The sequence below is a fragment of the Arvicanthis niloticus genome, chromosome 16 (assembly GCF_011762505.2).
Source record: "Arvicanthis niloticus isolate mArvNil1 chromosome 16, mArvNil1.pat.X, whole genome shotgun sequence".
Lineage (NCBI taxonomy): Eukaryota > Metazoa > Chordata > Mammalia > Rodentia > Muridae > Arvicanthis > Arvicanthis niloticus.
In genome coordinates this window covers 44,582,372-44,726,550 of record NC_047673.1, presented here as the reverse complement: position 1 = coordinate 44,726,550, position 144,179 = coordinate 44,582,372, and the positions used below count along the sequence as shown (strand labels likewise).

Below are 144,179 nucleotides of genomic sequence, written 5' to 3'. Positions count from 1 at the left end.
TCTTCACCCCGTCAGAAATCCAGAATGACTGAGTTAACTGAAATTTTGGGAAGCACAAAGCATAGCTTCTAAAACTTAGCCAATTTATAGAGACCACTGAACACCTGGAAAGCCCCTATACTACCAAACGTTGGAGCATCAAATCTTCAGCCTTCTGACCCAGAATCATCTGACAGACATTAGTGATGCAGAATTATTAAGGGCTGATTACTCTGTCTAGGCAGATATAATCAGTGTGTCCTTTTCTGGACAGTAATTTGTCTGTAGATGGAAAGAGGCAATTCTTGCCTAGTGGCTGTCACCGCACAACTGGAGTAACACCAAGGATGCTCAATTTATTCTTAGAATCCATGACAGGAAGCTGTCAGGAGCAGACAGGTCTCTAGTCAAAATGAACATTAATATATAAATATTTGTAACGTCAATTCTATGGACTTCTGACGTTTCGAAAACCAACTATCCACGTAAGGTAATCTGGATGGTTGTCTGTTAACTCTTCTCAGCTATTTCTACATAAAATATGGAAAACACCCTAACAATAAACTCAAAGCCATGAATTTGCTATAGTCCCTTAACTCATAGGCTAACCGTCCCAAATCAGTTATTATTGTTACTATAAAACCCATAAGAGGGCTGGAGAGATGCCTCAGTGGTTAAGGGTACTGACTGTTCTTACCAGAGGTCCTGAGTTCAATTCCCAGCAACAACATAGTGGCTTACAACCATCTATAATGGGATCTAATGCCCTTTTCTGGTGTGTCTGAAGACAGCTACAGTGTATGCTTATACATTAAATAAATAAATACATCATTAAAAAACAAAACAACAAACAAACAAAAATTCCCATAAGTATAAAATGTTAATATAAGCAATGTAGCAGGTTCATGGGGTCTATGTTTATGTTCAGAATTTTTATGTTCAGCTGCACTGAATGTGATTGTTTGGCACTCACATGTCATAATGAGAGGATACCAGGGCTTTGTACTTCATGAATCCCAAGCAGGTAATTGAGACTAATGTCCTCACAAAAAGTCCTGAAATAACTTTGACTAAATCATGAATTTGCACTGATAAACTCTCATATGTAAGCTAAAAGATGAATTCTCATTTTCTCATTTTTTTCAGTAAAATTTTTCTGAATTTTTACTGATCTTGGACTTTTACTTCTTCAGAGAGAAATAAAATTTTGTTCTTTGTAAGCTGGGCAACCTGTTGTAATTTGATATAACTTTGCATCAGATTGAGACATTTCTCCCTAAAGGCTGCTAAGGATGGCTTAATATGATCTCATTTTATGTTTTCACAGACTTTTCTCCATACATGCTACCTCTTTCTGATTATGTTTAGATCATTATGTCACAGGCTCAAATTCTCTAAATGTTTTTCTCTTTAATTTTTATCTATTTGATTTCTATCTATCTAATTTTATCTATCTGGATCCAGGTTCTTCTAGGTATCCTATGGTTTGTTTAACAAGCTTTGTGTCCTTATTGACAGTGATGCACTATGGGAAAAGTATCTGAAGAAGTTCCCTGCAAAGACAATGCAGGTACTGCAGGGTATCCTTCTACCTTCTTTCCAGGGAGTAGATATCAAGGCCAAACTTCTGGTTTGTAAATAGGACAGATTTCTCAGTGTCTAAAAGGAAGTAACATGAAATTTAAAAAAAGAGAAATAAGCACAACCGACCTGATAACATTGGTAGGGCTTAGGTAAAAAATGGATAATAATGGGCACTAAGACAATTATATCAAGAGGATAAAAATAGCTTAATTTGTTATCATAATTGCAAGAAGCATGGTGGCAGGCATAGAAGGCAGAGTGCTGGGGGAAATAATTGGGAACTACATCATGATCTGTAGACAGAGAAAGATGGGGAGAGTGGCCTGACTTAGACTTGTGAAACCTCAAAACACACCCGGGAACACTCTTCCACCCAAAAGGCTATATCATTTGAATCCAATGAAAAATTTCATTTCCTGGTAACTAAGCATCCAAATATATGAGCCTTTGAGAAGTTTCTTATTTAAATCAACACAGATGTGGAAACAGAAAAGTTACAAATGCCACTAAAATCACAGGAGCCCTCTAAGAAGAACAACTATGATTGAACTTCTAGGCATAAGTCATGCTACAAGTTATATTTTGACTGCTCCCACGTGATGGATATTAAAGTATTAAAGGGTTCATTTGTCTCAAGGGTGGGCTATTGGGAAATGTCAGAAGAAGGTGCACATTGAGAAGTCTTTTGCTGACTTGAGTTTACTTGGCTTTGGAAAGAATTGTGATGTTCTGACCTCTTTCTCTTTGCTTATTGGTCATGAAGTCAACCTTATGTTCTCTGCCATGATCATTTGATACCATGGGAAGATGCTCATTCCAAATTGTGAATTAAATAAGTCTTTAACTTTTGTAAGCTAGTTCATCTCAGTGTTTTGTTAGTGAGAGCCCCTGAGGAGTCCAGGTTATTTGACTACGTTGGTTTTCTTGTGGAGTTCTTATCCCCTCTGGGTGCCCATGATAGGTTCAGTGGTTAGCTGTGAACATCTGCCTCTGTATATGTCAGGCTCTGGTAGAGCCTCTTAGGAGACAGCTATATCAGGCTCCTGTCAGCATGCACTTTCTGGCCTCCACAACAACCTCTGCCTTTGGTGACTGAACATGGGATGGATCTCCAGGTGGACAGTATCCAGATCACCCCTTCTTCAGTTTCTGCTTCATACTGTCTCCATATTTTCTCCCATGAGTATTTTGTTATTCCTTCTAAGAAGGGCTGAAGCACCCACACTTTGGTCTTTCTCATTCATGACCTTCGTGAGGTCTGTGAGTTTTATCTTGTGTATTACAAGCTTTGGGCTAATATTCCCTTATCAGTGAGTGTATACTATGTGTGTTCTTTTGAGATTAAGTTACCTCACTCAGGATGGTATTTCCTAGTTCCATCTATTTGCCAAAGAATTGGTACTTTTACACAATGGAGTCTTACTCGGCTATTAAATATCAAAAACAATGAATTCATGAAATCCTTAGGCTGAGTACTATCATAACAGTTCTTGTAAGACCCTGTAGGGTTACCAGTCCTAAAAATGGTCTGTATATCAACAGATACAAAATTACTTCCAAAGATCCCACTGGTAAATATTTTCAAACTCAAGATATTAAAAGTTATTTTCTATATACTTAATGAATCTCTTGAAGGCCCCTGTATTTTCCATTTTGATAAGATATTAGCCATACCTACAACTCCTAGACTTGAGCTGTTTTCAGTTATCATGCAGTCTGTCTTCACCAAGGCAATGCTGTGCTCAGCTGTTCAATTGTGCACATCCGACCACAATGGAAGATTGTTTTCCATGCTCCACATCCTTGTAAGTGCTCTAGCTTGAATTATTGGTCTTTGCCATTCTGAAGGGTATAAGGTGGAATCTCAGAGTTGTTTTGATTTGTACTACTCTGATGACTATAGATATTAAGCATTTCTTTAAGGGTCTCTCAGCCATTAGGGATCTCTATTAAGGATCTTCTGTTTAGCTCTGTACCCCAATTTTAATCCAATTGTTTGATTTGCTGTTATCTAATTTCTGGAGCTCTTTATACATTTGGATATGAGTTCTCTGTCAGATGAGAGGTAGTGTAGTTCTTTTCCCAGTGTATAGGCTGCCATTTCATTCTATTGGTGGTATTGTTGGCCTTGTAGTTGCCTTTTAGCTTTACTAGATGCCATTTATAAATTGATGATCTTAGAGCTTAAGTGATTTCTTTTCTGTTCAATATGTTGTCTCCTCTACCATTGCATTCAAGACTATTCCCCATTGTGATGGATTCTATTTGCTTGGGCTAAGGAGTAGCACTATTAGGAGAGGCGTTTTAGCCTTTTTGGAGTGGGTGTATCATTATGGAAATTCACTTTAATACCCTGGTCCTAGCTGCCTGGATGTCAATTGTCTCCTATTGGCTTTCAGATGAAGATGTAAAACTCCCAGTTCCTCTTGTACAATGCCATCTTGGACGCTGTCATACTCTTGCCTTGATTATAAATGATTGAAGCACAGTACTTGAGTTACTATTGAATGTTCTGTGTAGGGCACTGAGCTGAGAGACAACCAGGTGTCTGGTTGAACGAGCTTCAAACCCCAGAGACCCTTTGAGGAACGGTAGGCCATTTGGCTTTGTTCCTGGCCCCCTGGCACTGCTCTCAGCTCCTGCCCTTTACCACTTCACAGCCCCTCCCTCAGAGAGGTTGAGAGGTCTACGACCATCGGGTCACGTAGGAATGGTGCCCCAGGCTCTCCTCACATGCATATGAGGCATCCCCCAAACCTCAGACTAAGCCAATGAGGTTACCTGCTGCTAAAACCTTCACCCACCCCAAACTGTATATATTGAGCTTAATTGAGAAGTAAAGGGCACACAAGAACCATGCAGGCATCCGAGAACTTCCTTTCGTCATTGACCTGCCGCAGCCCTTCTCCACTACCTGGCCGGCACTTCCCGGCTTAAGAGCTGTAACGCTTCAGAGCCTGCTAGGCTCTTCTGCTACCTAGCCACATTTCCTGGCTAAACAAAGAGCTGTACCGTTTGACAACCCGCCGGCTCTCCCTGGAGCCTGCCTGGAACGCCCAGCTGCCTTTCTGTCAGCTAGTCTGGCTCCTTATCAGCCTGGCCCAAGCCTGGACCAGTTCAGCACGGAGTAGCAGGGGCAACACCTGGAGAAGATTAGCCAGCGACACAGACGCCAGAAGCAGTGGCATGGGCAGGCAATCCCCCCGTCCCCACTCACGCCCTGCCACTAGCGGGGAGACTGCCACCGGGACATCTGCAGGACCAGGTCCCCCACATCTGGCGCCTCAAACGTGGGGCCTTGGAAGCCACACAACCACGCAGCTACTGATACCGCGGGAAGGGTAAGCCCCAAACTCTTGAAACAAGAAATCTGTTTTTTCCTCCTGTGTTTCAGTTGGAAGCCATCACGTGGATTTAAGTAAGCCAAGGGAGCTTTTGCTACCTCCTGGCCAGGGCCACTCTCTGGTGCTGGTTCAAAGCTTCCCTGGCCTCTGCTTAAATCCCGACAGCCTGCAACGGGTGTTGGCAAAGACTCTCTATCTAGACTCTCTCTAAAACAAAAAGCAAATCTGGTAAAGCAGCAGCCATTTAAAAGCCATAAGGGCGGCTGCCAGTTCTTAAATCGCCGGGAAGGCTTGGCGCTCTTGGACCATTGTGGAATCCGCCAAAGCCAATAGGCCAAGGGAATGTTCCCATTGGACAAGGCATTTCTCCTCTTTTTCTATCATGGGAAACTCCACCTCACATAAATGTTCACCCCAGGCCAGGCAAATATACTCCTTACTAAAGACCCATGGGATAAGAATAGGCAAAAAGCAAGCCTCCTTGTTTTGGGAGGAAGTTCTTCAGATAGCACCATGCATGGCAGAGGATAATATTTACAGTCCAGACTCATGGAGCAAAGTAGCTTCCCTTATCAAAAACAGAGATAAAAAAAAAAAAAAACCCTCGTGAGTTTTTGCTGATCTTAGCTGCAATTCGGCAATGTATAGGACCAACTAAAATTGGACAGACTGAGAACAACAACACAGCTCCTGGGGCCCCTCAGTTAAATGAACCCAAAAACACAAGCCCCCAAAATCACCCCTTTTCAGACTTCACAGCCCTTACCCAATTAATAAGAGAAATAAAATCAATCTACCCACCCCTTCCCCCTTATGCCTTGGAGGAAATGCCAAAAAATCCATCTGCTCCTTCTGCTCCTCCCTCCCCCATCCAAAGGCAAGGCTCCATTAAAATACCAAAGGAGCTTTCCCCTGCCTCCCCACTTTCTTCCCAACCGAAGAGAGATAAATCCCCTCCCCTTCTCCTAGCCACAAAAGTGAGAGACCTCCAGAATCTGCAGATAAAGCCCTGCCAAATTCCATAGTCCCTTGCAAACAACCATCAACTACTCAACAACTCTGCAATCTCAGGGACTCTCACATAAAAACTAACCCCGCCTCCCATGCTACTCAGGAATCTGATGCAGAACTCAAAACTCAAACTACCCGAGCATTTCCAGTTAATATCAACCCCACCCGAGCTAAGCCACTTAACTGGTATCCACTCCAGGCCTCAGACCTAAAAGAACTCAGGCAAGCAGTGAAGGAAGATGGCATTCATACACCGTGGACAAAATCCCTCCTGCAGAGCCATATTGCCAACTTAAACACCCCCCAAGACTGGAGAGATATTTGACGTTCTGCTCTTCCTGGTCCAATGTTTCTAGAATGGGAGGCCTACTATCATGATGAGTGTCTTCAACAAGTCAGGCAAAACCAGGGAAGGGAAGATGACACTCCATGGGGTTTTAAAGAACTCTTTGGCCAGGAAGATTTCTCTACTGGGGCACAACAGGCAAGTCAGCCAGCAGGCTACTATGACCAGGTCCGCCTCTGTGCCATTCAAGCCTGGAATAGGCTTACTCCACCTTCAGGATCTCAAGACCCTGCCCACTCCCTACTCTCCCTTCATCAGAAGCCTGGAGAATCCCTGTCTGATTTTATCCTCAGAACTAAAATGAGCTTAGAAAGAAAAATCTCCAATCCCACAGCTAGAGACCTTCTTCTTAAAACCATTGTTTGGGAAGGCATGACTTCTGAGTCTAGACTAGCCTGCCAGGGTCTCCGGGAAGAACATCATGATAGGTGGATTGTGGCAACCAGAGAAATAGGAACTGCATCTCACCAGGTCACATCCATAGCTCAGGCATTTGTGGCAGCAGTAAAAACAGAAGGAATCTGCTTCAAATGTGGAGAGGCAGGACGAATTGGAAGGACGAATGCCCACTAAACTCCCCTTCTATAACAGATTCCAATCCTCCTAATGTTCCCTGTCCCCACTGCAGAGAGGGTTTCCACTGGAGGAGGTTCTGTACGGCTCGATATGATAAGGATGGTAACCGACTAGAGCCTTTAAACTTCAAACGGGGCAACCCTCAGCCCCGACAGTAAGAGGGAAAACTACTCCTGTAGAAGCCTTATGGGTGTCCAGCATCTCAGAAGGCTCCCACCCAAAGTTAACCATTAAAATAGATGATAAACCATTCAAGTGTCTTATTGACACTGGAGCGGACCGGACAATTCTGAGACAGCAAGAGGTCCCACAGAACTGGCAGTTGACCCCTGGGCCCAAGCTCTTAGGCATAGGGGGTACCTCTCACGCATTCATCACCAAAGAGACCTATAAATGGGAAGACCCAGATGGGGCTACCGGCCTTATACACCCCCTGGTAGCTCAAGTAGCCACCAATCTCTTGGGAAGAGATATCTTACAAGCCTTAGATGTGGTCCTCACCACGAAGCCAGAAAGAGACCACATTAAGATAGAGGATATTACTTATGAACAAAATAATACCCAAGGAGACCCAAATAACCCCCCTCCAAATCACCCCCAATTCTAGGGGCCACTGTTAAATTTAGTACTCCCTGCCTTGACTGGCTCTCTGATGAAGCTGTCTGGGTCCCACAGTGGCCTCTATCAAGGGAGAAACTTAAGGCCCTCAGAGAACTTGTAGAGGAGCAGCTGTCTCTACAACACATCCGCCCCTCCCATAGTCCATGGAACACCCCTGTATTTGCTATAAAAAAGCGCTCAGGGGGGTGGAGACTATTACAAGATTTGAGGGCAATTAACAAAACCATGCGAATCTGGGGCTCCCCGCAAAGAGGGCTACCCCATATCTCAGCCATTCCTGCCAAAGTTTCTCTACTAGCAATAGACATAAAAGATTGCTTTTTTTCCATCCCTCTCCACCCTCGGGACTGTGAACACTTTGCATTCTCAGTGCCCCCCATTAAGAACTCTGGCCCAGCCTTACGATATGAATGGACCGTTCTCCCCCAAGGAATGGCTAACAGTCCTACCATTTGTCAGGAGGCCGTAGCCACTGCATTAAAACCCTATTTAGACAAAGGACTCAATGTCTATCATTACATGGATGACATCTTGGTCTGGGGAGATGCTTCTACCTCCCCCTCCCAACTTAAGGACCAGCTAATACCTTCCCTATCTGCCCTAGGATTCAAAATAGCCCCTCACAAAATCCAACTTATTCCCCCCATTACATTTCTAGGAACAGAGATCTCCCTTACTTCAATATGTCCCCTCAAGCCCACCCTCTCCTTCCCTCAAAAATTAACTCTTTCCTCACTACAGAGCTTTTTGGGCAACCTCAATTGGCTTCGACCCTGGCTTCACCTCCCCACAAGCATCCTTCAACCTCTCTTTAACCTCCTGAAAGGAGATAAAAATCCCTCCTCCCCAAGGACACTGTCCCCAGAAGCAGTCCAAGCCCTAAAATCTGTCAATTCAGCCCTAAATGATATGGCTCTTGCTAGATATGACTCAACAGTACCTGTACGTCTCCTTATCTTTAATTTCTCCCCCACCCTTGTAGGAGCCCTTCACCAACCACAGGGGGTGCTAGAATGGCTCCATACTCCGATGGGTGGTGCACCCCGAATTCTAAATGAAGTGGATGCACTTGCCAATATGATTAAAAATGGCAGAGATAGGGCCCTACAGATCCTAGGAAAAGAACCTGACGTTCTTGTCAAGCCCTTCTCCCTCTCTGATGTTCAGTGGCTGATCAAAAATCATACCCACTTTGCTATCAGCTTAATAGGATTCCCAGGACAAATTGACAACCATTATCCTGATGAAAAATGGGCCTCTGCCCTCCCTCTGTTGCAATGGCTACCCACCAAACTATTCTCCAGAGAGCCCATAGCAGGAGCCCCCTCAATTTTTACCGATGGGGGAAAGAGGGGAGCTGCAGCAGTAATATACTACTTCCCTGAAGATGAACCCCCTATCCTCCGATTCAAAGAGCCCCCAATATAAAGAACTATATGCCATTTACCTAGCTTTAAAAGAAGTCAAAGGCCCCCTTAACCTCTTTTCAGACAGCATATATGCTGTCAATTTGCTTCCTTGGTTGTCAAGGTCATTTATCAAATTAGATGACAACCCACTTTCCCCTCTACTCGTAAAGGTTTCTGCCCTCCTACAGGAGAGAGCCTCCCCCATCTATATCCAACACATCCGATCCCACAGTCCCCTACCAGGTCCTATATCTGAGGGGAATACACTCGCTGACCAAACTGCCTCAACCGGAACATTCATAGCCTCCACTGAGCAAGCTGACCAATTTCACTCACGCACACACGCAAATCTGAAGGGGCTTCATGCTCGCTTCCCCCACATCCCCCTTGCTCAGCTTCAAAGGATAATAAAAACATGTGCCTCTTGTGCATCCCTCATTACCACCACAGCTTTGCAAGCCATGGGCACCAATCCCCGAGGCCTCAAATCTAATGCCTTATGGCAAATTGATGTTACCCATGTTCCCCAATTTGGTAAACAAAAATATGTTTTTGTCACCATAGATACTTACTCACATTTCGTATGGGCTACAGCCCAGACAGGTGAAAACTCAAAAAGGCTGATCTACCATATGCTTTCTACCTTTGCCATCATGGGCATTCCTCAGCAGATAAAAACTGATAATGGCCCCGCCTTCACTAGCTCTCAATTTAAAACCTTCTGCACACGCTGGGAAATTACCCATCATACGGGAATTCCCCACAACCCTCAGGGTCAAGGTATAATAGAAAGGACACATCAGACCCTGAAGGCCCAACTCCTGAAACAACAAGCCACCGCTTATCCCCCTAATGTACAATTAATGATGGCCCTGACTACCCTAAACATATTTAACATCTACAAAACCTCCAAACACCCTTCTATCTCCCTTCATTGGCACACACACCGAAATTAGCTCCCCCTATCCTAGTATGATGTCGAGATCCTTTGGATGGAATTTGGAAGGGACCAGACCCCCTCCTCACAACCGGGAGGGGTTTCGCTTGTGTTTTTCCACAGGACCAGCCCAAGCCTATCTGGGTCCCTGCCAGAAATGTCCGACACCAACCCACCAACCAAGAAGATGGCCTGCCTCTCACTGACAGATCAAGGACCGAGGATGAAGAGAAGGCAAAGGAGTCGCCATGCCCAGAGGAGCAGCAGGATCTCCTGGAAGGACATCCATGACCTGATAACAGCTGCCCAGGCCATGTGCCCTCCACAAGCCCCCCTCTCTTCCATTCTCTTGGCAGTTTTCACCATCCTTCATGCTAACTCTGCTACCGCCCAGCCTCCCCCTAGCCTTCCCAACACCTACCATTGGAGATTCTATGCTAGGGAAACCTATAATGGACACAACAAAATTATAGGAACCCAGGACTGCCCACTTGAAGGATGTCGAACCAAGATTGAGATCCCCCTACACCCGGAATCCATCTCCACTATCCCCAGCCCTTTTCTCTGCTTTCCTTACCAAAACACAGGTGAATGTCTCCAGGAGGTCTCCACATACGGAGGTTGCAGATATTGGAGCTGCAGAATGGAATCCACCAGTCATGGTGGCACCATGCTCACCAACCTTAAAACTCATTTTCAGCTTTCCATCACTGATCCATGGAATGAATGTTGGCGAATCGGAGTCGTGGTTAAACTTTACCCCAATGGCTATGCCAGACACCCGATAGCTGACCTACATGTCTCTTATGAACTTGTCCCTGCCCCCAAATCAGCCTTTACTCATGCTAATATTATCCAACAGGAAAACCAGTCTCAGGAGGAACTACAAGCTACCCTCTCCTGGCTACAATACATCCAATATGCAGCAGACCTCCTTCCCCTGACGACCCATCCCAATTCATCCCAATGCTTTTTCTGTGCCTCCCTCTCCCGACCATTATTAACAGCTGTTCCCATTAACTTTTCACTTCACAACCTCCATGGACCCCTGCCCACGAGGAAAACACAGGACATTCCTCACTTTGACCTACCCCCGCCTCTGCCTTATAGGACCCTCCTTGAAACCCCATCTCACATGTGCTCATGACATCACCATTACCAAATCAGTATGTGTCAACCCTCCTGCCCTGCTCTGGTACAAGGGCACTACAGGTGCCTGTATCAACCCTCATTTTCAAGGCTCCTGCGCCCCCGTGATTGTTGTTCCTCAGGTTTATCTCTATGAACCTGAAGAGCTCGCCTTGCAGATGAGAGAAAACCAAAAGAAGAGAGAGATCTTCATCCCTCTGCTCATTGGACTAGGCCTTGCTGTCTCACTTGGATCTACTGGAACTGCTGGAGCAGCTCTTGTCCAAACACAGCATCTGGCCGGCGACTTCCAGGACAAGCTTGACCAGGCAATGGCCTCTATGACAGACAGCCTTGAATCTCTTCAATGCCAGATAACCTCTTTAGCAGGAGTTGCTCTCCAGAACCGGAGGGCCCTGGAGAGAGAGAGAGAGAGAGAGAGAGAGAGAGAGAGAGAGAGAGAGAGAGAGAGAGAGAGGAGGACAGGACGGTCTCAGCCGCAAGAAGGAGTCTCTCAGCCAAGGGAGTCTTAGAAAGAGGGTTACAGCAGGTGCTGTGGCTTGAAAGACAGCTATTAGCTGTGAAGGAACCCCCTCTGTGGAGCTGGGGGGATGGGAAGAGTGGGGGGCTAAGAAGCTGCCACCATCTTGTCCTTGAGCTGGAGAACACGTGGGGAGAGAGACCTAGTTCTTTTGTATTAGGCAGGGGTTAGACTATAGCTAAGAATCAGAGAAAGAAAGAGGGGGTAGGGTGGACAGAGAGAGCTGTTACTCATGGTTTTTGCAGACACCAGCGGGGGGCGCTTGTGGAGCTGGCTCTGCGCACGTTGTCCACCACCTGTAGGAAACAATGTAGGCCCATGCATGGGTGTGGATCTCTGTCGCTGGTCTGTACTGTCCTTTGTCAGAGATAGGGCTATTGTAGAGGAGCAGGGGCTAAGCAGGGCACTCACAGTGCGCAAAGCAGACTCTGCATAGGAGTCTCTCGGTGGGAAATCTCCGTTTTGGGCCCAAGCCTCAGGCGATGGGTGAGCGCAGCAAAAGGGGAGAATGTGTGGGTCGTATGGCAGCAGATCCATACGCCAGATTGGCCTCCATCTGGGGTCTTGGAACTCTGGCAGAATGGAGTCGGGGAGCGCGCGCAGGGCGCGCTGAGAGAGGACCAAGAGACTTCACATCTTGCAGGAAGTATACTTGCTTAGCAGATTCAGCCAGGATTTTTCTTGTAGACCATGGACACTTGGAGTCCGGTTTTCCAAAGCTTTTATTGTTCATGGCATGGTGAATGGACGCAACTGGTATGTGCTTCCCCCCTCAAAAGCCAGGGGAGGCCAATCTTTTAGGGAAGGGAGAAAGGGGAGGGAATAACTTAATTAGCTACGCCCCTTGCCTTTTGATAATTCATTAATATTTAAATCTCTGGAGGTGGAGACTTGTTAGTCACACCCTCTACCTGTCCTACGTGACTGAAAGTAACAGGTTAAATGGAGTTACCTCGTCCAAGGCCCAACAGTTCTGAGCTTGAAATTTTCTCTTCCATCTTTTATGTTGTGTTGATGATGCTTGTGACTAGAACTCCTGATCACTTTTCCTAAGCTTTCTGTCTCCATGGTGGCCTCCATTTGCATGTACTTCAATATTCCTATTTCCCTTTTCATATCATATCATTTTATATACTTTTTATCTATTTAATTGTATTGTTCTGTACTTCTTTATACTCATTTTGTTACTGATTAAGGGCCTCTAATTGTTTTGTTGCATTTTCTGTCTGCTTGGTAATTTTTTTTCTGTCTGCTTGGTATAGTTGTATTTGCCATTAATTTTAATTCATATCATACTGTGTCTCAGTTGTATTTACATATATCTGGATAAAATTATATTACATATTGTGTACATTTATATGTCTGTGTTAATATTTATTTGCATATGATAAACTGTTATCATCATTAAATTTTATCGCCTTGATCTATACGTATTATTTTTGTTTTTGTTTTTCAACTTATGCATTTTTATTGGAAATTCTACTTATTTACATTTCAAATGTTATCACTTTTCCCCATTTACCCCCATCCTAGGAACTTCCTATCCTGTCTCCCCTCCCACTGCTACTATGAGGGTGTGCCTCCACCCATCTACCCACTAACCTCTCCTGTCCTTAAATTTCCCCACAATGGGGCTTCCCACCTTTACTGAATCAAGGACCTCCTCTCTCACCAATGCCTGACAAAGCCATCCTCCACTGCATTTATAGCTGGACCCATGCCTGTTCTGGGGATGCTGGTTTAGACTCTTGGAGCTCTGGTGGGTTTGTATTGTAGCTCTTCCCTTGGGGCTGCAAGAACCTTCAGCTCCCTCAGTCTTCTCAATACCTGCTTCACTGGAGAGTAGTTCAATGGTTAGCTCTGAGCATCCACCTCTGTATATGTCAGATTCTGGTAGAGCCTCTCAGGAGACAGGTATATCAGGCTCCTGTCAGCATGCACACCCTGACATCCACTACAGTGTCTGCTTTTTTGACTGCACATGGGATGAATCCCCAGGTAGAGAATTCTCCAGAAGGCTCCTCCTCGATTCTCTGTACCATACTTTGTCTCTCTCATTGCTCCCTTGAGTATCTTGTTACTCATAAGAAGGACTGAAGCGTCCACTCTTTGGTCTTCCTTCTTCTTGAGCTTCATATTGTCTGTGAGTTGTATCTTAGGTATTGTGAGATTTTGGACTAATATTTACTTATCAGTGAGTACATACCATGTGTGTTCTTTTGTGATTGGGTTACCTCAGAGAATATTATTTTCTAGTTCCATCCATTTGCCTAAGTATTTCTTGAATTCATTGTTTTTAATAGCTGACTAGTATACCATTGTGTGAATGTACCACACTTTCTATGTCCATTCTTCTGTTGAAGAACATCTTGGTTTCTTCCAGGTTCTGGCTATTGTAAATAAGGCTTCTATGAACATAGTGTAGTGTCCTTGTTATATCTTGGAGCATCTTTTGGGTACGTGCTCAAGAATGGTATTGCTTCAAGTAGATCTATTTTCAATTTTCTGAGGAAGTTCTATTTTGATTTCCAGAGTGGTTGTACCTGTTTGCAATACCACCAACAATGGAAAAACATTCCTCTTTCTCCACATCCTCACCAGCAATTGCTATCCCCTGAGTGTTTGATCTTAGGTATTGTGACTGGTGTGAGGTGGAATCTCATGGTTGTTTTTATTCGCATTTCCATGATGACTAAAAATGTTGAACATGTATTTAGGTGTTTTTTAATCACTCGAGTTTCCTCAGTTTAGTATTCTTTGTTTAGCTCTGTATCCAATATTTAATAGAGATATTTGGTTGCATGGAGTCTAATTTCTTGACATATATCTATATAATCTATATCTATATCATCTATATATTGGATATGAGCCCTCAATCGTATATAGGATTAGTACAGATCTTTTTCCAATCTGTTGGTTCCATTTTGTCCTATTGACAGTCTCCTTTGCTTTACAGGAGCTTTGCAATTTAATGAGGTTTCATTTGTCAATTCCTTATCTTAGGGCATAAGCCATTGGTGTCCTGTTAAAAACACTTTCCCCCTGTGTTCATGTGTTTGAGGTTCTTCTACACTTTCTCTTCTATTAATTTCAGGGTATCTGGTTTTGTGTAGAAGTCCCTGCCTATTCCCCCCATCTCTCTCTCACCTAATCTTTCTCTATATGATCTGTCCCTTCCCTTCCCTCCCCATCCCATCTTTCCATCTACCTCTGATAACTATTTTGTTTTCCATTCCAAGAAAGATTTAAATATCATCCCTCATGTTCTCTTTGTTATCTATCCTCTTTGTGTCTGTTGATTATAGCATGGTTATCCTGTAACTTATTGCTAATATCAACTTATATGGGAGTACAAACCTTTTGGGTTATTGTTACCTCAGTTAGGATGATATTTCATAGTTTCATTAATTTGCCTGTAAAGTTCATGATGGCCTGTATTTATAATGAACATAGCTAAGCAAGTGTTCTTGTGGGATGGTAAAAGATCTTGTGGGATAGTAGATCTATTCCAAGGAGTAGTATAGCTGAAACTCAAGGTAGACTTATTCTCAATCTTCTGATAAACAAGCAAATCAATATCCAGAGTGGCTGTAAAAGTTTCACTCCCAACAATAGTAGTGCTTCCTTTGCTCTACACCTGTCAGAGCATCTACTCTCCTTTGAGTTTTTAATCTTATCCATTCTAATGGGTATAACATGGAATCTCAAAGTAGTCTTGATGTGCATTTCTCCTATGACTTAGGATGGCCAACATTTCTTTAATTTCTTCTTGATCATTTGAGATTCCTCAGTTGAGAATTCTCTGTTTAGCTCTTTAACCCATTTTTTTGTTTTTTAATATATGCTGTATAAAACATATATACATTCTATATCAAACTACTAGATAAACAGAAATTATCTGAATATGTACTATGAGAGGAAACATAAGTTGTTGGGAAAATTAAATCAATATACTTTTAAAAATTATTTCTTTCCCTTTACATTTATTAGCAATATAAGAAAATTGATATTTTACTTCTTATATCCTAAACAAAACTACAGTATTATTTAGGAGAAAAGGTAGATGAAGTAGGTGACACATCCAATTAAGTGTCCCGCATTTTTTGTTTATTAGGTATTTTCTTTATTTACATTTCAAATGTTATCCTCTTTCCTGGTTCTGCCCCCAGAATTGCCCAATTCCATTCCCCACTGATATGAGAGTGTTCCCCCACCCATAACCAAGAAGTGAAAGATCTGTATGAAAAGAATTACAAGTCTCTGAAAAGAGAAATCAGAAATATCTCAGAAGATGGAAAGTTCTCCCATACTCATAGATTGGCAGGATTAATATAGAAAAAAATGCCATCTTGCCAAAAGCAATCTACAGATTCAGTACAATCCCCATCAAAATTCGAAATGAATTCTTCATGGAGTTAAAAAGAAGCCATTCTCAAATACTTTTGGATAACAAAACACCCAAGATAGCGAAAACTATTGTCAACAATAAAAGAACATCTGGGAAATCACCATCCGTAACCTCAAGCTTTATTGCAGGGCAATAGTGGTAAAAACTGTATGGTATCGGTACAGAGACAGGCAGGTAGATTAATGGAATAGAATTGAAGACCCAGAAATGAACCCATACATCTATAGTCACTTGATCTTTGACAAAGGAGCTAAAATCATCCAGTGGAAATAAGACAGCATTTTCAACAAAGGCTTGTTCAACTAGAGGTCAGAATGTAGAACAATGCAATTGATCTTTTTTGTTTTTATCTCCTTGTACAAAGCTCATGTCCAAGTGGATCAATGACCTCCATATAAAACCAGATACATAATAAAAGTCTTGGAGAAATCAGGAAACCATGCCATAAACATAATAAAAGTACCTAACATAATAAAAGTAATATAAAGCAAACAGCCAATGACAAATAAAATAGATAGAAACTTAAAGGAATCTCACTAAAATCAGGGACAAGACCAGGCTTCTCTCTCTTCTCTCTTCTCTCTTCTCTCTTCTCTCTTCTCTCTTCTCTCTTCTCTCTTCTCTCTTCTCTCTTCTCTCTTCTCTCTTCTCTCTTCTCTCCTCTCTCCTCTCTCTCTCTCTCTCTCTCTCTCTCTCTCTCTCTCTCTCTCCCTCTCTCTTCAGTATAGTATTTGAATTTCTAGCTGGAGCAATTAGACAAGAAATGGTGATCAAAGGGAGCTATAGTTGAAAGAAGTCAAGGTATCACTATTTGTAGAAGTTATTATAATATCTATAAGGGCCCCCAAACATGCCACTAGAGAACTTCCCATAACTGATAAACAAATTCAGAAAAGTAGCTAGATATAAAATTAACTCAAACAAATCAGTAACCTTCCTTTATACAAATGATAATGGGCTAAGAAAGAAATTAGGCAAGCAATACCCTTCACAATAGCCACAAATAATGTAAAACATATTAGTGTAACTCTAAGCAAATAATTGAAAGTTCTGTATTACTAGAATTTCAAGACACCAAAGGAAAAATAATTGGAGGTGATATTAAAAGATGCAAAAATCTCTCATGCTACTGGATCAGTTGGTTTAACATAGTGAAAATAGTCATCTTACCAAAAACAATATGCAGTTTCAGTGCAATCCCAATCAAAATTCCAACACAATTCTTCAAAGATATAGAAAGAACAATTCTGAACTTCATATGAATAAACAAAAACTCCAAAATAGCTAAAAAAAATTCAGTAATAAAAAAATTTCTGAGGAAATAACTCTAACCTCAAACTGTACTCCAGCACAATAGTGATAAAAAAAAACCCCAATAAAAATTTCAATAGTCCTTCCAGTCTGGGCCAGGGCACTGAGCAGATCTTGGGTGGCAGCTCTGCCCCCAACCTTCAAGAACCCAGAGGAAGAGGGGATCCCGGTTGCTCTAACTGGGACAGTGTCTTAGAAACTAGTTCTTGGATCTGAGGCCTGGACCAGACCTCTGCCAGGTCTGCTGTTGGGTGGACCCTGGATTCCACCTGAGATATACTGGAAGGTCCACTCAACCCAGAGCCACAGAGGAACAACTGAACTCAGAGAGTCAGACAACATATCCTGAGATATTCTAGAAGAGACACTGCACCCAGAACAGCAGACACCTAGCTGGACTGCTACCTTGGAGACACCATATCCTGAGGCATCCTAGAGATACCACTGTAATCAGCTCATCTGGAAAAGATCACAGAGACATCTGGACCCCTAGAAGATCAGACACAAGCTAGATAACTGGAAAGGCAGGCTTCAGTCAGAGGCAGTAAGTACAGGCAGCACTAGAGTTAACCAGATGGCAAAAGGCAAGCGCAAGAACGTAAGCAACAGAAACCAAAGTTACATGGCATCATCAGAACCCAGCTCCCCCATCAGAGCAAGCCCTGAACACCCCATCACACCACAAAAGCAGGATTCAGAATTAAAATCACTTCTCATGATTATGATAGAGGACTTTAAGAAAGACATAAATAACACTCTCAAAGAAATTAAGGAGAGCACGAGTAGACAGATAGAAACCCTTAAAGAGGAAACACAAAAATCCCTTAAGGAATTGCAAGAAAATGCAACCAAATGGGAGAAGGAATTAAACAAAACCATACAGGATCTAAAAATGGAAGTAGAAACAATAAAGAAATCACAAAGGGAGAATACCCTGGAGATAGAAAACTTAAAAAAACGATCAAGAGTCAAAGACACAAGTATTAACAACAGAATACAAGAGATGGAAGAAAGAATCTCATGTGCAGAAGATACCATGGAAATCATTGACACAACTGTCAAAGAAAATGCAAAATACAAAAAGGTACTAACCCAAAATATACAAGAAATCCAAGACACAATGAGAAGGCCAAACCTAAGGATAATAGATATAGATGAGGGGGAAGACTCCCAACTTAAAGGACCAGTAAATATCCTCAACAAAATTATAGAGGAAAACTTCCCTAACCTAAAGAAAGAGGTGTCCATAAATATACAAGAAGCCTACAGAACTCCAAATAGTTTAGACCAGAAAAGAAATACTCCCCGCCATATAATAGTCAAAACATCAAATGTACAAAACAAAGAAAAAATACTAAAAGCAGTAAGGGAAAAAGGCAAAGTAACATATGAAGGCAAACCTATAAGAATTACACCAGACTTCTCCCCAGAGACCATAAAAGCCAGAAAATCCTGAGCCGATATCATAAAGACCCTAAGAGAACACAAATGCCAGCCCAGACTACTATACCCAGCAAAACTGTCAATCATTATTGATGGAGAAACCAAAATTTTCCATGACAAATCCAAATTCACACAGTATCTCAACACAAATCCAGGACTTCAAAGAATAATTGGTAGAAAAATCCAACACAAAGAGGGAAACTACAACCTAGAAAAAACAAGAAGGTAATCTTCCAAAAGCCTTAAAAAGAAGGTAGCTAGACCAACATATCTCCACGGCCAATAACAAAAATAACAGGAAAAAACATTCATTTCTCCTTAATATCTCTTAATATCAATGGACTCAATTCTCCAATAAAAAGACATAGACTATCAGACTGGATACATAAGCAGGACCCAACATTTTGCTGCATTCAGGAAACTCACCTTTGTGAAAAAGACAGGCACTACCTCAGAGTAAAAGGTTGGAAAACAATCTTCCAAGCAAATGGTCCCAAGAAACAAGCTGTAGTAGCAATTCTAATATCAAATAAAATCATTTTTCAACCAGAAGTAATCAAAAAAGATAAAGAAGGACACTTCATATTCATCAAAGGAAAAATGTACCAAGAGGAAGTAGCAATTCTGAACATCTATGCCCCAAATGCAAGGGCACCCACATACATAAAAGAAACTTTACTAAAGCTTAAAGAATACATTGCACCCTACACAATAATAGTGGGAGATTTCAACACCCCACTCTCAGCTATGGACAGATCATGGAAACAGAAACTAAACAGAGACACAATGAAACTAAAAGAAGTTATGAACCAATTGGACTTAACTGACATCTATAGAACATTTCATCCTAAAACAAAAGAATATACTTTCTTCTCAGCACCCCATGGTACCTTCTCGAAAATAGACCATATAATTGGTCACAAAACAGGCCTCAACAGATACAAAAAGATTGAAATAATCCCTAGTACTTTATCAGACCACCATGGACTAAGACTCATCTTCGACATGGACAAAAACAACAGAAAGCCCACATATACTTGGAAACTGAACAATGCTCTACTCAATGATAACTTGGTCAAGGAAGAAATAAAGAAAGAAATAAAAGACTTCTTAGATTTAAATGAAAATGAGGACACATCATATCAAAACTTGTGGGACTCACTGAAAGCAGTACTAAGAGGAAAAATCATAGCTCTAAGTACTCACAAAAAGAAATTGGAAAGAGCATACATTAACAACTTGACAGCACACCTGAAAGAGTTAGAACAAAAAGAAGCTAATATACCCAAGAGGAGTAGACGGCAGGAAATAATCAAACTCAGGGCTGAAATCAACCAAGCTGAAACAAAAAGAACCATACAAAATATCAACAAAACCAGGAGCTGGTTCTTTGAGAAAATCAACAAGATAGACAAACCCTTAGCCAGACTAACCAAAGGGTGCAGAGACAGTATTCAAATTAATAAAATCAGGACTGAAAAGGGAGACATAACAACAGAAACAGAGGAAATTAAAAATATCATCAGAACATACTATAAAGGCCTATACTCAACAAAATTGGAAAATCTGGATGAAATGGACAATTTTCTAGATAGATACCAGGTACCAAAGTTAAACGAGGAGCAGATAAATCATCTAAACAGTCGCATAACCCCTAAAGAAATAGAAGCAGTCATTAAAAACCTCCCCACCAAAAAAAGTCCAGGACCAGATGGTTTTAGTGCAGAATTCTACCAGACCTTCCAGGAAGAACTAATACCAATTCTCTTCAAACTATTCTACAGAATAGAAACAGAAGGAAAAATACCCAATTCGCTCTATGAAGCTACAATTACACTCATACCTAAACCTCACAAAGACCCAACAAAGAAGGAGAACTACAGACCAATCTCTCTTATGAATATCGATGCAAAAATACTCAATAAAATTCTTGCAAACCGAATCCAACAACACATCAAAGCAATCATCCATCATGATCAAGTAGGCTTTATCCCAGGAATGCAGGGATGGTTCAATATTCGGAAATCCATCAATGTAATCCACTACATAAATAAACTCAAAGAAAAAAAATCACATGATCATCTCACTAGATGCTGAGAAAGCATTTGACAAAATACAACATCCCTTCATGTTAAAAGTCTTGGAAAGATTAGGAATTCAAGGTCCATACCTAAACATAGTAAAAGCAATATACAGCAAGCCAGTAGCCAACATTAAACTAAATGGAGAGAAACTTGAAGCAATCCCACTAAGATCAGGGACCAGACAAGGCTGCCCACTCTCACCCTACCTATTCAATATAGTACTGGAAGTCCTAGCTAGAGCAATTAGACAACAAAAGGAAGTCAAAGGGATACAAATAGGAAAGGAAGAAGTCAAAATTTCACTATTTGCAGATGATATGATAGTATACTTAAGCGACCCTAAAACTTCCACCAGAGAACTCCTAAACCTGATAAACAACTTCAGTAAAGTGGCTGGATATAAAATCAACTCAAACAAATCAGTAGCCTTCCTATACTCAAAAGATAAACAGGCTGAGAAAGAAATTAGGGAAATGACACCCTTCACAATAGCCACAAATAATATAAAATATCTTGGAGTGAATCTAACTAAGCAAGTGAAAGATCTGTATGACAAGAACTTCAAGTCTCTGAAGAAAGAAATTGAAGAAGGTCTCAGAAGATGGAAAGACCTCCCATGCTCCTGGATTGGCAGGATTAATATAGTAAAAATGGCCATCTTGCCAAAAGCAATCTATAGATTCAATGCAATCCCCATCAAAATTCCAAATCAATTCTTCATCGAGATAGAAAGAGCAATTTGCAAATTTATTTGGAACAACAAAAAACCCAGGATATCGAGAACTATTCTCAACAACAAAAGAACTTCTGGGGGAATCACCATCCCTGACCTTAAACTATACTACAGGGCAATAGTAATAAAAACTGCATGGTATTGGTACAGAGACAGACATGAAGATCAAAGGAATAGAACTGAGGATCCAGAAATGAGCCCACATACCTATGGTCACTTGATCTTTGACAAAGGAGCTAAAACCATCCAGTGGAAAACAGACAGCATTTTCAGCAAATGGTGTTGGTTCATCTGGAGGTCAACATGTAAAAGGATGCAAATCGATCCATTCATATCTCCTTGTACAAAGCTCAAATCCAAGTGGATAAAAGACCTTCACTTAAAACCAGATACACTGAAACTAATAGAAGAGAAGGTGGGAAAGACCCTTGAATACCTAGGCACAGGGGAAAGGTTCCTGAACAGAACACCAATGGCTTATGCTCTAAGATCAAAAATTGACAAATGGGACCTCATCAAATTGCAAAGCTTCTGTAGGGCAAAGGACATTGTCAATAAGACAAATCGGCAACCAACAGACTGGGAAAAGATCCTAACCAATCCTACATCCGATAGAGGGCTAATATCCAAGATATACAAAGAACTCAAGAAATTATACTCCAGACAACCATATAACCCTATTAAAAAACGGGGTACAGATCTAAACAAAGAATTCTCAACAGAGGAAACTCGAATGGCTGAGAAACACCTTAAGAAATGCTCCACATCCTTAGTCATCAGGGAAATGCAAATCAAAACAACCCTGAGATACCACCTCACACCAATCAGAATGGATAAGATCAAAAACTCAGGTGATAGTAGATGCTGGCGAGGATGCGGAGAAAGAGGAACACTCCTCCATTGTTGGTGGGACTGCAAGCTGGTACAACCACTCTGGAAATCAGTCTGGCGGTTTCTCAGAAAGCTGGACATAGCATTACCTGAGGATCCAGCTATAGCACTCCTGGGCATATACCCAGAAGATGCTCCAACATGTAATAAAGACACATGCTCCACTATGTTCATAGCAGCCTTATTTATAATAGCCAGAAGCTGGAAAGAACCAAGATGTCCCTCAACAGAGGAATGGATACAAAAAATGTGGTACATCTACACAATGGAGTATTACTCAGCTATTAAAAATAATGAATTTGAGAAATTTTTAGGTAAATGGATGGATCTAGAAATTATCATCTTGAGTGAGTTAACCCAATCCCAAAAGAACACACACGGTATTTACTCACTGTTAAGCGAATGTTAGCCCCAAAGCTAGGATTAGCGAAGACCCAACCAGCAGACCACATGAATCTCATGAAGAAGGAAGACCAAGTGGGGATGCCTCAGTACTACTTAGAACGAGAACAAAAATGCTCAAGGGAGCAAATATGGAAACAAAACATGGGACAGAAACTGAAGGAGGGGCTATCAGGAGACCACTCCACCTCGGTATTCATCCCATGTACAGCCACCTAAGCTAAACACTGTTGTGGATGGCTGGAAGTGCATAATCTGAGGAACATGATATAGCTGTCTCCTTAGAGGTCTGCCAAAGACTAACACACTCAGAGGACGATGCTCACAGTTAACCACTGATATGATCAGGGGTTCCCCAATAGAGAACTTAGAGAGAGGACTGAAGGAGCAGAAAGGGTTCGAGACCCCAGGAGGAAAGCAACAATACAAAAAACCAGAGCCCCCCAGGGTCTAAACCACCAGCCAGGGAACACATAGGGAGGGACCCAAGACTCCAGAGGTATATGTAGGGGAGGATGGCCTTGTCGGGCATAGGTGGAAGAGGAGTTTCTTGGTCCCATTAAAAAAATAAACACAGAGTGAGGGGGAATGTGAGGGTGGGGAGGGGATAATTGGGGGGGTAGGTGCGGTCACTGCCTCATAGAAACATGAGGAGGGGGATGGGATGGGGGGTTTCTGGGTGGTGGGAGGAAGTAGGCTAAGGGGATAAAATCTGAAATGTAAATATTACAACCAATTTTAAAAAGGGGGAGGGGAAGAAAAGTTGTTAGAACCAACATCTTTAAAAAAAAATGTCAGCCCCCGGGGGGGGGAGGAGGGAATTTTTTTTTCTTTTTTTCCCTGATACTAAAACTTGTTCTGAGAATTGTATATTGCAGAATACACAGCCTTGGTGTATCTACTCATCAAGTATACAGAGCAGACCTGCCCAAACCTCTGATGTCCTGGAATTCCATCTCAATTCAGTGAAGACACAGCATCAGAGGATTATCAACTTACTCTTCCCCCCACCCCTCTTCTAATATCTCAACGCCCGTAATCAGCCTGAAGAAGTTACAGAAGAGTCAGCGCCCCTATTCCCTGGGCTTGGGGACTAATGTGGTTAATAATGGTCTGTCTTTCTAGGGACAAGTAGTGGTTTTGTTGGAACAGGGGGGATTAGTTAGGACTTACTGCATAGCCATAACCTATTGGTAGAAATCTGTATAATTATTATCAAGATGAAGTTATAATTTCTTAAATGGTACAAAATTTACTTTGATTTCAAATTTAAGGTTTTCATTGGTACGAGCTCCTTATTAATATAAAAGTAAGATGAATATTGATACTCTCATGGGCAATGTGCTTGTATAACACATTTAGGAATACAAGGCCTAGACCCAGTCCTTCCTTAACTTTTTAACTGATTTGGGATGGTTAACCTATGAGTTAAGGGACTATAGCAAATTTATGGCTTTGAGTTAATTGTTAGGAGGTTAACCATATTTTATTTAGTAATAACCAAGAGGAGTGAACAGACAACAGTCCAGGTGACCTTACATGGATAGTTGGTTTTCAAAACGTCAGAAGTCCATAGAATTGACGCAACAAAAATTTATATAAATGTCCATTCTGATTAGAGACCTGTCTGCTCCTGACAGCTTCCTGTTGTGGATTCTAAGAAGAAATTGAGCATCCTTGGAGTTATGCCAGTTGTGTGGTGACAGCCAGTAGGCAAGAATTGCCTCTTTCTATCTACAGACTAACTACTGTCCTGAAGAGGACACACATGCAGAATAGTCGACTGATTATATCTGCCCAGACAGAATAATCAGCCCTTAATAATCCTGCATCACTAAGGTCTGTCAGATGACTCTGGGCCAGAAGGCTGAAGATTTGATGCTCGAACATTCGGTAGTATAGGGGCTTCTCAGGTGTTCAGAGGTCTCTATAAATTGGCTAAGTTTTAGAAGCTATGTTTAGTGCTTCCTATAACTTCAGTTAACTCAGTCATTCTGGATTTCTGACGGGGTTGAAGACCCATAGTCTCATAGCCAATCCTGGCTATTTACTTTGAGAGAAAAGATCTGAGTAGTTTTCAGCTGACATTCATTATAAAGCCAAAAAAAAAAAAAAAAAAAAAAAAAAAAAAAAAAAAAAAAAAGCCAGGATCAAAAGTAAGTGTTTTAGTTAGAAGAGATGACAGAGGTTCTGGTTAGTCAACAAAATGATGGACTGGGTATTAGAACTATCTTATACCTCACTGGTACAATTAGGAATAAGTATGCTCTAACTGTATTTTGAGAGAAAAGTTTTACTTTAACAGGAAGAGTGATATGTAGGAGGAGCTAAGTGGGAAGGAGTACTGAGAGGAAGAGATGGAGTAAGGAGAGAAGATGAAGGAGAGGAGAAACTAGATGATGAGAGAGAGAAAGAGAGAGGGGGCATGGAGGCAGATGTTCACAGGTCTCCACCAGTCAAAGATAGTCTTTATATCTAGGTTGGGTATTGGATTACCCTTCTGATTGAGCATTACCAAACTTATAAATCCTTTGATTAACATTTAAAAAAAATTGTATAAAAGCAAAAAGGAAAGGGGGGCATGGGACAGGGGTTTTCTAGGGAGGGGAAATGGGGAAAGGGGATGGCATCTTAAATGTAAATAAAATAAAATGAAAAAAAATTTCAATAGTGATGGTATTGAAACAAAGACAGACAGGCCAATTGTCTTAGTCAGGGTTTATTTTCCCCACACAAACATCTTTACCAAGAAGTCACGGAGGAAATCGTTTATTCAACTTACACTTTCCACATTGCTTTTGTACACCAAAGAAAGTCAGGACTGGAACTCAAGCAAAAGCAGGAGCTTATGCAGAGGTCATGTAGGGATGTTATTTACTGGCTTGCTTCCCCTGGTTTCTCAGCTTGCTTTCTTATGGAATCCAAGACTACCAGCCCAGGGATGGCACCACCCACAATGGGTCTTCCGCCCTTGATCACTAACTGAAAAAATGCAGCTGAATCTCATGGAGGCATTTCTTCAAATGAAGCTGCTTTCTCTGTGATAACTCCAGCCTGTGTCAAGTTCACAAACAAAACAAAGCTATACAATAATCAATAGAATACAATCCAATACCCAAAATTAAACCCACACAGCTATGGATACAATCTTTGACAAGGTTGCCAAAATCATACTACAAAAAAAAAAAAGAAAAAAGAAAGAAAGAACAAAAGAAAGAAAGAAAGAAAGAAAGAAAGAAAGAAAGAAAGAAAGAAGAAAAGAAAGCAGAAAGCATCTTCAAAAATGGCACTCATCTAACTAGTGGTCTGCCTATTGAAGAATCCAAATTGATCCATATTTATTAACGTTGCATAAAGGTCAAGCACAGTAGACCATGGAGCTCAAGATAAAACTAGATACATGGAATCTAATAGAAGAGAATATGGAGAATAACCTGGAATGCATTGACATAGGGGAAAATTTCCTGAACAGTACACTAATGCCTCAGGGTCTAACACTAACAATTGATAATTGGGACTTCATTTAACTGAAAAGCTTCTGTGGGGAAAAGGACACTGTTAACAGGACAAAAGGGCAATCTAAAGACTGGGAAGAGATCTTCACTAATGTTACATCCAATAGAGGGCTAATATTTAAAATATATAAAGAACTCAAAAAGATAGACTCCTAAAAAAATTCCAATTAAAGAATGTGGTATAGAGCATACAGAGAATTCTCAAAAGATGAATTTCAAATGGCACAGAAACACTTTAAGAAATATTTAACATCTTTAGTTATCAGGGAAGTGCAAATCAAAGGGAACCTGTTATGTAAGATGTAAGGTGGAAACCTTACATCTATCAGAGTTACTAAGTTCAAATCTCAAGTGACAAAACATGATGAAGATAACGTGAAGAAATAAGAACATTTCTCCATTGCTGCTGGGAGTTCAGCAATGGAGAAATGTGCATCAGAAGACCACTCCTGGGCATATACCCAAAAGATGCTCCACCATACCATAAAAAACACATCCTCTACTATGTTCATAGTAACCTTATTCATAATATCCAGAAACTAAATGCAACCCAGATATTCCCCAATAGAAGAATGGATACAGGAAATGTGGTTTACTTTCAAAATGGAACACTAATCAGCTATTAAAGATGAGGACATCATGAGTTTTGGAGGCAAATAAATGGAGTTAGTAAATATCATCATGAATGAGGTAATACAGACCCCAAAGGACATGAATAGTATATACTCACTGATAAGTGGATATTAGCCAAAATGTGCAGAATATGCATGATACAAATCACAGATGGTAAGTAGTTTAACAAGAATTTAGATCCACGTGAAGATGAGTCAATTCCACCTAGAAAGGTAAATGAAATATTCATGGGAGGCAGAAGGAAACCAGCAGTAACTTCAAATATTTTGATCTATAATTGTTCATATCTGTTTAAAAAAAACTAGAAGGGAAAATGGAGCAAAGACAGAAGGGAAGACCAAAGCCCATACAGTTACAGGTCCAACTTGGGATTCATTCCATGGGTGGATACAATAATGTGACACTATTATTAATGTTATATAGTGCTTAGAGACAGGATATTGGCATGGCTGTCCTCTGAGAGACCAGCAGCTGACTGACACAGATGCAGATGTTCCAATCCACCCACTGTACTGAGGTCACAGATCCCTAAAAAGAATTAGGTAGAGAATTAAAGGAGCTAAGGAGATGGCAACCCCATAGGAAGACCAACAGTGTTAACTAACCCGGATCCCTAGAAGTTATTAGAGACTGAGATATTGGCCAAAGAGCATACAAGGACTGGTATGAGGCCCTAGACACATATGTAGCAGAGGACTGCCTTGTCCGGCTTCAGTAGAAGAGGACATTCCTAATCCTGTAGAAATTTGATGCCCTAGGGAAGAGGGAAGCCCAGGGTCCAAGGGAGTCAGTACCCTCTCAGAGGCAAAGAGGACGGGAATGAGCAAAAGAGAAGGGGCATGGGGTAAAGAACTGTGGGAGGGGGGAAAAGAAGAGTGAGAAACATTTGGATTGTATATAAATAAAATAATTATTTAAAAATAAAATAGAATTATTAGCTTAACACTAGATGCAAAAACAATAAAATACTATTGGTTGAATAAAGATGCCTATAGCTTATAGCTGGGAAGAAGAGACATAGGCTGAGGTTGAGATCTTGGGAATGGGGTCTGAGTAAGAACACCACAATGGAAGAGAGAAGAAGGTGGAGAGAGAAGATGTCATGTGGTAAGTGAATCATGAAAACATGACCATAAGAGCTGGCCAATATGAATAAGAGCAGCCCAGGCAGAACATTGCAAATTACTACTTGGTGTTATTAGTAGGGAAACAGACAGATATCTTCCCAGCTCTACAGCTTTTAAAATGTAACATAAATATAAAAGTTTAGGTTTTTTTTTTGGGGGGGGGGGAACTAAATGATCTAAGGCAGGGTAGAAATCACTGAAGGAGATTTACTCCAACATTTTGGTGCCTGGAGGTGGGTCTAATTTTGATGAAGGTTACTATGGTTCTTGTTTCTAGACCCATGATCTCAAAAATAAGACTAAATATTTTTACAAATACCTTGACACTTTTCTGACTAGAGTCATAACTTAAAATAACCCATGTATTTGAATCTATATTCTGTCACATAGCTTGTTACCTGTTCTCAGTCACCACATATCCACCCCCTCACTGGTGAATCTCCTGTCCCTGCTCTCTCATAGAATTATTTCTGCCACCTGATGTCCCACATTACATTTCCTGACTAAGCTATGGGCTTTTTAATTGACAAGTGGTGGGTATGTCAGAATAACAACATATTCTCTCTACATTCAGGGATTACTTGGGAAGTGTGGACAAAAAGAATATAAGAGCCAGAGGAGGGAGAGAAGCCTGCCTGTATGGTCCTTAATAGATCTCATCTTCCACGCTTTAATAAGGAAGGCATTTTTCATATGAAGAAGCACTATACTAACTGCCCAAATATTTTTATTGGTAATTTTATTTATTTACATTTCAGATGTCATACCCTTTCCCTATTTCTCCTCCCAAGAACTCTCTAGCCTATCCTCCCTCCTCCTTTTTGTTTTTACATCATAAGGTCAGTTCTAGGACTGGGACTGCTCTCCTCTTGCCTGGACATGCTGGAAAGGAGAAGACAACTCCACAGGAGGATAGTCAAGCCACATCATATAAACCTGGTTGGGAGAACAGCTGGCCATTAGCATTAGGGGATAACTTATTGTTGTATAATTAAATTGCCATGGCATCAAAATTCCTTCAAAACATCTGTATCTTTAGACAAAAGCATTCTCGATATTTATCATAAATACTTTTCCTTACATGGAAATGGAGTGGATTTCAATAAGCAGTTCATTGATTGTTCAATGAATTGAGAGTAAGACACAGTTGACTGCTTAGCATTAAATTGGATTCTTTCACGCCCACTCTTAAACTTGATGACTTGATATGACATTAACTAGAAAAAAGAACCTGTAGGGAGGGGAGTTGACCAGAGTGAGAAGAAGACAGAGAAAGTAGGGATGTGGGGGTGACAATAATCAAAATTTGTTATTCACATGTAGGTAATAAAAAACAGATATAATTAATAAAAATAGTTCAAATCATAAACACATAATTGTTTTAATAATAAATACTGGGTGCATGGCAAACTAAATTACTGTAGCTATCCTAACTTCATTTAAAAATAGTACTCAGAAACTATCTTTAAATCATCATTGCTTAAAAAGAGGAAATTAGTCTTCTTCTATGGAGGGTCACTGAGTACAAAACCCTCTCTTAAGATCAGATTCCATGAACAGAAGTAGATGGCCAACACAAAACCATTTCAATGGCATTTTTGGAGGTTCTTTGTCTCACTGTATGTTGTCGGGTAATTATTTTTAAACTTACAGGTCTTTTGCAAATATATTATACTTTCTAGATTTGTGTTTTTATGGTATTTCTGAGTGTAAGATTGTTTATTTCTGTTTCTGTGTTTCCTGTGCTTTTCCTTTGGCTTTTGTTCTTCTGTTTCTTTGTCCCATTCCAGTTTGTTTGACTTTATTTTATTACTGTATTTAGATGTCTGTGTGTATTCTAAAAAGAGTAGAAGAAATGGTGTGGAATTGGGGTGAAGAAGGCCCTGGGAGGAGTTAATGAAGGAAATCATAATCGGAATATATTCTATGAAAAAAATCTATGTTCAATAAAGAAAATAGAAAGCACGTAACTGATTTCACTAAGAGTTTTTAAATGCACTCTCAGACCATTTCAGAGCTCACACTAGAGAGACGAAATCAAACAAATATCAATCTAATAAATAGTTGAAACATAAAAGGAAGTATCACAAAGAGGCCAGATGATGCATGTTCTAAAAGCAGAATTAAACAGAAAACCATCACTGATACAGACTGAAGACAGTGAAATGTTTTACAACTGTGAATTTACAAAAACAGGTGGATGAAGTTTTGCATGGAATAAAATTTAACTACTTTAGATTTGATCAGCTCATACACAGCAATTTTAAGATGTCTCAATTTAGACTGGGAAAAATAACAACTATCCAAATAGTTTTTAAATAGCTATTTGGAGATTTAAACGTTAGAATTTCATAATTATAACATTTTTGTTTCAAACATGTTAATTATTTGTTATGCTCCTGATATTGAAATTTTATTTTTGAAAGACAAAGACAGAATTATATTCTAACTTCAGTCCCTGGTGCTTTTAAAACTAATGCTGTGTCCAGTTTTTCTTCCCCAGTTGTTTGGTTTCATGGATTTCAAGAGGATGGGATCCAAAATGAGAGCTATAATTTGTTTCTGTGTTTCCTATCCTTGTTACAGAATTTCACTGTTTCTCTCAGAAAACAGTGCTTACATATCTCTCAAAATTTTCCATTTTCTACTACATCACAATATTGAACTTTTTTATAAATGACTGAAATTGCCTCTAGATTAGTTTGCCTACATCTGATGTTTTTCCCATTTAATTCATCCTAAACATTTAATCCTACACTTTCTTAAAACACTTAATTAACTTGTCACCATGATTTAATGTTTAGTTCTCCATGATCAACAACACATTTTTGGTATCAACCCATCTATGCTAATATTTTCTGCTTATACTTTTATCCCTGTTAAACTTTTTAAACTTTTTATCTTAAAATTTGACTAGTCTACCATATTGGTTTATTCCAGGTAACAATTTTTCCAAAGAACAAACAAACAAACAAACAAAAGCAACAACAACAACAAAAACCACATAGAATTTCAAAACTCAAGGGTAGGCTCTGAAAGGACTGAGAAAATACAAAGATAATATGGCAATAAGAGACAGTAATATTTCTATTATAAGTAGAGTAGGAAGTAATACAAGTATTACAATAGTAGTAATAGTGGCAGTAATAATAATAGTAATTAATAATAAGTAATAAAAGATTGAATGAGCCTGAGGGAGAAATTTACTTTAATGATTATTCTCTAATACCAAAGCTAATAAAGCCAAATGAAAGAAGTTATTTAAAGATCCAGATAGTTTTGAATTACATAATACTAAGTCTATATTCTCACACACAGATATTAGAAAAGATATTAGACTGCAAACTAAAAGTAGCAGTGGGCCTAGAAAGTCATCTCAGTCTTTTAAAGTTCTTACCATGAAAGCTCTATATTTAATCTTGTCATCTTATTTCTGAAAGTTGTTCTTTGACCTCCAAATTCATGTTCTCATACTATCACAAAATAATACATAATTATAATTTAAAAAACAGATGGGGTTGTAGAGATGGCTTGGTTTTAAAGACACATGCTCTTATTGCAGAGTTCGATTCCTAGCTCCAAAATTAGAAAAAGTCATAGCTGATTATATCTTCAGGTCCAGGTATCTGACTTTCCTCTGCCATGACTGTACCACAACCATGTACACACACACACACACACACACACACACATACACACACACACACACACACACACTATATATGTTTATATATGTGTGTGTTTATATATGATTATATATGTGTGTGTATGTGTATATACATTTATATATATATGTGTGTGTGTATACATTTATATATATATACATATATATATAAATATATATACATATATACATATGTATATATAAATATATACATATACATATATATATATATGTATACACACACACATATATAAACATATACACAGAAAACATACACACATATACTACACACACACTACACTTGTGTATGTATACACACAATGGTCATATAAGTACACACACATACACCTATGCACATACCTACGCACATACACAATTAAAAAAAAACTATGCATGTTTTTTTTTTTTTCTTTTTTGAAAGTAGCAACACATTGCATAGGCTGAGTGGCAAAGTGCATTAAAACCTTGAATTCCAAGGTGAGATTAACCATCTCAGCCCATGTTGCTGAGAACTGATATTGATTGATTTTGAGACAATCTCACAACATTGGCTTAAAATCAAAGGAAAATACTGTTGAAGGAAAAAAACAAATCTCTAAACAGATGCCAAGAAGAAATTTGCAATATTAAGTAGAAATATAGAAAATGAGTTTATGAACTTTGCTCAGGAACAACTTGTCGGTTGAAATGCACATCTACTAAGAAAGCCAGCCTTTAGTGAGCAGTTTTGGGGCTGTGTCTGAGTACTTTTATAATCATTCTTGTTGAATAGACCTTCTAGAATTGTGCAGGCCTTCTATGCCAGAACCTGGAGTTGTTGATTGTCTGTGCTATTTTTTTCCTTTTCTTTTTCTTTTTATTTCCAATAGCCAACATCAATTTATTTATTTTTTATTGGATATTTTATTTACATTTCAGATGCCATCCCCTTTCCCCATTTCTCCTCCCTAGAAAACCCTTATCTCATACCCCTTCTCCTTTTTTCTTTTATACAATTTTTTTAGTGTTAATCAAAGGCTTTATAAGTTTGGTATCAATATCAAGATGCCCATACAATCAGAAGTGTAACCCAATACCCAACCTAGATATATCAACTATCTTTGACTGGTGGAGACACACAAACATCCACTTCCATCTCCACCTCTCACACTCTTTTCTCTCTCTCTCTCTCTCTCTCTCTCTCTCTCTCTCTCTCTCTCTCTCTCTCTCTTTCTCTCTCCCTCTCTCTCTCTCTCTCTCACCTAGCTCCTCCTCTCCTCCTCTCCTTACTTCTCTTCCTCTCTGTACTTTTCCCACCTTAGCTCCTCCTATATATCACCCTTCCTGTTAAAATAAAACTTTTCTCTCAAAATACAATTAGAGCATAACTATACCAATTTGTATCAGTAAGGTAAAAGATAGACCTTATACACAGTCCATCATTTTGTTGGCTAACCAGAACCTCTGTCATCTCCCTAGCTAAAAGACTTAGTTTTGAACCTGGCTTTTTTTCTTGGCTTTAAAGATGGATGTCACCTAAAAACCATCCTCTCAAATCTTTTCTCTCAGAGTAAATAGCCAGGATTGGCTATGAGACTATAAGTTTTCAACCCTGTCAGAAATCCAGAATGACTGAGTTAACTGAAATTATGGGAAACACAAAGCATAGTTTCTAAAACTTAGGCAATTTACAGAGACCGCCGAACACCTGGACAGTCCCTATACTTCAAAATGTTGGACCATCAGATCTTCAGCCTTCTGGCCCAGGATCATCTGGCAGACCAAGTAATCCAGAATTATTAAGGGCTGATTACTGGGTCTTGGCAGATATATTCAGTAGACTATTCAGCAAGTGTGTCCTTTTCTGGACAGTAATTGGTCTGTAGATGGAAAGAGGCAATTCTTGCCTAGTGGCTGTCTCACCACAACTGGGGTAACTCCAAAGATGCTTAATTTCTTCTTAGAATCCAAGACAGGAAGCTGTCAGGAGCAGACAGGTCTCTAATCAAAATGAACATTAATACAGAAATGTTTGTAACATCAATTCTGTGGACTTCAGATGTTTTCAAAACCAACTATCCATGTACAGCAATGAGGACTGTTGTCTGTTAACTCCACTCAGCTATTTCTAAATAAAATATAGAAAACACCGTAACAATAAACTCAAAGCAATAAATTTGCTACAGGGCATTAACTCACAAGCTAACCATCTCAAATCAGTTAAAAAAGTTAAAGAATGACTGGGTCAAAGCCTTGTAAAGCTAAATGTGTTATACAATGCCTATGAGAGTAACAATATTAATCTCACTTTTATATCAATAAGGAGCTCATACCAATGAAAACCTTAAATTTCTAATCAAAGTAAATTTTGTACCATTTAAGAAATTATAACTTCATCTTAATAACAATTATACATATTTCTACCAATAGGTTATGGCTATGCAATAAATCCTAGCTAATCCTCCCTGTTCTACCAAAACCACTACTTTTCCCTAGAAAGACAGCCCAATATTAATCACCTCAGTCCCCAAGCCCAGGGAATATGGACACTGACCCTTCATTAACTTCTTTAAGCTGATTACGGGTGTTGAGATATTAGAAGAGGGGCGGAGGAAAGAGTAAATTGATAAGCCTCTGACACTGTGTCTTCACTGCATCCAGCTGGAATTCCAGTACATCAGAGGTTTGAGCAGGTCTGCTCAGCTTGCTTTATGAGAAGATATAGTAAGGCTGTGTATTCTAAGATACTGCCTAGGTTAGAGTTCCTAAAAGGCCTGCTTCCTATGGGATCTGTGAGATTCGCTATTTTTTTTTTCTAATATAACATTTGTTGCATGTATTACCAAAGCAAGTTGTGTCTTTCAACCACCTATTAATCTCTAAAATGAAAATTTACACATTTTATTAGTTTAATTATATTATTAATTTAAAATAATGTTGAAACTTAATGACTGACACATTTTCACTTGATTAAATTTTGAAAACTGCATTAGAAATAATTAAACCATAAATTCTTGCCATGCTGTTTTATTCTATCAACATGTGATTATATATGAAAGAATTTTTCCCCTTCATATGTAAAATTAATATTTCACAACAGTGGCTTCTTTGTTGTTTAATCTTATTTTGTTACTTTAATATTTTGGCCATGTTTGTTTTCATACATCAGCCAATAAAATGCTTTATTTTAAACTTAGTTATTTAACACAATAGCTTAAAATAGTTCATTTGAAAAGTGAGCATATTAACAGAATAAATACATGTATTTTCTCACTAAAACAACGTGGTTTGTTTGTCACATGTGTTATGGAGTGTGAACTCAGCTTTTCTTTATATATCAGTGGCATCAGAATGTACTTTTACTCACAAAGTATTTGTTTCTCCATATTGAATTAAGATTTTCCTTCTCAACCTCCATGATCTTTTGCTTATGCAATTCTCACAAAACTAATAAAAATGAAGAAAAGTATAAATTTATGATAGAGACATTACACTACAGCTGCTTGGCTTTGTCATTCCACTCTATTGTTGATTTTTCAAATCAGAGTGCATCTATGTGTTTAATTTAATTTAATTATTCTGTGTTCACCTCGGGTTTTATTTTATTTTGCTTGCATTTAATGAAGTCATATTAGAAAATATAGTAGTGGCATTTATAACATCAGAGGGCTCTTATTTTTACCTTTTCGTACTGCTCTTGTTGTCTCATGTTTTGAGACTGGATACCAAATAGTCCAAGTTGCCCTTGAACTGTATAGGCAACCAAGGATGGTCTTAAACTCCTAAATCTCCTACCTCCTTCATGTCTTGCTGATTGTTGCCTTTTATGTATCTTTGATTCTATAATTTTTTTCATTGGCTTTCATTCTATTAACCATTCCTTTTTTTACTATAACATTGTGATCAATTTTTCAGAGTCTTGTAAACTTAGCTAACTTTTTGATTGCAAATCAAAGAAATTCCCTTGTTCATTCCTTCATTCCTTAAGACAGGATTTCAAATTTTGTTTCATTTGTCCAACTAACTTTCAGGTTATTATCCAACTGTCAGTAGAGATCTTCCCAGCTGAGCAACAGAATATAAGTGAAGGGGTTGAGAGGATGAGAGGTATCCAAAATTACTATACTGGAAAGCATCTGCCCTGGGAGAGCAACTTCCTCTAGTCATCCTCAATGTAGGAAAAAAAACACTATTCTCTTCAAGGTAGAGTAAGCTAGAAAGAACTGGATGATAGGTATCCAAAGTTACTATACCAGAAAGCATCTGCCCTGGGAGACCAACTTCCTCTTGTCAGCCTCCTAAGTTTCCATGATTACTGAAACAGTGGTATCAAATTAAATGGAGCACTGAAATTACAGCCCATGTTATGATTCACAAATTCAAACATCAGCTTCCATTCTGTTTTCATGGCTCCAAGGATTGGCTTCCTTGTTTGTATCTGTAATCTAAAGTCACAGAGCCAATGCTTGCATGGCTTCTCTATTATAGCAAAAAGAGGAGCACTGTGAATCAGGAGTTGAAAATAAAGGAATGCTCTCATTGACTTTAGGTACTTTGCTTTTGCTTCTGCTTGGTTTGTCTACCTGAAGCTAGTTTCTAGCAGATGTCTTCCTCACAATGATGCCACTTCTGCTTTTGAAAAATATTTATTTTCTCTGAAAATACAGAGCAGGATTTCAATTCAAAATATTTTTAGATTAATTAGCATTTTCAGCTTATTGCAGTATTTGTAACCATATTAGATGACTTCAAGATATAGAAGATGTTTTCATATATGTCACTATGTTTTATGCACTGCACCAAGTTGGGTGCCAAAGTGTCCGGGACCGCTCTATCAATGCTGGAACCCGCACTGCCAAAAGCCTTGGGGGCCAAATTGTTAAAGCCCACACTGCCCCAAGCTACTACTGTCCAGGGGTTGGGGTTCAGCAAGAGAGGGAGAGTAAGGACAAACACGAAGAACGGAGACCAGACAGAGTGTGATTCAATCCTGTTTATTCTTTGGTCTCTCTTCTCTCCAAGTCCCTAGTTACTAAGACCAAGTCTCAGGTCCTGGGCTTCGGCACCAAGTCTCATGTCCTAATCCTAGTTCTAAGTTGCTAGTCTCTTTCCCAGTTCCAAGTTACCTGCCTCAAGTCTCAAGTACTCTTCCAAGTACAAGTGTCTAATTGCAATTTCTTCTGTCTCACTTCTAACTCATGCCTTTAAGTCACTCCTTTAAGTCTTGTCTCTAAATTTGATCTCTAAGTCATGCCTTTAAGTCACATACCTTTAAGTCTCACACACCCAAGGGAAGATCCTGGGTATCTAAAACAAGACGTTATCAGAGTGTGCTCAACTGTTGTAGGCTGTTGTCAGGGTATAAGGCTCAAGATGGCTGCAAGGATGATAGCTATCTTCTGTCGGCTCCCCACAAATGTGAAATGACTAAAACAGTTGAGTCAGTTAGCATACACATCATTTCATAGACTACTGCTTTGTTAGTAAAGCTATTGAAGATCTCCTCCAATACATTTCTAATTAGAGACACATTATTTTGAATTGTTACCTTTATATTTTTGCTTAGGTCTTCAAAGCTTAAAACTCAAAAGATTGTGTTTTGTTTTTCAAACATGTCCCTGTTTCCCTCACATCCAAACTCTTCTAGCATGGCATACACTCAATTAACCTGAACTCAACTTTACTGCATATCAATGAGATTACTCAGGATTTGTCTATTTGTGTTCTATATTTACTCAGTATATGATGGTTTCCCTTGTATTTTACATGGCAAGAATCCCTTATTTTTACATTTTAGGGTTGGCTTTCACTCATGTAGGAGGGTCATGTGTGTTACATTTTCTTGTACATTTGGGTCATTTCCAGATCCAAATTATTGTTACCATTATTAAAAATTGCTGGTATATAGGCATATTTAGAAAAAAATATATTAACCAAACATAGCAGTGCCCTCAGTGCCTTATAGAATTCTGAAGAAAATGCTTTATTATTAAACTAGTTGGTGATATCTAAACAAAGAATACTGAAATATAGGTATAAAGTTAAACTTAAAAACAAAAGGTGATTGAATAGCCAGATAATTAAAGAGTTGTAAAAACTACTTAGACTACTTGTTTATATTTCAAAGAAGAAGAAAACATTTAAATTTTTGAGTTTTATAAAAGAACAGGCAACTAATGTTTATCTCTTGCAAAACAAAAACAACCAAAGAAAAAAACCCAAAACAAATACAAGAATAGTGTGTGGTTTAAATAAACAAACATTGTTATTCTCCATACAGACTCTAGTCTAAATTGCTTTGATTAATAATGTATTTTTTCTACTCACAAGCAAAACATGGCAGTTCTTTGGATGTGATATACAATAACTCCTTCATTGAGCTACAGCTCTAGCCCAAGCAATACTGTGTTTCTTGTATTAAAACTCTTTCAGTGGTCTCCAGTATAATACACACCACTGCATATAAGGAAATACACCAGACTCCTGAAAAGTTATCTTTTTACTCATGACTTTTTGAGCCAAATATATTCACTGTGAATTGGCCTTTATGATGAGAAAAACATGACAGAAATACTCACAACAGAGAAATTTGCATACCAAGATTAAAATCCTCTGTATGAGTTATAAAACTATAGGTATTATTAAATGAAAATAATCCACAAAGTCTGTAAACTCTAAGATTTCAAATATATGACATTTAAGGAAACAGGCAAACCCAGAAAGATAGTAGAAGATTGGTGGTTTTAAATTATGGGGGAAAGAGTATGAATAGGATAGAATGGAGGTTTTCTGAGTATGTTCAGAATTTGATATTGTACGAAAATTGTGAATATATGTACTTTTACAGATGAGCCAATCAATAGGATATTAGATAAAATCCTTAACCCACAGACTTTGCATGATAATGATGCGCCATTTTAATTTACCAGTTCTAATTAGTATACCCCTCTCATGCAGATGATGAAGAGTGAGACCACTTGTATTTGTAGAGATGGGGCCAATGAAGAATCTCTCCAAAGTCTACTCAAAATGGCTGTAAATTTTAAAATAAAATAATTTCTACTTAAAAATATATACATAATCTTCAACTGTGATGTTGAAGATATGATCAGCAATATATACTGGCTGGTTTTACGTGTCATCTTGGCACAAGTTGGAGTTATCACAGAGAAAGGAGTCTCCCTTGAGAAAATGCCTTCAGGATTTCCAGCTGATAAAGGAATGTACTCACTCTTCATCGTTATATCCTGTTGATTTGCCCATCTGTAAATCCTCTAATGTTTGGGATCCACTCATGGTATTTTTTCTTCTTGAAAGAAGAAAGTATTTTAGTGAAACCCACTGTAAAAAGACTTTGAATTTTAAAAGAGATTGGATATTTTAAAAGAATTTAAATGTTAATATGTAAAAATTTTAAAGACTGTGGGACTCTTAAAATTATTTAGTTCTTGGGGATGAATGAGACAGTAAGAGATGAGGCTTGACAGTGATGTGTCTGTGTGTCAACATGACACAAGCTGGAATTATCACAGAGAAAGGAGCCTAGCTTGATGAAATGCCTCCATGAGATCCAGCAGTAAACGATTTTCTCAATTAGGGACCAAGAGGGGTGGGCCCTTTCTGGGTAGTGCCGTCTCTGGGCTGGTAGTCTTGGGTTCTATAAGAAAGAAAGCTGAGCAAGCCAGGAGAAGCAAGCCAGTAAGTAACATCCTTCCATGACCTCTGCATCAGCTCCTGCTTCCTGACCTGTTGATTTCCAATCCTGACTTCCTGTGGTGATGAGCAGCCATGTAGAAGTAGAAGCTGGAAAAGCTCTTTCTTCCTCAACTTGCTTCTTGATCACAATGTTTGTGCATGGTAGAAACCCTGACTAAGACAGCCATTAAGGCTTTATTCTCCAAGTGGTATAATAACCTGGGACTTTGAAAAAAACTGCGATTCAAAAATCTGGAAATGATATTAAAGCATATGATATTTTGTGGTAAACTTTGTTGTAGAAAAAAGGTTTACATATAATATGCTCTATAAAGTTATGAAAACAATGATAAAATGTTATGTTGTTGCCTTCAAAATATAATTAATCTTCCTTAAATCCATATGTAATGATATCTCTCCAGTATATAAATATCACATTTAACACTTAAATGTACAGAGAGCGTTTATCTTTAAGCATAGTTTAATACACAGTTTAAACATTGTAGAGTCAAAATGGCATTGGAAAGGAAAAGAGAAAATGTATTAAAATGCCTAACACTTACCTTACTAGAGAATAAGCTTAGGCATAAACTATTAGCTTATAATCTGACTGGGAATTACACTGTCCAGAATCCATAGGCAATTAATTTCACTTCCATCATGTTTCAATTGCAAAATCTATACATATAAATAATAGAAAGCTTACTAATAGTGTGACATGTAACAGTCAATAACTTCTTAAGACTGAAAATGGATTCCTACTACTTAAATAGTATAAAATACTGAGACAAAATAATAGAGGAAATGGTAGTGTAGAGTGAAAAATTATAAAGGCCATTTTATGAAATATGTGTAGATTTTTTCCGCCTTACAGAACTCGGAACTGAAAATAAGATTTCAGGCCTTCACATTCCAGGTGAAGGACACTTGCTGGATTACATTCCCCAAGCCTCACCCAAGGCAGGAAGGCATTCCTGACTACAGATAAAGATGTTATCACCTAGGTGGGGCCATAGCCCTATAGCCGGAAAAAGTGACTCTAGATCATTTGGGCTAGATTCTCTGAAATGTTCCACTGTTCTTGGTTACCCCTCCCTTGGTCTTCCCAGTGCTATGTTCAAAATTTGTAAAACAACCAATCATGTGTAAGCACTCGAAAATGCCTTCCTCCCCCCACCCCATGCTATAAAAGACCCTTTATCCCACCACACGGGGCCAAAAACCCTGCTCTTGGAGCTAAAGAGCTTGTCGTTTTTGACCGCCGGCTCCTCCCCTAATAAACCTCTGCTGATTGCATCCAGGTATGGTTTCTTGTGATTTTTGGGTGGTCGCAATTTCGGAGGCTTGAGGAAGGGTCTCCCGAGTATGGGGGTCTTCAGTAGCAAGTATCTCTTGAGCCCAATTGTTTACACTCAGCAAATACCACTTACTTAAACATGAAATGGAATCTGATTATGTAGAGTTTGTAATTTTATGGTCAAATTGCCATAAAATCCAAGAACTGTGAGCTGTTGACATTCTCTGTTCTATCTTCATCATTGTGCCCACATGATACAACTGGAAAATGTACCTTCCCCCCACCCCCATGAGCAGGACTGAGAGACCTTGGTTGCCACAGCAAGGTCAAGTGACGGGATCTAGGTGGAGTTACCCACCTTGGCTGCCCGGAACACAGCAGAACTGCCCCTGGGCTTGCCTTGAGACATCTCCGGCCGTGACCTGGAACTGACTATGGATTATCCCACCCATCTGAAACCAGGAGGGGTTGTGGGTTGGGTCTTCCCCTTTAAATTGAGAGCTGAACATTAAAGCTTTGGGCCTTGATCAGAGAACTTTGTCTTGGCCTCATCTCTTCTCACCCTCCTTCCCCTTTCATTCCCAGCCCCCCTTTCAGGTGAATCCAGTTGACTTGTGGCCTCGGGCGGCTACAGGAAAACATCACCAGATTTGAGTTCAAATCAAAGACATAATAAGAAGAGGAAATGCCATGGAAATTATTTCCCTGTTTCTGAACCAAGTAAATAAAAAGCAAGGTGACTTAATATTAGAAAAATGAGATATATTTTCTCTCCTTGATTTTCTGAGTTTTATGTTTTATTTTCCTGAGAATATAGAGCTAAATTGAGTTTTGAATGCATATTTCATGTTCTAAGGAATGACAACCATTTGTACATTAATAAGTAGAAATAGGACTGAATAGAGAAAAGCTTGAGAACTAAGCGGATCCTGATTGCAATATTTCCAGAATTTTCAAAAAAATGGAAATTTATATTACACATGTAGACAGGGGTTAAGACAGTAGACTAAGTCACTATTGTGGATTTTAGTAGAATAGACTTCCTCTTTCTAATGAGCAGTGAGAAGCCGCAAGTCAGTTACAATTACTTCACCAAAGCTAAACGATGCCATCTTGTGGCTAAAAACCATCTTCCAGTTTCTACAATTCTGAGTTTCCAAAAAATTTGTAGCTATCCTATATTGACACATAAGATTATATTTAAAAAACAATAAATGCATAAACATAATAATGGTTATATTTTAATAACATAATATCTAAGTTTAAGCTAATTAAGATAGCACTGAACTTTTCCTTTAACATTCATTCTAACTCAAAAAGTCCTCCCTAAATAAACAATAAATTATAACTAGAAAAGAGTATTTTGATTCTAATAATATTTAGTATAAATGCATGCTGTATGCAATGCAAATGTTCTAATTGGCTTTTCTTGTCAATTTGATAGAACCTACACAAGGCTTTCCTTCTGCTTAGAAATACTTAGGAAGTGTTAATAACCAGAGGAAAAGAAGAAACCAAATCCTTGAATAGTTTGTCTTGTGCCGTGCTATGATCATGCACATTTTCAAGAATGGAAATAATATCTTTAAAGTTGATGTCCAGTCAGAAGTTCAGCTTATGAAGAATTTATTGTACTGCTGATTAAATCACTTTGTGAATATTTCATAACACTTAGGTTAAGAGTAGCCCTGAGCAGGACAACTCATTGTGGGAAAAGTGTGTGCAAAAGTTTAAGCATTCTTTTCACATTGTCTTTGCAGAGTCTATTTTTATATTAATATTAACCTATATATTAGCAAAATGAGGAGATTTTAAAAAATGAAATATGGCTCCAATAAAGACTATTATGGTGTGCTGATCTAAAGTACATTATTCTTTTCCCCCTTTTGGTTATTAGGTTATTAGTATCAAAATATTTTTGCTATGAAAAGTATGCCCTGGTGATTGTATTTATTGATGTAGTAAAATGTAAAGTTTATGGTATCTGAATATTCAGAAAAAATAAATTAAAAATTATTTTTCTTAATTTAAAAACATTTAAAGCTTAAAGACTTTAAAAATCTTACAAACTAGTGTGTTTATTTTATAGAATTTGAAGAACTGGGATCAATTAAAATTTGAGGAAAAACAAATGAAAAATAGAAGATCAAAAATTTATTTTATAATCTTCCCCAAATCTATGTGAAGACTGATGTGGAATTTAGTATTTAATTACTAGAATTAGGTAGTTTTAGACAGTTTAGAAATGCATACATTTTAATTCTTTAGAGCAGACAGATCTTAAAAACATTAAAGATATATTAAATTCATTCAGTGATTATTCATTCTAATAGTTCAAATTACATCTGGCTCATAACTTATACATGTGAAAATCATGACTCAGATAACTTGATAGTGTGGTATTTTTTAAAACACTACAGAGTTTCTTTCAATTGATTCTTATTATCCAGGAATGCATTAAGAACATAACATCTGGTTCTGTGAGTTTGAAAGTACAGTGTAGAACAGGGATGATTTCTTGAATTGCCAAAATATAGTACACATAGAGTTTCACTGACTAACCTGTTTCTCATTAAATATAATAAAATTAAAAAGGTAAAGCAAAATGTAAGAATATATTTGTAGGTTATTGTTAAAGTTAAATTCCCCATCAATATTCTTTGCTTATTCTAGTTTCTGCCTTCATAATATAAGGAATTTTAATATGGATCCTGTGGTTACTCTAATCATTTGTTATGAAGGCATTTTATAAATATGCATGATTTCCAGCCACATGCAATGCCCATTTCTGTTTACTGAACTTAAGAATTATATTGCTGCCAGGCGGTGGTGGCACACGCCTTTAATCCCAACACTTGGGAGGCAGAAGCAGGTGGATTTCTGAGTTCGAGGCCAGCCTGGTCTACAGAGTGAGTTCCTGGACAGCCAGGGCTACACAGAGAAACCCTGTCTCAAAAAACCAATATATATATATATATATATATATATATATATATATATATATATATATATATATTGCTGTCTCTTTCATTCTTGAGTTTCAAAGGGATTCTAAATAACTTTAAACAGGATTGACATAGAACTTGTCTTAAAATACAGGTACCACTCCATTGCCTACAATGATAATACTTATTAATATTATTAATAATAACTCTTGTCTTATTTTTGAAACAACAGTAATAATGATACTTTGAAATAATTATAAATAATAAGTCCTTGTAAGAAAGAACCTTCCAAGTACCATTTTTAAGTGAGCCTAAGAGTATGAAAATGTTACCATAAAACTTTCTATTTTGTCAAATCAACACTTGAATGAAGAAAAAGAGGGAAGTAGAAGAAAGAGAGGGATGAAGAAAAGAAGGAAGGAAGGGGAAGATAGGAAGGCCTGAGGTAAAAAGGAGTGAAGAGGGAAGGAGGAAGGGGAGGGAGGGAAAGAACAACAGAATAGGTAGTCCTGAAAATATTCAGTAGAGTGTGCAGAATCATTGGTGTCTGTTATCAGCAAGTCTATAGATAACTAATTAGAGCATCTAACATTTCTTCCCATTAATCAGGAGTATGAAAGCTTCTCCTGTGAAGGCAAATTTATTCTATTGTAATATTAGATAATTTGACTATCTGTGATGTTTATAGTATATTTTTGGTTGTTTATTCTTTTTTACATAAAAGTTTACCAAGAATAGGACAGTGGCTCAGAAACCACTTTTCTAAATATATCCTTATACAAAATAATTTCAAGATATAATTATAGTAGGTTCTTGTACAGTACTCTATTTTAATAAGAATAAAAGTATTAAGTATGTGAAAACTGCAACACCACAAGGATTGAGCCATTTTACTAGTGTAATTAACATTAGAACAATCTTGCAGCAGGCAAGCAAAACACTGAGAAAGCAGAGTCATGGCTGGATACCTAACTCACTTCAGCCGAGCCGAGCCTTGCACACCGAGACAGCATGGATATCTTATGCAGATGGTCAGTAGCAGAAAGGCATTTGGATGGCTCCTAATGGACAGAACATGAAGGTCACTGACAACTTAGAGACAGACAATGGCCTTATTTGCATGCTGAAAATCAGATTGTGTTTCTCAAGTCCACACACCATTCACTGTGCAATCTGTCGACGAATAAACAAATAGTGCAGGATTCATTCAGTGCAGCCTGAGCCTGGACCTACCCAAAATCAATTCGTTGTAGATAGTGCAATACCATCGGGTATAAATTTTCTCCTCTTAGTCGCCATCTTGTCATATTGATGAATTCCATAGTATGATCCTTTCCCATAATTTCACCATTGCACAGCACATCCAACTCATAAGAACTTGGAAGTTTTAGTTTTAAGCTTAGAAACTTTTTAATGGTTCCAACAGTAACTCGTGTAGAACAGCGAATGAATTTTTTCATGAGACCATTCACTATGTTGTCCCCTGACTGCCCATTATTTCGTAAACAGTCCAGACAGATAGCAATTTGTGGATCACTTCTGATAGTCCTTGTCATCTTGGTTTTCATCACCTTCTTCATATGCTTTAGATTTGTCAACCTTCAAAATGTCATCTTGCTTGTTTTCTGGAGGTTTATTTTTCTTCCAAAATTCTAACTCACGCTGAAGTTCTTGTTCTCGTAGCCCAGGCACCAGCTTAAATATAATTTCCTCCAACGTGTTGTCCAGCCTTAACATTTCTAATGGATTTGTTTCAGGAACTTGGTTGCCACACCTTGGGCAATCATTGCTGTCTTCAAAGTGCTGGACAAGACAGGTCTTACAGAATGTGTGGAGGCATTCTGTCATTGTGGTGGGCTTGATCAGATATCCTTTACAGATGTAGCAGGTGATGTAAGGGTTGAAATCTTTCACCAAGTGTTTCCTTTGGGAAGCCATTCGTGGTCAGCTGGCTTTAGCAGTTCAAGCAAAGAGGGGCACTAAGGATATAAAAAGCTGGTCCCAGGAGCTGGCACAATGTCCTCACAGGTGTCCTGAGGCATGGGCATGAGCATCTGGCCTGAGCACAGGCCACTGGGCATTACTCCTCTTGGCAGTCCTGCTTTTGTATACAGAGTCCAGCTAATCCAACAATGGCTGACTATGAAGGTTCAAGAATCCAGTAGTTAGTACATGAGGCTGGATGTCTCAGTCTTCAGTATACACTGGAATCCTGAAGGAATGGGCTTGCTAAAGAGGCAAGAGCAGGCAGGCAAAGAGCCGTTTATAATATTTTTACCTTACCAGAATGCCCCAAGAGATTGTGTTAAAAGCGAGTAGTATAAAAACTCAGTGGTCTTGGGTAAATAAATGAAAATAATGGTCCTACTTTGAACATGGATAAAAAGAGAGAATTTCACAGTCCTCTATGTAGTTTCACATGTGAAGTCACTGTGACTTGGCAAATGAATACACAGGTTTTGGCAATTACTATGTTCCAAAGGAAAAATGAAGTAGAACAAAAAAAAAAAAAAATAGCATAAAACAAACTCCTGTGATCTGCTTCCTTTAGTGTCCAGAGAGATCCTCCATAAGTTCATCCAAGTTATAGATGTAAGCATGCCATATGTTTAGACATGATTTAAAAATACTGCAAAAATAATCAAATCTAAACTTCCAACAAAAGACTGGTAGCTACCATGAATCACTCAAACCATTTTAATAGCAAAGGTAAATACCTCAAAGGATTAATATTCTCCAGAGACATTTTGCTTTTTGAAATAGAAAAATCCATATTTTTCACAACACAGTGGTTTTCTTAGTTTCATAAAATTGTTGGTTCTATTTCATGTTATTAGAATTCCATTCCATTATATTCCATACAGAGTTAATATATACTGTTCATAATCATAACATGATATAAAATTTCTAGCCAAGTCAAACAAACTAAAATTTTACATTCAAGAGAATGTAATCCATTTAGGATATTAGGAGGTTAGGGATTTGTTTAAATATTGATAGTTCTATAAGAAATTTTATTTTGTAAAAATTTAATGATACAGGAACATAGAAATAATAATAGAATTGACCCTTGTGTTCATCAGTAAGTAACAACCAGCCACCCAGTAACATCCTTCTATTATGCATAGCCTTTCATGTGCATAATGAGTGTGAAGATTCTACTGGACTGTAGAAGATTTCAGCATAAAATATCTAAACACATTCTCTGCTACACTACACCCTCTGTCTCTGTGTTCCCTCTGGTGAGTACTTTGTTGCCTCTTCTAAGACTGACAGAAGCATCTACACTGTGGTCTTCCTTCTTCTTGAGCTTCATGTGCTCTGTGAATTTTATCTTGGGTATTCCAAGCTTCTAGGCTAATATCCACTTATCAGTGAGTGCATACCATGTGTGTTCTTTTGTGACTGGATTACCTCACTCAGGATGATATATTTTATTTCCATCCACTTGCCTAAGAATTTCATGAAGTCATTGGTTTTAATAGCTGAGTAGTATTCCATTGTGTAAATGTACCATATTTTCTGTATCTATTCCTCTATTGAAGGATATCTAGGTTCTTTCTAGCTTCTGGCTATTATAAATAAGGCTGCTATGAACATAGGGGAGCATGTGTCCTTGTTATATATTGGACCATCTTTTGAGTATATGCCCAGGAGAAGTAGAGCTGGGTCTTCTGATAGCAATATGTGCAATTTCCTGAGGAATCACCAGACTAATTTCCAGAGTGGTTGTTACAGCTTGCAATCCCACCAGCAATGAAAGAGTGTTCCTCTTTCTCCACATCCTTGCCAGCAACAGCTGCCACCTGAGTGTTTGATCTTAGCCACTCTGACTGGTGTGAGGTACAACCTCAGGGTTGTTTTGATTTGCATTTCTCTGATGACTAAGGATGTTGAAGATTTTTTTTTAAGTGTTTCCTGGCAATTCGATATTCCTCAGTTGAGAATTCTTTGTTTAGGTCTGTGCCCCATTTGTAATAGGGTTACTTGATTCTCTGGAGTCTAACCTCTTGAGTTCTTTGTATATATTGGATATTAACCCTCTATTGGATGTAGGATCCGTAAAGATGTTTTCCCAATCTGTTGGTTGCCCTTTTTGTCCTATTGAGAGTACCCTTTGCCTTTACAGAATATTTGCAATATTGTGAGGTCCCAATTGTCTATTGTTGATCTTACAGCACAAGCCATTGGTGTTCTGTTCCAAAATTTTCCCCTGTGGCCATGTGCACAGACTAAAGAAAAGGCCATACAGAGGCTGCTCCATCTTAGCATTGCCAAATATGTTCACCAAACCCAGACACTATTGCTGATGCCAAGAAAGTACTTGCTGACAGGAGCCTGATATTGCTTTCTCATGGAGCCTGGCAAATACAGAGGTGGATGCTCACAGCCAACCATTAGACTGAGCACTGCATTCCCAATGGACAAGTTGAGAAAGGACTGAAGGAGCTGAAGGAGTTTGTAACACCATAGGAAGAACAATAATACCAACCAACCAGACTCCTCCAAGCTCCCAGGGACTAAACACCAACAAGAGTACACATGGAGGGACTCATGGCTCCGGCCATACTTGTAGCAGAGGATGAGCTTGTTGAACATCATTGGGAGGAGAGGCCTTTGGTCCTATGAAGGCTTGATGCCCCAGTGTAAGGGAATGCCAAATATTTTGTGGAGAGGCAGGAGTCGGTTGGTGGGTGGGGAAAAACCTTCATAGAAACAGGGGAGACAGGATGAGATAGGAAATTTCCAGATGGGAAACCAGGAAAGGGAATAACATTTGAAATGTAAATAAATAAAATATCCAATAAAAAAAGGAAAAAGAAAAAATTACCATGTCTGAGAAAATTACAAAACTATATGTCTAAGCACAGAGAATTATTTCATTAAACACCATTGTGGTTTATTTATCACTCTAAAATGTTGGGGCCTGAGCTGGCCCACGTTTGGGCAGCCGAAAATGTTGCGGCCCTCTCCACTCCATGCTTGGCAGCCACTATTCTGGCCCAAGCTGCTGCTCTGGTCCACGGGTCAGGGTTCAACAAGAGAGAGAGGAAGGGCTCGAAGAATGGAGACCACACAGAGTGTGATTGAATCCCGTTTATTCTTCAGTCTCTCTTCCTAGTCCAAGTCCCAAGTCTTGAGTTTCTAGTTCCTAGTTCCTAGTTGTACTCCTCCTAGTTCCTAGTTGTACTCAATGTTGTTCTCTTCCGAGTGTCTAATGTCTACTCATAATCCTAGTGTCTGAATCTCTGTTACTCCAAATTGTTCTCTCTAAAGTGTCTGATTCTCTCTCTCCTCTCTGATTCTCTGATCTGTTTTCTGTCTGCCTCTCGCCTTTATATGTCTCACTTCTAAGCCATGCCTCTAAGTCACACCTTTAATCATGCCCTTAGGTCTTGTGTCTAAATCTGATCTCTAAGTCACACTCTTAAGTCACACACCTTTAATCTCACACACATTTAATCTCACACACTCAAGTCACACACCTTTAATCTCATACACCTTTAATCTCACACACCTTTAATCTCACACACCCAAGGAAAGTCCTGGGTATCTGAAGCAAGATGTTATCAGAGTGTGCTCAGCTGTTGTAGGCTATTGTAATACAAGTCTCATGTCAAGGTATATGGCTCAAGATGGCTGCAAAGCTGATAGCCCCTTTCTGCTAAAAGTCGGTCCCCAATACTAAAACACTTACAGGGATTTTGTTTAATACTATCTTATACCCTAGCACACATAAAGTGTCATATTATTAGAAACTTTTATAATTTATGTTTACTTGTGTTTTGTTCAGAATTTCAGCAAATATTTTGTACAACACATTATCATGAGCTTCATTTTCAACTTGTTTTATTAAATTTTCTCTTTATAATTTTAAATAATAATGTGTTTAAGAGAGAGGTAAAGATTCTTGTTATATATCAGACAGTTCAATAGCCAAAAATCCCTATGCAAAGAAATAGAAAATAATAACAAAATATCCTTTTTGTTATTAGTGAAATATTATTGAGAAGTAAAATATTAGGTTATCAAGGAGGACAGAAATTTCCAGGAAGACACATTCAATCTTAAATATGTCAAAAAGAAAGACATGATTAGAAAGCTATCATTTAAGAAAAGATTTAAAAGAAGAGGCAGTATCCACTAAAACATATTCCCCTAAAGAAATAAATTCCAGAACTGAGGCTCAAGGTGTGTGGGAAGAGAAGAAGAATGAATCCTAAGTGTCTTGAGATGTAATCCCTCCTTCTCAACTTGAGGAGCCTGTGTGCTCCCTTGACATGATATGTTTCTAGCTTCTCTGAATCAGGCTTTTGCTGTATGCACACTAGTGCAATTGTTCTGGCAAAGATAATTCTTTTGATTTCTGTGTCTGACACCAAAGATAACAGACACATGTTTCTTCTAACCTAACATCTTGAGGGTTGAGAGGAAATTGACAGGATGTGAAACTACTTAATGGGAAAGCCCAAGACAGCTTATTTCACTCCTGGGCTTGAAAGAAACTCATTGGCTCTGACACTAAGTAACACAAGGGGCATGATCACCCAATTTCTTGAGATGCTTCACACTACTCTAAACGTGGAAAACACATCCACCATTTATAGAAGAAACTTATATATGGAAAGACCCTAGAGAGCTATTCTTATAAGCAGAACATGTATGTCTGGTACAAAATACAAATTCCTTGATCTAGTATAGATCTTTGCAACTTTCAAGTATGACTGCACTAAAATGGGAAAGAAAAACTCAAAGAGGAGGAATTTTTTGAGACCAGCTTTCATTTGGCACTTTAGCTGGTTTTATGTCTGAAATTCATCTTGCAAGTTCTAAGGAACTTGGGAACATTTGATGTTCTCAAATTCTTTCTGTATTATTTTTATAAACTAAACTAAACCACTCAGAATTACACATGACTTCTTCACAGAATTTTAAAGCAAGAAGGGCCTGGGTATATGTCTTGCAGATCCTAAGAGGCTACAATCACCAGAGATGGAGAAAGCAAGATAGTCCATGACAAAACCAAATTTAAACAATACCTTTCTTCTAATCCAGCCTTACTGACTATACTAGAAGGAAAACTACAACACAATGAGGATAGCTATACCTAAGAAAACATGAAGAAGAAAGAAAGAGAGAGAGAGAGAGAGAGAGAGAGAGAGAGAGAGAGAGAGAGGAAGGAAGGAAGGAAGGAAGGAAGGAAGGAAGGAAGGAAGGAAGGAAAGAAAGGAAGGAAGAAAGGAAGGACAGACAGAAATCGAGACAGAGGAAACGTGGATTTTCCTCAGTTCTTCAGATGTTCACAGTACATATTGTGTACCAAGTCATAGCAAAGTTTATTCAACCACAGTTTTTCAGTTTTTTCTAAGTATCAACAGTTTGATACATGCAGAAGTGTAAAAGGTCATATAAATAAAATATACAAGTCCATGTTCCTTTCTATATTTGCATCTGGAGTTAGCTTACACTTAGGCTACAGGCTTACTAAAACTCATTTATAGCCATGAATTTTTGCTTCCACTAGATGTCAGTGTCTGATAATTCTATGGAAAAGCCTTAAATTTTATTTTTATTAATTAAACTTGTTTTCTTTTGTTTACTTGTTAGTTTTGTAAGATTAAACAAAAATGCCCAACATGGGAAAAATAGAAGAAAACACTTTTGAGGATTGTTTTGTTATTTCATGGGGATGGTGACCCTAGGGGGACTGGAATTTTTTAAACATGAGAAAGAATAGCACCCAGAACTCGTTCAGATATTTTCTTATTATTTAGCTGTGCATTTCAATAGAATTTGTCCTTATATTGACTATTCTCACCCATGACCTCCTTGCTTCCCTCCCTGCCTGCCTCTCTCTACCTCCCTCCCTCTCTACCTCCCTCCCTCCCTCCCTCCCTCCCTCTCTCTCTTCCTCCTTCCTTCCCTTGCTCCTTTTTCCCTGCCCTCTCTCTCCTTTTGCACTGTGAACTGCTATGCTTATGGGGTGTACGATCATAAGTTTGGAGGTATCCACTGGAGACTGATGGGTCTTTTACACTTCCCTTGATGACTCAGGATTGCAAAGGAACAAAAATATATGACGTTTAAAATAATCAATCATACGTGATTGATTTGACAGTTTTTTCTCAGTATTTTGATGTTTACTTGGAATATGAACAGAAAATATTAGCCTACATGTATATATATATATATATATATATATATATATATATATAGTCTGCTATGCACATATATAATAACTGTGCCTGTAAAGTATGTTCTGGTCACAACGGGAAGATTGAAGATTTCATGTATTCAAAAGAATATCTTTCTAAAAACCCTGTAATTAACAAGCCAAGTAAACCACATCATTTTAGAGTCAATATTTGATAATTTACCGGTGCTTGAAATCCATACAGCATAATTAGGTAACATTCAATCACTGCAAAATAACCCTCATTTACAAGGTTAATAAACATGAAAAAATAGATAATGTCCATGATTTTTTTTTAAGTAAGTGAAACACTTAGAAAAAAAAATGGCTCCTGCCAAGCTGTGGAATTCATTGAAACTGCATGGCCCCAGTTATTCATTGAACGTTGGCATTCATCATTAGTGAATGGATTGAGGGCAAGACAAGACATCAGGTACACCCATGTGTATCCAGTAATTTAACCATTTTAACCTGTTGCTAATGAATAGAATGCTGGTGAGCCAAAATGTCTGTCACTCATACAGAATGATAAAGTGACTAGAAACCTTTCTTTGCTCCCCAATATCACATATAATTTTTATTTCTTTCCTAAAAATTTTTGTCACTTATTTATTCTTTTTATATTTCAATATAGACCTCTCCCTCTTTCCAGTTTCCCCTCACACACATCCTCACCCCATTATCTCTCCTCTTCTCTGAGAAGGCAGAAATCCCTGGGTATTACACAGAGACACAAACAGATACACACAAACTCACAAACACACAAAATTGTTGAAAAAAAAAAAAAGGAATCCATGTTGGTTAATTGTCCTCTAGAGGCACAGAATTGATTAAGATACATATTTTATATGTATGAAAACTATTTTATAATATATATGTAATGAATTCTTACAGTGGCTTATAGGCTGAGATCTAACATGTCTAACAATGGTTATCTTCACAGAGAAAAAAAAAAAGAGCTCAATAGTTGTTCAGTACATGAGGCTGGATGTATTAGCATGTCTTCATCATTTGTCAGAATCCCAAAGAAGTAGGCTATAATTTCAGTCAAATAAATGACTCAACAAAATGCATAAAGTTGTCATTTAGAGTCAAGGCCAGCAAGCAAGAGGCATAAGCTTCTTTCCTCCATACCACAATGTTGCAGCCTGAGCTACCCCGTGTTAGGTACCAAAAATGTTGAGAACCACTCTGCCCCACATTTGGGGGCCAAAATGTCAAGGACTGCTCTGTCAATGTTGGAACCCCCACTGCCAAAAGCCTTGGGGGCTAGTTAGAGCCCACACTGCCCCATGCTGCTCCAGTAGGAGGGTCAGGGTTCAGCAAGACAGAGAGTGAGGATGGACTCAAAGAATGGAGACCAGACAGAGTGTGATTCAGCCCCGTTTATTCTTCAGTCTCTCTTCTTCTCTCCAAGTTCCTAGTTCCTAGTACAAAGTCTCAAGTTTCTAGTTCCTAGTTGCTAGTCTCTTTCCCAGTTCCAAGTTACCTGCCTCAAGTCTCAAGTGCCTACTCCAAGTGTCTAATACTTAATAATTACTTCTTCTGTCTGCCTCTCGCCTTTTATATGTCTCACTTCTAAGCCACACCTTTAAGTCATGCCCTTAGGTCTTGTCTCTAAATCTGATCTCTAAGTCACACCCTTAAGTCACACACCTTTAAGTCTCACACACCCAAGGGAAGATCCTAGGTATCTAAAACAAGATGTTATCAGAGTATGCTCAGCTTTTGTAATCAAGTCTCTTGTCACTGTATATGGCTCATGATGGCTGCAAGGATGATAGCCGTTTACTGCCGGTTCCCCACACCACAAGAGGGTGTGACCGAGGTGTGCTTGGGGTCTCAAATGATCTGAATTTAAGATAAGTCTTCCCAAGTGAAAAGACCAATTAACTAAAATTCACTCAGCAGTATGACCAGCTGTTTGGGTTCTTAGTTAATTTAAGATATCCTCAAGTTGACTACCAAGATTAGCTAGCAAACCATAAATTTGAAAAAGAGAAATGAGTGGTATATTAGAGGAGGTTTTGAAGAGAGGAAAATGGAAGAGGGAAATTATATAAGCCTGGGAACGTCTCACAAAATAAAAGAAAAATCTTAAAATTTAAATATATAAAAAATTAAGCAAATGTTCACTTTTTATAATGATAGGTAAAAGAATATTCTTGTTTCTCTCCAAAACAAGTGAAAGAATAAAATACAATGAACGCTAGATCATGTGTGTTCTCATGAGTTTAGCAAAAAGAATTTAAATCATTTTATATAGAGAAACATTTGGCAACTGTTCAAAAAATAGGCAATTTAAAAATTATCTGCTTTTTTGTGAGCTGAAATAGAGGAGCATATGTACCATGTGGCATTTACTGTGCACATTTAGACCCCAGAGTTGGTCTTGCAAAATACTTATACTTACTACAATATGGGATTCCAGCCTGGGAAATAAGAGTCTAACTACCGATCTTTGCCTCTTTCTCCCATCCTCCAAATCCAATCTCTCTTAAATCAGCTCTCCAGCAGACCACCTGGTGCAGACTCCCTTCGCCCACTGCCTTCATCACATGGGTTTTTCCTATCCAAACTTCTCTGCCCCAAATCTTTCTTTTATCCTAGCCTCAATTTTCAGAAGACATTCCCTAGGAATCCTCAGGCTACTCTGCTCAGGGAAGCAGGTAGGCTAATTCCAGAGCTTCATCTCTCCCTGCATTCCTCCAATACTAATCCCTCAGTCTCATCACCAGCTCTGCAACGGAACATCAGCTGTGATCTTCACTTCTGTTCTGAACTCCATCTCCAATGGATCACTTAGGATTTCTCCTCAAGCCTTCATCCCCCATGCAATGTCATCCCAACATCTCAGGCCCATAAACAAGCAGCATAATTTGGAACACATCAGACACTGAGACCATAGAAACCAGTACAGATGTTTACCTCTCTTTCCTCATATTTTTCTCTTTTAAATCTACATGTCTTTGGCATATACATCATGTCTTGTAAGTTAATGATTTTACAGAGATGCTGAGTGTGTGAACATGGAGGTCTCTCTTTCTTGTGCCTTTTTTGGGCTCCCTTCCTTCTCTTTGTTTTATTAGGTTTTTTTCTCTTTTATATTATTTTATTTTATCATCCCCTGTTTGATTCCTAATGAAAGGGAGAAAGGGTTGGATCCAGATAAGAGGTTAGGTGGGGAAGCCCTGAGAGAAGTGGAGAGAAAAAAACATAATCAGGACATATTTTATGACAAAAAAATCTATTTTCGTGGCCGGGCGGTGGTGGCGCACGCCTTTAATCCCAGCACTTGGGAGGCAGAGACAGGCGGATTTCTGAGTTCAAGGCCAGCCTGGTCTACAGAGTGAGTTCCAGGACAGCCAGGACTAAACAGAGAAACCCTGTCTCGAAAAACCAAAAAAAAAAAAAAAAAATCTATTTTCAATCTGAGTAAAAGAAGTAAAAAAAGAGAAAAATAACATGCACACTCCTGTGTCTCACTGCACATATGTTAATACTTCAGACCTTTCCCAATCATAACAGGAAATAGGTAATGTTTTTCTTTTTAAAAATAGCCAGGTGATAACTACTAATTCTTCCAAATTATTTGGAGAGAGGAAAAATATGTAATTAAATTGATTCTTGGTCCCATGATGATTGAACATCGAGTGGGGGGGGGGAATTCAAGGATGGGGAGGTGGGAGTGAGGGGGTAGGTGGGGGTACATCCTTATAGAAGCAGGAGTAGGAGTGATGGGATGGGGGTTCCTGGGTGGTGGGGAGAATGGGGTAAGGAGATAAAATCTGAAATATAAATATAATACCAAATAAAAGTAAATAAAATTTAAAAATTTCATTTGTATCTGTAAAGTAAGATACATTGATTTATCTTTTCTTGTTTGTATCCCCTTTATCTCTTCTTGTCCTATTGTTCCACCTAGGACTTGAGGTACTTTGTGGATCAGGATTGAGAAAACTGGACAGCTTTGTCTTGTTTCTGGTTTTAGTGGAAATGCTGGAATTTTTCTCTGGTTAAAGTGAGTCAGCTCTGAGCTTCCAGTATATTGCCCTAACTGTCTTAATAAAAAGCCTTTATATCTAAAAAAAAAAAAAAAAAGATTCTGAATCTATAGTTGATATGAAAGTCTCCAGCTCCTAATATACCATCTGTGAGAGAAAAATAAGAAACAGCAGAGTATTCATTCTAATACATTTGACATATCAATAGATCTTTGGTTATAACAAAGCACTATACTAACTGCCAAAATATTTTCAAATGACTTTTGTTTAAATTATTGTTTAAATTATTCAATAAGTAAACACAATCTATTTTAACTTTAAACAATTGACAAATATTACAATTTATTCATATTTCAGGCTTAAGAAATTTATGAAAAAGAAACAACAGCATAGTTCTCAAGTGAAAATTGTAAAGCAAAAAAAGCAAATAAAATGCTTTCAGAAATTCTTGGGCATAGAGAGTATAATTAATCACTGTAGTTAATAAGATTAAAAGTTTGAATTTGGAAATGGATAAACTAGAAACATTCACAGCAGATTTGGAATTCAATTTGCTCTTGGACAGAGATCTCAAATGAATTCTCCTTCCTCTCAAGGTACTGACATAAACAACCCCTCTCTATAGTGATTACAATTGAGTACTCAGGAACTAGCTAGGATCACAGCTACAATAAAAGTTAGTGGTACTCAAAAACTGAAGAAGTAGTACCTAGAGAATTATTTTTATGTTCCTCTATATTAATGGCAGACAAAAATTTCTGCTTTCCAGTATTGTTGCCATTCTAGATGATAAATATTATATTGTTTTAGAAAAGTATAGATAAATAGTAGATAGAAAGAAAAATGAATATTTATGCAAATTCCTAAAAATAACATGGTTAAAATACTCCTGGTTTTTTTTGTTTTTTTTGTTTGTTTGTTTTTCATTAGATATTTTATTTACACTTCAGATGCCATCCCCTTTCCATATTTCCCCCCTTAGAAAGCCCCTATCCCATGCCCCCTTTTCCTTTTTGCATTTATACATTTTTTAAAAATAATGTTAATCATAAGCTTTATAAGTTTGGAATTGTTCAATAAGAGGTGTAACCCACTGACCAACCTAGATATAACAACTATCTTTGACTGGTGGAGATACATGAATATCTGCCTCCCTGTCTCCCCCCTCTTTCTCTCTTTCATCACCTAGCTTCTCCTCTCCTTCTTCTTCTCCTCTTCTTACTCCTTTTCTTCCTCTCAGTACTCCTCCTACCTTAGCACCTCCTACACATCACCCTTCCTGTTAAAATGAAACTTTTCTCTCAAAATACAATTAGAGGATAATTATGCCAATTTGTACCAGTGAGGTATAAGATAGTCCTAATACCCCGTCCATCCTTTTGTTGACGAACCAGCACCTCTGTCATCTATCCTAACTAAAACATTTAGTTCTGAACCTGGCTTTAGGATGAATGTCAGCTGACAACCATCCACTCAAATCTTTTCTCTTAAGGTAAATAGCTATAAGTTTTCAACCCCGTCAGAAATCCAGAATGGCTGAGTTAACTATAATTGTGGGAAGCACAAAGCATAGCTTCTAAAACTTAGCCAATTTATAGAGACCTCTGAACACCTGAAAAGCCCATATACTACCGAACGTTGAAGCATTAAATCTTCAGCCTTCTGGCCCAGAATCATCTGACAGACCTTAGTGATGCAGGATTATTAAGGGCTGATTACTCTGTCTAGGCAGATATAATCAGTCGACTATTCTGCATGTGTGTCCTTTTCTGGACAGTAATTTGTCTGTAGATGGAGAGAGGCAATTCTTGCCTAGTGGCTGTCACCACACAACTGGAGTAACTCCAAGGATGCTCAATTTCTTCTTAGAATCCACGACAGGAAGCTGTCAGGAGCAGACGGGTCTCTAATCAAAATGAAAATTAATATATAAATATTTGTAGCATCAGTTCTATGGACTTCTGATGTTTTGAAAACCAACTATCCATGTAAGGTAACCTGGACTGTTGTCTGTTCACTCCTCTCAGCTATTTCTAAATAAAATATGGAAAACACCCTAACAATAAACTCAAAACCATGAATTTGCTATAGTCCCTTAACACATAGGTTAACCATCCCAAATCAGTTAAAAAAGTTAAAGAAGGACTGGGTCCTAAGCCTTGTATTCCTAAATGTGTTATACAGGCACAATGCCCATGAGCGTATCAATATTCATCTCATTTTTATATTAATAAGAGGCTCATACCAATGCAAACCTTAAATTTGAGATCAAAGTAAATTTTGTACCATTTAAGAAATTATGATTTCATCTTGATAATAATTATACAGATTTCTACCAATAGGTTATGGCTATGCAATAAGTCCTAGCTAATCCCCCCTCTTCCAACAAAACCACTACTTTTCCCTAGAAAGACACACCATTATTAATCACATTAGTCCCCAAGCTCAGGGAATAGGGGCACTGACTCTTCTTTAACTTCTTCAAGCTGATTAAGGGCGTTGAGATTTTAGAAGAGGGGTGGGGGAAAGAGTAAATTGATAAGCCTCTGATGCTGTGTCTTCACTGAATCCAGATGGAATTCCAGGACATCAGAGGTTTGGGCAGGTCTGCTCAGTATGCTTGATGAGTAGATACACCAAGGCTGTGTATTCTGCAATATACAATTCTCAGAACAAGTTTTAGTATCAAGAAAAAAAAAATTCCCACCCCCGGGGTGGCTGACATTTTTTTTTTTTAAAGATGTTGGTTCTGAAGACTTTTTTTTTTTTGCTTGTTAAAATTGGTTGTAGTATTTACATTTCAGATTTTATCCCCTTAGCCTACTTCCTCCCACCACCCAGAAACCTCCTATCCCATCCCCCTCCTCATGCTTCTATGAGGCAGTGACCACACCTACCCCACCTCACTATCCCCTCCCTGCCCTCACATTCCTCCCCACACACTGTGTGTTCATTTATTTTTTTATGGGACCAAGAAACTCCTCTCCCATCTATGTCTGACAAGGCCATCCTCCCCTACATATACCTCTGGAGTCTTGGGTCCCTCCCTATGTGTTTCCAGGCTGGTGGTTTAGACCCTGGGGGGCTCTGGTTGTTTCTTATTGTTGCTTTCCACCTGGGGTCACTAACCCTTTCTGCTCCTTCAGTCCTCTCACTAAGTTCTCCATTGAGAAACCCCTGATCATATCAGTGGTTAATTGTGAACATTGTCCTCTGAGTGTGTTAGTCTTTGGCTGACCTCTAAGGAGACAGCTATATCATGTTCCTCACATTATGCACTTCCAGCCATCCACAACAGTGTTTAGATTAGGTGGCTGTACATGGGGTGAATACCCAGGTGGAATGGTCTCCTGATGGCCCCTCCTTCAGTTTCTGTTCCATGTTTTGTTTCCCTATTTGCTCCCTTGAGCATTTTTGTTTCTCGTTCTAAGTAGAACTGAGGCATCCCCTCTTGGTCTTCCTTCTTCATGAGCTTCATGTGGTCTGTGGGTTGAGTCTTTGCTAATCCAAGCTTTTGGGCTAACATCCGTGGAGATATGTTTGTGTAACTATCTTCTTTTGGGGTTTTTGGAAGATTACTTTCTTGCTTTTTCTAGGTTGTAGTTTCCCTCCTTGTGTTGGAGTTTTTCACCAATTATTCTTGAAGTGCTGGATTTGTGTTGAGATACTGTGTAAATTTGGATTTGTCATGGAATATTTTGGTTTCTCCATCAATAATGATTGAGAGTTTTGCTGGGTATAGTAGTCTGGGCTGGCATTTGTGTTCTCTTAGGGTCTGTATGATATCTGTCTAGGATCTTCTGGCTTTTTTGGTCTCTGGTGAGAAGTCTGGTGTAATTCTTATAGGTCTGCCTTTATATGTTACTTTGCCTTTTTCCCTTACTGCTTTTAGTATTTTTTCTTTGTTTTGTACATTTGATGTTTTGACTATTATGTGGCGGGAAGTATTTCTTTTCTGCTCTAAACTATTTGGAGTTCTGTAAGCTTCTTGTATATTTATGGACATCTCTTTCTTTAGGTTAGGGGAGTTTTCTTCTATAATTTTGTTGAGGATATTTACTGGCCCTTTAAGTTGGGAGTCTTCCCCCTCATCTATACCTATCATCCTTAGGTTTGGCCTTCTCATTGTGTCTTGGATTTCTTGTATATTTTGGGTTAGTAGCTTTTTGTATTTTGCATTTTCTTTGACAGTTGTGTCAATGTTTTCCATGGTATCCATTTCATGATATTCCATGAGATTCTCTCTTCCATCTCTTGTATTCTGTTGGTGATACTTGTGTCTATGACTCCTGATCTTTTTTTTAGGTTTTCTATCTCCAGGATATTGTCCCTTTGTGATTTCTTTATTGTTTCTACTTCCATTTTTAGATCCTGCATGGTTCTGTTTAATTCCTTTTCCCGTTTGGTTGCATTTTCTTGAAATTCCTTAAGGGATTTTTGTGTTTCCTCTTTAAGGGTTTCTATCTGTCTACCAGTGCTCTCCTTAAGTTCTTTGAGAGTGTTATTTATGTCTTTCTTAAAGCCCTCTATCATCATTATGAGAAGTGATTTTAATTCTGATTCCTGCTTTTCTGGTGTGATGGGGTATTCAGGGCTTGCTCTGATGGGGGAGCTGGGTTCTGATGATGCCATGTATCTTTGGTTTCTGCTGCTTACGTTCTTGCTCTTGCCTTTTGCCATCTGGTTAACTCTAGTGCTGCCTGTACTTGCTGTCTCTGACTGAAGCCTGTCCTTCTAGTTATCTAGCTTGTGTCTGATCTCCTAGGGGTCCAGATGTCTCTGTGATCTTTCCCAGCTTCACTGATTACAGTGGTACCTCTAGGATGCCTCAGGATATGGTGCTTCCAAGGTAGTAGTCCAACTAAGTGTCTGCTGTTCTGGGAGCAGTGTCTCCTCTAGAATATCTCAGGATATGTTGTCTGAAGCTCTGAGTTCATTTGTTCCTCTGTGGCTCTGGATTGAGTGGACCTTCCAGTATGTCCCAGGTGGAATCCAGGGTCCACACAACAGCAGACCTGGCAGAGGTCTGATCCAGGCCTCAGATCTGAGAACTAGTTTCTAAGACACTGTCCAAGTTAGAGCGCCTGGGATCCCTGCTTCCTCTGGGTTCTTGGAGGTTGGGGACAGAGCTGCCACCCAAGATCTGCTCAGTGCTCTGGCCCAGACCAGAAGGAACCAGTGTTCCGGGCCGGGAGTGACTTCCTGGGTCCTTTTTGTTCCCAGTTACTCTCTGTTTAGGGCGGACCCTGCTGTCTGCTTACCTAAGATACTGCCTGAGTTAGAGCGCCTGGGATCCCTGCTTCCTCTGGGTTCTTGGAGGTTGGGGGCAGAGCTGCCACCCAAGATCTGCTCAGTGCTCTGGCCCCAACCGGAAGCAATACTCCTGTTTTTTAATGTAACAATCTTTATTTCCCAGAACATGCTGGAGGATGTGAAAAAAGAGGAACATTTCTCCATTGCTGCTGGGAGTACAAACTGACACAACCATTCTGGAAATCAATCTGGTGGTTCCTTATTGCAAATAAGGAAAATTGCAAATTGTTCTGCCTGAAGACCACTCCTGGGCATATACCCAAATGATGCTCCATCATACCTTAAAGACACATCCTCTTCTATGTCCATAGTAGCCTTATTCATAATAGCCAGAAAAGAAAGCATCTAAGATGTTCCTCAACAGAAGAATGGATACGGGAAATGGGGTTCACTTTCACAATGGAATACTAATCAGCTATTAATGACCAGAACATCATGAGTTTTGCAGGCAAATACAAGGAACTAGAAGATATCATCCTGAATGTGGTAATTCAGACCTAAAAGAACATGAATAGTATGTACGTACTGAGAGGTGGATATTAGCCAAAATGTGAAGAATACTCATGATACAAACCAGAGATTGTATGAAGTTTAAAAAGAAGAAAGGCCCAAGTGAGGATGAATCAATTCCACCTAGAAGGGGGAATGATGTAGTCATGGGAGGCAGAAGGAAACAGGGCCATCAATGGAGGAATGGAGTCACCAGCCTACCTTCAAATTTTTTGATCCATAATTTTTTTTATCTGTTAAAAAATAAAAAAGGAAGAAAAAATAGAGCAGAGACTAAAGATAAGGCCAAAGCCCATACAGTTACTGGTCCAACTTGGGATTCTTTCCATAGGTGGGCACAATATTGTGACGTTGTTATTAATGCTATGTTGTGCTTGCAGACAGGAGACTAGCATGGCTGTCTTCTGAGAGACCAGCAGCTGACTGAAACAGATGCATATACTCACAGCCACCAATTGGACTAATGTCAGAGACTACTAAAGAAAAATTAGGGGAAGAATTGAAAAGGCTTCTTAACAGATTTTTTCCACACCTTAATATTTATCCCATGTCAAGTTATAAAACATAATAAAAATAAATAACTATAACAAACTCCCAATCTATTTTGTGAGTATGTGTTTGCATATTTTAGAATGCTAGATAAACAAAAACATAGATACTGCTTAACAGATGAACAACTAGACCAACAGTCTACAAATAGTTCTACAAAGATACATTTGGCTTAATATATTGATGAACAGATACATAGGGTCATAGAGAATCAGGTCCATAAATATGTGTGATGAATTCTAGCAGGTAGACTTGCCATCAGTACCCAAAAAATCTAGGAAAAGTCCATGCCCTAATGGGGCTAAATGGGCCAAGGTCACATGGATGGGTCACGATTTTAAATTGTGCAGAAAAGTGTGCAGAGATCAGATTGCATACCATTTTCTTTCTTTCTCTCTCTTTCTTTGAATCTTTCTTTATTTTTATGTCTTTCTGTGTTCCTGTGTGATAAATTACAAGAGACAAATATAAATACAGAGACACAAAGACAAAGAGAGAGGGAAGGAGAGAGAGAGAAAGAGAGAGAGAGAGAGAGAGAGAGAGAGAGAGAGAGAGAGAGAGAGAGAGAACAGCAAGCAGCAAATAGAATTGAGATGAGAACAAAACTAGGCAAAAGTTTGAAGACATTATCTCTCCTTAGGATAAGACCACAGACATATTAGCACCCACCCTAAGATCATCACTTTGAGAGTCCCTGTGATCCAAGGTCACATGATCAGATCAACAAAAGACATGCAGAAAACCAGCAGTACATCCAGTAATTTATAAAGTATGTATTGAGACATCACAAGTATTTTGTAATGGAGAGTTAGAAATGGAATGAAACAGTAATAATGAGCAAAACAGTGAAAGACAAAGATGCAAATCGGCAGGCAGATAGATTCAATCGAAGTGAAAGGTGATTTCCGGATAACCCAAGAAGTATGCCGCCATTTTAAACTCTGGAAATAAGTATGAGATGAGCAGATTTCGTCCTGGTTTCTCTCATCCTTCCTTCCTTCTTTTCTTTCTTTCTTTTTTCTTTCTCTTTTTGTCAATTGTTTGCTTTTGTTTCTGTTTCGTGTTTGTTTGGTTGGTTTACTTTTGTTTCTTTCTTTCATCATGCTGCAGTGGAAAGAAATCCAGGGTATGAACTTTAGGCTTATGGGTTTCTCTCGGGATTTTGCTCTCCCTAGAGGTCACCTGAGAAACTTGCAGAGACTCATCTTTGAGTAGGCTATATGTCAGGAGCCAGTTCTGTCAGGTTATGGCTTGTAGGTAGATCAGAAAGCTTGAGAATTGGCCAGTGGGCGTGGCTTAGAGACAAGGCGTGGCAATCTCCATCTTCCCATTGCAACTATAAAAGACAGTGTCAGGAGAAGAAGGAACCACTAGGTTTTGGGCCTATCTGTAGGTGTCCTCTGCTCAGGAGACTACACATCTGACTTAGAGGCAGACGTGAGCTGAGCCAATCATTTAGATTGATCCGGGAGTTTCCCATCCTGACCTTTTGAGCGGACATGGAGTCGGGCTCTCAGGCAGCTGCCCTGCAGAAGCACTTGGATTGCCTTTGCCGAGAGACCGACCAAAAAAAGATCTACAAAACACTGAAGGAAATGTCTACTGTGCCAATCCTCTGTGACAAACTGGCAGAGATTGGCTTCAGACAGACAATCAAGCGCTTAAAGAAACAGCAGCTTCTAATACAATTTGTAAAGGACTTAGTAGCCAAGTGGTCCCCTGGGCTCCCGCAGGGCCCGCAGGACCTTGGCTTGGAGATGAGCTTCACAAGGGAGCACCAGAGCAACTCTTCAGAAGAGAAGCCCCATGAACCCACATCCCAAGAAGCCCAAGGAGCTGGCAGAGACGGCCTCTTTGGACTCAGCAGCTGCAGCCCAGGCAAGATCTCTCGCCTGAACCCAAGCCAAACATCACATATAGCTTCCGATCCTTGGGAACCTAGCAGTCCAAACCGGGATTCTGGAGTAAAATGGAACCTGGAGCAGCAGCTAGCTGGCCAGAATGTGGTGCAGGTAGGAATGCCCTGGGTAAGCCTGAAGGAGCCTTGGCAGCATGAAGGAGCCAAGCCCATCTCCAGAAAGCCAGGGGCTGGGACAGGGGAACACAAGTGGCTTGTGTTTTGGGGGACAGAAAGATCCAGCCAACAGGCCACTGGGAGCTGAAGAAACACCCTGGGGCTGGTTCATTGTGGGTTTGCCTCAATGTTGATTGATGCTCTCCTTCCTCTTAGGTCCCTCCACCCTGCAAGAGGAAGAGGGAACTTCCCTTTCAAGCTGAGGTGCAGAGGCTTCCTGCAAAGGTACCTTCATGTGAGTGTCCAAGCTCCAAGGATCTGAGTCCCATCACTGACTGCTCCATTCCAGAATCTCACCCCAATGGTCAAGCCTGCTTCCCAGGGGATGTTGTCTGGGAGTCATCTGCCCCTCAGCAGAATCAAGAAGCCCCAGGTTGGGAGTGGGCGCTGAGGAAGAATCACAAGACCCGAGTCTATTCAGGTCGGAGGAGGCCTGCAGCCGGTCTCCAGCAGAAACCCCACCTAGGGCTCCATGCTGAGGAGCCCCCTGGAACCTGGGATGTTGCCCACTGCCAAGCTGGTAAGGATATTGTTGGGCCTGTGCAGCCAGAAGAGAAGTCCTGGCCAGAGAACCAAACCTGCATGCAAACCTATAGCCACCCGAGTCCCACACATGCCTGCAGCTTCAGGAGTCCCAAGAGGAGAGACTGCAAAGACCCAGAACCCACATCAAAAGCACTCAAGAGGTCTCAAGCCAGACAAACAATGATGATCTCCTTCTACAATCAACACAAGAGCCCTGGACAACAAGGAGAGCCTGGACCCAGAGGGGTTGCCTCTACCCAAAATTCACACAGTCTTCCTGAGACTCCTGCCAGTCCCCCAGCCCAGACGGCTTCCTACCTGACCTCTGGAGAAAGAAGCACAAAAAAGACCCAGGCTAAGAGAACTGCTCCGCTTATGGCCAAGGCTCTCAGGGACTACAGCAAAAGGGTCTCTAAAAAGTGAACCTCAAATGCTCTCCAGAATCAGAATGCCTGCAAGTCCTGGACTTGGATGGACTGGACATACCCACTCTCCCCGCGAGGAACTGGCACAAGGTAACCCCTGGCTCTCAGGCTCTGCACACACTTCACAGCAGACTCTTCTGGAATTTTCACTGGGCTTCTTTACAGGATTTTTTACACCTTAACTTTTGTCCCATGTCAAGTTGTAAAACAGGATCAAAAATAAACACAACTACCTATCTTAACATCTATTTTGTGAGTTTATGTACACATATCTTTAGAATGATGGATACACATAAACACAGATACTTGCTTTGCAGTTGGACAAACAGATGAACTGTCTACAGACAGTTCTATGAGTAAAATGTAGGTCAATATATAGACAAATAGATACAGTGAATCATAGAGAAGTAGGTCTGTAAATATGTGTGTTGAAGTGTGGCAGGTAGACTTGCAACCAGTGCCAACAAAATGTTAAGACTTAACCTAGTGAATCTAAAAGGGATTAAACATGAAACAACAACAACAACAAAAAAACTCAACAAATTGATACCAAACTAAATTTTTTGTTTGTTTGAGTGAGTGTGTGTGTGTGTGTGTGTGTGTGTGTGTGTGTATGCCTGTGGAGCACAGCTATGTATATGTTTGTGGTAAAAAGGAGGAGACAAACACAAAAACACACACTCACAGACAGACAAAGACAGGGACAGAAATTTGCTTATAGAAATCAGAAAAAAACTGGGCTAATGTTCCAAGACATTATATCTCCTTAGGCTTAGAGGACAGGTATACTGCCACCCACACATAGACCATCCCTTGAGAGTCCCTGGGATTCAAGGTCTCATGATTGGGTCATCAAAAGAACAAATTGGGTTTACAGTTTTCACTGTGCAGAAAAGTGTGAGGAGAGCAGGCTCCATCCTGTCTTTCTGTTTGTTTGTGATATTGTGTGTGTTTATGTAAGGGTTCAAGTGAGTTGACTTTGTTGGCCTTCCTGTGGAGTTCCTTGTGGGGAGCCAAGAGAAGGCAGCTATCATTCTTGCAGCCATCTTGAGCCATATACCCTGATAAGATACTTGATTACAATTAGCCTGCAACAGCTGAGCACACTCTGATAACATCTTGCTTTAGATACCCAGGATTTTCCCTTGGGTGTGTGAGACTTAAAGGTGTGTGACTTAAGGGCGTGACTTAGAGATTGAATTTAGAGAAAAGACCTAAGGGTATGATTAAAGGCATGACTTAGAGGCGTGGCTTAGAAGTGAGACATATAAAAGGCGAGAGGCAGACAGAAGAAACAGAATCAGACACTTCAGAGAGTACAACTTGGAACTAGAAATTAGGTTAGGCAGTACAACTTGGAGTTAGTTTTTAGGCATTAGGTAGCAGGCACTTGGAAGAGAACTTGGAACTGGAAACTTGAAACTGGAGGCACTAGGGACTAAAAACTAGGGACTAGGAACTCAAGACTTGGGACTTAGAGTAGGAAGAGAGACTGAAGAATAAACGGGATTGTATCACACTCTGTCTGGTCTCCATTCTTCACATCCATCCTCACTCTCTCTCTTGCTAAACCCAGACCCTCGGACCAGAGCTGCTTTTGGCAGTGCTGGTCCCAATGTTGACAGAACAGTCCGAGACATATTGGACCCCAAATGTGGGGTAGAGCAGTCCTCAACATTTCTGGCCCCCAAGTGTGGGGAAGCTCGGGCCACAACAGGGTATAATTATTCATACACTGTTTGACTACATCCATTATGTTAGCATTGACTAATTTTGTCTTTGGTTATACTAACAGTTTCGTGAGTTCCAGTTGAGAGTCAGTAGGCTTTTGGCAAATGTGAGAATGTAATAACCATATGAAGCCATGTGTGTACTGACTGTCTTGGATTTCAAACTATTTTCAGATATTTTCTTCTAAAATATCACACTAGCTGCCCAAGCATTTTTCTTTTTTTTTTTTTACTGGATATTTTATTTACATTTCAGATGTTATCCCCTTACCCCATCCCCCACCCTTGCGCAGGAAACCCATATCCAACCCTCCCCTCCTCCTGCTTCTATGAAGATGTGTTCCCACATACACCCCACTCCCACCTCACCACTTTCGAATTCATCCACACTTGGCATCCAGCCTTAATGAGACCAAGGATCTCCTCTCCTAACTATGCCCTACAGGGCCCTCCTCCCCAACATATAGAGCTGGAGCCATGAGTCCCTCCCTATGTGCTCCCAGGCTGGTGGTTTAGACCCTGGGAGCTCTGGTTGGTTGGTTTTGTTGCTCTCCTCATGGGACCACAAATCCTTTCAGCTCCTTCAGTCTTCACTCTAACTCCTCCATTGGCAACCCCTTAATCAGTTCAATGGTTAGCTGTGAGCACCTGCCTCTGAATATGTTAGACACTGGCAGACTTCTAAGGACACAGCTATATCAAGCTCCTGTCAGCATGCACTTCCTGCTATCCAAATCAGTGTCTACCTTTGGTGACTGTACACAGGATGGATACCCAGGTTGAATGGTCTCCAGACAGCCCCTCCTTCAGTTTCTGTCCCACATTTTGTCTCCATATGTGCTTCCTTGAGTATTTTGTTACTCCTTCTAAGAAGGACCAAAGCAACCACACTTGGTCTTCCTTCTTCATGAGCTTCATTTTGTCTGTGTGTTGAATCTTGGGTATTTCAAGCTTCTGGGCTAATATCCAATAATCAGTGAGTGAATACCATGTATGTTCTTTTGCATCCTTATTCAGCAGGGAAATACAAATCAAAGCAACCCTGAGATTCCACCTCACACCAGTCAGAATGGCTAAGATAAGAAACTCAGGTGATAGTAGATGCTGGTGAGGATGTGGAGAAAGAGGAACACTCCTCCATTGCTGGTGGAATTGCAAGATGGTGCAACTACATTGGAAATTAGTCTGGTGGTTTCTCAGAAAATTGGACATTTAAAAAGGAAGGCAAAATGTAAGAATATATTTGTAGGTTATTGTTAAAGTTACATTTCCCTATCAATATTCTTTGCTTATTCTAGTTTCTCCCTTCATGATATAAGGAATTTTAATATGGATCCTGTGGGTAGTCTGATCATTTGTTATGAAGGCATTTTATAAATATTCATGATTTCCACCAAATGCAATGCCAATTTCTGTTTACTAAACTTAAGAACTATATTGCTGTCAGTTTCATTTTCAAGTTAAAAAGGGGATTCTAAATAAATTTAAACAAGATTGACATAGAACTTGTCTTAAAATACAGGTACCACTCCATTGCCTACAATGATAATACTTACTAATAAAAATAGTTCTTATTGTCTTTCTTTTGTAGCAACAGTTATAATGATGCTTTGAAATCATTATAAATAATAAGTTCTTGTAAGAGAGAAACTTCCAAGTACTATTTTTAAGCGAGCCTAAGAGTATGAAAATGTTACCATAAAACTTTCTATTTTGTAAAATCAACACTTGAAAGAAAAAAAAAGAGGAAAGTAAAATAAAGAGAGGGTGGGAGAAAAAAGGTGGAAAGGGGGAGGAAATGGGGGCCTGAGGTTAAAAGTAATGAAGAGGGAAGGAGGGAGGAGAGGAAGAAAAGGAGGAATGGAAGAAGGCAATCAGATAGTCCTGAAAATATTCAGTAGAGTGTGCAGAATCATTGGTGTCTGTTATCAACAATTCTGTAGATAACTAATTAGAGCATCTAACCTTTCTACTCATTAATCAGGAAGCTTCTTCAGTGAAGTCAAATTTATTCTATTGTAATACTAGATAATTTGAAGATCTCTGATGTTTATAACATTTTTAACTAACCAGAAAGCCCCCAAGAGATTGTGTTCAAAGCAGGTAGTATAAAAACTCAGTGATCTTGAGTAAATAAATGAAAATAATGGTCCTACTTTGGACATGGATAAAAAGAGAGAATTTCACAGTCCTCTATGTAGTTCCATATGTGAAGTCACTGTGACTTGGCAAATGAATACACAGGTTTTGGCAATTACTATGTTCCAAAGGAAAAATGAAGTAGAAGAAAAAAATAGCATAAACAATGTCCTGTGCTCTGCTTCCTTTAGTGGCCTGAAAGATCCTCCATAAGTTCATCCAAGTTATAGTTGTAAGCATGCCATATGTTTAAATATGATTTAAGAATACTGCAAAAATAATCAAATCTAAACTTCCAACAAAAGACTGGTAGCTACCATAAATCATTCAAACAAATTTTAAATACAAAAGTAAATATCTCACAGGATTAAATATTCTCCAGAGACACTTTGCTTTTTTAAATAGAAAAAGCAGTATTTTTTCACAACACAGTGGTTTTCTTAGTATCATAAATTTGTTGGTTCTATTTTATATTATTAGACTTCCATTCCATTATATTCCCTTACAGAATTAATATATATTGTTCATAATCATAATATGATATAAAACTTCTAACCAGGTCAAACAGACTAAAATTTTACATTCAAGAGAATGTAATCCTTTTAAGATATTAGGAGGTTAGGGATTTGTTTAAATATTGATAGTTCTATAAGAAATTTTATTTCATAAAGATTTAATGATACAAGAACATATAAATAATAATAGAATTGACCCTTGTGTCCATCAGTAAGTAACAACTAGCCACCCAGTAACATCCTTCTATCATGCATAGCCTTTCATGTGCATAATGAGTGTGAAGATTCTACTGGACTGTAGAAGATTTCAGCATAAAATATCTAAACACAGTCCCTGCTACAAACTCTGCCTCTATATTTCTTCTGGTGAGTTGTTTCCCCTGCTAAGAAGGACCAAAGCATCCACATTGTGGTCTTTCTTCTTCTTAAGCTTCATATGCTCTATGAATTGTATCTTTGTTATTCCAAGATTCTAGGCTAATATCCACTTATCAGTGACTGCATACCATGCATGTTCTTTTGTGACTGGGTTACCTCACTCAGGATATTTTCTAGTTCCATCAATTTGCCTAAGAATTTCATGAAGTCATTGGATTTAATAGCTGAGCAGTATTCCATTGTGTAAACGTACCACATTTTCTGTATCCATTCCTCTGTTGAAGGATATCTGGGTTCTTTCTAGCTTCTGGCTGTTATAAATAAGGCTGCTATGAACATAGGGGAGCATGTGTCCTTGTTATATATTGGACCATATTTTAGCTATATGCCCAGAAGGGGTAGAGCTTGATTTTTTGATAGCAATATATGCAATTTCCTGAGGAACCACCAGACTGATATCCAGAGTGGTTGTTACAGCTTGCAATCCCACTAGCAACGAAAGAGTGTTCCTTTTTCTCCACATTCTCGCCAGCATCAGCTGTCACCTGAGTGTTTGATCTTAGCTATTCTGACTGGTGTGAGGTACAACCTCAGAGTTATTTTGATTTGCATTTCTCTGATGACTAAGATGTTGGAGTTTTTTTAAGTGTTTCTTGGCAATTCAATATTCCTCAGTTGAGAATTCTTTGTTTAGCTCTGTACCCCATTTTAATAGGGTTACTTGATTTTCTGGAGTCTAACTTCTTGAAGTCTTTGTATATATAGATATTAGCCTTCTATTGGATGTAGGATTGGTAAAGATTTTATCACAATCTGTTGGTTGCCCTTTTGACCTATTGACAGTATTCTTTGTGTTATAGAATATTTGCAATTTTGTGAGGTCCCAATTGTCTATTTTTGATCTTAGAGAATAAGCCATTGGTGTCCTGTTCAGAAATTTTCCCCTGTGGCCATGTGCACAGACTGAAGGAAAGGTCATCCAGAGACTAACTTACCTGGGCATTCATGCCAAATATGTTCACCAATCCCAGACACTATTGCTGATGCCAAGAAGTGCTTGCTGACAGGAGCCTGAAATCACTGTCTCATGGAGCCTGGCAAATACAGAGGTGGATGCTCACAGCCAACCATTGGACTATCACTGTGACCCCAAAGGAAAAGTTAGAGAAAGGACTGAAGGAGTTGAAGGAGTTGGAAACCCCATAGGAAGAACAATAATATCAACCAACCATACTCCTCAGAGCTCCCAGGGACTAAACACCAACAAAAGAGTACATGGAGGGACTCATGGCTCCAGCCACATATGTAGCAGAGGATGGGCTAGTCAAACATCATTGGGCAGAGAGGCCTTTGGTGCTTTGAAGGCTTGATGCCCCACTGTAAGGGAATGCCAAGGTGGGGAGGCAAGAGTGAGTTGGTGGGTGAAGAAAACCTTCATAGAAGCAGGGGGAGGCAGAATGGGATAGGGGATTTCCAGATGGGAAACTGGGAAAGAAAATAATGTGGGAAGCCAACAGAAGGTGTCTATGATCCTTGCAGCCATCTTGAGTCATATACCCTGACAAAAGACTTGATTACTCTAATTACAATAGCACACTATGATAACATCTTGTTTTAGATACCCAGGATTTTTCCTTGGGTGTGTGAGACTTAAAGGTGTGATTTAGAGATAAGACCTAAGGGCATGACTTAAGGGAGTGACTTAGAGGTATGGCTTAGAAGTAAGACATATAAAAGGTGAGAGGCAGACAAAAGAAAGTATTAGGTGTTAGGCACTTGGCACTTGGAGGAAGAACTTAGAATTAGTAGTAGACACTTGTACTCAAAACAAACACTTGGAAGAGAATTTGGAAGGAAACAGAGAACAGAATAAGGACTTGAGACATTACAGCTGGAACTAGGAATTAGGACTTGAGACTTATTACAACTGGAACTGGGATTAGGACTAGAGACTTGGTGCTAGGAACTAGGGACTAGGAACAAGGGACTTGGAAAGAGAGAAGAAGAGAGACTGAAGAATAAACGGGATTGAATCACACTCTGGTCTCCATTCTTCTCTTCCATCCTCACACTTTCTCTTGCTAAACCCCAACCTGCAAACTGGAGCAGCTTGGGGCAGTGTGGGCTCTAACAACTTAGCCCCCAAGGCTTTTGGCAGTGCAAGTTCAAACACTGATAGAGCAGTCCTCGACATTTTGGCCCCCAAAGGTGGAGTAGTGCGGCTCTCAACATTTTTGGCACCCAGAGTGTGGCAGAGCTGTACTCAACATTTTTGGCGCCCAACATGGGGTAGCTCAGGCTACAACAGAATAACATTTGAAATGTAAATAAATAAAATTTCCAATAAAAAAGAGAAAAAGAAAAAACTATCTTGTCTGAGAATCCTGCAAAAGAGGGGGGATGAATAATTATTGGAGTCCAAGGTGTCAAAGTGATCACAAGAAAACCAGTAGAGTCAACAAACCTTAACTCACAGGGACTCACTAAGTCTGAACCAACAATCACAGAGCGTCTTATCCCTGGGAGGTCTTGGAAGACTCTGTGGGAAGGAGGGGAAACTGCTAGAAATGTAATCTATGAAAGAATAAAAGAAAAGTCAGAGATGAAGTGGATCAAATTTAAAGCAGCTCTGCACTTCTCTTGCAGAAACTTTCTAAAAATGCTGAAGACTGTTTTAATTTTTACCAAGAAATCTTCTAAACTACCCTCACTGCTTTTGTTTATTGCAATGAGAGTTACAATATATCTTTATTCTTTCCTTTTTTCCCACTGTTCTGAATTTTTAACAACTCTTTCTTGACACAACTCAAAGTAGCCACACTATTATTACTTTGTAATTCCCTTGCCACAGAAGTCTTCTCTGAGCAGTGTCTTAGAAAAATTAATGTAAATCCCAAAAGGAAGGAAGCTCATGCTTAGAGGGCTATTTGAAAAGAAATTCGATGACATTCAAGAGAGATTGAGGCAAGAATACATAATTGAAATAAAATAAAGGAAGTGTTCAATGCAGTAATCATTCTATGATAAGATACAATATTCATCAATGAGAAATTTCAATAATTGGTGGAGAAATGGAGAGAAGAAAATGTTTTGCTCCAAGCACAAGGGTATGGTTAAAAAAAAGGAGGGGGAGTAAAACAAAAAGAAGACAAGGAAGGGGAGAGAGGAAGAAAAGAAAAATTGAGGAACAAGAAAAAGAACATCAAGCTAAAATGCATCTGACAGCATGCATACCTTTTTTAAAAAATATAAACTGTTTATGGCTGTGGACTGTGGGACCTCAGGAGCATCCTGCTTCTCTAAGTAGGGCTACAGGGGGTTCTAGAAGCAACAAGCTTGAAACCATCCCTCTCCAATACTTAGCCAGGTGGGGCAGCCTGGACATAGCCAACACAAAAGTCTCATTTGCATCAGGATCATCCAGCCCACACCAGGGACAACGAGAGAACTAAAGGACAGCAAAAGAATACATTCAGAAGAAGCCATGGCAATATTGTACCATCAAAGTTCAGCCATTAAGCTAAACCAACTCATCTATATTTTATCCCAGGTGAAGCACAAAAGGATGACTGTAAGTATAGTTTTATAAATCTGATACAGGATTTTAAAGAGCAAATAAATTACTCTCTTAAAAAAAGACAGGAATTGTACTGTATAATCAAACACATGAATGAAATGAATGAAGTGAATACAACTGTCTAAGAACTAAGAATGGGAATAGAAGCATTCTAGAAAAAACAAAAACTGATCCATTTCTAGAGATGGAAAACCTAGGAAAGAGAACAAAAACTACAAATGCAAGCATCACCAACAGAATACGAGTTGGAAGAGAAAATCTCAGGCATACAAAATATGGTAGAAGACTTTGATACAGCAGTCAAACAAAATGTTAAGTATAAGAAGTTCATGAGGCAAAACACCCAGCAATTTGGGGACTCTGTGAAAATAACAAACCTAAGAATAATAGGAATAGAAGAAGTAGAAGACCCAAAATTATCTTCAACAAAATCATAGAAAAAAATTTCCCTAAAGAAATAAATGCCCAAAAATGTACAAGAGTCATACAAAACACCAATGAGATTGGATCACAAAAGAAATTATAGTGCTAAATAATAATCCAAACACTAAATATACAGAATAAATAAAGGATATTAAAAAGTTACAAGAAGAAACGTTCAAGTAATATATAAAGGTTGACCACTCAGAATTACACAAGACTTTTTCACAGAATTTTAAATCAAGAAGGGCCTGTTTTTTTTTCTTGCAGATCCTAAGAGGCCACAATCACCATAGTCCATGACAAAACTTAATATAAACAATATCTTTCTACTAATCCAGCCTTACCGACTATACTAGAAGGAAAACTACAACACAATGAGGATAGCTATACCTAAGAAAATGTAAGAAATAAATAATTTCATACAAGTAAAATCAAAAGAAGAGAATCACACACACACACACACACACACACAAACACACACACACATACTACCACCAATATCAAAATAACAAGAATTAACAATCATTGGTCATTATGTCTGAATATCCATGGATTGAATTCCCTGATAAAAAGACAAAGGCTAAAAGTCTGGATATATAAACAGGATCCATCATTCTGCTGTATACAAGAAATTTGTCTAGGGAGGAGTAATAGGGATAGGGGTAACATCTGTATTGTAAATAAATAAATTATCCAATAAAAATATGCTTTCAATCAAAAGAAGTCAAAAGAGTTAGGGAAAGATACTTCATACTCAAAGAAAAGCCCATCTAGATGAAATCTCAGTTCTTTAGATCTATGCCCCAATGCAAGGGCACTCACATTCTTAAACAAAATGTTACTAAAATTCAAAAAACACATTGAACCTGAAAACAGAAATAACAATAAAAAAATTCAAAAAAATTAGCAGCTCTAATTACAAAAGACTATTCTCTACAAAACAGGAAAATCTAGATAAAACGATTGATTTTTTAGACATATACCGTGTACCAAATTTAAATTTAGATCAAGAAAACTATCTAACCAGCCCTAGGAAATAGAAGCAGTCGTTAAAAAACTGCCAACCAAAAGGTGCCATGAACAGAAGGGTTTAGCGCAGAATTCTACCAGACCTTCAAAGAAGAGCTAATACCAATTCATTCTATGAAGCCATAGGTACTCTTATGCCAAAACCATAAAAAGATCCACCAAAGAACAAGAACTTCAGTCAAATTTTGCTTATGAATATCAATGCAAAAATACTCGATAAAATGTTTCCAAACTGAATCCATGACTACATCAAAAACATCATTGACCACAACAGATTTTATCCCAAAGATTCAGGAATATTTCAATATATGAAAATTCACAAACATAACACATTAGATAAACAAACTCAAAGAAAAAAGTCACATGACCTTCTCATTAGATGCTGAAAAAGCCTTTGGCAAAATACAATGCCCTTTCATAATAAAAGTCTTGGAGAAATCTGGATATCAAATCATGAACCTAAACATAAGAAAAGTAATATACAACAAACCAACAGCCAATGTCAAATTAAATGGAAAAAAAAAAACATGAAGGAATCTCACTAAAATCAGGGAGAAAACGAGGCTTCTCTCTCTTTCTCTCTCTCTCCCTATTGATTCAGTATAGTACTTGAAGTTCTAGCTAGTTCCTTTATGCAAATGATAATGGGCTAAGAAAGAAATTAGGCAATCAATATTTTTCACAATAGCCACAAACAATATAAAATACCTAGGTGTAACTCTAACCAAATAATTGAAAAATATGTATGACAAGAACTTGAAGACCCCAAAGGAAAAAAAAATTGAAGGAGATAACAGAAGATGCAAAAAATCTCGCATGCTAATGGATTAGTTGGATTAACTTAGTGAAAATAGTCACCTTACCAAAAACAATTTAGAGTTTCAGTGCAATCCTAATCAATATTCCAACACAATTTGTTTTGTTTTGTTTTGTTTTTTTCGAGACAGGGTTTCTCTGTGTAGTCCTGGCTGTCCTGGAAGTCACTCTGTAGACCAGGCTGGCCTCGAACTCAGAAATCCACCTGCCTCTGCCTCTGCCTCCCAAGTGCTGGGATTAAAGGTGTGCGCCACCACCGCCCGGCCCAACACAATTTTTCACAGATATAAAAGAGCAATTCTGAAATTCATATGAATAAACCAAAAACACAGGATAGCTAAATAAATTTGGTAATAAAATAGTTTCTGAGGAAATCACTTTAACCTCAAGTTGTACTACAAAGCAATAGTGATAAAAAAAAAAAAAAAAGCTGCAGTACTGATACATAGACAGACAGGACAATTGTCTTACTCAGGGTTTTTATTCCTGCACAAATCATCATGACCAAGAAGCAAGTTGAGGAGGAAAGGATTTATTCAGCTTTTACTTTCCACATTGCTGTTGATCACAAAAGGAAGTCAGGAGTGGAACTCAAGCAGAAGCAGTAGCTGATGCAGAGGCCATGAAGGGATGTTATTTACTGGCTTGCTTTCCCTTACAGCTGGATCTCATGTAGGTATTTTCTCAACTGAAGCTGCTTTCCCTGGGATAACTTCAGCCTGTGTCAAGTTGACACAAAAAACCAACCCATACAATTGTCCCCTTGTCAACTTGACACAAAAGCACATCACTATTAAGGCTCAAACCTTACATTCTTATACATTCTTATTCTTATATCACCTAAGTAACTTTAAAAGTCCCATAGTCTTTGCAAATACTTGCATATTAAAATTTCAATCCCTTTAAAATATCCAATACCTTTAAAAATCACTCTTTTTACAACTAAGTATCTCTTAACTCTGGGCTTCACTAAAATACTCTCTTCTTTCAAGAGGGAAAAATATAAGGGGACAGTTACTATCAACCTCAAAATCAAACTCCAAACATCCAATGTCTCTGGTCTAACTGATGATCTTCTGGGCTCCTCCAAGGGCTTGGGTCACTTCTCAGCCATGTCCTTTGTAGCACACACCTTGTCTTCTAGTCTCCAGATGCCTGTAATTCACAGCTACTGCTGTTCTTCCTGATCATCTCATGGTCTGGCATCTCAAAACAATGCTGTATTCCACTGTAACTAGGCTTCGCCAATAGCCTCTCATGGGCTCTCTTCATGGTTCCAAGACCCAACTCGTTTGCATGACACCTTCTGTCCTGGGCCATCAATTGCAAATGAGGCTGGACCCTCACTAATGGCCTTTCATGACCTCTCATACTGCTATGACTCAGCTATTATTCATGACCTCTTCATGACTTCAAAACCAGTAATAACTGGGTGACTCTTACACATTACCATGTCAAGCAGCTGTACAAGGTACAACCTTGGCTATCTCTGGAACACAACCTCTATGCTCTCAAAAAAACACTTCCCAGTGTTTCACCTTAGTGATGCTGGTCTCTTTTTAATCACTGCTAATTTCTCAGCTCCACCTAACCCAGCATCAAAAATCCCAGTAATGCAAAGGTTTCTCTTTACTAGTTCTGGTGTCTTGTTAATCACAGCTGATTCTTGAGCTCCAGATAACCAAAACCACAGAATTCTTCACAATCTAAACAGCAATGGCCCTTATAAGAGTCTTTCATCTTCCCTCTGAAATTTCACAACCAGGCCTCCATCTTCTGCACTGTTCTCAACATTACCTTCCAAGCTCCTAAAGAACATCCCACATAGGTCTTAGCATCCCAATGGCTCTTCTAGCAAAAAGTTCCAAAGTCCTTACATAGTCCTCCCAAAAATATGGTCAGATTATCACAGGAATATACCACTATGCTGGTATCAATTGTTCTTAGTCAGGGTTTCTAATCCTGCACAAAACATCATGACCAAAAAGCAAGTTGGGGAGGAAAGGGTTTATTAAGCTTAAGTTTTCCACACTGCTGTTCATCACCAAAGGAAATCAGGACTGGAACTCAAGCAGAAGCAGGAACTGATGCAGAGACCATAAAGGGATGTTATTTACTCTATTGGTTCCCCTGGCTTGCTCAGCTTGTTTTCTTAAGCAACCCAAGAAAATCATCCCAGGGCTGGGCCCTCTTCCCTTGATCACTAATTGAGAAAATGCCTTATAGCTGGATCTCATGAAGGCATTTCCTCAGCTGAAGCTCCTTTCTCTGTGATAACTCCAGCTTATGTCAAGTTGACACATAAAACCAGCCAATACACCAATAAATAATACATCTATGGACAGGATCTTTGAAAAAGGAAGCCAAAATCATAAAATAAAATTAAAAAAAAAGAAAGAATCTTCAACAAATGGCACTCATCTTACTGGTGGTCTGCCTATAGAAGAATGCAAATTGATCCATATTTATTAACCTTGCATAAAGCTCAAGCTTAAGTGGACCAAGGAACTCAACACCATACTAGATACATGGAATATAATAAAAGAGAAAATGGGAAATAGCCTGTAATGCACTGACACAGGGGAAAATTTCCTGAACAGCACACTAATGGCTCAGGGTCTAACACTGACACTTGATAATTGGGACTTCATGAAACTGAAAAGCTTCTGTGGGGAAAAGGACACTGTCAATAGGACAAAAGGGCAATCTAAAGACAGGGAAAAGATCTTCATTAATGCTACATCCAATAGAGGGCTAATATTTAAAATATATAATGAAATCAAAAGATAGACTTCAAAAAATCAAAAAAAAAAAAAAAAAAAAAAACCAACCCTGTTAAAAATGTGGTACATTGGTAATCAGAGAATTCTCAAAAGAGGAATTGCAAAAGGCACAGGAACACTTAAAGGAATGTTGAACTTCCTTAGTTATCAGCAAAATGCAAATCTAAGGAAACCTGGCATTCCACCTTACATGAATCAAAATTACTAAGATCAAAAACTGAAGTGACAGAACATACTGGAGAATGTGAAAAAAGAGGAGTACTTTTTCATTACTGATGGGAGTACAAACTGACACAACCATCTGCAAATCAATCTGGTAGTTCATTATTGCAAATAAGGAAACTGGCAAACAGTTTTACCAGAAGATCACTCCTGGGCATATACCCAAATGATGCTCCATCATACCTTAAAGACACATCCTCTTCTATGTCCATAGTAGCCTTATTCATAATAGCCAGAAAAGAAAGCATCTCGGATGTTCCTCAACAGAAGACTGTATACAGGAAATGTGGTTCACTTTCACAATGGAATACTAATCAGCTATTAAAGATAAGAACATCAAGAGTTCTGCAGGCAAATACAAGGAACTAGAAGATATCATCCTGAATGTGGTAATTCAGACCCAAAAGAACATGGATAGTATATACTTACTGAGAAGTAGATATTAGCCAAAATGTGCAGAATACCCATGATACAAACCAGAGATTGTATGAAGTTTAAAAAGAAGAAAGGCCCAAGTGAGGATGAATCAATTCCACCTAGAAGGGGGAATGATGTAGTCATGGGAGGCAGAAGGAAACAGGGCCATCAATGGAGGAATGGAGTCACCAGCCTACCTTCAAATTTTTTGATCTATAATTTTTTTTATCTGTTAAAAAATAAAAAAAAGGAAGGAAAAAAATGGAGCAGAGATTGAAGATAAGGCCAAAGCCCATACAGTTACTGGTCCAACTTGGGATTCATTGCATAGGTGGGCACAATATTGTGACGTTGTTATTAATGCTATGTTGTGCTTGCAGACAGGAGACTAGCATGGCTGTCCTCTGAGAGGCCAGCAGCTGACTGAAACAGATGCATATACTCACAGCCACCAATTGGACTAATGTCAGAGACCACTAAAGAAAAATCAGGGGAAGAATTGAAGGACATAAAGGGATGGCAACCCCATAAGGAGACCTACATTGTTAACTAACCCAAACCCCTAGGAATTCTTAGAGACTGAGCCGTTGATCAAAGAGCTTACAAGGACTGGTATGAGGCCCTAGGCACATGTGTAGCAGAGGACTGACTTGTCTGGCTTCAGTGGGAGAGGATGTGCTTAATCCTGTAGAGATTTTCCTAGGGAAGGGGGAAGCCCAGGGTCCAAGGAGGTCAGCACTCTCTCAGAGGCAAAGGGGAGGTGAATGGGCAAAAGGGAAGGGTGATGGGGTAAAGAACAGTGGGATCAGAAAAGGCAGAGTGGGCAACATTTGGAATGTAAATATATAAGATAATTAATTAAAAATAAAATAGAAGTATTGACTTAATACTAGAAACAACAACAACCGAATACTATTGGTTGAATAAAGATGCCTGCAGCTTATAGTTGGGCAAAAGGGAGAAAGACTGAGATTCAGATCCTGGGCTTGGCATCTAAGGCAGGACACCACAGAGGAAGAGAGGAAAAGGTGAAGAGAGGAGAAGCTGCCATGGGTAAGTGAATCATGAAAACATGGTCATGAAGGATGGCCAACATGAATAAGAGCAGTTCAGGCAGAACATTGCAAATTAAAACTTGGGATTCATTCCATGGGTGGACACAATAATGTGACACTGTTATTAATGCTATGTTGTAATTAGCAAATTAAAAATTGGCGTTATTAGCAAGGAAACAGATATTAATAGATCATAGGGTAGATATCTACCCAGCTCTAATACATTCTTATCCAAAATATAAAAGTTTAGTATCTTTTATCCAGGAACTAAATAATTTAAGGCAGGGTAGAAACCACTGAATGAAATTTACTACAACATATTGGTGCCCAGAGTTGGGACTGTTTTGAAGTTTATTGTGTTTCTTTCTCCCAGCCCCATGCTCCCCAAAATAAGACTAAGACTCAATGTCATTTTATAAATGTCTCAGCCATATAGCTAGGCACTTCTCTGACTAGAGACATAACTTAAAATAACCCATATACTTGAATCTATATTCTGTAACATGGCTGGTTACCTGTGCTCAGTCACCACATATCCACCCCCTCACAGGTGAAATTCCTGTCCCTGTGCTCTCCCATAATTCTTTCTGCCTCCTGATGTACCACCTTATACTTCCTGCCTAAGCCATGGTCCTTTAAATTGCACAAGTGATGGGTATGTCAGAATCACAAGATAATCTCTCTACATTCAGGGATTACTTGGAAAGTGTGAACTAAAAGGCTATAAGAGTAAGAAGAGTGAGATAAGCCTGCCTGTACAGTCCTTAATTGATTTCTTCTTTACTTTAATAAGGAAGGCATTTTTTTCAATGAAGGAGTATTCCTTCTGATCATTATGGTCTCCATGATAAAGGAACTTCAAAAACATTAACAAGTATGCATTACTAATTTTGTGGCCATTTGTCAATCTTACCAAGTTGGTAATCAACATTAATCACCAAAAGAATTTGTATTTTGGCCATGAATCAAATTTGAAAAAATTCTTGAAACTCATGCTTTAATTTGATGAGATATAACACAAATAAGGATATAATGAGGTAAATTTGTTTTTTGAATTTTTTTTATTTTGTATTAATCATTTTGTTTACATTTCAAGTGACATCACTCTTCCAGTTACCCTCTTCCTCCTCCCCTTTCCCTCTGTGAGGATGCTCCTCCACCCACTCACCTATTCCAACTACACGAATCTAGCAACTTGCTACACTAGGGCATCAAACAGCAACAAGGGCCTCCCCTCCTACTGATGTCACATTAGGCCATCCTCAGCTACTTATGTATCTGAAGCTATGGATCCCTTCATGTATATTCTTTGGTTGATGGTTTACTTTATAGTAGCTCTGAGTGCTCTGCTTATTTGATATTGTTCTTCCTATGGGGATGTAGTCCCCTTCTGCTCTTTCAGTCCTCTCCCTAACTCTTCCATTGGTGGTCCCAGGCTCAGTCCAATGGTTGACTGTGAATATCGTCATCTGTATTGGTCAGGCGCTGGTAGAACCTCTCAGTGAACAGCCATACCAAGCTCCAGTTAGCAGGCATTTCTTGGCATCAGCCATAGTGCAAGGGTTTGGTGTCTGCAGATGGGACAGATCCTGAAGTGAGGCAGTCTCCGGCTGGCTGTTCCTTCACTCTCTGTTCCAATTTTTTTTGTCATTTGGACAGACTATCGGGGTTAAAATTTTTGAAATCCGTGAGCAGGTACATCCCTCATGTGGGTGCTGTGCCTATCTACCGGAAGTGTTCTCTACAGGTTCTATTTCCCCTTTTGTTTGGCATTTCAGCTAATGTTATTCCCTTTAGGTCCTGGGAGTCTCTCACTTCCCTGGAATCTGAGACTTTCTAATGGCTACCCCCATGTCCCCATTCCCCACTGGAACATATTTCTATTCAATTTCCTCACCCTCTTTGCTTCTCTCCTGTCTCTTCCAATACCTGATCCTTCCCATCCCCCTTTTCATTCACCCTCCTCCCTCCCTCCCAGGTCCCTCCATCCCTCTACCTCCTGTAATTATTTTCCTCCCACCTCTATTTAGGACTGAAGCATCCACACTTTTGTCTTCATTCTTCCTAAGGTCCATATGTTTTTTGGGTTGTATCATGGGTCTTCTGAGATTTTGAGCTAATATCCATATATCAGTGAGTACATACCTTTTGTGTTTGGGTTACTTCATTCCCAACAATAAAAGAACTTCTGTGGGAATCACCATCCCTGACCTGAAGCTGTACTATAGAGCAATAGTGGTAAAAACAAACAAACAAATAAATAAACAACAAACAAACAAAACCTGCATAGTATTGGTACAGAGACAGGCAGTTAGATCAATGGAATAGAAGTGAAGACCCAGAAATAAACCACATACCTATTGTCCCTTGATCTTTGATGAAGAAACCAAAATCTTTTACTGGAAAAAAGACAGCATTTTCAAAATTTGTGCTGGTACAACAGGCAGACTTCATGTAGAAGAATAAAAATTATCCATTCTTATCTCCTCCTGAAAATCCAAAGTGGGTCATGGACCTTTACAAAAACCAAGTAAGCTGAACCTAAAAGAAGAGAAAGTGGAAATGCCTCGACCACATCAACATGTGTAAACAGGAGAAAATATCCTGAATAAAATACCAATGGCTCATGCTTTAAGATCAACAATTGACAAATAGGACCTCATGAAATTGAAAAGCTTCTGTAAGGCAAAGGACCCTGTCAGTAGGACAAAATGGCAACCCATAGATTGGAAGATCTTTATCGACCCTACATCTGAGAACTAATATCTATATCTATATCTATATCTTTAATTATATACACATATATAATTAAAATTGATATAGATATATGTGGGGAGCCAACAGAAGTCGGTTATCATCCTTGCAGCCATCTTGAGCCATATACCCTGATAAGATACTTGATTACATTAGCCTGCCAAAGCTGAGCACACTCTGATAACATCTTGCTTTAGATACCCAGGATTTTCCCTTGGGTGTGTGAGACTTAAAGGTGTGTGACTTAGGGGCGTGACTTAGAGATCAAATTTAGAGAAAAGACCTAAGGGTATGATTAAAGGCTTGACTTAGAGGCGTGGCTTAGAAGTGAGACATATAAAAGGCAAGAGGCAGACAGAAGAAACAGAGAATCAGACACTTCAGAGAGTACAACTTGGAACTGGAAATTAGGTTAGAAAGTAGAACTTGGAGTTAGTTTTTAGGCATTAGGTAGCAGGCACTTGGAAGAGAACTTGGAACTGGAAACTTGAAACTGGAGGCACTAGGGACTAGGAACTAGGGACTAGGAACTCAAGACTTGGGACTTAGAGTAGGAAAAGAGACTGAAGAATAAACGGGATTGTATCACACTCTGCCTGGTCTCCATTCTTCCCATCCATCCTCACTCTCTTGCTGAACCCTGACCTGAGGACTGAAGCTGCTTGGGGCAGTGTGGGCTCTAACAGTTTAGCCCCCAAGACCTTTGGCAGTGTGGTCCCAACATTGACAGAGTGGCTCTCAGCATTTTGGCCCCCAAGTGTGGGGCAGCTCGGGCTGCAACAGATATAGACGTGGATGTAGATGTAGATATAGATACAGATACAAATATACATATATCTGCCAAATGGTCAGAATGTAATTCTCACATACTGCTCCAGTGCCTTCCTGTATGCTGCCATCATCTATACCACGAGCATAAAGGACTCATACACTGACACTGAAAGCAAGATCCACCTCCCCAATAAATTACTTTCATAAGAGTTGCTTTAGTCACAGTTTCTCTTTAGAGCAATAAAACATTGAGGAGGAAAGCAGTTTTTCAATTTAGGATACAAGTAAAGTTTTCAAGTACTAAAAGTATAATTGAATAATTATACCATATTCATATTCAGTTTATAAACAGAATTATGCATATTGTGGCTAATATCTTCAACAGCAGGAGGCCATAATACACTACAATTAAATAATTCTTTCATGACAATGCATGAAATCTTCTAAATATTTCAGAAAATTTATGACAGTTACAGCTTAAGAATTAATAATACAAGAATGTAATGTTATTTGAAAGATAAAATTTTTCACTTTATATTTTCCTAAAGTGATTCTTTCAATTATATAGGCCAATATTTATATTCCAGTACCAATTTATTAACATGGCAGTAATTAAAAAAACTGAACAAGAAACACAGCCACTTATAAATTGTCATCAATAGAGAGGGATGGGATAGGATGATAAACAGGAGTTGGGGAGTGTAGTAAAATATAATGTACTACTACTCAGTATAAGATTATCAAAAATTATTAAAGTTCTAAAAAATTTTATTTGAGGACAGAATGCATTCTATGCTAATATAAACCAGCTCTAGAAGATATCTATAAACAATAATAAAGTGGATTTAATAATCCAATTCAAATTAAGAGAGAATTGTTTGTACTCAATTTGTTCTTTGGCAATTGACTTTATCCAAGATCATGTTCACAAGCACAGATTTAGAACCATTCATTGGAAGCTGGTGAGATCACTAGTGGATACATATCTGAAGACAGTAAGCCCTTTTCTGAGATTATCAATAGACAGTTTAGCAGTAAAGAATAGGACCACATGGACCCTTCCTCAATCTGTGATTGTTGACAGGGACAGTTTTCTGCATGTCAAGTATAATTGGATGGTTGCTGTTAGTTTATGATTTACATGGTTTTGCTGTGCCTTTTCTTTGTAATTCAGCTCTTACATCCTTCTGATCTCTCTTTAAGTTACATGACCCTAGATTGAGTTGTATAAATATATTTTTAGGTCTGGGACCTCAAATATCATGTATTCTTTGTGAGGAACAAATCTCAGAATTTACCATCACTGACAGGCTTCCAATATTAAGCTTAAAAAACTCTTTTCTATGGATATGAAAATCAATAGTGTGTCTAGATAGATAGATGGGTGAGAGGTAAAGATAAATTTGATCTCTCTCAGTGATAACTTTGTTGGGTTGCCAGCAACTATACTGTGTAGATAATAATGGACTATACCTAGGGTCCCACCAGATTTGATGTCCACTTCTTGAATCTGTAGACATTTGCATTCACACATATACACATGCACAGATACTTAAAAATTACTTTTAAAAACATTTAGACAGTAGCCTGATGCTTTATCAAATTATTTAAATAACCTTAACAGGAGTCTATGTCCTCTGTACACTTGGATTTGGATTGGTCTTTGAAAGCCAGGCATGATTTTCTCCTGTTAATCAGGCTTCACTTCCAATTGGAGGACAGTTTCTTCCTTAGTCAGAATTGCCAGGTGGGTTCAGTCAGAAAAGATTCACCTAACTTTCAAGAGACTGGAATATGCAGGGAGAGAAGAGGTCTTGTGGGGTTGGGGGTAAGGAGGGTGGGGCATCCTCATGGAGACAAGAGTCAAAGGAAGGAAGTATGGAATGTGGAACAGTCAGAGGGTAGACCAGGAGGGTGATAAAAATTGTAGTGTAAAAATAAAGATTAAATAAAAAATAAATAAGTGCAATTTTAAAATTAAAAAAAATTTTGAATAATGATAGTCTGTATAAACAACATTAAGGTTATGTTTTAGATTAGCTTTCTCTGTATATACATATATAAAACTTAGGAAAAAACAGAGTGAAGAATAAAGCTCAGATAATACACGGTGTCAGAGTTTTCAAAGTAAATGTGTATAACTTGGTTCTCAACCTTTATCATGAAATATACATGATAAAAGGATTAAACTGTATGTTTTAGAACTTTACAAACAGATTTCACTTTTCTTATTTTCAAACTAAGCTGCCAATTCTAAACCTTATTCCCTAGATAATAACATTAGTTATTTGTTCATATAGAGTATAAATGCACATTAGTTTGTACCAGGAACATACGTTTTCCATAGTGAACATCACAGGGCATGCATATTATGTGGCCTTCTAATTTTTTTATTCAAACACAACACATCTAGTGAGGATAACTTAACAACCCCACCTTGGAAATTTTTTAAAATACATTCTCATATCTATATTATTGAGGATATTTTAGTATTTGTAGTTTTGCTTTTGATGACTATATGATTACTTTTATTTATGAGATGCATATCTTTAGGTGATCTTGGGTATGCTACATATCAACCAGGCTTCTATAAATGAAAAGAACAAACAGAAGATAAGTGATAGATGCAAAGACAGGTAGACAGATGGTATAAACATAGATAGATAGATAGATAGATAGATAGATAGATAGATAGATACATACATACATACATACATACATACATAGATTCATAGATACATAGACACATGTTTTAAGGAGGATTAACTGGAAAATTTTACATAATAAAGACTATACATTTGAACACTGGCCATCTGAGTGCTGGAAATGTTGAAAGCCCAGTAGCTGAGAAACCAGCTTGTCTACACCTCTGAAAGACGCCATAAATTGAAAGCCTCCCAAGGGTTCCACTGCATTCATTGCTACTGTGCTAAGAACAGGAAATAGTCAAACTCAGGGCCAAAATCAAGCGAGTAGAAAGAAAAAGAACAATACAAAGAATAAACAAAACCAAAAGCTGGATTTTTGAGAAAATCAACAAGATAGAACAAACCCTAGCCAAAATAACTAAAGGGCCCAGAGATAGTAGCCAAATTAACAAAATGAGAGATGATAAGGAAGACACAATAGAAACTGAGGAAATTCAAAAAATCATCAGATCATACTACAAAAGCCCATCCTCAACAAAACTAGAAAATCAAGTTGAAATGGATGATTTTTCTATACAGATACTAAGAACCAAAGTTAAATCAAAAGTAGGTAAAGTATTCAAATAGGCACATATCCATTAAGGAAATAAAAGAAATCATTAAAATTATCCTAAACAAAAAAGCCCAGGGCCTTATGGTTTTATTGTAGAATTCTACCAGATCTTTAAAGAACTAATATCAATAATCCTCAAATTATTCCATAAAACTGAAACAGAAGGAAAACTACACAATTCATTCTATGAAGCCACAATTACTCTGACACCTAAACCACACAAGGACCGCCTCCCAAAAAAGAGAGAGGGAACTTTATACAAATCTCACTTGTGAATATGATGAAAAAATACTCCAATAAAATTTTTGCAAACAGAATCCAATAAGACATTTAATTTAATTTATTAATTAATTAATTTATTTATTTATTTATTTATTTATTTATTTCGAGACAGGGTTTCTCTGTATAGCCTTGGCTGACCTGGACCAGGCTGGCCTCGAACTCACAAATCCATCTGCCTCTGCCTCTCAAGTGCTGAGATTAAAGGCGTTCGCCACCACTGCCCAGCCCAATAAGTCTTCACAACCATCATACACCACAATCAAATAGGGGTCATCCCAGGGATGCAAGGTTGGTACAGCATATAAAAATCCATTAATGTAATCCACTATACAAACAAACTCAAAGAAAAAAAATCTCACATCATCATCTCATTAGATGATGAAAAAGCAAGGGACAAAATATAAAAACACTTTGTGTTAGATGTATTGAAGAAATCAGGAATTCAAGGCCCATACCTATACAAAATAAATTCAATATACAGCAAACCAATAGCCAATATTAAAGTAAATAGGGAGATACTTGAAGCAATCTCACTGAAATCAGGGACAAGACAAGGTTGTCCACTCTTCCCAAATGTATTCAATATAGTTTAAAGTTCTAGGTAGAGAAATAAGAGAACAAAATGAGATAAAGGAGATACAAATTGGCAAAGCAGATGCCAAGGTATAACTATTGCTGGTGATATGATAGTATATATAAGCAAACCCAAAGATTCTATCAGAGAACTTCTACAGATGATGGCTGGATATAAAATTAACTCAAATAAATCAGTAGCCTTCCTTTCTACAAATGATAAACAAGCTGCGAAAGAAGTTAGGAAAATCAAGGACCTCAACAGAAAACCAGATACACTGAATCTAATAGAGGGGAAAGAAATGCGAAAGAACCAGGAACTCATTTGCATGGGAGTGAGGGCTAATTTTCTAAACTGAACTCCAAAGGCTCAGGCTCTAAGATCAAGAATTGATAAATGAGAGCTCATGAAACTGGAAAGCTTTTGTATCCATAAGGACCTAGTCAATAGGACAAATCAGCAACCTACAGATTGGGAAAACATCTTTATTAACCTCACATCTGATAGAGGGATAATATCCAACATATATAAAAAAGCTAACCACCAGAATTCCAAACAACCCAATCAAAAAATTGGGTAAATAACTAAACAGAGAATTCACAACAGAGGATTAATAAATGGGTATATTTTTGATCATAGCCATTCTGATTTGGGTGAGGTGGAATCTCAGGGTCCTTTGGATTTGTATTTCTCTGATCAGATATGACTCTGAACATTTCTTTAAGTGCTTCCCAGCCATTCATTATTTGTCTGTGGTGAATTGCCTGTTTAGTACATGTCTGTGGAGGCCATACCAAAACATAACATAATGCAAAATACATTTTGTCCAACTTCCAAAGTCTCTATAGCTTATATAGGAGTCTCAAGTTCAAAGACTCTGCTGAGATTCATCAATAACTTAATTGTAATCACCAAAGCAAGACAGGAACAGCAAAACAGTTGTCCTATTTTACAACTTGACATGGAAGGTGGAGATCGCTATGCCTGGTCTCTAAGCCATGCCCACCGGCCACCTCTCACGTCTTCCTGTCTACCTACAAGCCCTAACCTGAAAGAACTGGACCCCCAACTTATAGCCTCCTCAAAGGGGAGTCTTTGCAAGTTCCTCAGTCTAGCTCTAGGGAAAGCCAAATCTCAAGTGAAACCAATAAGCCTAAAGGACATGACATGGATTTCTTCCCACTCCAGCCAGGTATAAGAAAGAAACAAAAGTAAACCAACCAAACAAACATGAAACAGAAACAAAAGCAAACAATCAACAAAAAGAAAAAGAAAGAAAGAAACAAAGAAGGGAGGGAGGGAAGGAAGGTGGATGGGAAGAAGGAAGGAAGGAAGGAAGGAAGGAAGGAAGGAAGGAAGGAAGGAAGGAAGGAAGGAAGGAAGGAAAAGGAAATAAGGAAGAAACCAAGAGGGAATCTGCTCATCTCACACTTATATCCAAAGTGTAAAATGGTGACCCAGCCACGTGACCTTGTCCAATAAAGCCACCTGTGAAGTCAATATTTTGGGAACACCAACATAGCTGCAAGCCTCTCTTGGCTTCTAAATCCTTCTATCGTCCCACAAGTTCATTGCCAATGGCTGCCCACACAAGTGCCCTGCCACACCTTGGAAATTCCTGGCTAATATGGGGCTTCTATGTCTCTATTTCTTGGGTTAGAAATTGAGACACAATACTGCACATCTAATTTCAGCACTCTTACAGCAAGTACTTATACACTAACACAAACACACACACGCACACACACACACACACACACACACACACACACACAGAGAGAGAGAGAGAGAGAGAGAGAGAGAGAGAGAGAGAGAGAGAGAGATACACACATTCTCCTTTCCAACATTGCTAGAATTCATTCCTGCTTGAGGCCCTTGCTTTACCCTTTAGGGCCAGATTCAAAATTGCCATTAATAGAGACACAAACATATCTGTTTCTGTCAATAACCTTATCATCCATTAATTACTTTATTTCTATAGTCTTCTGGAATTTACCTCATTGATATGACCAGAAAGTATGACTGGAGAACAATGCCAATTGTTTCATCTTCAGTTGGATAATTGCTAGACCCAACAAATTTCCCTGTATTCCTCATCACCAGGGAAGCATGAAGCCAACACATTTTCCCTTTTACTTAATGAGGCACATTCAAAGAACAAAAATATCCATGTGAATGTAGTTAATGTTTCATCCTGGCATGACGTTATCCTTGTTGTTTAAAGACACACCCTCACGTAACAAAAATATCCCTGTGAGGGTAGTTAATGCTTCACTCTAGCATGATAGTACATAAGAGCATGCCAGCACTGATGAGTTTGAGATAGGAGGATTGTCAGTTTGATCTCAGGTTTTATATCACTAACTCCTGTTCTCTCTTTGAAGAATGTCATTACATCCATATTTGCACTACTATAATCATTCATAAAGCACTGACTTTGGCACCTAAGACTTCTCTGAGAAATCATGTGAAGTAGTTTGTGTCATATACGTAAGTTGTGAGTTCTGCATCATTCCACCTTAACCATTACAGTCATCTCGGTGAGGACAGGGTCTTACCCAATCTAATATTGGGCTTTTGTGTACTAAAGATATCATTTCATCATACAGAATATTCAGGTCTATTATTAAACATGCAGCACAGTTTTCAGACCTGAGTAGTACTCCATTGTGTAAATATATCACATTTTTTGTATCCACTCTTCCATGGAGAAATATCTGAGGTACTTCTACCTTCTGGCCATTACAAATAAGGCTGAAATGAAAATAGTGCAGCATGTCTCTATGTTATATTTTCTAGCATGTTAGGTGTATATGTCCAGTAGTCATATAGCTGGTTCTTAAGGTAGAAGTATTTCCAATTATTTGAGAAAACACTGAATTGTTTTCAACAGTGGTTTTACAAGTTTGAAATCTTACCAGCAGTGGATGCAAAAATACTCAATAAAATTCTTGCAAACTGGAAACAGACCAATACCATCAGTCCCCACAAACAGTTTTTTACATTGTAAATCATTTTCTTACTTAGACGGTGTGCATAGCTTCAGTATTTCTTTACAACAATTGGTGCTGCTAAACTTTCCAGCCTTATGACAGTGAAATACACTATGTTCCATTTCTACTTATTATTACTGAACATACTGCAGTTTGCAAACACTTATTCAGATCCACAGTAGTCTCAGTATATTTGTGCTTAAGTTAAGCAAGGCTCTATTTAATGCAATTTTACTACCTAAGGTACTGAGTCATTAGCATAATTGTTCTTCTATTGTTGTAGTAAGACACCATGAACAAAGTGCTTTAAACAGAAAGAGAGTTCAAGTGGGGGTTCTTGTTTCACAGGGTTAGAATCTATGATTGCTCTGGTAGTAATCATGGCAGTAGGCATAAAGGAATGACAATAAGGAAGTAGGTTAAAGCTCACATCTTCAGGTACAAACACAAAGCAGAGAGAACTAACTGCCATTGGCTTATGATTTTGAAGTCTTAAAGTGTGTGTTTCCAGTCATAGGGAACTACTATTCCTTTCATAGAATTCCAGAAACTGGTGACATAATTATATAAATGCATAAGCTTATGGGGGATTTCTTCTTAAACACATTGTAGTTACAATAGGATATAACAGAATGTTTATGAGGCCCAGGACACAGTCAGCAAAAGTCAAAGGTCAAATTTCCAACCTACATTTTCATTTAATCTGCCACTGTCTGCACTAATATTCTGAGATGCTACATCCCTAGCCTGCTCAGAAGTTCTTTCAAATGCATGGAATTCTACAGGGTGGCTTCCTAAAACTCAGGAAGTTAGTATCAAAAAACCTGAAGTTCTTGAAATTGATGAGATGAATTAGGCTCCTCTTTCCCTAGCTTGTATAAGCTTCTATAAGTAATAAGTCATGCTTAGACACTCCATCATACTTATTTGTCTAGAACTTTCTCAGACAGAAGCACCTGCTTCAATAGGCTCAGATTCTATGGACTGCCTAGAAGAGGCACTATACAATGTACTAATTTGTGACCAATACTAGGGATAGCTTAAGTAATGTATCTGTATTTGAGTCATTACTGCTCTTGTGAGTACCTCAAATGAAATATACTGCAATTGTTAATGCCTTTGTATTCCTCATTCAAATAGTCTGAGAACTAGCTTAGATCAGTTTGTCCTGTTACAAATATTGGCACTTAACTATTTTCTACAAATCTGCATGTAAAACATGTAAGATGATAGTATGCCTAAATTATTGAGGTAATTTTCACCACTCTCTTCTTGGAAGACACACCTATCTCTATGTTCTTGAAAAAGCTATCACTCTGGCTCCTAGGCAGCATGTGTTTCCTTTGCCAGGCAGTAACACCTAGTCTGTAACATGTTGAGGGTACAACAGAGAACAGGATTGCTCTCTCTTGCAACACATCCACTACAAGTCATTACCACCAGATAGACAAATACCTAAAATTTCAGGATGATTCCATCTATCTATCTATCTATCTATCTATCTATCTATCTATCTATCTATCTATACATATACACATGTGTGTATATATACATATATATGTATTATATGTATATATAAATTTGTGTATATGAACAAACGTGTATGTTTATAGTCATTTGAATATATATGTATATGTATATCTCTCTATATAATTATATAATTGGTGTTCATATAGCTGTAAAGCTCTTATAAATCAAAAGACACAGTCAGTAGGATAAAATACCAACTTACAATTTGGGAAAAAATTCTAAGGACCACACATTACTTGAGAGGTAATATCAAAAATTCATAAAAATCAAGAAGTTAACCTACCAAAAACCAAATAACTCAATTAAAAATGATGTAAAGAGATAAACAGAATTCACAACAGGAGAATAAAGAATGGCCAAGAACACTTGAATGAATGTTCAAAGTCCTTATTCATCACATAAATGTGAATCCATATAAAGTTGAGATTCACTCTTACTCAGACAGGAATAGCTGAGACCAAAACTTAAGTGAAAGCTCAAGCTGACAAAGATGTACAGTAAGAATAATACTGCTAACACTCCTCCATTGTTGGTGGGATTGCAAACTGATTGGAACACTCTGGAAATCGATCTGCTAGTTTCTTAGAAAATTGAAAATAGTTGTACAGAAAGACACAGCTATACCACTTTTGGACATATACCCAAAAGATGCCAAAATATACCACAAGAACACTTGTTCCACTGGGTTCATAGCAGCCTAATTTTTAATAGGCCAATGAATATTGGCCAATTAATTTTTAATAGGCCAATGAATATTTAATAGGAAACACTCCTGATGTCCCTCAACGGAACAAAAGGATACCGAGAATATGATTCATTTACACAATGGAATAATATTGAGATATTAAGATTGAGGATATCATGAATTTTGGAAACAGATAGATGTAACTAGAAAATGTCCTGAGTGAGGTAGCAAAGACCAAAAAGGACATGCGTGGTATATACACACTAATAAGTAGATATTAGCCAAAACCTACAGAATACATAGTATACTCACAGATCATAAGGAATTCAACATGCTTAAATGCCCTCATGAGGGTAATTTGGTCCCAGTTATAAGGGGGAAGAAAATAATCATGAGAAACAGAGGGAGGGCAAGACCTGGGTGAGAATGGGAGGGGATCAGAAGAACACATATGCTGAGGACAAGGAGAAGAGTAGGGTGAGCAGAATGCAGCCTCAGGGGGTTGGGAGTTTGGGGGACCCACTCTTGGGACGATGTGGTTGACCTTATAAAAACTGTCCAATGATATAGAGAGAAAACTCAGAATTCACCTCCATTACATAGTCAGGGCCTCAGGAGCAAGAACAGTGTTACCAAAACACATCAAAATTTCTGATTCAGAATTGTTCATGTCAAAAAACTGCAGTGATAAAAATCATGAAGGGATTGAAGGAAAGTAGGTCTAGTGAACAGCCCAACATTGTATCCATTTCATGGTGGAGCACTTGAGATTGTTGTTTATTCTATGATGTGCTTGTAGAGAGGAGCCTGTAATGGCTATCTTCTGATCTTACATACAACTGACTGAAGCAGAATCAGATACTTACACCCATCGATTGGAATGAAGTCAGAACCACTAATGTTGAACTAGGGGAAGGATTGAAGAAGTTGAAGGACATGGGAACCCATAGGAAGACCAGGTGTCTAAACTAACTAGAAAACAAAATAGTCACCAAAAACAACCAGGTAGAATTCAATGGCTGGTCAAAGGCCTCTTCCATACACACACACACACACACACACACACACACACACACACACACATATATATATATAATCAGAGGAATACATGTTCTTGTCTCAGTGGGAAGAAAGGTTCCTAATACCCCAAGACAGTTCAAGCTATAGCGAGGTCAGGTCTGTTTGGAGGAAGAATCTTCTCAGAGGAAGTAGGTAGAGGATTGGTATGAGCTACTACAGGAGGGGGACTGGGACAGGGAGCAATGGCTAGAATGTAAATAATTAATAATAATAATAATAATAATAATAATAGTAATAGTAATAATTACTTTAGGAAAAAACAATTGGTACTTTCCCACCTGATGCTCTCCAAGGTGATATTCAATCATGCTGATGGAGCATCATGATTTTTATCTGTTTATGTGTCTCTGTCTCTGTCTCTAAATTTCACTATATCTGCTTTTTCTTCTCCCCCTTTTTGTTGGCTCTTTCTATAATTCTCTTTAGTTTTATGATTTTTTTGGGGGGGGGATATATCTTTTTGTACATGATATTTGCAAAGTAATAGAAGTCAGAGAACCACTTCAGGAAGTAAATTTTAGGTTCTCTCCTTGTGATACATTTAGATGGAACTTAAATCTTAACCTTGGTGACAGGCACTTTTGTTGTAAAGCCATCTATTCAGTAAAAAATTTCCTCTTCTATTTTTATAGTTACACTTTTACCACATTAATATTTCGATTCTGTGGGTTAAGCATTCAACTCAATAACCACTTAGACATACTTCACCTCCACATCACAGAAATTGAAGAGTAATTAATTATGTTTTCAACAGCCTCCATACATATGGTGTCAAACATACGGTGTCCCCAGTAAGCACAATTACAGAAATTATTTAAAGTATAATATAAAGCAATTTCAGCAAAGAAGAGTTATCATTGACTCACAGTTTAAGGGCCTTAATCCATCATAGTGGGAAAGAGGTTCCATTACCTAAATCTGGAATGGAGAAATAAGAAAACGACCAGATGGTCTCAGTCTTCTTCAGTCAGGAACAAAATCAGCAGGAAGTAAATCTGTATATAAAATCTCTAGTCTCTACCCTGCTAAGGATCTACAATCTTTGTAAATAACACAACTAGCTGAGGACCAAATGTCTAAAGACACAAGCTCATAGAATATGATTCACATTCAAACTACAACATCCATTAATAAAGACTAGTAAGATCATGAACTAGGAGTTATCTGATAAGAATTCAGTCTCATTGTAATGAAATCTATAGATTGTGGGCTCTAACATGGTATGAATAACAGAAAAACACAAGACATTAGGTTGCTACTTTCAGCTTGGTTTATCCTTATATTAGTACTGTCAAGTCAGTTTCACCACAATAAATTAAAATTCTTTATTTTTTTAAAGAATAAATAATTTTTATTGGATATTTTATTTATTAACACTTCAAATGCTATCCCTCTTTGTTTCTCCTCTGCAAATTATCTTTCCAACCCACCCTCCCCTGCTTCTATGAATGTACTCCCACACAACTCCACCCACACTCACCTCATCGGCTTGTCCTTCCCCAACACTTGGGCATCAAAGCTTCACAGGACCAAGAGGTTCTCTTCCCATTGATGCCAAATAAGGCTATCCTCTGGTACATATGCACCAGGAGCCATGGATTCCTCCATGTGTACTCTTTGGTTGGTGATTTCTCACCTGGAAATTCTGGTCAGTCTGGTTGGTTCATATTATTGTCCTTCCTATGGAGTTATAAACCTCATCATCTTCAAGTCATTCTTTAACTTCTCCCTTGGGGTTCTTGTGCCCGGTCCAATGGTTGGCTGTGAGCATCCTTATCTGTGCCTGTCAGGCCCTAGCAGTACCTCTCATTAGACAGACATATCAGGCTCCTATCACCTAATACTTCTCCAATACTGTCTGGGTTTTGTGTTCATAATCCTCCCTTGACAGTCTCAGAGTGACCATTAATATACAGTGTATAAGATCAGCAAGACGCTGAAAGGATCACTATATCAAACGACTTGACCCAGGCCCTACATTATATGATAAATCCAACTATTTCAAGTTGCCTTCTGACATCTATACATGCCTTGGGCATGACACTGCACACTCATGGGTGAGTGGGCACATGCAAGCACATTCACATGTGCATACAAACTGACAGACAAACTCACACATTCACTCATGACAAAATGACTAAGGTAAGGTGTAATGTAGAGTCATGTTAAGAAGTAACAGAATGTGAATTTAAGGGACATGGTCTACAAGGCTGACATTGTGCAAACTTCCTGTTTAACATGCTGTTAAAATGTGGACATTTTATACCTATGTGTTTTCTTTTGGCATATCTGCATATTTCTTCTTTATTGTTTTTCTTAATTGAAAATTGGCAATACAACTACAGAGAGACAGAAAATTTTTATCCTTGCATCCTCCTAAGCTCTGAACACACTACATTGTAATGGTCTATATTCAACACACATTCCCTGCTTCATTGCCTGAGTGTCTCTGGGGAAGTCACTTCAAATTAGTGCACCTTCACGTTAACCTCGTTTTGCAAACGTTCCCTTTTCCTGTTCTACCTTAGTATTTATTTCCATTACTAGGGAGAGCATATGCTTTATTCTTTTCTTTTTTATTTGTTTTCCATCTTATACCTTAAATGCTACTTTTATCTAAGTTTACATTTATGTCTCCTATTTTATCCCAGTGTCTGCCTCTGTATTTGAATTTCCTAATAATCATTACATACTTGAGAAGTCAGCAACTAACTTTCTTTACAGAGTCTAATGCAGCATGAGCTCACCTTAAAGTACCTAAGGCAGTCTTGGTTGCCATTGATATTCTGTTCCACATGCATACAGTCTCCTCCTTAGTGCTGACATAGTGGCATGTGTCACCTTCTTTGATTTTGTAAGATGCTTTTACTGAATGAAAATTTTGCAAACAGTAGCCAAGCATCTGGCCATCTCAGTTTCTATCGGAGGTCCTTAATGAATTCATTTTCCTCTTCATAATCTTCCCCTTCCTTTGTATGTGTAAGTTTGTTTGTGTGTGTTTTTTGTGTGTGTGTCTGTGTGTGAATCCTTGTGTGATGTTTGTGTTTATGTGTGCTTGTCTATGAAAGTATTTATAAAGGCTTGGCATTAATTTTGGAATGTCTTTCTCAATCATTTTGTACATTCTTTAATTTATTAACCTCATTTATCTATTAGAATATGTCTGGGGACATGCAAGTGTCATAGCAAGTTGCCCAAAAATACAGTAAAATAAAGAAAGATGGCTCTCATCTTCTGACATGCACATTGCAGGAAGAAATTATTCTAGCTGGCTTGAGTTACTGAGACATCTCACTGCCAACTGTCTTAGTTTTCTGAGAGGTGTTTTTCTTGGTATCTGTAGTTTATAAATTTAGAGAGACTGGGTCACCATAGGGTTTCAGGAAACACTCTTTTAACTACTTCTTATACTTACTGCTGTGATTACAGAAACACACCTGGTATTCCTGTGTTTTATGGGGTGCTGAAAATCTGAACAGAGGCTATCTCACTAGGGCTCAAAGCACTTGTTCTGAGTCATCTCTCCAGCCCTTTATGAAATTCAATTCACCAGGATTCTACTTATTAAGCCAAAAATCTTAACTTTCTTTTAAAATGTGACTCTACAATATCAATTTTCTCAATTTAATCATGGTCAAACAACAAGGGTTCAATTTATATTTCCCAAATATACTTAAATTCCTGAACCACCTCTGATTTCTTCTGAGAAGATTCATCTTACATCTAAATTTAGTTCTAACTGCAATGTTGTAAAATCAATAAGGCATTTATTTTAAATGTTTTGTTAGTACTTATTAATTATAAAGTATCAGAATCTCAGATATCACAGTCAGGCTACAGTTTTAGAGAGAGCATCTATTCCAATTTTGCTGGGAGGAACATGGAGAGTGAGTTGCACGTTTGTTGCATATTTACTAGGGGACTCATTTCAGCAGTTGTAATTTTAGTTTTTAATTTGGTTGCCTGTTTAGCCCCTGAGACGTCTCAGGAATCCATGTTAGTTGCCTCTATTGTTCCTGCTGTTAAGTTCATATTCCTTTCAGAGCACTCAATCCTTCCTTCAACTCTTCTATAAATGTCACCAACCACTATCCAATGTTTGATCATGTATATGTGTATGTGTTTCAGTCAGATACTGTCTAGAGCATCTCAGAAGATAGTTACACTAGGCTCTTGTCTGCAACATTAACAGAGTATCACTAGTAATGTCAGGGATTGATTCCTTGCCTACTGGATAGGTTTCTATTTTGGTCATTCCATGTGAGATAATAATAATATTAAAAACCTATGTGTCAGCCTTTTTGCTAGGGCAGACTGATAACGAGTCTGTGCCCCTGGAGACACCATATCCTGAACCAGCCTACAGGATCTGCTATACTCAGATCATTTGGTAAGAACCCTCTGGAATTCCCACAGATGCATCTGGGAACCCAGTTGTCTCAGATTACCATTACCCCTTTACCATTCAACCCCTACCCTCCCCATTTGCCCGGTCCTTTCTCCTGAGGCAGAAATAATCACCATAAAATTTGAAAATCTCTTTGTAAACTAGAACTACATCTTGCATTTCTGAAACTTTTTCCCATCTATGTCATATAGCCATAAAATGTGAAAATCATACCAAAACTAAAGAACAAACAGAGACAAAAAGAAACAAATGAAAAATTCCAACAAAACCTTGAGGCACAATATGAGTCTATGTTAGTATTACCTCTAGAGACTGGTGTGAGTCTATTAGGCTGAGTGTTGTAGCTGAGTAAAACTTGTCTGCTTTCATTGTACAGTTTATTCTTTGTAGAAAATAAATGACCTTGCTTGGTAAAGATGCCTGTAGTATAACTAATTTCAGCCTCTTATTAGCCAAATGTGCTAATAGAAGACGTTATGAAGAATGAATTTCAGCTGCCTTCAGTGACGGGTGGAAGCACTAGAAATGGTGAAGAGTTGAATAGATATTTTGATCATGAACCTAAATTAGCAATGTCATTGTTAAAAGGACCTGGTTAGACAATATGATACTGGGTCTTTCTTAAAAACCACAAAATATTGGTATTTTTAGAATGGGACATGAAAGCTAGAAGAAATATCTCTGCAGAGACACTGGTGAAGCAGGCATTTATTGCCTTGTATTTCATGGTCTCATGCAAGTCTCTTGCTTCCCTAGTATGAGTAATCCCTTCAGCTGTGGATATTCAAAGACTCAGGCCATTATTGAAAAAAGATGTGTCAATTCTGTCTTGATAAAAACAGCTCAGGTAAGTGAATGGAAATGAAAAACACAAATCTTTTGTTTTTTCTGCCTGTAGAAGCTTATAGGTTCTTCATATCTCCTCTGGCACAAGTTCTGGGGTCTGGACTGTATTGATTCCAGTTTCCTACTCTTCAGTTTTACTAGAAAGAGGAAGGATCTGCTGCCTCTACATGAAGATAGTTTCTGGAAGTTGAAATTTTAATGTAAACTTTACTGAGACTTTCCCTATTGAATGAGAAAGGAGAGATGGCTTCTTCTCAGGTAAATGTATGCATGTTGACTGTTCTTACAGAAGTATTTCATTTTCAGAACTTTCAAATCCTCCCTATTCTGATGCAAATGTACATAGCTAGTTTTTCATATGATTCTCAGTATTACCCTTTTGAAAGTTATGTCATTGGTGAGCTAAAAATCAGATTTTCCCTTTTCCCAGTCTCCTTTAATTTTTCAGTATAACTTCTATAAATGATAACATAATTTGAAAATACTTAAAAGATTTTCTAATTGCGAAAATGTGTTTACATGAGATTAAGATGAATGTATGTACTTGATTTTTACTTTGAGTCACTTGGGTCATTATTTGTTTGTGAATAAAGACCCATGTTTCATGAATCATTTATCTTAGGGATTATTGCAATAGTTCTCAGCCTTCCTACTGCTGCACCCACTTAATAGATTTCTTCATGTAGTACGGACCCAATTATGATTTTTTGAATTAATTTATATTGGAAATTATATTTACATTTCAGATGTTATCACCTTTCAACATTTCTCCCACACCCAGAAACCCTCTATCACATCCCCCCTTCTCCTGCTTCTATGAGGGTCTACCCCCACCCATCCATCCACTCCCACCTCCTGCCCACGAAATTCCCCACACTGGGTTATCCAGCTTTAACAGGACCAGACACTTCTCTCTCACCTGTGTCTGAAAAGGCCATCCTCCCCTACATATACAGCTGGAGCCATGGGTCCATATTTATGTGCTCCCAAGCTAGTGGTTTAGACCCTAGGAGCTCTGGTTGGTTGGTAATGTTGCTCGCCCCATGGGGCCTCAAACATCCTCAGTTCCTCCAGTCTTCTCTCTCACTTCTCCATTGGAAACCCCATGATCAGTTCAGTGATTAGCTGTGTGAGCATTACCTCTATATGTCAGACTCTGGCAGACTTCTAAGGAGACAGCTATATCAGGCTCCTGTCATCATGCACTTCCTAGCATCCACATCAGCATCTGCCTTTGGTGAGTGCACAGGAGATGTATATACAGGTGAAGGAGTCTGTGGATGGTCCCTCCTTCAGTTTCTGTCTCATACTTTGTCTCCATATTTGCTCCCATTAATATCTTGTCACTCCTAAGAAGAACTGAACCACTGACACTTTGGTCTTCCTTCTTAATGGGCTTCATGTGGTCCTTGAGTGTTTTCTTGGGCATTGTGGACATTGGGGGTAATATTCACTTATCAGTGGATGCATACCATGTGTGTTCTTTTGTAGTTGGGTTACCTTAATCAGGATGATATTTTCTAATTCCATCCATTTGCCTAAGAATTATAATTTTATTTTTAGTGATAATCCAGAAGTGTAATATTGGTACTGCTGTGAATCTTGTTGTAAATATATGTTTCCTGGTGGCTTCAGTGACAACTATACATCATTTTGGTGATTATGACAAATGATTCCCAAAAAGGTCACCAAAATCAGCATCACTTTTGCTTGAGTTTTGGAACTGTTTAGACTACTGACGACATTCTTTATCTCAGATAATTCATCAAATATATATTTTAGCTATTGGTACCAAAAATTGTATATTTAACTAACATTTCTTTGGCCAATTGACTCAAGGGTCATACTGTTAATTTTAATTTAAGGGTTTACTGACTTTCAAGGATGTGGCTATAGAGTTCTCTATGGAGGAGTGGCAATGTCTGAATTCGGCTCAGAGGGCTTTGTACAGAGATGTCATGTTGGAGAATTATAATAACCTGATATCTGTGGGTAAGAATATTTTTATTCCATAAATTCTTCTTCACGTAGAGATATCTAAAATTCCCATGACTATTTGGTCTACCATCCATTTACTGGTCTTTCTCTTCTTTTTTTTCTAAGTATTGATTACACTCCAATTTATAGCTTATATGGTATTTACCTTTATCTTTTATTTATATTTAATGTGCTGATCCATAAATCATATACCTTTTTTGAAAAGGCAATCTGTTGCTTTTATAAGTGAATGTACTTTGACTACCACAGTTTTCTTTTTTGGATATGTTAATTTTACAATGAAATTCAGAATTTTAGAAAGGATTCAGTATGAAGACTCTAAATATCTTAGGAAAGAAGTAACTATAAAAAGTTATTCATTTATCTTTTATTCTTTCTGTCTCATACACATGTCAAAATCCTGTGCTAGTACATAGCTAAATTTAATGGTATATCTTTGTGCTCACTTGAATGTACAGGTGTTGCTGTTTTGGATCCAAATGTAATCCACTGTCTTGAACAAAACAAAGAACCATGGATTGTTCATAAAGAGATTATAGAAGGAAGAGAACCAGGTAATCTGAAGTGAAATAATATGCCATATGCCATGTGGTAATTATACTCCCAAAAGAAATCTAGATGTGACACATGCCTAGAGAAGCTCTACAATAGAAATCATTCCTAAAAGTTTATTTCAGAAGAATGAACCAAAGAAAGAGTATGAACATGAATGCTTTATAATTTTTGCATAATTTTAACTGAACACTGATGTTTTGAAATATACTGTTATAACTATTTTAAAAAGTAGCCGATTATTTTACATTTGAATTGCTGCCATTTTTTTCTGTTAAGTGTGAATGATCAGTAATGATACTTTATGTTTGAGTGAGTTATTGGTTTATTCCCCTTTTTAAAAGTTTTATAGTATTTTTGTTCATATTTTTCTCTCTTTCAGCTTCTTGCATACCACCTCCACTCTCCATACTAACTTAAACTTGTGATATCTCTAATCATTCTGTCTCTCTATCTCTGACTCTGTCTATGTCTTTGTTGCTCACCCTCTCTTTATATTTCTTACAGAAGAAAAACATATTAGAAATAAAAAATGTATACAAACATGGATACTGATTTGTTCTGGCAACTCTTCCTGAACAGAAGGCCTGCTCATTCATAGTATAAAACTTAAAACTTATTTTCCCTCTCTAAGATATTATGTAGTTTAGAGATTTTCTTACCTGGGATGACATTTTCTACCTCTACCCTTCTTAAAGCTGGTGGTTTATCTCTCTTTTATTGGTCTTGTGAACATTGTCTTATTCTCAATGAGTTTACAAGGGCATTACTCTTGTTGTGTCTAAAAACATGCAGTATATTTAGCATCATTCACCAAATGTGTCCTTAAAATCCGTGTGTCTCATCTTCTGCATAGGTACCTGAGCCTTTATAGGAGGGTGTAATAAAGAAAATTGTCATAACTCTAAGAACTTCAAAGTCTCTCAATTACTGTACATGGTTGATATACATATTAAGGTTCTCCATTGAAGTCTGAGTGATACTGAGATCTAATGAAAAAGAAGTATAACATTAGGAGTCATATAATTGTTGTTTTTATTTGTACTAACAATAGGAGCTTGATTATAAATTTGAGGATTGCTCTTTCTGTCTCTGTGAAGTATGGGGTGGAAATATTGATGGAGATTGCATAGAATCTATAGATTATTTTTGTAAGATGGCCATTATTACTAGGTTAATCCTCTCCTTACATGAGCATGGGAGGTCTCTCCATCTTCTGAGATCATCTTTGATTCTTTCTTCAGAGACTTGAAGTTCTTCCTGTACAGATCTTTCACTTGCTTGGTTTTGTTGACATCAAGATATTTTATTTTACAAATAATGTGACTCATGTCCAGTGTGTCCTGTTCCTAATTTCTTTTTCAGCCCATTTATCCTTTAAGTAGAGGAAGTCTAGTGATTTGTTTTAGTTAATGTTATATTCAGCCAATAGGCCATATTTATTTATCACATGTAGGCATACTCATGTTGAACATTTGGGGGCAATCATGTAAAAATTCAGGATAAAATTCATGTAAAAATTCAGGATAGGAAAAACAATTTTCAACAGTAACATAACTTCTGGGGGAATCACCTTCCCTGAACTCAAGCTGTAGTACAGAGCAACAGTGATAAATACCACATGGTGGTTGTACAGCAGATGGAGCAATTAAATAGAAATGAAGACCCAGAAATGAACACACAAACTTATGTCACTTGATATTTGACAAAAAAGCCAAAGCTTTTCAATGGAAAAAGACAGCATTTAAAACACATGGTGCTGTTTCAACTGGCAGTTTGCATATAAAGAACGCAAATTGATCCATTTTTGTCTCCACTAAACAGCTGTATTCTGGTCCCTAACTAGCTACCTAATTACCATAGATATTGTAACTACACTACACATACCAAAATCTTAAATGCAAACTAAGCACATACAAGAAAACTTGCACTGTTAGTTTTCTGGTTGTTCCTCATTCACATTCATTGTTTTCAGCTCCATCATTTTTTAAAAATTTTTTATAAAACATAAAATACTGTTGTGTATACAGCTTATAAATATTAAATTCAAATGCAATAGATTGTTTTCAGCAACAACAAACCTCTGATATAAGAGAGGTTTTACTCAGAGACTCATAAATAAATAAGACTCATTGCTAGATGGACTCAGGGCACAGTTTTATTTGACCATCAATTTAGATCTAACAACAAGTTTCTTCAATTTTTTTCTTTCATGTAGAAACCCGGGATACTTTTTACAATGTCTTTTTTTGTTTTAAGAACTCACTATGAAATTAATTTTTATTGGATATTTTTTACATTTCAGATATTATCCCCTTTAACCATTTCCCCCACCCCAAAATTCACTATCACATCCCCACAAATATCTAGTAAAAAAGTAATTTCAAAAATTAAACAAAAACTCCAAAAGCGTCATATAGGGATAATGACCAATGTTATCACATATTTATGTCATATATATTATATAGATATATTACATATACTATTATATATTTACAATTGCTCTACTTCATCATCAGAATTTAATTACTGCATCAAAGTAAAATAAAATCATCAATTTAATAATAAAAGAAGAACCCATTATGGGTTTGTTCCAAAATACCTTAGCAAAGATATGTATATCCCATATTAAAATAGATGCAAACACTTACAACCCTTTCCAAAAAATGTTTTCAAATATTCAAAAATGTTTCAAAAGAAGAAATTTAAAATCACTTGCAAACTATGATGTACTATGACTAAGTTTTTACATTCTGGAGATTCAGAGGTAGTTCAGCATATCTTAGTTAATAAATGTAATGAAGTAAGTAAAAAATGCAACATAGAATCTACAATACAATCTCACAGATTCTGAAAAAGACTGATAAAATACAGCAAAATTGCACTATAGTTTGTCAGACTAGGGATAGTAAGGGATTTCTAATATGCCTGGGGCAATAGGTTTCTGCATGGACAAAAGCTTAAACTCATTTCATTAAAATCAGGAACAATAGAAGGATATGCATTACCTGCATTGATATTCGATATTTTTCTTTAAATCTCATCTAAAACATAAAACATTGTAATGAATTTGTAGAATACATATAGAAAAGGTGTCAAATTATCATTATTTTTGATAATGATTTTATAAATAAAATTTGACAAATTATTACTTGTACTTTATAATCAAGTTTTATGTAGTATTATGGTTCCTTTGAAGAGCACTGGTATCCCTAGTATAATTGTAATTTATGCATATATATGTTTATTTGTCATACGGATGCCTTATAACATATGTAAAATTTCTACATATTTAAAGTATATCATATGTAAATAAATACAAACATATGTATTTTTGTATGATTTTAATTAAATATAAAATAATACACCCAAGTAGCTTGACTAAAATCACCTTTATAATTAGGAGTCAAAAATCTTACTTCATTAGCATTGATCTTTGCCCTACTACAAGTTTATAAAATCTTCTACATGTCCTAGTTTCCATTACCTTCATGTTCTTCGTCCCTATCCAACTAGTTATACTCTCCTAATGTGGGTTAGAAAAGTGAGAATTATTTTTCCACCAGACATGATTAGCCATATAGGTTTTCAAATGCAAGTTGTTCATCAATGAAAAATATATATAATCACAAACAAGAAAATCCAACTCTCAGTGAAGTTTTAAAGTACTTGTAAATACATATAACTAAAAGTACACAAACACACAGACAGGTACACTCACTCACACACATATAAGTATAAACATATATGTATTACCTAAAGAAGACAAACATGACAATGAGGGTGGTAAACATGAAATGGTCATTGGGACATGCTTGAGGGAAAGAAGAGATGAAAAATGGGATGTATTTCTACTTGAATTAAATTAAATATACATATATATATATATATATATATATATAAGTATTTCTACTTGAATTGAATTAAATATATATAAATAATATATATAAATATATAAATTATATATAAATTATATATAATCTGCTAAGTAATTTATTTGTGTAACATTAAAATTGAGCCCCCAACCCTCCAAAGAGTCCATCACTAATACAGGCAATCTTCCATCCCCAACCCCCTTCTATTCTGAGAAGTGAGGAAAATCTCCCAGCTGCAAACACACCATGGCATACCAACTCACTGCAGGACTGCCCCCATCTACTCCCACTGAGGCAAGAGGAAGCAGCCCAGAAGGGGAAACTGAATACACATGTAGGCCGGGAGGTAGATACTTCTGGATACATATCCACCATTAAGAGGAGTGTTACCTAGAATCATTGTCTCAGACTCTATATTCATCCCTTTTTCATTCCAGGAGTTTGGCATACTCTAATGATGCTGCATTCTCTTCCAGCTACAGATTAATATTCACTATCCTGGCTCACCATCATTGGCTCTAAGCACATCTGATTACCCCACTACTTATTTCCTTCTCTATTCTATCTTCTACCCAGTTCACTCCCTGCAACCATGTCCAGTGATTATTTTATTTGCTCGTCAGAATGAGATTTGGTTATCCTACCTTGACCCTATGTGTTATTTAGATTCTTTGGATATAAGGATTCTAGTGTAGATATCCTGTACTTTATTGCTATTTTTCATTTATAAGTGTGTACATACCTTGAGTTTCCATTTGGACATGTATTACCTCACTCATAAATTATATATATATATATATATATATATATATATATATATATATATATATATATATATAATGTGTGTGTGTGTGTTGTGTGTATTTCTAAACATTTGCCTTCAAAATTCATGATATCCTTGTTTGTAAGAGCTATTATTCTATGTGTAAATAAACTACATTTTCTATATCTGTTCTTTGGTTTAGTGACATCAGACACTCATTTGAAATTTTTGATTATTATAAATAAATCTGCTATGAACATAGTAGAGTATATTTCTTTGTGAGATGGTAGAACATCATTGGGTGTATTTCCAGGAGAGGGAAAATCTGTGATGTCAGGTAGAACTATTCCCAATACTCTCAGAAACAACTAGCTGAATTTCCAGAATGGTAATACAATACCAAAGACTACCCTTGGCTTAAAGAAGGGTTCTGAGAGAATGAGTGTCTGGAATTGGCAAAAACAAATGATTGGAAGGCAAATTTTGGGTCCAAACTGACAACCTCTACTTGGTAAAGCTTTTCCAGTCTGCTTCTCTCTAGGTTCTGCTTTCTGTGTGAGGATCTCTTTGTCTATATTCTGTTTGCTAGCCATGCTAAGGGATCTACCTGTCCATGTTCTGCTTGCTTGTGTGTGTGTACACCATGTATGCTCTCTTATCAGTTCTCTCTTTATGTCCTAAAAGTAGTCTCTTGTAACTCATATCATGTACAAGTCTAGTCTTACATATCAATCTAGTCATTTACTTCAAGTATTTTTTAATCTATATGTCAGCATCGCATCATCCAGCACTTTGATTTTTAGAAGACACTTAGCATATATATTTTCTTAAGGGTTCAAATGCATTCAGATATAGGTCTGCCTTTGTAAAGCTGAGAAGATATGCTAGGTGTGGGGGCACTGCCATGAAATTTCCATTTTCATAAAGCTTGTTCTTATTCTTGATCTGTCCCAGGCTTATCCAGAACCCAAAAATCTATAACCCTTCATAATCACACAGAAATTTTGTTGTGTAGGATATACTGTGGCCACCACTTTGTAAAGATATTTATCTCCTTCCTCAGAAATTGTCTAACAAGTTGACTCACAATAAACCTGCTTTTATTACTTTAGATTCATGAAGCCCTCTAATAGTTGATATTGCATTAGTTCTCTTTTCATTGATGAGAAAATATATATTTTTAAACTTACATATTTAGAACTCTTTTTCATAGCCTTAAGGGCTATCCTGAAGGTCTAAGGGTTTACCATTTTTATAAGACTTTGCTATACCTACAACTCCTGGACTTGAGCTGTTTTTAGTTATCATGTATTCATTAACCTCAAAAGTTATGACATTCTTGGAAGAAAATCATCCTCCACTGCTAGTAGGTTCAGAAAACATGTACATTAGTATAAAAGAATAGACCTATACAAGGAGAAGACTTTGCTACTACTAAGGACTCACACATGTGCATGGTCCCAGAGGCAGGTACTATGGCACTCTGTCTAAAACAAGGCCACACTAGGTTAAACAGTTCAAGTTTCTACATCCAATCACAATGGAAGAGTGCATTCCATGCTCCACATCCTTGTCATTAAGTGTTCTTGCTTGAGTTATTGGTCATAGCAATTCTGATGTGTCTAAGGTAAAATCTCCGAGTGCTTTTGATTTACATTACTATGATTACAATAGATATTATGTATTTCTTTAAATCTCTCTCAGCCAATAGAGAATCCTCTATTAAGAGTTCCCCGTTTAACTCTTTACCCCAATTTTAATTGGATTGTTCGGTTTCTTGTTATCTATTTTTTTGAGTTCATTATATTTTTGGATATGAGTCGTCTGTCAGATGTAGGGGTAGTGTATTTTTTCCCAGTTTATAGTCTAGCATTTCATTCTTTAGATGACATTATTTCCCTTGAAGTCATTTTTTAATTTTAGGAGATTCCAGTTATAAATTGTTGACCTTAGAGCTTGAATGATTGCTATTATCTTCAATATGTTGCCTACTGTACCATTGCATTCAAGTCTATTCCCCACAGTGATGGTTCATATTTGCTTTGGTTAAGGAATAGCTCTATTAGGAGAGGAGTTTTAGCGATGTTCAAGAATGAATTTCAGTCTGGACATTGGGTTTAATACCCTAGTTCTAGCTGACTGGAAGTCAGTTGACTCTTATTTGCCTGCAGATGAAGATGTAGAATGCTCAGTTCCTCCTGTACCTTGCCTTCCTGGATGATGCCATAAACTAGCCTCTATGATAAAGGATTGAACTGCTCTGTACTTGAGCTTCTATTGTATGTTCTCAGCTTGAAATTTTTCTCTTCCATCTGTTATATTGTGTTGATGATGCTTGTGGCTAGAACTTACGTTTCTAGGTTTTCTGTCTCTATTTTGACTGTTTCTGCATTCTTCAGTGTTCCTATTTCCCTATTCATATCTTAACGTTTTTATTTACTTTATATCTTTGATTATATTGTCGTGTACTTCTTCATATTAATTTTCTTTCTCATTATAGGTGTGTACTTGTTTAAATTTTCTGTAATTTTTATGTGAATCTATGTAAATATATTTTATTCATTTATTTTAAAAAGGCCTCCATCATCTTCATAAGATTAGATTTAAAGTAATTTTTTTGCACTTCAGGATTACTCAGGAATAAAGAGCTTAGTGTTATATGATAGATACGCTTTAGTAGTGCCATTTGCACTAAATATTTTAATTATGTTATTTCCTAGTTTGTAGGCAATTTTGAAGTCTCTGATGTTCAAAGACCTGGTAGTCCGTGATAGCTATTGGACTCTGCCACTACAGGTCCAACTGGAAGTTACTCATAGTCCCAGGCTTCTGGGATTTTAAGAAGACAAGCTTAGCCATAGGTGGCAGCAGGGTTTCAGGGTTGTAGGCAATGAAAATAATACCAGATATGTTCAGACTTCTGTTTGTCCATGACGTAGCTATGCCTCAAATAAAGCATTCAGAGCTTGTAGTTACTGGGGGCAGCAGTAATCTTGAACTGCATGTAGTGCTATAGACTGGAAGATGCAGCACAGATTGGGTGGGGCAGACTTCATGGGTGCCCCTTTCCAGAGAATACTAGAGGGAGAGGATTGGGAATCTCACCTGGTTATATTGGAAGGCATCATGCCTCCAGGGAAGCAGGCATAGCTTTGTCACAGGGAATGAAGCTCAGATTTTTGGATTCTGAAATTATATTTTAAATAATGTGTAAATATACAAATATCAAGTCAAGAAATTCCTACTTAATTCTAAAGTAACTTTTACATAGTAATATGGTTGAAAAATGAAATTATGCACATAATGACTTTTATCATGTTGAAGAATGATAAAGTTCTTCTGGATTTACCTGTCTCAGTGAATATTTTATAACATATGAGAAAATTATTAAATTCTCTATTCTCATATGCTAGACACATATTGTCACACATATAATTACAATTTTATTATGTATCATTTCATATTTTTAAAATTTTTGACTATATTCTATTTTTAACTTACTTTTATTTTTTTACTTGCTCACTTTGCTTGTGGCTCATTGGCTCACTCCCAGTCAAACCCTCATACAATCTTTCCGCCATTTTCTATTTCCTTCTACTTTGAGTCAGGAGTGGTTCCCTGTGTTTACCCTGAAGATAAAGTTTCAATTTTATCCCAGGTAGGTGCTTACTCACTCACTAAGGCCATAAGCCCAGAGAACACAGCCAGTATAGTAGAACATATGTCATGTACAGAAAACAGCTTTTATGAAAGCCTCCATTCTTTTTACCCACATGATGGTTAAGCTGCACACCTGATACATATATGTCTAGATCCAGTCCATGCATGTTCTCTGGTTGGTGGTTTAGAATCTTAAGTCCCCCAAAGGCCAATGTTAGTTGAATCTGTTGGTCTTCCTATGAAGTTTCTTTCACCTTCATGGCCCACAATCCTACTTCTTATACTTCCTTAAGAAACTCAAGCTACATCCACTGTTTTTCTGCAGTTGTCTCTATCTGTCTGAGTCAGCAGCTGTGTGAAGCCTCTCAGAAGTAACATGCTTCTGTCTGCAAGCATAACACAGTATTATTAATAAAGGAAAAGATGTGGCTTGCACATGGGATGGATTCAATTTCATTCAGGTTTTATGTGGATATTCCCTTAGTCTCTGCTCCATCACCAGTGTCAGAATTTCTTGAGGGCAGGATAAATTTTTAATTGAAATGTTTCTGGGTATATAGGTGTCTCTATCACTCTATTGCAGTTCCTGACAGGCTAGAGAAGGTTGCCTCTCCAGGTTGCACATCTGCAATATATTCAGTCATAACTAAGGTCACCTGTGGGGAAGAAATCTCACGGGGGGGGGGGGGGAGGAGGGAGTCCAGTGGTGGGGTCTAGGCAGTCCAACAATGGGTCAGGGCTTGCTTCCCACACTGCCAGCCAGGGATCCCACATTCACACAGCCGCCACGGGCTGGAGGCTGCGGCGGCAGCTGTGGTTTGAGGTTCCAAAAGCTGTGAATCTGGCAGGGAGACCAGGGGACATGTGAAGTCCGGTTTTCCAAAGCTTTATTGTTCGTGGCATGTTGAGTGGGTATAGATGGTATGCGCTTCCTCCCTCCCCAAAAGCCAGGTGAGCCTGACTTTTATAGGGAGGGGAAAGGGGGAGGGAATATCTTAATTAGCTAAGCCCCTGGCCTTTTGATAACTCAATATTTAAATCTCTGTAGGTGGAGACTTGTTAATCATGCCCTCTACCTGTGTCGTACGTGATTGATGGGCTCAGGTTAAATGGAGTTACCTCATCCAAGGCCCAATAGTCACCTCCATTGATTCATTGGTTTCTACCTTATAATGGATAATTGTCCCATATTCAAGATGTCCCCCATCTCTGACCTCGTCTAGCTGCAGATTTCGATTAATTTTCACAAGCCTCTAGCCCTCTCTCCTGTCCTTCTCTACACATGATCCTAAAAACCTCTTCCCACTGCCTTACCCACCCAATTCTCTTAATTCACTTTTCTCCCTCTGCCTATTATGGCTATTTTATTCCACTTTCTAAATGAAATTCAAGCTTTCTTGGTTGCACATTCATCAAGTGTAGGTTCTCTTTGTCTTAGCAGTGTAGAATGGTACATGTATTTTATAGCTAATATCTATTTGAACTAACTATGTACCATGCATGCCATTTTGTGACTGGGTTACATCAAACAGGATGAAAGTATGAAACTCTATCCATTTGCTTGCAATATTTATGAGTTCTTAGCTATTGGAACTGAATATTGTTATGTTGTGTAAATGTACCACATTTTCTTTACCAACAATTCAGATTATCTTTCTATGTATGTTGTTTATAATTTTTGGCTTTTACAAATAAACTGCTATGAACATAGTTGATCAAATGTTTTTATGGGATGATAGTGAACTTAAGATTTTATCATATATTTTTCCTTATTTTCTTATAAATATTCTCTCTATTTTTTAATATATTGCTTACTCTTGCATTATCATTCAGTCATAAATGAAGTATTGTACATCTTCATTTCTATCATTCTATCATTGGAAAGGTGATTTGTTTCCATATTGATATTTCACTTTCACAGAGGGAATATTTAATTAATGGATGACAGTTGCCACAATTTTGTTTCAAGTTATACTGTTTTAATGAATAATAATTATGACATTCATAATATAAAATATATGACATATTTCATGAAATATCTTCTAATATTTATTATGTTTTAAGTTCATTGCAGAATCTATACTGGAGAGAAACTTTACAAATGTAATGAATGTGGCAAGTCATTTGCATGGAACTCACAACTTCAAGTTCACTACAGGATCCATACAGGAGAGAAACCTTACAAATGTAATGAATGTGGCAAATCATTTGCACGGAACTCACAACTTCAAGTTCACTACAGGATCCATACAGGAGAGAAACCTTACAAATGTAATGAATGTGGCAAATCATTTGCACAGAACTCAAAACTTCAAGTTCACTATAGGTTCCATACAGGAGAGAAACCTTACAAATGTAATGAATGTGGCAAATCTTTTACTCAAAATTCACACCTTCAAGTTCATCAAAGAATCCATGCAGGAGAAAAACCTTACAAATGTAATGAATGTGGCAAATCTTTTACACAGAACTCAGACCTTAAAATTCACCAAAGAATTCATACAGGAGAAAACCCTTACAAGTGTAATGAATGTGGCAAATCATTTACAAGGAACTCAATACTTCAAGGTCACTACAGAATCCATACAGGAGAAAAACCTTACAAATGTAATGAATGTGGCAAATCTTTTACAAAGAACTCAAACCTTCAAGTTCACTATAGGTTCCATACAGGAGAAAAACCTTACAAATGTAATGAATGTGGCAAATCTTTTACACAGAACTCAGTTCTTAAAATTCACCAAAGAATTCATACAGGAGAAAACCCTTACAAGTGTAATGAATGTGGCAAATCATTTACAAGGAACTCAATACTTCAAGGTCACTACAGAATCCATACAGGAGAAAAACCTTACAAATGTAATGAATGTGGCAAATCTTTTACAAAGAACTCAAACCTTCAAGTTCACTATAGGTTCCATACAGGAGAAAAACCTTACAAATGTAATGAATGTGGCAAATCTTTTACACAGAACTCAAAACTTCAAGTTCACTATAGGTTCCATACAGGAGAAAAACCTTACAAATGTAATGAATGTGGCAAATCTTTTACTCAGAATTCACACCTTCAAGTTCATCAAAGAATCCATACAGGAGAGAAACCTTACAAATGTAATGAATGTGGCAAATCTTTTACACAGAATTCAGACCTTAAAATTCACCAAAGATTTCATACAGGAGAGAAACCTTACAAATGTAATGAATGTGACAAATCATTTACACAGAACTCAGACCTTAAAATTCATCAAAGATTTCATACAGGAGAGAAACCTTACAAATGTAATGAATGTGGCAAATCTTTTACACAGAACTCAGACCTTAAAATTCACCAAAGAATTCATACAGGAGAAAACCCTTACAAGTGTAATGCATGTGGAAAATCATTTACAAGGAACTCAATACTTCAAGGTCACTACAGGATCCATACAGGAGAGAAACCTTACAAATGTAATGAATGTGGCAAATCTTTTACTCAGAATGCACACTTTCAAGTTCACCAAAGAATCCATACAGGAGAGAAACCTTAGAAATGTAATGAATGTGGCAAGTCTTTTACTCAGAATGCACACTTTCAAGTTCACCAAAGGATCCATACAGGAAAAAAAAACCTTACAAATGTAATGAATGTGGCAAATCTTTTACACAGAACTCAGACTTTAAAATTCACCAAAGAATTCATACAGGAGAGAAACCTTACAAATGTAATGAATGTGGCAAATCGGAACTCAGTACTTCAAGTTCACCACAGAATCCATACATGAGAAAATCTTTACAAATGTAATGAATGTGGCAATTCTTTTACAGAGAACTCAAGCCCTCAAGTTCACCACAGAATACATACATGCCCAAAGGCATATTTTAATCATATTTTGTAACTCTATCAAAACAAAATATGAAGATTATTCCAGCCAGAATTAATCTGACATCATTAATAATGGTATAGTATTCTTTTTCAAACTCAAAAAGGAAATAATATTGTAAAGTGTAAGGATTTATAATTATTACCAGAATGGTATTAATATCTATCCTAATACAAACATGTTGCTTAATGTCAATATAGTTTAGTTTGGGAGAATGTTGGCATTTGTGTGATATATTCTCTGTGAAGATTATTGTGCTCTTATCTTTTGAACTTTTGATAGAGTAATTTTTAACTTCTAACTAATCTCATATTTTTCACATTTTTTAATAAATCCATTACCACTGTCTTCTATTACTATTGCCTTGGTGTGATACCTGTTTATTTTATGCCATGGTGGTATCATTCAGCTCATTCAGTTTCTTATAGTTAATGCCAACAGAAGCATTGGCAAAAGATAAATTTGATTGCTTTAGACAAATTTCAAAAAAATAATTTAGAAGGTAATATATGGTGAGCAGAGAAAACATGAGGTTTCCAGAGTGCATGCTTGCTTGTGTAATTGTGTGTGTTTGTGTGTGCCTGTGTGCATGTGTCTGTTTATGTGTGTGAGTGTTGTGGACAAAATTACTTGTATAAAAAAGTACATGATTTCTGGTCTAGGGCAAAATTGTAAATGGACACACTGTGTGGGTTGAGGGTTGAATCTTTAAGAAGACAAATCCTATTTTCATCAAAACATTAAAATTCTTGGTTTGTTCTGAATAATATCTATGATAGAATTCTCACAGTTTTTGATGAAATTCCATTAGGTCACAAATGGATGATGAAATGGAAAAGGCCTCGTTTACTTATTGCAAATGACAATATATTTTGTACTTGAGTCTCTGTTAGCAACTTTGGATATCAAACAAGGTGTACAAGGATAGTTACGCCATTTGCATTTCATATTTATTGTGAACAGAGCAGTGACTAACAGGGCTAAGCAAACATATATAAAGTAGGATAGTGAATTTTTTATCTAGATGCCAAGAAGTGGTACACATCTGGGTCACATGGTACTGTTTTGAGAATTCTCCACCTTGATTTCCATAGTGGCTGTGATAGTTTACAGTCATGAATGTAGTTTCTTGTATCACTTTTGCATTTTCTTTTTTTTTTCTTTATTGGATATTATATTTACATTTCAGATGTTATCACCTTTCACCATTTCTCCCACACCCAGAAATCCTGTATCACATCCCCCCTCCTCCTGCTTCTATGAGGCTGTGTCCCCACCCATCCACCCACTCCCACCTCCCACCCATGAATCACACCCCCTCAACTGGGTCATTCAGTCTTCACAGGACCAGGAACTTCTCTCTCACTTATGCCTGACAAGGCCAACCTCACATACATATAAAAATAGAGTTATGGGTTCCTCCCTATGTGCTCCCAGGCTTGTGGTTTAGACCCTGGGGAGCTCTGGTTGGTTGTCCTCATGAAGCCACAAACACTTTAAGCTCATTCAGTCTTTTCTTTAACTCCTCCATTGGGAACCCTTTGAGCAGATCAATGGTTAGCAGTGAGCATATGCATCTGAATATATCATATTCTGGCAAACTGCTAAGGAGACAGCTATATCAGGCTTCTGTCAGTATGCACATCCTGACATCCTCATTAGCATTTACCTTTGGTGACAGCACATGGGATGGATACCCAGGTGGAATGGTCAATAGAAGGCCGCTCCTTCAGTTTCTGTTCTACTAAATATTTGCTTTCTTGAGAATTTTGTTATTCCTTCTAAGTAGGATGGAGGCACCCACACTTTGTCTTCCTTCATGAGCTTCATGTGGTCTGTGAGTTGAATCTTGGCTATTTCAAGCTTTTGGGCTAATATCCACTTATCAGTGCGTAAATACTATATGTGTTCTTTTGTGATTGAGTTACCTAGGTCAGGATGATATTTTCTAGTTCCATACATTTACCTAAAACTTCTCAAACTCATTGTTCTCAATAGTTGAGTAATACTCCATTGTGTAAATCTATCACTTTTTTTATCCATTCCTCTGTTGAAGGACATCTGGGTTCTTTCCAGCTTCTGGCTATTATAAATAAGGCTGCTATGAAGATAGTAGAGCATTTGTCCATGTTATGTGTTGGTGCATGCTCTGGGTATATGCCCAGGAGTGGAATAGTGGGGGCCTCAGGTAATGTGATGTCCAGTTTTCTGAGGAATCATGAGACTGATTTCAAGAGTGGTTGTACCAGCTTGCAATCCCACCAACAATGGAGGAGTGTTCCTCTTTCTTCACATCCTTACCAGCATCTATTATCATCTGAGTTTACCATACTTATATTTAATTTTGTCTGTAAGTACATCAATGTATCAATAACAGTGTGAGGCATAGGGGCCTCCTCTTGTCATGGATCCCAATTTGGGCCACTCACTGGACTTATTTTCCCTCATTGTATTCTTCATTTTTGTCCCTGTATTTCTTTTAGGCAGGAACAATTCTGGGTCAAAGTTTTGACTGTGGGGGCACAAAAGCCTTAATTTTGATTGCAAAAATCAGGAAACAACCCAGATATCCCACAAAAAGAATGGATAAAAAAATGGGTTTTATTTACAAAATGGGATATTATTCAGATATAAAAGACAAGGAAATCATGAGTTTTGTCAACAAATGAATAAAAGTACAAAATATCATTCAGAATGTGGTAATTCATTCACATAAGCACATGCATGGTATATACTCACTAATAAATGGATATTAGCCAAAATAGTACAGAATACCTAAGGTAAAATCCTCAGGACTCAAAACAGTGAACAAATCGATGGGACTAAATAAAGGTGCAATAATTCTATTTGGAAGAGGGAAGAAAGTAATCCTATGGGGCAGAGGGATGTAGGATAATGGGTGGAAGAGTGGACAGGGAGGGATAAAGGGGAACAAGATCAGGTATTTGGAGGTAAGATTATTGCCATGGGAACAAGCAGCAGAATGGAAGTGGGCAACCTTGGTTGTTAGGATGTAGGGGAACCCTCTAAACTGTGTCAGAGACCTGGGAGATGAGAGACCTGTAGGACTTAAAGAAAGGAAACTTATATGGAATGCCCAACAGTGGGGAGAGGAAACTTGTAAAGTCCATGTCCAGTAGAATTTTAGGACATCTAGTAGAGAGTTGGGTTTGCCATCTCACAATTAAAAACTCTGACCCAGAATTGTTCCTGTCTAAAAGAACTGCAGTGACAAAAGTGAAGAAGAGTTTAAGGGATAAAAATTTCAGAATATGCCAAAATTGAGATCCATCTCAAAGGGAGGATCTAAGACCTGACACTATTGCTGATGCTATGGTGTGCTTACATACAGGAAGTTATCAGACCTGCCCTCCCAGAGACCCAACAAGCAGTTGACCTAGACACAGGGAGATACTTACATTCAACCAATGAAGAGAAGTGGGGCACCTCTGTGGTTGGATTAAGGAAAGGCTGGAAGAATTTGTAGAGGGTGAACCCATAGGAAGACTAGCAGTCTCAGCTAATCTGAATCCCTGAGATTATCTCTCAGGCACTGAACCACCAACCAGGCAGAATACACTAGCTGGCCCATGGACACTGACACATATACAGCAGAGAACTGCCTAGTCTAGCCTCAGTTAAGACATACCTAAACTTTGAGAGAATTGACATTCCATGTAATGGAGGCCTGGCAGGGAAGGGGTGGGTAGGGACATTGTTTTGGAAAGAGAGGAAAAGAATTCAATGTGGAACTGTCAGAATTGGACCAGTAGACAGATAATGACTATAATGTGAGAAAAGACTAAATCAAAGCTAATTCTTTCAAAATCATCTGGAAGTTTGATGATGGTAGGTCTTCATTGTTGTTTATTTGATAAAGAAGTACAGATAAAGCTTCTAAGACTTATCCTGCATATCATCTAATATTCCTCATCTAGATTTATATAATCCTCAAAAATGAATCAGATTAAGCAACAGAATAGGATTAATAACTACCACTTTAGTGTATAACTGTGTGACTTGTCTTGAGATAATCAAACGCTGATGAATCTGAACCAATGAATGATTTAATCTACCAAGGACCTGAGAGTTTGAATACACTGCTTGGAGGTGGTAGACCTACATAAATAAATATTTTCCTGTGGGTTTTTCGTCCGTGGCTGCTTTGATGGGTAAAATTTTGTATACTTTACCTGTAGATACATGTCTTCATCCATGTTAGAAATATTCTCTCCTATAGCAAACTGCTTAAACTGAAAGATAAATAACTCAAAATAGTTTAAGGAAGTTCGTAAGAATGTCCAGATTCACTAGGGCAAAACCTGTCAGAGGAAGCAATTAACCTGAATCTTCCTCACAAAAAAGAAAGCTAAGCAGAATAAAAAGAAACTTGACAGGTTGCCTAGAAAAGGTTTATACCAAATAAGGAACCAGAACAGGACACTTTTCAATCAGCTGGCCTGCTTTCAGGCTTAACGTTGTGATCCAGATTTCCAGCTTTTTAGAGCTGCCACTCATACTCACCTAAGCATTGGTGATACAGCTGTCTTTGAACTATTTCTGCTCACTGTCATCCATACTCTATAATTAATCTCAGTAAAACTCATCAGTTCCCCATATGGGCCATTGGTGGGATCTGTTTTGGTCTCCTCTGTGTTTATTATAATGTGTGAGTAAATGTTTCTTGTGTCCCCCCTGAAAAGATTTGTCACAAAACATCACGATGATGATCTGAAACCAATGATTTAAAATAACTCTTATCTATTTCATACTTTATTTTAGTCTTGTCTCAGAGAATTCACAAAAATAGTTGACAAAAAAGTAAGAACAAGGAAAATGGGCTGTTTACATAAATACATGGCTTTTAAGTATTTGCACGATTTAGGAAAATTATGGAGAAATATCCATCAGAAATAAATGAAAGATGTCAGGACAGTTAAGTGAGCAGTTTATCCTTGGAGGACACCCCAAAATAACAGAATGACAACAGAAATGTAGACAGTAAAGTCAATAACTGTGAGGCTTCACTAGGAAATTAATCTATTTTATATTGGAATGTTCACTATTGATGCTAAATTCTAACAGCAACAACAGAAAATCCTGCTATTATTTTTTGTGAGTCTTAAATATTTTCATAAGTTACTTGAAATATTTATTCTTAATTAATGTAATTAATAATATTACATATCTTCTCTGTATCCAGAGCCCTACTCAGCTCTGTCAATGCAGACAGGTTGAAAAGTAAGTATCATATTAGATAACCTGTTCTTGCTGGAAAACCGTAATATTGTGATTCTACATTGTTATGTGAACATACAATGCAAAATGATGTACAGTTGAATAAAAATGATGAGGACAACAAAAGGGGTCATGAATATCTGAACATTAAGCATAAGTATGCCTGTTGAAAGAAGTAAAAGAATAAAATTTCTGCCTGATATGAGCTACAGTCTTATCACCAATGTTGTTTCTTGGATGCAAGATAAAAATAAGAGACATGCTTTAAAAGGAGATCCAAATTAGCCCTCTTTGATTGAATAGTCCCAGAAGCAAAAAGTTTATTGTTACTATAAAATCCATAAGAGGGCTGGAGAGATGCCTCAGTGGTTAAAAGTGCTGACTGTTCTTCCCAGAGGTCCTGAGTTAAATTCCCTGCAACCACATGGTGGCTCACAACCATCTATAATGGGATCTAATGCCCTTTTCTGGTGTGTCTAATGACAACTACAGTGTATGCTTATACATTAAATAAATAAATACATCATTAAAAAACAAAAACCAAACAAAAAACCCATAAGCATAAAAAGTTAATATAAGCAATGTAGCAGGTTCCTGGGTCTATGTTTATGTTCAGAAATTTTATGTTCAGCTGCACTGAATGTGATTGTTTGGCACTCACATGTCATAATGAGAGGATACCAGGGTTTGTACTTCATGAATCCCAAACAGGTAATTGAGACTAATGTCCTCACAAAAAGTCCTGAAATAACTTTGACTAAATCATGAATTTGTACTGATAAACTCTCATATGTAAGCTAAAAGATGAATTCTCACCATTTTTCTGAATTTTTACTGATCTTGGACTTTTAATTCTTCAGAGAAATACATTTTTGTTTTTTTGTAAACCAGGCATTCTGTTGTAGTTGGATATAACCTTTCATTGGACTATCACATTTCTTCCTAAGGGCTGCTAAGGATGTCTTAATATGATCTCATTTTCTGTGTTTTCACAGACTTTTCTCCATACCTGCCACTTCTTTCTGATTATGTTTAGATCATTATGTCAGAGGCTCACATTCTCTAAATGTTTTTTTCTTTAATTTTTATTTATCTGGATCCAGGTTGTACTAGGTTTCCTTTGGTTTGTTCAACAAGCTTTGTGTCCTTATTGACAGTGATGGACTATGGGAAAAGTATCTGAAGAAGTGCCCTGCAAAGACAATGCAGGTACTGCAGGGTATCCTTCTACCTTCTTTCCAGGGACTAGATATCAGGGCCAAACTTCTGCTTTGTAAATAGGACAGATTTCTCAGTGTCTAGAAGGAAGTAACATGAAATTTAAAAAAGAGAAATAAGCACAACCTACCTGAGAAAACATTGTTAGGGCTTAGTTAAAAAATGGATAATAATGGGCACTAAGACAATTATACCAAAAGGAATAAAATAGCTTAATTTGTTATCATAATTGCAAGAAGCATGGTGGCAGGCATAGAAGGCAGAGTGCTGGGAAATAATTAGGAACTACATCATGATCTGTAGACAGAGAAAGATGGGGAGAGTGGCCTGACTTAGACTTATGAAACCTCAAAACACACACCCAGGAACACTCTTCCACCAAAAAAGCTATATCATTTGAATCCTATGAAAAATTTCACTTTCTGGTAACTAAGCATCCAAATATATGAGCCTTTGGGAAGTTTCTTATTCAAGTCACCACAGCTGTGAAAACAGAAAAGTTACAAATGCCACTAGAATCACAGGAGCACCCTAAGGAGAACAGCTATGATTGAACTTCTAGGCATAAGTCATTTTCCCTTGTTGTTTTTTCTTCTACACACTTCCTTTTATGATTTCTCTAGTCTCCAAGTAAACAGTTGGCACATATAGATTCCAAAAGAGCCTTTTTTCATCCTATGGAATATGAGCCTTCCTGACTGTAAAGTCCCTGAAATAGACTTTTAGACAGTTTCTCGTCTCAGTGAAGTTTGTCAATCAGGAAAAAAATGATATGCCATGCAACTATTAGGGACATTACTCTGCAGTTTTAATGTACTAAATGACAACTGTTTATTGGCCATTATTCACACATTCAGTTGGCTCATATGGACCTCCAAAACAAATCAGATATTGGAGAACTCACAGTAGACTATAGCAAATGTAGCACATAATGTTCATAAGTGTAGTGACATCATTGGTGTGGTTGATTTTTACTCATAATATATAGGTAAATTAAGTAAACAGATTTTATATATATATATATATACATATATATATATATGACATAGGAATATATATTCTGAATAGTACCCATTCTTGAACAATTATTAATGTCAACAATTGACAATTGAAAATTTATGTAGATTTATATATAAATTTATACATTATTTCTTCCTATGTCTTTCTATGTTTATCTGTTTATTTATCTATATTATCTTTATCAATAACAATTATTAATTTCTATATTTTTCTATATATCTAACACTTACCTATAGTTATCTTGTTCTAGATCAGTATAAATTTCATATATACATATATGTTTTATAAATATTACTGAAACACATATGGATATAGATATTTGATATAGATATTAACAAATCAGATAATGGAGATATCACAGTTGGCTATAGCAAATGTAGCACATGATTGTCAGAATTGTAGTTATATCATTGGTGTGGTTGACTTTGACTCATAATATGTATGTAAATATATGAACAGATAATACACCTAAATATGTACTTACATATATAAATATGTAACATAGGAATATATATTCTGTATAAGATATTTAATTGACAACTGTAAATTTATGTAGATTTGTATTATAAATATATACAGTATTTCTATCTTTCTCTATTTTTATTTCACTTTAATTATCTATATCATTTATATCAATAACATGAATTAATTTCTATGTATTTCTATATATCTACCACTTACCTGTAGTTATCTTACTCTAGTTCAGTATGTAAATCATTTCATGATTTATATATATGTATATATAATATATTATATATATATTAGTGATACATATATGGATATAGGTATCATTGTAGAGAAATATATAGGGCACAGTCTATGATTTATTTGATGTGTTTCTGTTTTTCTGGTTTCAGGTATATGTATTTAATTCAATTTTCGATAGTTTAGGAATATATGAAATCATAATGGTGACTTTTTTATTTCTAGGAGGATTTTGTTGAATTTTGTGCTGTCTATTATATAATGAGATGTCATCTGAAAATAGGCATTGCTTGATTTCTTATTTTCTTATTTCTAAAACTTTAATTAATTTATTACACTGCTGTTGTTATTGCTGCTGCTGTCACAGCTTCTGCCCTCTTTTTGCTGTACTCAGAACTCAACTTGTTCGGCTTTCTAATTCCAAATGAAGACTTGTAGCCCTCAAGAAATGCTGTTGGCATTACACATCAGGTGGGTACATGTCTTAGTTAGGATTATGATTGCCAGATGAAAGGTCATGACTAAAAGGAAGAAGGAGACAGAAAGGCTTATTTTTCTGACAATTCCACATCATGGTTTTTATTGCAGGAAGTCAGGAGAAAAATTCAAACACAGCATAAACCTGAAGGTAGGAGCTCATACAGAGGTTATAGAAATGTGTTGCTTGTACTTCTGGGTTGCTCAGTATGCTTTCTTAAAGAATCCAGGAATATCACCCCAGTGATGGCACCAGGCACATTGGGCTGGGTCCTATTACATCAACTACCAAATAAGAATAAAACCTACAGCCAGAAATGATTGGCAGATTTCCTTAATTGGGGTTTTCTTCTCTGAGATGATTTCTAGATTATGCCATGTTGGATAAAATCTAGGCATTACAGGTGTTTTTGAAGCATCTAGTCAAGTAGATTTAGTAGATTCTGGATTCATAACCTTCTCAGCATGCAACCAGCCAATTTTTAATTATTTAGAAAATAACACATTTGTCAATCTATTAAATTTCTTTATTTATTTTTTTCAAGTTTTTGATATGCATTTATTTGTATATGAGGAAAAAATACATTTGACATAGGGAACCCAAGTATGAATGCCTTCCTACCAACAGTCTGGCTCAGCTGTGATTGCACCCACCCGGCTCTGACCACCCTCAACCCAGGGTTCATTCTCTGTTACCCACTTATATGACGCCAGCCCTTAAACCTTACAAGTTTGTCTACATTGTAATTGAGCTTAGGAATTTCAGGAACACAAAAATAACTATTTATGTACAATTCTGCTTTATTGCACAGGGTCACAATATATAGCAGGTGATTATATGACCAACCATATATATATATATATATATATATATATATATATATATATATATATATGTAAAAATATATATTATGGATTCTTACAGTGGCTTATGGGCTGTAATAGATCTAGTCTACTAGTCTGTCAATGGTTATCTTCAAACAGATAAGAACAGAGTTCAATTGTTCAGTCCATGGGGATGGATGGCTCAGCTGATCTTCAGTACTTGTCAGAATTTCAAAGAAGTAGCTTCTAATTTCTGTCAAAGAATGATTTAAGAAGATATACAAACTTGTCAGTGTCAAGGCATGCAAGCATAAGCACAACAATAGGGTGTGACCCAGGTGTAATTTGGGTCTCAAATGATCTGGATTTAAGATGAGTGTTCCTACCTGAAAAGACCAATTTGCTAAAATTCACTAAGAGGTATGAACAGCTGTATGGGTTCTTAGTTAGTTTAAGATTTCCTCAAGTTGACTACCAAGAGTAGCTAGGAAACCATAAATTTAAAGATGAGAAATGAGGGGTATATGGGATGGCTTTTGAAGAGAAGAAAAGAGAAGATGAAAATGAGGTAAGCATGCAAGAATCTCAGAAAATAATAGAAATAACTTATAATTTAAATATATAAAAATTGAGCAATGGGTTCTCTTTATAAGATATATTTCTAAATTATATTTAGGTAGTTGTGGTTTCCCTGTCAGTATTTAATTAGAAGAATATTCTTGTTTCTCTCCAAAATAAGTGAAAACTTAAATACAAAAAATGCTAGATCATGTGTGTCTCAAGAGTTTAGCAAAAAGAATTTAAATCATTTTATATAGAGAAACACTTGGCAACTGTTCAAAGAATAGGCAATTTAAAAAATATTTCTTGGCTTACTGTGAGCAGAATTAGAGGAGCATATGTACCATGTGACTTCTACCATACATATTTACATCCCAGTGTTGGTCTTGCAAAATACTTACACTTGATACCATATGGGATTCCAGCCTGGGAAGTAAGAGTCTAACTACACATCTTTGCCTCTTTCTCACCTCCTCCAAATCCAATCTCTCTTATCTCACCTCTGCAGCAGACCACTTGGTGCAGACTCCCTTTGCCCACTGCCTCCATCACATGGGTCTTTCCCATCCAAACTTCTGTGCCTCAAATCTTTTTTCTTAATCCTAGTCTCAAATTCCAGAAGACATTCCCTAGGTATCCTCAGGCTACTCTGCTCAGGGAAGCAGGTAGGCTAATTCCAGAGCTTCACCTCTTCCTGAATTCCTCCAATACCAATCCCTCAGGCTCATCACCAGCTCTGCAACAGAACACCTGCTGTGATCTTCACTTCTGTTCTGACCTCCATCACCAATGGATCACTTAGGACTTCTCATCCAGCCTTCATTCCCCATACAATGTCATCCCAACATCACAGCCCCAAATGCAAGCAGCATAACTTGGAACACATCAGACACTAAGGCCAGAAAAATTAGTACAGATGTTTACCTCTCTTTCCTCATGCTTCTCTTTTAAATCTACATGTCTTTTGCATATACATCATGTCTTGCATGTTAGTGGTTTTACAGATTTCATGAGTGTGTGAACACTCTCTTTCTTGTGCCTCATTTTGGCTCCCTTTCTTCTCCTTGTTTCATTAGTATTATTTCTCTTGTATATTATTTTATATCACCTTCCCCTGTTTGGTTCCTAATGAGAGGCAGAAAGGAGTGGGTCCAGATAAGAGGTCAGGTGGGGAAGCCCTGAGAGAAGTGAAGAGAGAAAAAAACACAATCAGGACATATTTTATGACAAAGAATATCTATTTTCAATAAGAGTAAAATAGATGAAAAAAGAGAAATATAGCATGCACACTCCTATGTCTCACTGCAGGAATGTTAATAATTCAGACATTTCCCAATCATAATAAGAATTGGGTGACATTCTTCTTTTTAAAAATAAATTGTCAGGTGACAACTACTAATTGCTCACAAATTATTTAAAGAGAGGAAAAATATGTAATCAAATTGATTCTGAACCTATACTTCCTGTGATAGTCTCTAGTTCTTAATATGAGAGAAAAATAAGAAACAGCAGAGTATCCATTCTAAGACATTTGACATATCAACAGATCTTTGTTTATACCAAAGCACTATAGTAACTGCCAAAATATTTTCAAATGACTTTTTAAAATTGTTTGTTTATTTAATAAGTAAACACAATCCATTTTAACGTTAATCAATTGACAAATACTACAATTTATTCATATTTGAGCCTTAAGAGATTTATAAAAACAACTAATTGCATAGTTCTCAAGTGAAAAGTGAAAAGGTAAAAATCAAATGAAATACAGAAATTCTTGGGCATAGAGAGTAGAATTAATCACTGTAGTTAATAAGATTAAAAGTTTGAATTTGGAAATGAATAAACTAGAATAACTCAAAGGATCTTTGCAATTCAATTTGCTTTTGCACAGAGAACTCAAATGAATGCTCCTCCCTCTCAAGGCACTGACAGAAGCCCTCTCTACAGTAATTATACTACACTAGAGTGAGTGTTCAGTGATTGCCTAGGATCTCAGCTTCAACAAAAGTTACTGGTGCTCAAAAACGTGAGAAGTACCTAGAGAATTACTAATATGTTCCTCCATATTAATGGCAGACAAAAATCTCTGCTTTCCAGTATTTTTGTCATTCTAGATGTTAGGAAAGTATAGATAAACAATAGATTGAAATAAGAAATTAATATTCATGTAAATTTCTAAAAATAATATTTTGAAAATACTCCTGTTTGTTATGTAACGATCGTTATTTCCCTAAAAGAAATAAGTTATCAATAAGAATTAATCAAATTAATACTAGTCCTATCTAAATAGAATAAATAACATTATCATCCTGTGAAGTTATGCTTGATTTTTACACTAAATTTCATTTAATTTTAGAGTCCTCAAAATTTAATATCCCTTAATACAATGACCCATATGAATTGACATAGAATTCATTGCAGAATGTTGCTTATCATCGATGGCTAAAATTTACAAGTGATACATTATTGAAATTCATCCTTGAATTTCAATAATACAAACAAACATTAAAATATTTTTGAAGATAAATGAAATTAGTTTATCTCTTCAAATTAAAACCAAAAATTAAGAAACACTAACCCCTGAAATATCAAATCTGAAATATCAAAGCCTATTCCTATTTTTCAAATGTTTCTCCTGTGGTAAATATAATTTTTTTAAAAGTTGTCTCCTGTTGACATTGACATGTAGCATCTAAAGACATCTCTGCAGACAGGTTATCAAGTTTAACATACTAACCACATACTAACCTGTGAAACAAATCATGTTTTAAGATATGAATTAGTTCAGTGTGTCAAACATTTTTCTGAGAAATTTTAAAATCTGTAACTAATGGATCCTGATAATGAGGTAGATACCTACCTTTCCTTCTATCTGTCTGTCTGCTTGTTTTCTTTCTTTTTTTCTTTTTTTCTTTCTTTCTTTCTTTTATTTTCTTTGTTTCCTCATTTCTTTTTTCTTATTAAATTTATTTATTTATTCACTCTACCACCTAATATTTGCTCTTTCAGTTCTTCAAATACCCCTCATGTTAGTCATTCCCCCATTCTCCTCAGAAGTGAAACCCCCATGAGTGTCAACACTTCTACCATCCAACAACCTGACCCACCTCAGCCTCTTCAACCTCATAGTCCTTTTGATACTCCACCCATCCTCAACCCCCCCACCACACTTTACCCTACCTATCATTAACAACCCCAGGACACAGATACACACACACACACACACACACACACACACACACACACACACACACCACTCCCACTCCACACAGAAAGTTCTTGAGGGATTAGGCACATCCTTTCCCACGGAAACCAGGCAGAGCTATTCATTTAGGGGTGCAGGATCCACAGGCAGGCAGATAGGCAACAGACTTAGAGACAACACTTGCTCCAGTTTTTGGGAGGACTCACATGAAAATCAAGCTGCTCATCTTCTACATATGTGCAAGGGGCCTAGGTCCAGCCTATGCTTGTACTTTGGTTGGTGTTTAAGTCTCTGGGAGCCCCCAAATGTCCAGGTAGGCTAAACATGATAGGTCTTTTTCTGGAGTCAATGTCCTTTTTCTGGTCCCTTAATCTTAATCATAACTAAATAAGCTTAGAAAGTAAAATTACCAATCTCACAGCTAGGGACTGTGGGAAAAATAAGGCAGAGGAACCCAGGGTTCCCCAGCACACCCCACAAACCCAGGCCATACCTGAGTTAAATAGGGAGGGGAAAAGGGGGGAGGAGCTGGGGAGGATTGTTTAGTCAGTTCCACCCTCTGTCCTTCAGGTACCTCATTAGTCTCTAGGGCCTGGGGGCTGTTTATCACACTCACCAGTGTACATGACTGAAGGGTGGAGATTAGGCCTCATGTCAGGAGCCTGGGTTCTGGGGACACGGCTGAACCCACAACCCAAGAACCAGGATACCCTTCCATGGACCAACAAGGGACCTTCTTATTCAAATCATTGTTTGAGAAGGCATAACTTCTGAATCTAGACTAGCTTGCCAGGGTCTCCAGAAAGAACATCATGATAAGTGGATTGTGGCAACCCAAGAAATAGGAACCCCATCACACCAGGTTATATTCGTGGCTCAGGCAATTGTGGCAGTAGTAAAAACAGAAGGAATCTGCTTCAAATGTGGAGAGGCAGGACACTGGAGGAAGGAATGCCCACAAAACTGTCCTCCCATAACAGATTCTAATCCCCCTAAGGCAATCTGTCCCCACTGCAGAAAAGGTTTTCACTGGAGGAAGCAATGTACCCCTCTATATGATAAGGATTGTAAGCCACTAGAGCATTTAAACTTCAAACAAGGCAACTCTCAGCCCTGACAATAAGAGGGCCAACTATTCCCGTAGAAGCCATATGGGTGTCCAGCATCTCAGAAGGCTCCAACCCAAAGTTAACCATTAAAGTAGATGATAAACCATTCAAGTGTCTTATTGATACTGGGGCAGGTAGGACAATTTTAAGACAGCAAGAGGTCCCACAAAACTGGCAACTGATCCCTGGGCCCCAGGTCCTAGGCATAGGGGGTACCTCGCACATATTCATCACCAAACAGACCAATCGGTGGGAAGACCCAGATGGAGCTATGGGCCTCATATGCCCCCTGGTGGCTCAAGTAGCCACCAATCATTTAGGGAGAGATATTTTACAAGCCTTAGATGTGGTTCTTACCACCCAACCAGAAAGAGACCTCGTTAAGATAGAGGATATTACTTATGAAGAAAATAGTACCCAAGGAGACCCAACAAATCCCCCTCCAAATCACCACCAATTCTAGGGGCCATTATTAGATTTAATACTCCCTGCCTTGATTTCCTCTCCAACAAAGCCATTTGGATCCCACAGTGGCCTCTATCAAGGGAGAAGCTTGAGGGCTCAAGCTTAGAGCCCTCAGAGAACTGGAAGAGGAACAGTTGATTCTGCAACACATCCACCCCTCCCACAGTCCCTGGAATACCCCTGTGTTTGCTATAAAAAGATCTCAGGAGGATGGAGACTATTGCAAAATTTGAGGGCAATTAAAAAAACTGCGAATTTGGGGCTCCCTGCAAAGAGGACTACTCCATGTCTCAGCCATTTCTACCAAAGTTCCCCTATTAGCAATAGACATAGAAGACTGCTTTTTTCCATCCCTCTACAGCCCCAAGATTGTGAATGCTTTGCATTCTCAGTGCCCCCCCCCCCATATTAACAACTCTGGCCCAGCTTCAGTATATGAGTGGACTGTTTTGCCACAGGGAATGGCTACCAATCTTACCATTTGTCAGGAGGCTGTAGCTGCTGCATTACAACCCTACTTAGACAAAGGACTCAACATCTATCTTTACATGAATGACATCCTTTTATGGGGAGACGCTTCTACCTCCCCTCCCAACTTAAGGACCAGCTAATACTTTCCTTATCTGCCCTAGGATTCAAAATAGCCCCTCACAAAATTCAACTTATTCTTCCCATTGCATTTTTAAAAAGAGAGATCTTATTTACTTCAATATGCCCCCTCAAACCCACCCTTTTCTTTCCTCAAAAGTTAACTCTCGCCTCCCTTCAGAGCATTTTGGGCAACCTCAATTGGCTTAGACCCTTGCTCCACCTTCCCACAAGCACCCTTCAACCCCTCTTCAATCCCCTGAAAGGAGATAAAAGTTTCTCCTCCCTAAGAACACTGTCCCCAGAAGCAGTACAAGCCCTAAATTCTGTCAATTCAGCCCTAAATGATGTGTCTCTTGCAAGGTATGACCCAACAATACCTGTACATCTCCTTATATTTAACTCCTCCCATACACTTGTAGGAGCGCTTTACCAACCTGATGGTTGGCTCCATATCATCCATACTAGAATGGCTCTATACCCCAATGGGTGGTGCACCCTGAATTTTAAATGAAGTGGATGCATTTGCTAACATGATTAAAAATGGCAGGGATAGAGCCCTACAAACCCTAGGAAAAGAACCTGATGTTCTTGTCACCTCCTTCTCCCTCTGCAACATTCAGTGGCTAATCAAAAATCACTCCCACTTCACTATCAGCTTAATAGAATTCCCAGGACAAATTGAGAACCTTTATCCTTGACAAAAAATGGGCCTCTGCCCTTCCTTTCTTTTGATGGCTATCTCCCTAAAAGTATTCTCCAGAGAGCCCATAACAGGAGCCCCCTCAGTATTTATGGATGGGGGAAAGAGGGAAACTGCAGCAGTAATATACTACTTCCCTGAGGATGATCCCAGTATCCTCCAATTCACAGAGATTTCCCACCAATACCCCCAATATAAAGAACTACATACCATTTACTTAGCTCTAAAAGTAGTCAATGGCCCCCTTTACCTCCTTTCAGACAGTGTATATTCTGTCAATTTGCTCCCCTCCTTGTCAATATCATTAGTCAAACTAGATGACAATCTATTTTCCTCTCTACTCATACAGGTCTCCACCTTCCTATAGAAGAGAGCCTCCCTCATCTATATCAACCACATCTGATCCCACAGTCCCCTGCCAGGTCCTATATCTGAGGGAAATGCACTCGTTGACCAAACTGCCCCAACAGGGATATTCATAGTCTACACTGAGCAAGTAGACCAATTCAATTCACGCACACACAAAAAAATAAAGAGCTTCATCCTCCCTTCCCTCACACCCCCTTGCTCAGCTCAAGAGGATAATAAAAACATGTGCCTTTTGCGCATTCCTCATTACCACCACAGCTTTACAAATTATGGGTACCAATCCTTGAAGTCTTAAATCCTATGCCTTATGGCAAATTGATGTCACCCACATTCCCCAATTTGGTAGACAAAAATACGTTTTTATCACCATAGATACTTACTCATGTTTTATGTGGGTTACACCCCAGACAGGTGAAAAGTCAAAAATGTTAATTTACTGTATGCTCTCTACATTTGCCAGCATGGGCATTCCTCAACAGATAAAACCTGATAATGGCTCTGCCTTCACTAGCTCTTAATTTAAAACCTTCTGCACATGCTGGAAAATTGCATATCATAAGAGAATTCTCCACAACCCTCAGAGCCAAACAATAATAGAAAGAACACATCAGACCCTCAAGGTCCAACTCCTGAAACAACAAACCACTACTTATCCCCTTAATGTTCAATTAATTATGGCCCTGACTACCCTAAACGTATTTAACATCTACAAAAGTCAAAACACCCTCCTATTTCCCTCTATTGGCACACACCAAAATTCGCTTCCCCTATCCTAGTATGATGGTGAGATCCTTTGGAAGGAATTTGGAAGGGACCAGACCCCCTCCTAACAACCAGGAGGGGTTTTGCTTGTACTTTTCCACAGAACCAGCCTAAGCCTAACTGGGTCCCTGCCAGAAATGTCCAATACAACCCCACCAACCAAGAAGATGGCCCACCTCTCACTGACGGATCAAGAACCAAGGATGGGGAAGAGAGAGTGAAAGAGACACAACACATAGAGGAAAAGCAGGATATCCTTGAAGGACATCCATGAACTGGTGACAGCTTCCCAGATCATGTATCCTTCCAAGCCCCCCTCTCCTCTATTCTCTTGGCTGTCTTGGTCATCCTTCATTCTAGCTCTGCTACCACCCAGCCTATCCCTAGCCTTCCCAACACCTACCATTGGAGATTCTATGCTAGGGAAACCTACAATGGACACAACAAAGTTATAGGAACCCAAGGACCGCCCACTTGAAGGATGTTGAACCAGGATTGAGATTTTCCTACACCTGGATTCCATCCCCACTATCCCTATCCCTTTTCTCTGCTTTCCTTACTGAAACACAGGTGAATGTCTCCAGGAGGTTTCCACATATGGTGGTTGCAGATATTGGAGCTGCAGGATGGAATCCACCAGTCCTGGTGGCACCATGATCACCATTAAAACTCATTTTCAGCTTTCCATCAGCAATCTATGGAATGAATGTTGGCGAACCAGAGTTATGGGTAAACTTTATCCCAATGGCTATGCCAGATACCCTGTAGCTGAACTATGTGTCTCCTGTGAACATGTTCCTGCCACCAAATCAGCCTTAACCCATGCTAATATTATCCAACAGGAAAACCAGTCTTAAGAGGAACTACAAGCTACCATATCCTGGCTACAGTACCTCTAATATGCAGTGGAACTCCTTTCCAAAATGACCTACCCCAATTCCTTCCAATGCTCTTTCTGTGCCTCTCTCTCGACCATAATTAAAAACTGTTCCCATCAACTTTTCCCTTTACGACCTCCATGGACTCCAGCCCATGAGGAAATCACAGGAAATTCCTCTTTTTGACCTACCCCCACCTCTTTGCTTTTTAGAGCTGTCCTCAAAACCCCAACTCCCATGTGCCCGTGACATCACCATTACCAAATCAGTATCTGTTAACCCTCCTGCTCTCCTCTGGTGCAAAGGTACTACAGGTGCCTGTATCAACCCTCATTTTCAGGACTCCCGTGCCCCCCATTTTGATTGTTGTCCCTCAGGTTTATCTTCATGAACCTGAAAAACTTGCCTTGTGGATGGAAGGAAGATGAAAGAAGACAGAGATCTTCATCCCTCGGCTCATTGGACTAGGCCTTGCTATTTCACTTGGTGCTATTGGAACTGCTGGAACAGCCTTTTCCCAAACACAACATCTGGCTATCAACTTCCAGGACAAGCTTGGCCAGGAAATGGCCTCTACAGCTTTGAATCTCTTCAACAACAGGTAACCTCTTTAGCAGGAGTTGCTCTCCAAAACTGGAGGGTCCTGGACTTACTGAATACTGAACATATCATACTAGATTACATATTCTTGCTGAAAGGCCATAAAATTGTGATTCCACATTGTTGTATGAACATACAATGCAAAATGATGTACAGTTGACTACAGATGAAGAAGACAACAAGAATGGGTCATAAATATCTGGATATTAAGCATAGCCATGCCTTTAGAAGGAAGTGAAAGAATAAAATTTCCACCTAATATGAGCTACTGTCATACCACCCTTGTTATTTCTTTGATGCAAGATAAAAATAAGAGACATGCTTTAAAAGAAGAACCAAATTGGCCCCCTTTGATTGAATATTACCAGAAGCAAAACTACTGTTACTATAAAACCCATAAGTATAACAAGTTAATATAGGCAATGTAGCAGGTTCATGGATCTATGTTTATGTTCAGAAGTTTTATATTCAACTACACTGCATGTGACTGTTTGCCACTCAAATGTCATACTGAGAGGATACTAGGGCTTTGTACTTCCTGAATCCCAAGCAGGTTAATGTTCTCACAAAAATCTTGGAGGAATCTTTGAACACAACATCAATTTGTACTGATAAACTGTCATATGTAAGCTACAAAATGAATTCTCACTATTTTTCTGAATTTTTACTGATCTTGGACTTTTACTTCTTCAGAGAGAAATAACTTTCTGTTCTTTGTAAACCAGGAACCCTGTTGTAATTTGATATAACCTTGAATCAGACTAAGACAGTTCTCCGTATGGGCTGCTAAGAATGGTTTAATATGATCTCATGACTAAATGGTCATGACTAAAAGCTCATGACTAAAATGAAGTAGGAGACAAAAATTCTGATTTGTTTTACATTTCCACATCATGTTTTTTTCTTTTTTGAAGGAAGTCAGAAGAAAAATTCAAACAAAGCATAAACCTGAAGGCAGGACCTCATGAAGAGTCGATGGAAATGTATTGATAATTGGCTAGTTCTTCTTGGATTTCTCAGTATGCTGTCTTAAAGAATCCAGAAATATCAGCCCAGGAATGGCACTAGGCATATTGGGCTGGTGTAGCCACCTCTAGCTATGGGAAGGGAACTGTGTTCACCTGAAAGGAAGGCTGGGAATAAAAGCGGAATTACCTATCTTAGTCTGATATGGAACATCAAGCACAGAAAAAAATATAGGCAATACTAATTATATTTTTAGTTGATTTTCTTGTTAAAGTAGTTGCAACTAGAAAGCCTAAAAGGTGTCAAGTCACATGTACATATCTTAATTTTTTAAAATCAAAAAATGAGTAACATCTATTTGCCAAAATTGATTACATATACGTCTTCAAGGATTGACACCATTATGAAAAAATTGAAGATACTGAGAACAAGTATTTGCAATTTAACTTGCACACTTTCTAGAAATGCCAAATTGTTGTCTGAAGCTATTACTATTTTGATGATATAAAGAATAAGATTGTATGGCCAATTATTTTTGAAAGGCCTATAATCTGTCTAGTATACAACTCTGCTCTGGCATTGTCCTGGGGTTCAGGCAAACCAATGAGCTTTTAAATGTCTTATAAAGTTAAGAAACTGGCTGGGTCCTATTACATCAAGTAGAAAATGTGAATAAAACCTACAGCCAGAAATGGTTGGCAGTTTTCCTCAATTGTAGATTCTTTTTCTGAGATGATTTCTAAATTATGCCATGTTGGATAAAATCTAGGCATTACAGGTTTTTTTTTTTAAAGCATCTAGTCAAATAGATTGAGTAGTTGCTGGATTCACAACTTTCTCATCCAACAAGCCACTTTTTAAATACCTAGAAATCAACACATTTGTCAATCTATTAAATTTCTTTCTAATATTTATTCATTAGTCTGGCTTTTGGTCTAGAGAACCATAGTATTACACAATAAACAGATTATAAAAATTTTACTAACAACAGGAACAACAGAAAACCCACATATCCAGGCAAACAGAACAACTATTTTTTAATGATAATTTTATTGAGGAGAAAATAAAGAAAGAAGTTAAAGAGTTCCTAGAATTCTATGAAAATGATAACACAGCTTAACCATTCTTCTGGGACACAATGAAAGCAGTACTAAGAGGAAAATTCGGAGCAGTAAGTGCCTTTCTTAGGAAATTGCAGTGGTCCTACACTAGAAACTTAAGAGCATACCTGAAAGGCCTAGAAAATAATGTGCAAATACACCCAAGCAGAATGGAATGGACGGTAGGAAATAGGCAAAACAACCAAAAACTAAGGTAGAGAACTATACAAAGTATCAACAAAACTAAAAGCATGAACATTTGAACTCAGATCCCCATCACCATCCTTGAGTCACAATCCATGATTCCAATCTTAAATATTTAGACATAAAAGTTGATTATTTAAATGAGATTTTTCCTAAAAGCTCAGCCACATGAAGAATTATTGTCTAGTTTGTCTTGCCATTTGAGAGGCTTACATGGTATTGTCATTCTGGAAACAGTATATAGATGGATAAAGACATTGAAAGTTTAAAGACATCATAGAAAGTGAGACACAATACTGCACATCTAATTCTAGCACTCTTACAGCAAGATGTGAAACAGAGGCAGGGGATCTTGTGGATGTTGTTATTAATTTACTTATATTTATCTGTTCCCATTCTACCACTCGAATAACTGACACAAAGACCTACTTTGTTTATGTGCAACCACAAGCCTAGGGTGGACAGGTTCTGAGCTAGTTTAACTTTCTTATGCTGCAATTATCCAGACAAATGTCCAGTCACATGACAATCTGGTCCTTTCTGGCTCTTTGTGGTCCATTTTTGGCCTTTTGTCTGTTCTATTGACCTCACACTAAATCATCTTTGTTTCTCCAAGTTTCATGGTCTCTCTCTACATTCTTTCTTCATTTTTGTTCTCCCTCAGATGCCTGGTTAAGTTCAGAGTCCAGACTTATTTACTCTGCCAATCAATAGGCTGATCAGCTTTAAATTAATCAATCTGATTTAATTGGGGATTATTGTCTATATCACATTTTTTGGAGACACTTCAATACTTATGAAAATTGTAGCATCATGTCTGAGAGAAGAGTTCTGGAACAGAAAGAAACAACTGAATATGCAGTACACAAGGTTAATCCCCAACATATAGAAACTAGCCTTCTTCTCAAGACAGCACTGTGCATAGACCCTATGAAGAGATGCTAGTGTAAACAAGATTGAAGATTAGGAACAACACCAAATGTGTTGGCCTAAGCTATGACAATGCACACTTGCACTCACTTAGAAAGATAAGAATATACATGTACTTCTTTTGTGCTCAAACACACACACACACACACACACACACACACACACACACACATTCACAATGTTTTATAAAGAGTAAGAAGCAAATGGATCTTGTTTATTCCATAATGAATGATATCTGTACAAATTATTTAAGAACACATTTCAAAGAATTTCTGTAGTAGACATCCACAGGCTTCTTTTGAGCTTACATTTCTCCTGTTCCATGTTCCCCCTTCTCCTATGTGCACTGTATTTATGCTCCCAAACTACATGCCTAGCAATCTAAACACAAAGGTGCAAGTTTAAAATTTATTTTTAAATAGGAAAAACCAAGAGAACTTGGAAAAAGAGGTTCAAAGAGGAATTGTTAGGGAAGTTAGACTATGACTATGTCTGTACAAGACCAAGTTCATTATGTTAACTGTGTTCAAAGACTACTATGGTTAAATTCATTTCCTAAACCAAGCAACCAGTTCTGTGTATGAATGAAGAAGTTCAGCTGAGAAAAATCAAGGAGATGAAGCAATGAACACACATGACTTCACTTCCCTCTGTTCTTGAATATAGATGGGATATAACTAGATGCTTCAGGATTTTGCCATTGTGATTTTTTTTACAATGATGCTATAGTTTGTAATTGTAAGCTGTTACAAACCTTTTTGACCATAAAGTTTTGGTTATATGGATATTACTGCAACAGAAAGAAAGGATGTAATAAGTTGATAGCAATAGATTGAAGAGCTAACTAAAATTATGAAATCATAATGAAAATAATTTAAATCAAATATCTTCTTTGAAGAAATCCCTGATAGCTGACTTGGTACATTTGTTTTTGTTTTTTGTTTTGTTTGGATCATGTGACAACATAAAAATTAAAAATCTTTGAGCCATGACACACATTCTCTTTAATGGCTGATATCCTTGTTTTCTATTTTTCTACTTTTGTGACCTAAATGACTTATGTCTCTTAAATGCATGTCTTATGAACTAGTTTCCAAGTCATAAAGTTTTCCTATAGTCTCTGAAAAGAACCAATATCAAACATACCCCAGATTTTCCCATTTCTAGAACCTCTTACTGTGAGAAATTTTTGGATTCTGTTTATAAATTTCACAGTCTATATTACTTTTATTCCAGCGAACTGACAAAACTATGGGATGTATCTAATCATGTTAAACATTTGACAACATAACCTAAAAGTAAATTTTAGCTCCATCACTTTAGATTTTATATATATATATATATATATATATATATATATATATATATATATATATCATAGTGAGTAAAATAGTTGGTTATTGAGCATGAAGAATTGTGTTTAATTAGTATCATGAAACCCAGGAAAAACTCTTTATGGTGGTACATTCATGTACTCTAGGTAATTAGAAGACAAAGATATGTATGATCCTTACTACTGGTGACCAGGCAGCTTGGTCTACTTGAAACTTGTGTTAAACAAAAGAATCTGCACTGCATTATTTGAGAATGCATGACTGAAATTGTTATCTAAACTTACATCCATGCATTTATATCCCTACACATAAATGTATTTATACACTAACACAAACACACACACAAACACACACACACACACACACACACACACACACACACACATTCTCCCTTCAAACATTGCTAGAATTCACGAATATTTTTCAGAATTCATTCCTGCTTGAGGCCTTTGCTTTACCCTTTAGGGCCAGATTCAAAATTGCCATTAGTAGAGACACAAACATATCTGTGTTTCTGTTGGGCCTTAGACGAGGTAACTCCATTTACCTGTTACTTTCAGTCACATAGGACAGGTAGAGGGCGTGATTAACAAGTCTCTACCTCCAGAGATTTAAATATTAATGAATTATCAAAAGGCCAGGGGCGTAGCTAATTAAGTTATTCCCTCCCCTCCCTATAAGACTGGTCTCCCCTGGCTTTTGGCGGGGGAAGCGCTCCATTCACCATGCCATGAACAATAAAAGCTTTGGAAAACCGGACTCCACGTGTCCATGGTCTCTCCGCCTGATTCCCAGCTTTTGGAACCCTGGAACCTTGTCGATGCAGCCGCCGGCCCGTCCACTGACAGCTGCGTGAATGTGGGATCCTCCTCTGGCTGCGCGGGAAGCTCTGGTGCCGGACCGCCCTGAGACTCTGTCGCTGGGCTCCCTCCCTTCCCCCCGCCCGCGAGATTCGTCCCCACATGTTTCAATAACCTTATCATCCATTAAGTACTTTATTTCTATAGTCTTCTGGAATTTACCTCATTGATATGACCAGAAAGTATGACTGGGGAACAATGCCAATTTTTTCATCTTCAGTTGGATAATTGCTAGACTCAGCAAACTTCCCTGTATTCCTCATCACCAGGGAAGCATGAAGATAACACAGTGTCCTTTTATCTTATTGAGGCTCCCTCAAGAATCAAAAATATCCATGTGAATGTAGTTAATGTTTCACCCTGGCATGAAATTGTCCCTGTTGTTTAAAGAGGCACCCTCACGTAACAAAAATATCCCTGTGAGGGTAGTTAATGCTTCACTCTAGCATGATAGTACATAAGAGCATGCCAGCACTGATGAGGTTGAGACAGGAGAATTGTCAGTTTGATCTCAGGTTTTATATCACTAACTCTTTGTTCTCTCTTTGCAGAATGTCTTTACATCCATATTTGCACTACTATAATCATTCATAAAGCACTGACTTTGGCACCTAAGACTTCTCTGAGAAATGATGTGAACTGGTTTGTGTCATATAGGCAACTTGTGAGTCCTGCATCATTCCACCTTAACCATTACAGTCACCTCGTTGAGGACAGGGTCTTACCCAATCTAATATTGGGCTTTTTGTGTACATAAGATATCATTTCATCATACAGAATATTCAGGTCTGTTATTAAACATGCAGCACACTTTTAAGACTTGAGTAGTATCCATTGTGTAAATATATCACAATTCTTGTATCCACTCTTCCATGGAGAAATCTCTGAGCTATTCTACCTTCAGGCCATTACAAATAGGCTGAAATGAAAATAGTGCAGCATGTCTCTATGTTATATTCTCTAGCATGTTAGGTGTATATGTCCAGTAGTGATATAGCTGGTTTTTAAGGTAGAACTATTTCCAATTATTTGAGGAAGCACTGAATTGTTTTCAACAGTGGTTTTACAGGTTTGAAATCTTACCAGCAGTGGATGCAAAAATACTCAATAAAATTCTTGCAAACTGAATCCAAGAACAGATCAATACCATCAGTCTCCACAATCTGTTTTTTACATTTTAAATCATTTTTGACTAAGATGGTGTGCATAACTTCAATATTTCTTTACAACATTTGGTTCTGCTAACCTTTCTAGTTTTGTCACAGTGAAATACACCATGTTCCATTTCTACTTATTATTTCTGAACACACTGCAGTTTGCAAACGCTTCTTCAAATCCACTGTAGTCTCAATATATTTGTGATTGAGTTAAGCAAGGCTCTACTTAATGCAATTTTACTACCTAAGGCACTGAGTCATTAGCATAATTGTTCTTCTATTGTGATAAGACACCATGACCAAAGTGCTTTAAACAGAAAGAGAGTTCAAGTGGGGGTTCTTGTTTCACAGGGTTAGAGTCTATGATTGCTCTGGTAGTAATCATGGTAGAAGGCATGAAGGAATGACAATAAAGAAATAGATTAAAGCTCACATCTTCAGGTACAAACACAAAGCAGAGGGAACTAACTGCCATTGGCTTATGATTTTGAAGTCTTAAAGTGTGTGTTTCCAGTCATAGGGAACTACTATTCCTTTCATAGAGTTCCAGAAACTGGTGACAAAATTATATAAATACATAAGCTTATGGGGCTTTCTTTTTAAACACTTTATAGGCACAATAGGATATAACAGAATGTTTATGATGGTACAGCCCAGGACACAATCATAGCAAGAGTCAAAGTTCAAATTTCCAACCTACATTTTCATTTAATATGCTATTTTGTACACTAATATTTTGAGATGCTACATCCCTAGCCTGCTCAGAAGTTCTTTTAAATGCATGGAATTCTACAGGGTGGCTTCCTAAAAGTCAGGAAGTTAATATCAAAAACCTGAAGTTCTTGAAGTTGATGAGATGAACTAGGTTCCTCTTTCCCTAGCTTGTATAAGCTTCTATAAATAATAAGTCATGCTTAGACACTTCATCATACTTATCTGTCTAGACGTTTCTCAGACAGAAGCACCTGCTTCAATAGGCTCAGATTCTATGGACTGGCTAGAAGAGGCATTGTCCAATGTACTATTTTGTTACCAATACTAGTGATAGCTTAAGTAATGTATCTGTATTTGAGTCATTACTGCTCTTGTGAGTACCTCAAATGAAACATACTGCAATTGTTAATGCCTTCATATTCCTGATTCAAATAGTCTGAGAATTAGCTTAGATCAGTTTGTCCTGATACAAATATTGGCACTTAACTATTTTCTACAAATCTGCATGTAAAACATGTAAGATGATAGTATGCCTAAATTGTGGAGGTAATTTTTCACCACTCTCTTCTTGGAAGACATATCTATCTCTATGTTCCTGAAAAACTTATCACTCTGGTTCCTAGGCAGCATGTGTTTTCTTTGCCAGGCTCCTGTCACCAAATACTTCTTTGCATCTCCAATATTGTCTGGGTTTGGTGTTCATAATCCCCTCTTGACAGTCTCACAATGACCATAAATATATACTGTATAAGAGCAGCAAGATGTTTAAATGGTCACTATATCAAATGACTTGTCCCAGACCCTACATTATATGATAAATCCAACTATTTCAAGTTGCCTTCTGACATAAATACATGCCTTTGGCATGACACTGAACATTCATAGGTGAGTGGGCACATGCAAGCACATTCACATGTGCATAAAAACTTACAGACACACTCACACATACACTCATGACAAAATAACTAAGGTAAGGTATAATGTAGAGTCCTGTTAAGAAGTAACAGAGTGTGAATTTGAGGGACATCATCTACAAGGCTGACATTCTGCAAACGTCCTGTTTAACATACTGTTAAAATTTGGACATTTTAAACCTATGTGTTTTCTTTTGGCATGTCTGCATATTTCTTCTCCATTGTTTGTCTTAATTGAAAATTGGTAATACAACTACAGAGAGACATAAAAAGGTTTTATCTTTGCATCCACCTAAGCTCTGAACACACTACCATGTAATGGTCTGTATTCAATACACATTCCTGCTTCATTGTCTGAGTGTCTATGTGGAAGTCATTTCAAATTAGTGCACCTTCATGTCAACAGCATTTTTCAAATGTTCCCTTTTCCAGTTCGACCTTAGTATTTCCATTTCTAGGGAGAGCATATACTTTATTCTTTTCTTTTCTTTTTGTTTTCCATCTTATACCTTAAATGCTACTTTTACCTAAGTTTACATTTCTGTCTCATATTTTATCCTAGCGTCTGCCTCTGTATTTGAATTTCTTAACAATCATGACATACTTGAGAAGTCAACAACTAACTTTCTTTACAGAGAAAGTCTAATGCAGCATGTGCTTACCTTAAAGAACCTAAGGCAGTCTTGGTTGCCATTGACATTCTGTTGCACATGCATCCAGTCTCCTTAGTGCTGACATAGTGGCATGTGTCACTTTCTTTGATTTTGTAAGGTGCTTGTACTGAATGAAAATTTTGCAAACAGTAGCCAAGCATCCGGCCATCTCAGCTTCTATCCTAGATCCTTAATGAATTCATTTTCCTCTTCATAATCTTCCCCTCCCTTTGTATGTGTAAGTTTCTCTGTGTGTGTTTTTCTGTGTATGTGTCTGTGTGTACATGCATGTGTGATGTTTGCGTTTATGTGTGCTTGTCTATGAAAGTATTTATAAAGGCCTGGCATTAATTTTGGAATATCTTTCTCAATCATTTCGTACATTTTTAAATTTATTAACCTCATTTATCTATTAGTGTATGTGTGGGGACATGCATGCGACATAGCATGTTACCTGAAAATAGAGTAAAATAAAGGAAGATGGCTCTCATCTTCTGACATGCACATTGCAGGGATAAACTTCTGCTAGCAGGCTTGAGTTACTGAGCCATCTCACTGCCAACTGTCTTAGTTTTCTGAGAGGTGTTTCTCTTGGTGTCTGTAGTTTATAATTTTAGTGAGATTGGGTCACCATGGGGTTTCAGGAAACAGGCTTTAACTACTTCCTATACCTACTGCTGTGATTACAGAAACACACTTGTATTTCCTGGGTTTTATGAGGTGCTGAAAATCTGAACAGAGGATATCTCACTTGGGCTCAAACACTTCTTCTGAGTCTTCTCTTCAGCCCTTTTTGAAATTCAGTTCACCAGGTTTCTACTTATTCAATCCAAAACTCTTGTCCTTCTTTTAAAATGCGAACCTCTAGAATATCAATTTTCTCAGTTTAATCCTGGTCAAACGATTTATATTTCTCAAATACACCCGAATTCCTGAACCAGTTTTTCTTTCTTCTGTGAAGATTCATCTTCCATCTAACTTTAGTTCTAACTGCAATGTTGTAAAATCAATAAGGCATTTATTTTTAAGGTTTTGTTAGTACTTATTAATTATAAAGTATCAGGATCTCAGATATCACAGTCAGGCTACAGCTTTAGAGAGAGCATCTGTTCCAATTTTGCAGGGAGCCGCATGGAGATTGAGTTGCACGTTTGCTACATATTTACTAGGGGCCTCATTTCAGCCCTTGTAAATTTTTTTAATTTGGTTGCCTGCTTAGCCCCTGAGACCTCCCAGGAGTCCACGTTAGTTGCCTCTCTTGTTCCTTCTGTTAAGTTCATATTCCTTTCAGAGCACTCAATCCTTCCTTCAACTCTTCTATAAATGTCACCAACCACCATCCAGTGTTTGATCATGTATATGTGTATGTGTTTCAGTCAGATACTCTCGAGAGCATCACAGAAGACAGTTATACTAGGCTCTTGCCTGTAAGATTAACACAGTATCACTAGTAATGTCAGGGATTGATTGCATACCTATTGGAAAGGTTTCTATTTTGGTCATTACAAGTTAGGTAATAATAATAATAATAATAATAATAATAATAATAATAAACAATAATAATAATAATAATAATAATAATAATAATAATAATAATAATATAATAAAACCCATGTGTCAGCCTTTCTGCTAGGGCAAATTGATAACCAGTCTGTGCCCCTGGAGACACCATATTCTGAACCAGCATACAAGATTTGCTCCACTCAGATCATCTGGTAAGAACCCTCTGGAAGTTCCACAGATGCATCTGGGAACCCAGTTGTCTCAGATTACCATTACTTCTTTACCACCCAACCCCTACACTCTTCGGAATACCCCTCCCCATTTGCCTGGTCCTTTCTCCTGAGGCAGAAATAAACACCATAAAATTTGAAAATCTCTTTGTAAACTAGAACTACATCTTGCATTTCTGAAACTTTTTCCCATCTGGGTCATATAGCCATAAAATGTGAAAATCATATCAAAACTAAAGAACAAACAGAGAAAAAAAGAAACAAATAAAAAATTCCAACAAAACCTTGAGGCACAATATGAGTCTATGTTAGTATTTGCTCTAGAGACTGGTGTGAGTCCATTAGGGTGAGTTTTATAGCTGAGTAAAACTTGTCTGCTTCCATTGTACTGTTTATTCTTTGTAAAAAATAAATGACACTGGTTGGTAAAGATGCATGTAGTATAACTAATTTCAGCCTCTTATCAGCCAACCATGCTAATAGAAGACTTGGAGAATGAATTTCATCTGGCTTCAGTGACGGGTGGAAGCACTAAAAATGGTGAAGTGTCAAATAGATATTTTGATCATGAACCTAAATTAGCAATGTCACTGTAAAAAGGACCAGGTTAGATAATATGATACTGGGTCTTTCTTAAAAAACACAAAATTTTAGAATGGGACATGGAAGCTAGAAGAAATATCTCGGCAGAGACCCTGGTGAAGCAGGCATTTATTGC

The 144,179-nt window shown here is 37.8% G+C and overlaps 1 protein-coding gene and 2 pseudogenes across 1 annotated transcript; 2 read left to right on the top strand and 1 right to left on the bottom strand.

The window, feature by feature from the left end:
- Positions 1-44,832: 44,832 nt before the first annotated feature.
- On the bottom strand, positions 44,833-45,701 carry LOC117721279 (polycomb group RING finger protein 5 pseudogene; annotated as a pseudogene).
- A 17,971-nt stretch (positions 45,702-63,672) lies between these two features.
- On the top strand, positions 63,673-65,195 carry LOC117721304 (uncharacterized; annotated as a pseudogene).
- Positions 65,196-99,708: 34,513 nt separating this feature from the next.
- LOC117721303 (uncharacterized) lies at positions 99,709-113,840 on the top strand. Its single transcript, XM_076914160.1, has 3 exons — positions 99,709-99,723; positions 101,331-101,457; positions 112,378-113,840. Exons 1-3 carry the CDS (start codon positions 99,709-99,711, stop codon positions 113,838-113,840), a joined length of 1,605 nt encoding a protein of 534 aa, XP_076770275.1.
- Positions 113,841-144,179: the final 30,339 nt, after the last annotated feature.

Coding starts and splice junctions, on each gene's coding strand:
- LOC117721303 (XM_076914160.1), top strand. Junction 101,458..112,377: donor TAATAACCTGATATCTGTGG/GTAAGAATATTT, acceptor TTATGTTTTAAG/TTCATTGCAGAATCTATACT.